The sequence below is a fragment of the Mauremys reevesii genome, linkage group 2 (genome assembly GCF_016161935.1).
Source record: "Mauremys reevesii isolate NIE-2019 linkage group 2, ASM1616193v1, whole genome shotgun sequence".
NCBI classification, from domain to species: Eukaryota; Metazoa; Chordata; order Testudines; family Geoemydidae; genus Mauremys; species Mauremys reevesii.
In genome coordinates this window covers 32,998,560-33,142,738 of record NC_052624.1, presented here as the reverse complement: position 1 = coordinate 33,142,738, position 144,179 = coordinate 32,998,560, and the positions used below count along the sequence as shown (strand labels likewise).

The window sequence follows — 144,179 nt, the reverse complement described above, 5'->3', positions numbered from 1 at the left end:
TGTGACTGACCTCCAGAAGCTTCCCATAATCCTTTTAAGTGAAGGTTCCGCTCTTTTGTTTTGTTGTGATGCCTCTCTTTGTTTTGTTGTGAACTCTGGGCTCCCGGGCTTATCAAAAAAACAAACACAGCTACTGTTTGCTGTGAATGAGCAGAGGCAGGAGGGCTCCCTTTGGAACGCCCACAGCTAGTGTTTGCTTGAAGGGAGGGGGGGTTTGAGGAGAGAAGCAGCGTGGCGGGCGGGAGTGTGGGGGGGTCCGTTTTGGCGAGGCTGCTTATCTGGTCTGTGAGGAAAAAAAGCTGTTTCCTTTCAGTGAGTAAGAGGTTGGAACTTGCAAGGCAGGGAGCTGACACAGTGTCAGCTCCAAAAATCCACTCTCTCTCCCCTCCACACTTCCCGTCACACTCCACCCCACCCTACCCCTTTTCAAAAGCACATTGCAGCCACTTGAACGCTGGGATAGCTGCCCATAATGCACTGCTCCCAATGCCGCTGCAGATGCTGCAAATGGGGCCACGACAGTGCGCCGGTAGCTGTCAGTGTGGCCAGACTGCAGCGCTTTCCCTACACAGCTGTATGAAGACAGGTTTAACTCCCAGCACAACAGCTGCAATAGCCATACCCTAACAAATTTATTTGAGCATAAGCTTTCATGGGCTACAGCCCACTTCTTTGGATGCATAGAATGGAACACACAGAAGATATTTATACATACTGTAGTAGGTGATGTCATAAATAGATAGTTACGGGTTAATGCCTCTTTTACCTGTAAAGGGTTAAGAAGTTGACCTAGCCTAGCTGACACCAGACCAGCGAAACCAATGGGGGAACAAGATGTTTCAAAAGGAAGGAGGGAAGTTTCCTTTGTTTAGAGTCAGTTTCAGTCGGAATCAAAAAGATCAAGGAACCAGCCTCTTATTAGAGTAGTAAGTTTTAGAAAAGAATAAATAGGTTTATGTTTATTTTCTTTTGTAACTTGTCTTTGTGCAATTAGGGGAATAATTAATTTGGGTATTCTTGTGTGTACTAAGGTTTTTGCCCAGGGGAACATCCTGTATTTTAAATCTGTTGTCTGTGAGATCAGCTTGTAGTGCTATCTCCCAGAGGTTTTTTTCTTTTACCTTTCTTTTCTTTAATTAAAAGCCTTCTTTTTAAGAACCCGATTGATTTTTTTCCCCCCTGTTTTTTAGATACAAGGGGATTGGATCTGGACTCACCAGGGATTGGGGCAAGGGAAAAGGGAGGGGGAAGGAGTAATTCTTACTTGTTTTAAGATCCCAAGGGGTTTGGATCAGTGTTCACCAGGGAACTGGTGGAGGAGTCTCTCAAGGCTACCCAGGGAGGGGAAGGTTTTTGTGGGGAAGACAAAGTTTTCCAGATGACTCAAACATTTGGATGGTGGCAGCAAAATCAAATCTAAGCTGGTAATTAAGCTTAGAAGGTTCAGATGCAGGTCCTCATATCTGTACTCTAAAGTCCAGAGTGGGGGTGAAATCTATGACAGGTGACTTCTGGGTACTCTTCTGGCTCTGTCATCATCTTCCTTTCCAAATGCAAACAGATGGACATCATACCAAAAGGACTAAAGGTAAAAAATCCATTACAATCTACATATATCACAGACTATGCTGAGAGATTGTGCCACACTCTCTCAAAGAAACTGTGGAACCACCTGATTACTATCCTATATAGCAAACGGAAAGATTAAGACTGAACTCTCAAAACTGGATACTGTCATGAAACACCAACCTTCCACAAAAACTTTCTCATGGATAGACTTTACAAAAATTAGACAAGCCATTTACAACACAAACTTAGCTTCTCTACAAAAGAAAAAGGACACTAAACTGTCTACTACATGTCACAAGGAGCCACAACAGTAGCTCCCTTAACCCATCCAACAATATTGTTAATCTTTCCAGCTATTCTCCTAGCCTGGCAGAAGAATCTATCCTATCTCAGGGCCTCTCCTTTTGTCCTTCCAGACCCATGAACATGATACAGTTCTGCGGTGACCTAGAATCCTACTTCTGCCATCTCCGACTCAAAGAATACTTCCAACACACCTCTGAACAACATGTTAACCCACAGAATCCTTCCTACCAACACTACAATAAGAAGGATTCTGCATGGACTCCTCCTGAAGGTTGAAGCAACAGCCTGGACTTCTACATAGATTGCTTCCGTCGACGTGCACGGGCTGAAATTGTGGAAAAGCAGCATCACTTGCCCTATAACCTAAGCCATGCTGAACACAACACCATCAACAGCCTCAGGAACAACTCTTGACATCATAATAAAAAAGGCTGACAAAGGAGGTGCTGTCGTTATCATGAATAAGTTGGAATATGAACAAGAGGCTGCTAGTGAGCTCTCTAACTCCACATTCTACAGGCCATTATCCTCTGATCCCACTGAAGATTACCAAAAGAAACTACACCATCTGCTCAAGAAACTCCCTGAGAAAGCACAGGAACAGATCTGTACAGACGCATGCCTAGAACCCTGACCAGGTGAATTCTATTTGCTACCCAAGATCCATAAACGTGGAAATCCTGGATGCCACATCATCTCAAGCATTGGCACCCTAACAGCAGGATTGTCTGGTTATGTGGACTCTCTCCTCAGGCCCTACGCTACCAGCACTCCCAGCTATCTTCGAGACACCACTGACTTCCTGAGGAAACTACAATCCATCGGAGATCTTCCAGAAAACACCATCCTGGCCACTATGGATGTAGAAGCCCTCTACACCAGCATTCCACACAAAGATGGACTACAAGCCATCAGGAATAGTATCCCCAATAATATCACGGCAAACCTGGTGGCTGAACTTTGTGACTTTGTCCTCACCCACAACTATTTCACATTTGGGGACAATATATACCTTCAAGTCAGCGGCACTGGTATGGGTACCCACATGGCCTCACAGTATGCCAACATCTTTCTGGCTGACTTAGGGGAGGAGAGCTAAGGAAGAGTTGTTCTAACACCCCTACTCTACTTGCGCTACATTGATGACATCTTCATCATCTGGACCCATGGAAAAGAAGCCCTGAAGGAATTCCACCATGATTTTAACAATTTCCATCGCACCATCAACCTCAGCCTAGACATTACTGTGCTAATAAGCGATGGTCACATAAACACTACCCTATACCAGAAAGCTACTGACTGCTATACTTACCTACATGCCTCCAGCTTCCATCCAGGACACACCACACGGTCCATTGTCTACAGCCAAGCTCTAAGATACAACCGCATTTGCTCAAATACCTCAGACAGAGATAAACACCTGCAAGATCTCCATCAAACATTCTTAAAACTACAATACCTACCTGCTGAAGTGAAAAAACAGATTGATAGAGCAAGAAGAGTACCCAGAAGTCACCTACTACAGGACAGGCCCAACAAAGAAAATAACAGAACACCATTTGCCATCACCTTCAGCCCCCAACTAAAACCTCTCCAGCGCATCATCAAAGATCTACAACCTGTCCTGAAAGATGATCCACTCTCACAGATCTTGGGAGACAGGCCAGTCCTCGCTTACAGACAGTCTCCCAACCTGAAGCAAATACTCACCAGCAACCGCACACCATACAACAGAAACACTAACCCAGGAACCTATCCTTGCAACAAAGCCCGATGCCAACTCTGTCCACATATCTATTCAAGTGACACCATCATAGGACCTAATCACATCAGCCACGCCATCAGGAGCTCGTTCACCTGCACATCTACCAACGTGATATATGCAATCATGTGCCAACAATACCCCTCTGCCATATACATTGGCCAAACCGGACAGTCTCTATGCAAAAGAATAAATGGACACAAATCTGACATAGGAATCATAACATTCAAAAACCAGTGGGAGAACACTTCAACCTCTCTAACCACTCAGTGACAGACTTGAAGGTGGCAATTTTGCAACAAAAAAACTTGAAAAACAGATTCCAAAGCGAGACTGCTGAACTTGAATTAATATGCAAATTAGATACAATTAATTTAGGTTAAACAGAGACTGGGAATGGTTGGGTCATTACACTGATTGAATCTATTTCCCCATATTAAGTTCTCCTCACACCTTCTATGGGTCATCTCAATTATCACTTCAAAGGTTTTTTTTTTCTCCTGCTGATGATAGCTCATCTCAGTTGATTGGCCTCTTACAGTTGGCATGGCTACTTCCACCTTTTCATGTTCTCTATATGTATAAATATCTTCTTTCTGTGTGTTCCATTCTATGCATCCGAAGAAGTGGGCTGTAGCCCACAAAAGCTTATGCTCAAATAAATTTTTTAGTCTTCAAGGTGCCACAAGTACTCCTGTTCTTTTTGCGGATACAGACTAACACGTCTGCTACTCTGAAAAGTATCACAATATTTCCCTTTTTATGTTGTTGTATTTCCTTTTTTTGAAGTTGTATGTTCCAATTGCTGTTCCAGTGCCTGTTTTGCCCTTGCACCATCTTGGATGAAAAGAGTAGATGAGGCTAAAGTAGGTCAGTCCTGTAACTAGTGTTCTCAAGTTAAGTTTCAATGATGTACTATGCAAGTTACTATGGGCACTGACTTTGCATCAAGGAGCAGATTTTAAAATTCTGCAACTTACTTTCAAAGCCCATCTTGGGGCTGTATTATTCCATGGGTTGTGTCTCACTTAATGAACAAGCTGTGTCATGGCAGCTGCATTCTTCAGGAGCAAGTGAGCCATCAGCTACAGGGTGAGACTTGTAGGTGCAGGAGATTAAACTTTCACAGCATTCCATTGCAATGGAACTCCAAGATCCATCTTTTCACCCACTTTCTCAATAAAAATATTTTTCATGGAAAAAGGAAAAAAGAATGAGGGAGAGAACTCTATGGTTCCTGTCAGAAATATGTAATCTGCAGTGCGCAGACAGTATTTTTTATTTTTTTCTCTAAATACCTAGATAGAATAATATTCACTGGTCTGACTTCAACTCAAAAATATATATATAGGTCTGAACTGCAGTCCATAAGTGAACCTGACACACAACTGAGTCTGTTAAGAATGCTTCCTGAGCTTTGCTGCTGTGGTTTCATGGTACAGTAAAAGCTGTGTTATCTGTCCCTGTTCCAACCAGAAAGCTCTATAAACCAGCATTTCTAATTGTCATAGAAAGTCCGGTTTATTGTCTAGTTGGCAGGGGGCTGGCAGGCTCCCTACCTGGCTCCACGTGGCTCCCCAGAAGTGGCAACATGTCCCTGCTGCTCTTAGGCAGAGGAACTGCCACAAAGCGTTCGAAGTGTGACAGTGGGTGCAGGGTTGGGGTGTGGGGTTTGGGTGCGGGAGGGGGTTTGAGGCAGGGGGTTAGGAGGTGTTTCAGGGTGCCAGATCCAAGGGGTGTTCACCTCAGGTGGCTCCCTGCAAGTGGCAATCCTGAAACCGCTCCTGTGCCCCAAGCCCCTTCCCGTACCCAAACACCCTCCCAGAGCCTGCACCCCCTCCTGTGCCCCAGCCCCGCACCCCCTCCCACATCCAAACTCCCTCCCTCTTAGTTAACTGGAATTTTTCATTTACCAGCACCCCCCATTTCCCCAGTATGCCAAATAAAGAAGCTTTTACTGTGTTTTAACTTAAATTTTATGTAAGTGTGTGGATAACCCTGTGCTGTAGAAGTGAAGGTTCCTTCTCTTTCCAGTTCTTGGATCGGTGACTTTTGACTCCTGTGCCACCCGTAGCCTCAATTACGTACATACATACGTTCATTCTCTTAGAGTGCAAAGCACCCGTCACATCACAATGAATAGTAAACAACATACAGGTCATCACCCAGCAATCTTCCTCACGTTTCATGGTCTTCACACACCTTGGGAAATGCACTATACCGTATCCCATCCAGTCCCATCATTAACCTACACTTGCTGCTGATGCCCTTGGCACCAGTCCCTGCAACTCTTCCTTCAGCAACTGTCCTTTGCTTATCCAACTCACATGTCCTGCAAATTCAAGTTTTCTTTGTCTGCTCTTCTTGATAGCAGGTATCACTCTAGTTATGCTGTAACTTCAGGCAAGTACCTCCTTGTTAGTTGTGTACTAACTATAGTTAACACAGAGCAATTGCCTGTAGAATTTCTATTCAAAAGCAAAGAGTCTCTTAATGCTTTTTCTTAACTTCCATTTCTTGCATGTATATAGCAAGATGCTTAAGACACTGCAGCAATTTCAATTTGCAATTTATGATAATACCTCTGCTTCTGCAAATATGGTTGAGTGTTGCTAGAGTAGCAATCATTAGTCCAGTTCTATGTCAGATCTCTAAGTGATGTTTAGCATCCTTTGTAGTGAATGCTAACCAGGTATTTTGGAGTGCTCAACACATGCCAATGTCTCCTCAGATCTGAGTAGGAATATCTTTGCATTTTCAGCAGGCAACCTCAATTATGTTTAAAAAAATAATTTGAAATAACACACATACTGGAGCAGGTAAAATAAATTATCAACAGAAATGAAAGTCTTAAATCCCTTTTAATAGATCTTCACAGAAAGACCATGTAAGTGCTGGCCTCAGAGCAGATATGTGTATACTACTCCACTCCACTAGCCACTGGTTTAATTGATGCAAAGCGACTATAATCTGCTTAATGCTGGAAAACTGATGGGGGGGGGGGGAAGGAGTGAATTTTCTCTGTGGGCAACAGTTGTAGTCAGGTCTCTAAAACCCAAGCAGTTCTTGGCCTCTGTCTCACATCTTTCAATCAAAAACTTACTTGTGATTTTATGATGTGGAAGCTGGTCCAAAGGCCTGCCAAATTCTTCTCTTAGTGGGGGCTACCAAACATCCATTAGATGACACCAGTTTTATTTATCTTTACTAGACTGAGAAATAGCTCAATAGAGGAAAAGCTCCATAGCTCAGGATTGCCCTTGGGACGGCTTGCTCCCATTAAATGCTTGTTTAAGAGGTGGGACCATAGATTTAGGATGAGATTTTTTTTCCCCCCAAAACCAGCTTAAGTGATTTAGGTGCCCAACTTCCAGTAAAGGTCAAAAGGAATTGCTTGTATACAGTTTTGGCCACACCTTTTGTAAGTAAACAGAGCCTGTGTATATGAGACTACGCTTATTAATAACATTACTCATATGCTCAGATGTTTGCAGGATTGTAGAACTTTATTGTGTTGTGTTATAAGAAAATTAACACAGCTTTTTAAAAATACACATTTTAAATAAGCAAGTTGTCTTTAATATTTGTCAGTGGAAATTCTCCACTTGAACTTAGAGTACATCAAAAGTGAACATCTAGTTGTTACAGAACTTTTGACAAAGCATGTTTCACATGGATATAGACCAAAGAATATAAATATGCCCAGTTCATTCAAATTAAATATTTAAATTCTGTTAGTATAATTTGATTTATCAGTCTTCAAGTCTTGTGCATAGCATATTCTTTCTATAATATATTATAGATCTTAAATTTGGAAGGGGCATAGCTGGCTGAAATTTCAAATTTAGAAAAAATTGAAAAAAGAAACCAATTTTCATGAAAAATGTGAAAAAATTACCTCTTTTGACTAGCTCTAGTAATGGACCTCTAAACTAAATCCTAATTAAAAGATTGATATCTGAACTTACTTTGAATTTGTCTCAAATAACTTCCTTCCTCTCTCACTTGCAATTATCTTTTATCATTAGAAAGAAAGAAAGAGAGAGTCTCGTTCAAAAAAGTCTTTTACTTAAAGGGAGAAAATATTTCTTTGGGCTGGTCCACACTAAGAAGCGGGGTCGAACTAGGGTACGCAAATTCAGCTACGTGAATAGCGTAGCTGAATTCGAAGTACCCTAGTTCGAACTACTCACCCGTCCAGACGCCGCGGAATCGAAGTCCGCGGCTCCAAGGTCGACTCCGCCACCGCCTTTTGCAGTGGTGGAGTATCGGAGTTCGAACTATTGCTTCCGGAGTTCGAACTATCGTGTCCAGATTAGACGCGATAGTTCGAACTCCGAGAAGTCGAACTCACCGCGTCGACCCGGCTCGTAAGTGTAGACTAGCCCTTTGAAAACATGTGCTTCGCTGAAATGATTAAATCATAAATTATACATTTATTTGGTATGTTTCTTAAAGGTTTATGTTCTCATTTTTGATATGACCACTTAATTATCATTAATGTTCATGAGTTAGAGGCCCATTACAAATACTTTTCCATAGCCCATGATATACCTCAGTTTTCCTAAAAAGCTAAATACAATTTATATTGCTGATATTTACATGTAATTCCAGTACCAAATTATGTGATTGGACAGCTGTAACCAGATTTGCCCATTACTTTGGGGTATGCTCATTTATTTGGGTTACTTTTCTGGGGAAGGGGATTTTGTAATTCTATCAATGTACTGCTTGTGTCACTTGTGTGTTTATATGGAGCTCTACTTCTCCCTTCTACAAGTCCCCTCCCAATGGAGCTAACCTGCAGGACCTAGGTTCCCTAGGGCTGGGTTTCTCCAGCCCCAGAACCGGATGAGCATACCCACCCACACATACATTAACAGAGCAAGTCTGAGTGGACCAGGTCAATCAGCACTGTCAAGCTGACCCCTTATATGTCCCTGGACTCACTGGGCTGGATGAAGCAGCACTTTCAAACTGACTCTCCTTATATGCCCCTGGGCTCCATGGACTGGGTCAAGCAGCACTTTCAAGCTGTTACCCTTATGTGTCCGAGATTCGGCACGTCCCTATCCCCACCTTCACAACACAATTGCACTGGCAGTGACCTACTGATGAGCAAACCCCACAGTATTCTGAGTGCTGCAGGGATCTTTAGCTTAGGTAAAAGAAGCGTTGCTGCAGAGTAAATGGGGGAAGCTAAAAACACAAAAGAGTAAGGTTCAGCAAGAGAGAGAGAAGCAACCAGCTTAACCATAAAAGTTATTTAACGAATAACAGCGATAACTACACAAGGAGGGCTAAACCAACATAACATACATTATTAAAGGTTAATACCTAAGGTAGAAAGGAAAACAGAGAGGGGGGTGTCTCACCCACTCCATGAGGCTTGAACTGGTCGGGGTTCCCAGGAGATGCTGGTAGCTCAGGGTCCTGAGGGCTGGAGACAGGCAGAGTCCCCAGCATGATCAGCCAGGAGAAGATGGAGTCCCAGTGGAACTGATGCCTAGTTTGGATCTAAGCATCAGAACACTGACTGGAGGGTGAGTAGGGATTTTTGTAGAGAAAATACAATTGTTCAAGGGAGAACAATAGATTTTTTATAGGTAAGGCTGATAACTCAAGGGTTTTCTTTAGACTAGACAAAAGGAGCTGATCACTCTTGGCTATGGGTGGTGTTTTCTTCCAGGGAGCTCACAATGCAATTAGGCGGCTTCACTATTTGGATATCAATTAAGGATTCATTACTAGAATTGGTCTGATAATTGCTGAGCTGGGTGGGTGCAGACATAGGTTTATTAGCATCTGGAGCAGAGATTCCCATGATGCAGTGCTTCCCTGCTTTTTCTGGTCCCAGAATTCAGTGTGGTTTTCTGTTCACCATTCTGTATGTAAATTGAGATGTCTTCCCGTCCCATCACGCAGATGAGGCTAGGAGAGTTGTCTCTGCTTTCCATTCTGTATGCTAATGGAGACGTCTTAATCTTGTCACCCTTGTCAGGAGGGGTCTAGGTGTGTCTCCCAACGCCCTTCACTGCTCTCTGCAAGTTTTTTTCCTCTGATGGGTTTTGATTTAAGCAGAGGCTGGGGGGCGGGGTGTCTTTCATGAGTCAGGCTGGATACTGCACCCTGGTTCCCCAAGAACACAGAGGTGTCTGGTATCACAGCGCCTACCATAATGAGGTCCTGGTCCATGAGTAGGGCTCCTAGGCAGTGCTATACAATTATTTATTAATAGGACCAGATCATTCTCCCTGGAATTCATGCAGGGGAAGGGGTGTCCCTCAAGTGCAATTTCCCATCTCCAATCAGCTGCGTTGCCAGGGAAGGAGAGGAGCGGGGGCAGGTGCCACTGTTGTGGAAAGGAGGTTCAGTACCTCAACATGGATAGTCCTACCCTCTTGTGGGATTCCTGGGATTTTCTATTTTGGGGGGCAGCCTTTCCACAGAGGGATAGCCCCCTCTCTTTCAGTGGGCTATCGTAAGAGCATCTTGGTGAGAAAATTGTATAGAGTCCTTCACAAAATATCCCCTCCCACAGCTTTTAATATGAGAGTGGACAATCTTGGGCTCTTGATGATTTAGAAATCTTCCACACATATCCATTTTTTTCATGCTGAATTTTCAGTGGTAAATAATTAAATGGATTTATTTTAAAGGGGGCATAAGGTATTTCAGCTGAATTTCTGAAAGATATTTGTGCATTATCATAACGATTCATGCTATCCCAATTTGGCCCACTAATAGAAGTAATATCTAGATTTGTGAAGCAGTTTATATATATATATAGTATCATTGTCGGGTAGAGTATTATCCAGTTTACTGACAGCCTGTGTTTTATATTTGCTATTATCTAGGTATATTATTCACTAATGGGATTGATTTTGCCTTCTGAATTATCTGCAATTTCTGCAGTGCAGGTTGATATGTAACAAAAAAAGATTAAACACACTGGAATAAAAATGAGGCCATGAATAGCCCGAAACACAATAACCAGGAACATAATCTTAGATAACATCCTGAAGATCTAAGCTTCTGCTGCAAACAATACCCCCATAAATACTACTAGCCAGGAACCCTCCATCCAGCAACTCCACAAACACTGTGGTCCAGATATCTGAAAGGAAAGGACCATAATATTTCCTAAAGAATTTATTCATTGGATTCAGAGTGGTAGCTGTGTTAGGCTGTATCAGCAAAAACAACAAGGAGTACTTGGTGCACCTTAGAGACTAACACATTTATTTGGGCATAAGCTTTCGTGGCTAAAACCCACTTCATCAGATGCATGGAGTGAAAAATACAGTAAGCAGTATATATATGAAAAGATGGGAATTGCCTTACCAAGTAGGGGTCAGAGCTAATGAGGCCAATGCAATCAAGGTGGACATTGTTCATTTCCAACAGATGACAAGAAGGTGTGATTATCAGCAGAGGGAAAATTACTTTTTGTAGTGACCCATCCACTCCCAGTCTTTATTCAGGTCTAATTTGATGGTGTCTAGTTTGCAAATTAATTCCAGTTCTGCAGTTTCTTGTTGAAGTCTGTTTTTGAAGTTTTTTGTTGATGAATTGCCACTTTTCAGTCTGTTATTGAGTATCCAGGGAAATTGAAGTGCTCTCCTACTGGTTTTTGAATGTTACAATTCTTGATGTCTGATTTGTGTCCATTTATTCTTTTGCATAGAGACTGTGTCCCTACCAAGTTGGTTGAAAAGCGTGAGAGGAGCCAAACAGCAAAAATTAGGATGTTTGTTCACCAATGCAAGAAGCTTAGGTAACAAAATGGAGGAACTGGAGCTCCTGGTCCGAGAATTGAAACCGGATATCGTAGGAATAACCGAAACGTGGTGGAACGGTAGCCATGACTGGAGTACAGGTATGGAAGAGTATGTGCTGTTTAGGAAAGACCGAAACAAAGGTAAAGGTGGAGGAGTAGCATTGTACGTCAATAATGAGGTGAAATGTAACGAAGTAACTAGCAATGCAATGGATAATACGGAGTCTGTTTGGGCAATGGTGACATTGGGGAAGAAAACTACTAGAGCGTCCCCTGGGATAGTGATTGGGGTGTGCTATAGACTGCTGGGATCTAGCCTGGATATGGATAGAGAGCTCTTTAATGTTTTTAAGGAGGTAAATACTAATAGGAACTGTATGATCATGGGAGACTTTAACTTCCCGGATATAGATTGGGAAACAAATGCTAGTAATAATAATAGGGCTCAGCTTTTCCTAGATGTGATAGCTGATGAATTCCTTCATCAAGTAGTTGCTGAACCGACGAGGGGGGATGCCATTTTAGATCTGATTTTGGTGAGTAACGAGGACCTTGTTGAGGAAATAGTTGTAGGGGACAACCTTGGCTCGAGTGATCATGAGCTAATTCGTTTCAAAATAAATGGAAGGATAAACAAAATTGCATCTGAGACTAAGGTTTACGATTTCAAAAGGGCTAACTTTACTAAATTAAGGCGACTAGTTAGGGAAGTGGATTGGACTAACATATTTAGGGATCTAAAGGTGGAAGACACCTGGGGTTACTTCAGGTTGAAGTTGCAGGAGCTGTCAGAGGCCTGTATCCCGAGAAAGGGAAAACGGTTCGTAGGTAGCAGTTTTAGACCGAGCTGGATGAGCAAGCGTCTCAGAGGGGTGATTAAGAAAAAACAGAAAGCGTACAAGGACTGGAAAATGGGAGGGATCAGCAAAGAAACCTACCTTATTGAGGTCAGAGGGTGTAGGGAAGCAGTGAGAAAGGCAAAGAGCCGGGTGGAGATGGACCTAGCAAAGGGGATTAAAACCAATAGCAAAAGGTTTTTTAGCCATATAAATAGGAAGAAAACCAAGAAGGAAGAAGTGGGACCGCTTAAAACTTTAAACGGAGTGGAGATAGGGATAATCTTGGCATGGCACAATATCTAAATGAATATTTTGCCTCGGTCTTTAATGAGGCTAATGAAGGGCTAAGGAATAGTGGTAGAGGGACTGACGGGAATGAAGATATGGGGGTAGACATTACGGTATCTGAGGTAGAAGCCAAACTTGAACAGCTTAACGGAAGTAAATCGGGGGGCCCGGATAATCTTCATCCTAGAATATTAAGGGAATTGGCGAGTGAAATTGCAAACCCGTTAGCGATGATTTTTAATAAATCTCTAAACTCGGGGGTTGTACCGTTTGACTGGAGATTTGCTAATATAGTTCCTATATTCAAGAAGGGGAAAAAAAGTGACCCGGGTAACTACAGGCCTGTTAATTTAACATCTGTAGTATGCAAAGTCATGGAAAAATTTTTAAAGGAGAGAGTGGTTACGGACCTTGAGGCCGATGGCAACTGGGACAAATTACAGCATGGTTTTACGAAAGGTAGATCGTGCCAAACCAACCTGATCTCCTTCTTTGAGAAAGTAACAGATTTTTTAGACAAGGGAAATGCGGTGGATCTAATATATCTTGATTTCAGTAAGGCGTTTGATACGGTACCGCATGAGGAATTACTGGTTAAATTGGAAAAGATGGGGATTGAAATGAAAATCCAGAGGTGGATAAGGAGCTGGTTAAAGAGGAGACTGCAGATGGTCGTATTGAAGGGTGATCTGTCGGGTTGGAGGGGGGTTACCAGTGGAGTTCCTCAAGGTTCGGTTTTGGGTCCGATTTTATTTAATCTATTTATTGCTGACCTCGGAACCAAAAGTAGGAGTGGGCTGATAAAGTTTGCGGATGACACCAAGTTGGGAGGTATTGCCAATTCGGAAAAGGATCGGGATATCCTCCAGGGAGATTTGGATGACCTTGTAAACTGGAGTATTAGTAACAGGATGAAATTCAATAATGAGAAGTGTAAGGTTATGCATTTAGGGATGACTAACAAGAATTTTAGTTATAAGCTGGGGACGCACCAGTTGGAAGTAACGGAGGAGGAGAAGGACCTAGGAGTCCTGGTTGATCGTAGGATGACTATGAGTAGGCAATGTGATGTGGCCGTTAAAAAAGCTAATGCGGCCTTGGGATGCATTAGGCGAGGTATTTCTAGTAGAGATAAGGAGGTGCTAGTCCCGTTATATAAGGCGTTGGTGAGACCTCATTTGGAGTATTGTGTGCAGTTTTGGTCTCCCATGTTTAAGAAGGATGAATTCAAACTGGAACGGGTACAAAGAAGGGCCACTAGAATGATCCGAGGAATGGAAAGCCTGTCGTATGAAAGGGGACTTGAGGAGCTCGGTTTGTTTTCCTTAACCAAAAGAAGGATAAGAGGAGATATGATTGCACTCTTTAAATATATCAGAGGGATAAATACCAGGGAAGGAGAGGAACTATTTCAGCTCAGTGCTAATGTGGACACGAGGACAAACGGATATAAATTGTCAGTCAGGAAATTTAGGCTTGAAATTAGACGAAGGTTTCTAACCATCAGAGGAGTGCAATTCTGGAACAGCCTACCGAGGGAAACAGTGGGGGCGAAGGACTTCCATGACTTTAAGATTAAGCTGGATAAATTTATGGAGGGGATGGTATGATAGGATAAAGGGTTTAGTCAATAGGTCAATAACGTGCCACACTGGTAATTAGTACAAAGGGTCAATGTTGGGATATTGTTAGCCTTTTCCAGAGGGTCTGGCTGGAGAGTCTTGCCCACATGCTCGGGGTTCAGCTGATCGCCATATTTGGGGTCGGGAAGGAATTTTCCTCCAGGGTAGATTGGCAGTGGCCCTGGAGGTTTTTCGCCTTCCTCCGAAGCATGGGGCAGGGGTCGCTTGCTGGTGGATTATCTGCTACTTGAAGTCTTTAAATCATGATTTGGAGCATTCAACAGCAGAGTCAAGGGAGTGAATTAGTTCAGGAGTGGGTGGATCGGCTTATGTGGCCTGCATCTTGCAGGAGGTCAGACTAGATGATCATAATGGTCCCTTCTGATCTTGAATTCTATGATTCTATGATTCTATGTTCGGTTTGGCCAATGTACATTGCTCCATGGTGCTCCAGGGTTGGGAGGGCTGCAGCTGCATCACCTGCCCTCCCATCTCTCCAGGGCTGTGGCTGCTCTGTCCACTCCGGGGGTGGGGGGAGACTTGGGGCATAGCCTGGGGCAGGGGCTGGCACCTGTGGTGGGCGGGGGGTAAGGGTGGGGATCTGGGCTGGGGCAGGGGTGTGCAGAAGGGGCGGGGCTAGGGACTAGCGTCCCCCAGCTGGTGGTTCACACGCTGCCCATGCCTGACAAGTGTTTGTCCAACTTGTTTTTAAAAGCTTTCACATCACCCTTGGAAGCCTATTCCAGTGCTTAACTATGCTTATAGTTGGAAAGTTTTTTTTAGTATATAGCCTAAATCTCCATTGCTGCAGATTTTGCCCTTTACTTCTTGTTCTACCTTCTGCGTACAAGGAGAACAATTGAACATGGTCTTCTTTATAACAGCCCCTATCATATTGGAAGACTGTTATCAGGTCCCCCCTCAGGCTTCCTTTCTCAAGAGTAAACATGCCCAGTTTACTCCTCATAGGTCAGATGCTTACAAATTGTTTAATAATCTGCTCCAGTGTCTTTCCAGGTCTGACAATGATGAGATCCTAGATGAGAGTTTTAGCTGTGTGGATAGATAGGAAATGTTGTTATGCAGAAAGAATTGCAAGATTTAGACTTTATATTCTACTAACCTCTACCAGCCTCTCCACACGCTTTCAATCAAATCTCTGCCTCCAATCAATTTTCTTTTTCCTTTAGCCTCCTGAAGCAACTCTTAGTTTCCAATCCATTATTTGCTCCAGTAGGTCCATCATTGTATCCTCTGGTCACCAGTCACTCCATTCTCTAATCCCTCCAACCTCCCTACTTTGGATGGATCCTCCACAATCTGTATGGAGCAGCTGCTATTGGTATGTAAGAATGTGGGGTATGGCTGCAGAAACTAAGGGTTAACCTCCGTCTTACAAGGTGGGGTACTGCACTGAGGGAGCAACCAGCTGCAGTCAATACTATGCTCAGGCTGTTGTAATAGTGTTTTAAGAATAGTTTAATTGTTAACTGTCAATGTCTGGGAGTATGTCTACACCGCAATCATGGGGAGTGACTGCAGCTCCTATAGACATACATGAGATAGCTTTTCTCTAGCTAGCTTGGGTACTGGAGCAATTGACCTGTGACAGCACTGGCTTCAGTGCACACTGTACAAGCCTACTCAGCATCCTGGGGAATTACATGGTTGCTAGCCTGAACTGTCATATCTTCACTGCTCAAGTACCCAAGCTAGCTACAATACAGCTACCTCAGGTATGTCTACATGAGACGCAATCACATCCCACGATTTGCAGTGTAGACATAACCTGTATAAGATGAACTACATACGGTATTAGGAGCAAACAGATTTGAGAGCAACCAGAAAGAAGTTTATAGCAATTTCAGATTCCTGAACTGCATGCACACGGTCCTCAAGGAGTGGCCCAAAACCACTACCAGAGTTAATGTTTGGGGGAATAATAGGAAGTATGAGGCAACCTTAACTACAGGTGTTGCAATCTGTATCACCTGTCAACTTTAAGTTATACATGAGGAGCAGGAGTTTGTCTCTGCTCAGTATATGTACTCAGAATCTAAAGGAACAGCCTAGATTCCTGCTGTAACTTTGAGTCTGGACAGTGCATTCTTGTTAGACTAAAAAAATAAAAAATAAAAATCAAAGCAGTCTGGTGTAATGCTATATCCCAGCATTGGAGCTGTTGGATGTCAGTGGGAAAATAAGAAACTTTGACTCAGAGCATATATAGGCAAGGTACTATAAAAGATCTCCGAATTCCCCAATGGAGAAATGAATCCACTGCTTTTCTTTCTTTTTCTTTTTATAAAAGGATCTGGACAAGACGTGGTGAATCCAGGGGGTATAGGATTTCTGTTTGTATGCAGAATGTACCTTACATAATCTCAATGATATAGTAAAAATCATAGTGTTTGTACATCTATTTTCATCATATGAAGTGATGTAAAATGATATGCTCCTCCAAGATTTTACTCTAATCAGAAAGTTGATCATGAAAGTAACTAGGCAGTCAATGGAGATATAATAATGCAACATCATGGGAAGTCACGTTGTTATTTAGCATTTTGTAATTTCAAAGTGTTGAATAAACAAACAATTTATGACTTATTTTTCGGTGACAGTGTTTGAGCAAACTGAAAGGGTAAAATGAAATAAGTTAATGATAAATAATGTTATTATGTGGAAGGTCAGCCTAACAAAAAACCTTACAATCCAGCAAACTTACATGTGTATATGATTTCTGGTAAAAAGGAGAGCATGTGTAGGAAAACAAAGTGATCACGTATCTCTGAAACTGCAGAATAGATAGAGATTTTCAATTATTTCAGTTTGAAAGTAAAACCTTATGTTAATTATTATTTATTTGTATTATCATAATACCTATGAGCCCCAGCCATGTATCAGTACCCCATTATGCTAGCTGTTGCACCAGCACAGAACAAAATCAAATTCCTGCCCCCAAAGAGCTTACAATCAAATACTTCAGACTCTGGAGAATGCCAGGGATCTTAATTGGCCACTTAGCTGTAATTCATAGCCAGCTAATACCCCAAAGGCCACCCCCCCAAGCCAGAAGTATTTGAACATGTGTATGTTGCCAGTGTGAACTGAGATCACGCTGAGTAGTCCTCTCAAAACAAGACTATTTAGCATTACCTCATTTTGCACTGGCAGCGTACACAAGATCAAATACTTCAGGCTGGGGGTGGGAGGACGGACTCTGGGGTCAATGAACACCCCTGGTTTTCTTTGGAGTCCCTGTTGCTCTCAGGAGTAGAGCCACCCTGGACAGTTGGGATCTTTAGCTCTGTCCTACTCTTCCCCTCCTGTGAGAATGGCTTTGGGTTGCTGACAGGGGGGAGGAGGAGCAAAAAGTGGAAAGAAGTCTGCCTGCAGCAACTCTGATTGGTTATTCTGCCTCAGGAGGCAGGGGAGTGGAGCAGGCAGCCAATCCTAGTAGAAGGATTGCTAAACAGAGATGGGGTCCACCTATCGAGAAAGGGGAAGAGCATATTTGGCTACCAACTGGCTAACCTAGTGAGGAGGGCTTTAAACTAGGTTCAACAGAGGCAGGTGACCGAAGCCCACAGGTAAGTAAAAAAACATGGAGACCTGGAAGAAAGGTCAGAATCTAGGGGGGAGCATGGGCAGAAATAAGGAAGAGACAAGACAGAACGTTCAGGGGGAGGGAGGGGAAAAATCAAATCAGTATCTTGGATGTCTGTATACTAATGTGAGAAGTACGGGAAATAAGCAGGAAGAACTTGAAATGCTAGTAAATAAATACAGCTATGACATAGTTGGCATCATGGAGACTTGGTGGGATAATACGCATGACTGGAATATTGGTATAGAAGGGTACAGCTTGCTCAGGAAGGACAGGCAGGGAAAAAAGGAAGAGGTGTTGCCTTATGTATTAAAATGTATACACTTGGACTGAGGTCGAGATAGAAATAAGAGACAGATTTGTTGAAAGTCTCTGGGTAAGGATTAAAGGGGTAAAAAACAAGGGTGATGTCATGGTAGAGGTCTACTACAGACCACTAAACCAGGAAGAAGAGGTGGATGAGGCTTTTTTTAAACAACTAACAAAGCCACCCAAAGCACAGGACTTGGTGGTGTTGGGAGACTTCAACTACTCAGAAATTTGTTGGGAAAATAACACAGCAGGACACAGATTATCCAACAACTTCTTGGAATGTATTGGAGACAATTTTTTTATTTCAGAAGGTGGAGAAAGGTGGGAGGCTGGTCTAGATTTGATTTTGACAAATAGGGAGGAACTGGTTGAGAATTTGAAAGTGGAAGGCAACTTGGGTGAAAATGATCATGAAATGGTAGAGTTCATGATTCTAAGGAATAATAGGAGGGAGAACAGCACAATAAAGACAATGGATTTCAAGAAGGCAGACTTTAGCAAACTCAGGGAGTTGGTAGGTAAAATCCCATGGGAAGCAAGTCTAAGGGGAAAAACAATAGAAGACAGTTGGCAGTTCTTCAAAGAGACATTATTAAGGGCACAAGAGCAAACTATCCCACTGCGTAGGAAAGATAAGAAGTATGGCAAGAGACCACCCTGGCTTAACCAGGATACCGTCAATGATCTAAAACTCAAAAAAGAGTCCTACAAAAAGCGGAAATTCAAAATTACAAATTACAAAGGATGAATATGAACAAATAACACACATATGTAGGGACAAAATTAGAAAAGCCAAGGCACAAAATGAGATCAAACTAACTAGGGACATAAAAGGTAACAAGAAAACATTCTACAAATACATTAGAAGCAAGAGGAAGACCGAGGACAGAGTAGGTCCGTTACTCAATGAGGGGGGGAGACAATGACAGAAAACGTGGAAATGGCAAAGGTGCTTAATGACTTCTTTGTTTTGGTTTTCACCAGGAAGGTTGGTGGCGATTGGATGTCTAACATAGTGAATGCCAGTAAAAATGAGGTAGGATCAGAGTCTAAAATAGGAAAAGAACAAATCAAAAATTACTTAGATAAGTTAGATGTCTTTAAATCACCAGGGCTTGATGAAATGCATCCTAGAATACTCAAGGAGCTGACTGAGGAGATATCTGAGCCATTAGCAATTATCTTTGAAAAGTCATGGAAGATGGGAGACATTCCAGAAGACTGGAAAAGGGCAAATATAGTGTCCATCTATAAAAAGGGAAATAAAGACAACCCGTGGAATTACAGACCAGTCAGCTTAACTTCTGTACTCGGAAAGATAATGGAGCAAATAATTAAGCGATCAAATTGCAAACACCTAGAAGATAATAAGGTGATAAGTAAGAGTCAGCATGGATTTGTCAAGAACAAATCATGTCAAACCAACCTGATAGCTTTCTCTGACAGGGTAACAAGCCTTGTGGATAGGGGAGAAGCGGTAGATGTGGTATATCTTGACTTTTGATACTGTCTCGCATGACCTTCTCATAAACAAACTAGGGAAATACAACCTAGATGGAGCTACTATAAGGTGGGTGCAAAACCAGTTGGAAAATCGTTCCCAGAGAGTAGTTATCAGGGGTTCACAATCGTGCTGGAAGGGCATAACGAGTCAGGTCCCGCAGGGATCAGTTCTGGGTCCAGTTCTGTAATATTTTCATCAATGATTTAGATAATGTCATAGAGAGTACACTTATAAAGTTTGCGGATGATACCAAGCTGGGAGGGGGTTGCAAGTGCTTTGGAGGATAGGATTAAAATTCAAGATGATCTGGAGAAACTGGAAAAATGGTCTGAAGAAAATAGGATGAAATTCAATAAGGACAAATGCAAAGTACTCCACTTAGAAGGGAACAATCAGTTGCACACATACAAAATGGGAAATGACTGCTCATACTGTGCCCAGGCCCGTGTGTATGGTAGCAGGGAGATATTTCCATAAGTGGTTTTGCAGTTCCAGATTTATTTACTACTAAGGGAGCTGCACCCAAATGTGCCCCTTCTGGCTTCTGCAAAGAAACATATGGTGATAGAGAAATTGTGGGTCACGGTAGAACAGTAGCATCAGAGGATGCAAGAACACTCACAGATGTCAATAGGACAATGAAATGCCTGAGTACAAAGTGTAGACTTGGAAAATAAAGAGATCAACAAATGGCCCAAAGATATCCAAACAGTTTGCTGCAGCACTCCACAGCCCAGCTGGCATGCACACCTTCCTTGTAAAACCAAGACTACAAGTGATGAAAAGTTGGGGTGGTTCAGCAAAAAAGGGCTAGAGGGAAGCCTGATCCATCTTTGCTGGCATCTAGAGTGCAATGTCATGGTTCTGCATGGTTCTGTCCTACCATCTTCTACAGCCTTCTCGCCAGACCACCCTGGATCTAGGATTTCAGATCCAGACACCCAACCTGCTTACAACTCATCAGTACTGTTCTAGAAGGGACCAGGCGGTTAGTCCTTCTCCAGCGATTCCCAGAGGGATCTACTTGCCTGACTGCTCTGCCAGAAAAGAAACCTGAGTGAGTACGCTGTGTTATCGTTAGGTAGTTAGGATTTAATTTTGCACCATTAAGGCACATTGCATCTGAGACAGGACTTTGATCTACCCAGATACTCAAGACCTACACTTCCAATTCCCAGTATAATGAAGCGTGTTTCTAACAGCATCTCCTTACAGGCCGGCAGTGCATCTGCACATGCACCACCTGGATACCTGTGACGTGGGGGACAGACAGAACTGAGGAGGGAGAGGCTTTTGGTTAGGAACATTGGGAGAGTATGTGGTCATGTGACCTAGTATGTTTGCCAATATAGTCTTTAGTAATTAAAAATAAATTAAATATCTCCAATCATTTTATACTGATAGTATATTTCTCTTTAAGCAAATCCTTACATTTTTAAGTTTTTAATTTGTTTTCTGGTGTGAGCTTGAATTATTTTTGAGTTCAAGTGGTGTAGCCACTGCTGTACGGTGATTAATCCTTTGTCTCCCTGGAGGTGCCGCCCAATAGCTTTACTCTTCAGCACACCAGAAGGAGCCAGGCATCTACCAGCAGCACTGTGAAGCAATCCTAGCTGACAGAACCTTTGGAACTGCCCCAGGACTGTGAGTATTCCTTTCCTGTTTGCACTTCATACAGGTATGAAGCCAGTGCCAAAAGGGGATTGATTACACATGGCTTGGAACAAACCACCTAGCAAGTGTCCTGTGGGTGCTGTGTGCAGCTGTTTAGCTCCTTTGTATTTTGGCCGGCATTCTGTAGTTGCCTTGGGTCACTAGTACCTCTGACCCTGTCTGGAGGCCCCTTTCGAAGTTCAGTTGGCCAGTCTTGGTTCTAAGCCAGCCTGATTGGAGGATAAGCCCCAATTTTCTGAGTCAGGAAATTGCCTGTGAAGGGCAGCAAGTGGCTGCAGTAAGGGGGAGACTTGATAAACTACAGATAGTGAGAACAGCTCCTGCAGGGAAAACTTTAATACCAGAGGGTTTGGAAGCCAGAGCTGGAAAGCTGAGACTCCACCCAGGTAGGGCCCTGGGAGTGGTTGCCAAAGCAGGAAAGGCCCAGGCAAAAAGACTGGGAATAGAGTGAATTGGGGACTGCTAGAAGTGAGCAGGCTCCAGCAGAAAGAACTGGGATGTGGGATTTCCCAACAGATGCTACAGGAAGGAATCAGCCAACAAGAGGGTAAAATTGATGGGCTGTGTTTTGAGATGTTAGTTTTATTTTGGAACTTAATTTATGTGAATAAACTCAGGCCCCTGAGAAGGGGGGAGAGGGGTGGAGGGACAAGCAAAGCCCGTGTGGAGTTTGTGTAGGGAGCCCTTTGAGGGACAAAAAGAACAGGAGTACTCATGGCACAAGTTATTAACAGGGCACTGCAGAGTGACCTCTAGTCACAAGGGGGTGCTCAGGAGACAGTTGCCAGGCTACACACTGGATCTATACTGGGGGTTCTCAGACTGGAGGTCGGGACTCCTCACAGGGTCGTGAGGTTATTACATGGGGGGTTGTGTGTTGCCAGCCTCCACCCCAAACCCCACTTTGCATCCAGCATTTATAATGGTGTTAAATATATAAAAAAGTATTTTTAATTTATAAGTGACGGGGGTGGGGGGAGGGGGTGTCACACTCAGAGGCTTGCTATGTGAAAGGGGTCACCAGTACAAAAGTTTGAGAACTACTGATCTATACATACATGGTGAACTGCTATTCCTTCACATCAGGGAGTAGAGTTCTGTGACTGGCCTGTAACTGTGTATTTATTTTTCTCTGTCTTTACTCGCTGATAAATATTTTTATTTGATTCTTTATTTGCAAGTTGTATAATTCTTTTCTTGTCTCTCCCTCTCCCCAAGGAATTGCAGATGACAATCCCACACCCCAGTCACCCAGTTTATGGCTCTTTTGCATATTATTTGGTTGGGATTTTTCATATTTTTCTACTTTATTTTATCAAGATGGTGTGGTAGTGTTTCAAACGGGTACGTACTCAGGGTGGCTACCTCCTCCTGCCACTCTTGATCCTATGACTACACATTTTAGTTTTAGTGAGCTAACTTGATCAGAGCTAGCCAGGGATATATCTTCTCGAGCTGGAAGTGGAGATATACCCTAAAGGGGGAACTCTTCTTTCCTCCTATTGATGCCTGTTAGCTGTTCCATGGATAAGGCTATTGTGGCCAGAAGCTGCACCCAGATTTCTGAACAGATAGAGAGATTCTGTTCCATAGTCTTTCTGATTCGGGGACATTTGTTCTGCCTCAGCTCCTGTTTCCTGAGGTGTCTGAAAATGGAATTAGTGTGCTCACCCATACAGAGCAGCAACTACTGTATAGGTTTATTTATGCCTTTTTCTTTTGGTGCTTGTATTTGCTACAATCACACATTCTTGCATGCACAATCCCTGATTTTGAAACAATTTAACGCTTCCTATTTGTATTTGAAACATGATAGTGCATCAGTGGCCCCCTAGAGTTTGCCCGGGAAAAAATTAGTGAGCTTTCACATTTCAATTTTGGAAAATTTTGCCAGTGATCGTCGTCTTGTTTTTGTGTCTTTGGCTATTTGGTTTTCATATTTCTTTTAGCCTTTCAAATTTAATTCTTCCATTTTACCTGCTGTTGTTTTTCTTTGTATTGGCTTCACTTGCTCTGGATTTTCACTTTTTGAAGGATATCCTTTTCACTTGAATGTGAGGTACTTGCCCTTAGTCATACTACTTTTTATTCCCACTTCCTATTTTGCTAAGGGATATACATACATACCTACCTTTTGGTACTCCAGTTATGGGGTGCTTAAGTAACCTCCATACTAGACTGAACATTTTTAACATCTTAATTTTCTCTTTAGTTTCTTTCTGGATTCCATATTTTTCAAATATCTGCCTTCGTAAAGTTTAGAGTCAGTTCTATTATGGTACAATCCCTCCCCAGAGGATGTAGAACATAGTTATGTGGTGATTATTATAACTTAGTGGTTCAATTATGGTTCTTCTTAAACCACCTCCCATGTTATATTTTAATTAGGACTAAATCAAAACTTTCAACTTGCCAGAACATTTAGTTTAGAATTGACTTTCTTTTTTTAGAAATTTATATTAGAAAAGTATATTTTTAATTGTTCTGAATGTATTCAGAAGACTGGTGTGCACATACCTAATTACATGTTTGCAAAGAGTCTAGACACCAGGAAGATCTCTCAGAAATGTAAGGGTGTAGAAAGGGTTTGGATTTTGTCAATACTTTGGGGGCAAAGCAGTTTCAGGAATATGCCTTCATAGCTCACAACTCAAAAGATTATGAAGCAAGATTTATCACCAGGCAGGTGCTAGTGAAAAAGTGATACAGGATTGATAACTCAGGAAGATAAACTAATGATTGTGAAGCCAAAGGCCTTGGACATTTTGTCTTATTGATTTTTGAAACTTCCTGCCTATGAAAGATGTTGCAGACAATGGGATTTGAAGGGGCCAACAGCTAATTTCCATGTTTTAACACTTAAAAAAAACCCAAAACAATGTTGGGTCTAGACCTGGGATGGAGCACTATGAGGTTGACTATATGATACCTGAGGAGAAAGCAGAGTTTCTGGAGTGGTATCAAGCTAATCAAAATTACATTTGACCTACAAAATGAACCGGTACGTTATTACCAGTAGGATGTACAAATTATGAGACAAGTCTGAATCCTCTACAGAAAAGAAATCATGGAGATGACAGAAGCTGTGGTATTGAAGAGTAGCACAGAGGTGCTGAATTGGTAAACGTGTATAGAACCTTTATAATATATCACATTGATGCCTATCATAGGGATCCAGGTTTTATGGATCTCGCACTGGCAAAAGCAATAGGTTTTTAATAAGTTGTAGTTCATGTGTGTGTGTGTTTTTTCACACCCCTGAATGACAAAAGTTTTGCCTACGAAAGTCCAGTGTAGACAAAGCCTTACACAGAGCTTTTCATCAGGTCTGGGAAACATGCTCAGAGGGTCATAGCTAAATACAAGGCAGAACAGATTGTTCCCTTGAAATGTGTTTACTACTTATGCTAACAGGCCATTTCACCATGAATGTTTAACACCTCTCCAATCATTGGTGATATGGTGGAAGCAGCTGGAGGGTGGGGGTTGTTAGTGGATTATAGATTGTTGTAATAAACCATAAATCCCATGTCTCTATTCAGCCCATTATTTTTATTGTCTAGCAAAATTATGAATTTAAGCTTCCAAGCTTGTCTTTTGAAAGTGTTGTGCAGGTTTCCTTTGAAGGTGTGGACTAATAGGTCAGATATAGAGTGATTGCTTTGTGAACATTTTTCACCCACACTTGATATGATGGGTTTTTTTTTTGTCTTTTTATCATTTTCCTTTGTTCATTCAAGAGCGCAGTGAGTGTCTGGTTGCACTCACATAGTGCACTAAATGCCCAATAACAACTTTGGAATAGTAAAAGTTAAACTATGTCCTCCGTGACAGCTCTCTTTCTTCCAGTGATGCCACTCTGGATAGATGGCAAACTCCTGTTCCTTCTGTGCCTAGCACATGCAGAAACCAAACAGCAGCTGCCTTGCACACCTGGTGAAAGCTTGGAATTCAGATCTTTGTTCCATAAATCCAGACACTTGTGCTGGTAGGACTTAAAGCTGGGGGATATAAGAAATGTAGTAAAACTTAACTTCTATAAATATTACTGAGATTCTGATTTCAAATACTATAAAGAAAGATCATAGTAAGGACAAGAGAGGAAAGATATTGCATTGAAGTAGCATAAAAACTTTGAAACCATTTTCCTAAAAACAATGATTAGGGATATGGGATTTAAATCTGACAGAGAATAAATTCATTTGGTACCTGTTTATAACTGTCTTGCTGTGTAAGTACATGAACCTATTTTAAACCATACTTATTTGTGCTGTATCCTTGAGAGTTCAGTTGCTTACCTCTTGTTCTGTTGTCCTGCTAAAATTAAACCTTGGATTTAAGTATTACTGAGAATTTACTAGCATTATCAACTACAACTGTTTTGCCATCAGCTCTACCTAAATATCCTTCATCCCTTCCTCAGCAGCTGTGCTGCCTGCATGTGAGAGAAGGAAACTTCAGAACAGCTGCCCTGACCTCTGTGTGTGTTGTGGTGGGGGGAATACCCCATAACTCTTAACCTTGCTTCAGTTTTCACAGGAGTTTGCTACAAAATGCTGAAGTATTTTTCTATGGTGATTCTTGATTGGGTTGTTTGTATGTCCAATTACAGAAGTTATTCTGTGCGCGTGAATACCTCACACTTTCAAACATTATCCTCATTTCCATTTCTGTATGGGCAATCTAAATGTTGGTTTACTCTTGTCTATCTTAAGGTACTTCTACACTGGAGCTGTAGTTTCAAGCTTGAGGAGATATTCCTTCACGAGTTCTGATTTGAGCTAGTATGCTAAAAGTATAAAAGGGGAGCCACAGGGATGCAAGCGGCAGGACGGGTGGCTAGCCAACCAAGTACCTACCAAGGGTTTCAGATGGGATTATACTTGGAGTGACGAGTCCACCCCGTTGCTCATGCCACCATGGCTACACTACTATTTTTAGCATGGTAGCTTGATTACAGCTAGTGCCTATTTGTACCTGAGCTGGAAATTGTTGCCGGCCCAGAGGGCCTGAGGGGGCAACAGCGGGTTCGTTGCCCGGTGTGCGTCGCACTAATTAACACACCAGGGTGGAGAAGCAGACAATGTTTATTTGAGATCTCGAAGCGATGCCAGGAGACAGACACGTCTCAAATCAAGCACACTAATTACAAGCAAGTTCCCCTTTTATATTTCAAGCTGTCTGTACAAGCCTTTGTTTCTCCCTGTTTTTCCCCCTTCCTCCCTCCCCCTTGCAACAATTACACTAAACACTATATTGTAGCTTGTTAGAACTGTTCTCATTCGCATGTTTATCTATGGCCTTCACAGCACAGACACATGCAGACTTCCCTCCGCCTTCTCTCCCGTCTTACTGCCGCTTTTTGCTGTTTTGAGCTGTACTGCAGCTGCAAGCTAAGAAAGCTGACAGTTACAAATTTTGCTTGCTGTTTATTAGCATTTTAGGCTGGTTAAAGTTCACAGCATGGAAGAACTTTGGTTAACTCAGGCCTAGATCTCACAACTTTGGTTCACTTAGGCATAGGGACACCAACAATTCCCCCCCTTTGAGAATACTCAACAAACTTTTGGCTGAGTTTTCTCAAATTTGAGGTAAAAAAGCAATGAAGCTTTGCAGAAATATTTACAACTGCTCTCTTGAGCTTAGTCACCCCCAACCCAGGAATGAATGCATGGACAAAAGAGTGGAATCTTGTTCATTTAACAACTAAGGGATGGGGGCACTGACTATAAATCAGTTAGGTATACCAAGTGGTTTAATTTTCCAGATGTCTCAGTGAATAATTCAGTCCCATATGCATCCTCCCCATGGACCCGGCAGGGTTTGGTATGTGGGAGCCCACACCCACCCTAACTGGTCCATATGCTTGGAAGGAGCACTGTGAATGTCCACACTTCCACCCAGAAAGTGTCCAAGTATGTCTCCCTGACCACAGATCAGATGGTATTCCTGATGTGTCTGTAAGGGCAGTGGGCCAAGTCTGGTGCTCAAGACCATTCCGAATGGCCATCAGCTGGTCATTCAGGAAATCCTGAACTTTTAAACATACTAGATCCCACTGCAATGCCTTCCCAGCCTCAGTGATATTCAATACCATCTTTGTCAGTAACTTCTGGGTCATAGAACTAAGGGTGGAAATGACATGTAACTTACCAACTCCAGCCTGTACTTAGGATAGCTGAGCTTCAAAAATAAGGGCTAGTGGCCTTTTCTAGTTGGCCCAATTTCTTATCATATTCTTGGCTTTTAAGAATATTTCAAATGGCTGCTGCACTATTGGCCTTAGCCCACAGGGATCTGGTCAATTCCCTCTTTTTCCACAGGAAATAACCCAGGCTCTTTGTTATGCTAATCTAATGGCAGCCCCTTGTGAGCAATTCGGGTATGTAGAAGTGATCTGGAAACTGGATAAGGGCAATGTCATTTAAAATCCAATTGGGGAGGGCAATACATGCTGAAGGATTTATCCAGAACACAGGGCGCAGCCTGTAGAATAAACCCAAAAATCCAATTAATACCACATTCCCAAGCATGGGTCCCACAAATTTCTTCCTGCCAGTGTATAATTCTTTGTTTCTTCACCAGGGTCAGTTCTCAATGTCCTTTTTAGTCAGGAATTCCTGGACTTTGGCAATTTTAGTAGAGTGAGTGTTCCATCTTCTTTCCCGAAACAGTCGTGGTTCAGCATCCTGCAGGGGAGAGGTTACCAGCACATTACCCTGTAATGGTTTTTGATTCTTCTAGAAAAGTTCAAAGGCACAGTAGGTCTGTCAGTGGACAAGGGAGAGGTTAACTAGCATTTCACCTTGTCCTTTTTCCCTGCTGTCCAGAAGACACAGTGGAGCTAGAAGGAGAAATAGGCTAATTATCAGTAGGAGAATTCTCCTGATGTGGAGGGGTCTTTTTGCAGTGAGAATCATGGGTCCAGGCAGTCAGTTTGTCTTTGGCACTTCACAGCGGTATTGGTAGTCAGCAGGACTTAATAAAGGCCTTTCCAGCATGGAGCCAAAGCAGTCTTTTGTTGGTGGACCTTTACATTGATCCAGTCTCCTGGTTCCAAGAGTGGCAGGGCTGCTAGGGTCTTTGGATAGCGCTTCTTTACCTGTGAGAAAAGAAACCTAACACATTTAATTAGTGCCTGGCAGTGTTTTACAGATTTCATAGCTGCGTGGGCAAATTTAAGTCCCCCCCTTTTTCTGGTTATCAGCCAAGTCTTAACTGTGAGCAGTGTCCTTGAATGAGGCCAGCGCCTTATCCTTAGACTGAGCATGCTAACTATTCCTTTTTTTTTTCCCAGTTAATTCATTTTGTTCTTTTTTTTTCTTCCCTTCTTGGCTTTTTTAACCTACAAAGGAAACTTTCACTCTTCACTTATACACCTTTTCCCAACCATGAACACATAAACATTGCCATTATACAGTACATTAGTCTTATTATTCAATGTATGCCACATATACCCTTTCACTAAAATAACTTTATTACAGAGCTTTGGAGCAACAAGCCAGGACAAGCACACCCACTTTGAGAAGTTCACTCAATATAACCTCTAGTCCAATAGCTTTCCACCATCCCCAGCCCTCTGGCTAGAAGTCTGAGGTAGCCTGAAGGATCCCATGTACAATATGGGGAGTGGGTTAACTTTTCATGTCCTTGCTTCCAAAGACTGTTGGTATGCAAATTTTAATAACAATTTTTAATTAAAAGATTTGGCCAATGAAGTTTCTCTCTCTTACTTAAGGAAATGTATTAGACTTTAGAATATCACATTTTCCTGATTTATCCAAACACTTTGTATTCCAAGTTGAACAAAACAAGTATCTGCATTCCAATCCAGCCCTTTCGCTTGATTTCAAACCAGACCATCCCATGAAAATATTAAACACAACAATTCTGGCCACGAGACAAACACCACAAGACAGAACATAGAACACAAAACATAATTTCTACTGTGCCAGTAAATGCATGGTACGTTGAATGCTGTTCAGCTGGCATCAGTTTTCTTTGATTATCTGAAAGACAAAAACAGAGGTCTACCCCTTCTGGGCAGTCAATCATCGCTTAAAATATACAAATACCCTTGTTGATTTCAGGCAAAACGGGAATTACCCCATATTTTCTTGTATGTGTTTTATAGGCAGCCCAGGTTTCAGTGGCTTCTACCTTATCAGTTAGATAATTTGCATTAATACAGATGCTTTCTGGCTTGCTTTTTACTTTTAACTCCTGCTTTTAAACACTGAAAGAAAACATCACCACTTATAGTGCCCTTAGAGCCTAATACAATTTCAATTACATAGCACTGTATACATTCTTCAGCTAATTCAACGAAATTGTTCATAGCCAAATGATTGCAATCTAATAATTTTTTTGCCTGAATTTATTTACAAACATTTTAAAGACACCAAGAACTTTTCTCTTCAGCATTTTTACAAAGTTTAACTGCTGTTCCCTCCAGCAACTACAGAGTTAACTCTTCACTCTCCCTTAAATCACTTGCTTAAATCACTTATCAATTCAAATCACCATTCCAAATATCCTCCTGGGTATTTGAAATTCCCATGCTTATACTTACTTACTCCTTCCTTCCACTACACCCTCAAAAGTTTCCAACCTGTTTTCCAAACTCTCTGTCTGATGCCTGCCCGCCTGGGCCCGATCCTGCTTTTCTCGCTGAACCGTCCCTTCCATGGGCACCAACTTGTTCCACTACCAGTTTAGCTAGGAGGGTAGGCTTCTCAACTAGCCCCCACCCTTCTGGTCTTTTTCCTAAAACATTTTTACTCACAAGATTACCCGAGTCCTCCCTTGTGAGGCTTGCCACCTGGGCAAAAATACGTGGCCATTGGATAAAGGCCATCTGTCTGCTGACACTTAAACAGAAAAGAAAATTACACAGAGCAGAGGGAATTACAGTCTAAGCCAGTTTTTTCTACTTCTGTTACACTGTCCGTTACAGGGGACGGGACAGAAGGATCTCAATACAACCTCAGAGCTTCATCACACACAATGGCTTCCACCCTGAGGAATTACGAACGAGAAGTTCAGTTCCGCCCACACACCTAACGTCCAAATGAACAGAGCAGAAAAACAACAGTAACCAGTTAAACAGAACAGAACCAGAACCAGATAGTACACCAAAACCAGATAGTGTTTCCTTATTCTATTAGGGCTCACCTTTAATCATGCAATCCTCAACATATAACACCAACAACACAGAGCAAACATAAAATAACAAGGGTAAAATAGATAGATGGTGTAAATTTTGCAGGCACACCCCCCATTCTCAATTGCTCACCAAACTGTGACAAATTTCTGTTACCAATCTATTCCTCATGTCAGGTGATCAGGCTGACACTGCAGGACGTTGGGGGAGGATAAAGAAAACACACCATATAACCAAATTTTAAAGCTTCATTAAAAATAATAAAATAACAATGAAGAGTGTTGGGAACGCTCTCACATCACTCAGAAAAAAAACCATGAATGCCCCAAGCCCTAAGCCACTTTAATACTCACACATGTCCAGACTGGCCACATCTGTGTATAACATTCAGAGAAGGGGAATAGGTGGACGGAAGATTATCCTGTATACAGCTTGTCCAGAATTTCCAACATGCTTCCGCTCTTGGGACAGCTGTTTTTTTACACTCTGGAATCTCCTGCGGTGTCTTTTTTTTCAGAGATTTCAGTCCAGGTCAGCTGCCTGTAGCTTCTCCAGTGTCACCAAGCCACACCGGCTCTGGGGTCGCAAAGGCACACTGTTGGATCTCACCGGACAGTTAAGCTTTGCAAATGTAATCTCAGTTCTGTAACTTGTATTGCCTTTGGTTTGCCTCTGTCTATATTTTTCCACAGCCAGCTGGGGCCGAAAGCAGTTTTTCTTTGCACTTAGCATAGTCTGCGTTGATTTTTGACCTTGAACGCAGAGCAACTTTCTCTTTATCTCTGGGCCAAGCTGAATTTCAATTTCCTAGACAAATTGCTCACACTGTGTCAGAGGCTCTTCTTTGGTGATTAAAAGCTCCTCTGAGATGTATGATCTTATCTAGATTGAAGGTAACTTCTAATGGGCATTGTTTAGATGGATCTTCACGCGTGTGAAGATTCCAATTCTCTAAATACCTGCAGGTTTTAGGACCATAATGTACATACATGTAATATGCTGGGGTACCCTTAGGGGGTGAGGTGGAATGTTTAGACTGTCCCTTACCCATTTTCCATTTACACACACAGAGAGGGTGCTCTGTCCACGCTAGCGGCTCATAAACTAAGGATCTTTCCCTACAGGACACTCACACAGGAGAGACTAACGAGGATGACTGACTCTCCTACACCTCCCTTCAGCAAAGAGCGTCGGCTAGTCTCTGGGAGACGGCGCCGCTTACTCTGATTGCATCCAGTGAGATGATCAGACTGTCAGTAGCCCACACGGAAAGGAAGGGGGGGGGAGGGAAGATGGGTTCACACACTCCTAGACCCAGGTAGCTTCCTCGCCGGACGATGCCAGGCCGAGTCAGCCCACCGTGGGTCTGATCTCCTAAAGATCCACTAGTTACCAGGCTTGCGTTAGAGTAGTCCTGGTCACGAGCTTTCACTTCACAGGGTACTCTGGGCGTCTTCCGGTAACAGTCACTCACACTGGTGTACACACACACACACACACACACACACACACACACACAGGCCATTATTTCCTATTACCACGATGCATTTTATCTTGCTGCACAGTCAATAAGTTCAGATGGCACGAGCCCAACAGAGACAGACGTCCCCACGGACAGTTCTCCTCCCAGTGCAGCTCTGGGGCATATGATGGGGGATTTTACAAGAGCTCTCCATACAAACTAGAATGCATTCTAAGGGCATACACCCTGCCCTGCCTGCCCCGTACGCTAGGGATACGGAGACACTGGGCATTCCCAGGTCCTAACAGGCAAAAGTCCACACCACTGGACTGTTCCTACCTTATCCACGGGACCGGTCCTCATCGTCGGCCGCAACAGCTTCTCCACTATCTGAGTGCGTTGCACTGTTGTGTCCTCCAAGGTCGGCCTGACACGTCTCTGCCGAGGCCCCCGGTAAAGGCACCGGTGCGCGCTGGGCATCGGCTGTGACCGTCGTCCACCGGCCATCGGTGGAGTCCGGGCAAGGCACAATTTTGCCTCGAGCCCTACGTTGGGCGTCAAAATTGTTGCCGGCCCAGAGGGCCCGAGGGGGCAACAGCGGGTTCGTTGCCCGGTGTGCGTCGCACTAATTAACACACCAGGGTGGAGAAGCAGGCAAAGTTTATTTGAGATCTCCAAGCGATGCCAGGAGACAGACACGTCTCAAATCAAGCACACTAATTACAAGCAAGTTCCCCTTTTATATTTCAAGCTGTCTGTACAAGCCTTTGTTTCTCCCTGTTTTTCCCCCTTCCTCCCACCCCCTTGCAACAATTACACTAAACACTATATTGTAGCTTGTTAGAACTGTTCTCATTCGCATGTTTATCTATGGCCTTCACAGCACAGACACATGCAGACTTCCCTCTGCCTTCTCCCCCGTCTTACTGCTGCTTTTTGCTGTTTCGAGCTGTACTGCAGCTGCAAGCTAAGAAAGCTGACAGTTACAAATTTTGCTTGCTGTTTATTAGCATTTTAGGCTGGTTAAAGTTCACAGCATGGAAGAAATTTGGTTCACTCAGGCCTAGATCTCACAACTTTGGTTCACTTAGGCCTGGGGACACTAACAAAATTACACCTCTAGCTCCACTATAGACATACCATAAGATACTGAGAGCATTGTGTTTGTTTTATAGCCTAGTTTGATACTGGATTAGGCTATTACTTTTTAAGCATTATTAATATGACAAAGGTGAACTAAGGGTCTATTCTCTCTTCCTTTAGCTCTCACCTCCCTTTGATGTTGGTGGTATTGTATATCATGTGTACATAAGGTGAGGAGAATAGAAACCTACTGAAATAACAAGACATGATTAAATCAATTTATATATACTAAAAATTGTCTGTTACAGTGCTCAATGTACTTTTCAGGTTTTGTAGATAAAAGCTTTGTTTAATTCAAGCTTTGGAAATTGTACATTATGCATTATAAAATACCCTGCCTCTTGAAAATGTCAGTAGTTCACTCAACAGGGTCCCCCTTCTTCAGAACAAATTCTTTGGTTGCCAACAATCATTCCTCCATCACCACATGCTAGTTTTGTTAGCCATGTCCCTCCTGCTCACTCAGTCTGCACTTTTTCCAATTTGTCCTGGAACAGAGGGGAGGGATGGTCACCAAGTTATTGTTTGGCTATTGAGGTTTGGAAATCTCAATTTAAACCCTTCATTTCTCACTTGAAGTGAAAGTGGACTACAAAGATGGAGCAGAGCTGGGAGAGGGAATACTTGTTTCTCCCTGTTTAAGGTAATTTGAGTGGTGGCTGTGTATCTAGAGAGGTGGAATACTGGTCAGAGTATACACTCAAAAAGCCATATTGAAGAGATGTGGCATATTTCAGGATATGATCACATAAAATGAAATTCACTCTTTTTACCTTTCTAAATCTGACCCACATTTTTCCACTTACCCAGTATAAGAAATGGTGCATTTGTGATGACAAATGGCATCCCACAGAACAACAACAGTCCAAATCTTAGCACGGCTGACCCAGAAGAAATGATTCCAGTCTAACCTGAAAAACTGTTTTAGCGTATGTGGGTTAGAATTTGCAAGCTGTTGCATATTGCAACATACCATAATTATAGTGTTTTGCATAAGCATCTTTTGAATACTGCTTCCCATTAGAACATTACTAAGTTCAAATGGAATGAATTTAAAATCAGACTGTATGGACAAAATTATTCCCTCAGTTAAAACTGTGCAGCCCCCAAAACATCATTGAAAAATCTGGCCCTATAGTTTAATGAATTGCATAGAAATTATAGCACACAGTCAAATAACTGAATATTGACACAATGTACAAATGCTAGAAGTCTAAATACTAAGATGGATGAACTAGAGTGCCTTGCATTATATGAGAATATTGATATAATAGGCATTGCAGAAACTTGATGAAATGAGGCTAATCAATTGGACACCATAATGCCAGAGTACAAAATGTGTAGGAAAGACAGAATAGATCACACCAGTGGGGGGATTGGCACTATGTAAAAGAAAGCATAGAGTTGAATAAAGTAAAAATCCTAAATGAATCAAACTTTACCATAAATTATCTATGGATAGAAATTCCATGCTGAACAATAAGAGTATAGCAGTAAGAATATACTACTGACCAAGTTGATGATGGTGAAATGCTCAGAGAGATTGGAGAGGCTACAAGGCAGAAATCACAATAATAATAAACTATCGCTATATTGACTGGACTTATGTCACTTCAGGAAGCAAGGCAGAGATAAAATTTCTAGACACCATAAATGACTGTTTCTTGTAGCAGCTTATCTTAGGACCCACAAGAGGAAAGGCAATTCTTGATTTAGTCCTAAGTGGAATACAGGATCTGGTCCAAGAGGTGAATCTAGTGGAACTGCTTGGTAATAGCAACCATAATGCAATTTAAATATAACATCTTTGTAGGGGAAAAAAGCCAAAGAAACCCACCACAGTAGCATTTAACTTCAAAATGGAGAACTACACAAAAATGAGGAAGCTGTTAAATGGAAACTAAAAGGAACAGTCCCAATTGTGAAATCCCTGCAAACTACATGAAGACTATTTAAAAACATCATAATAGAGGCTCAAACTAAATGTATTCCCTAAATAGGAAGGAAAAAAAATAGCCTTCTCACTTGCCTCCCCCAAATGCCATTTATGCTTGCTGTGATCCACTTCTTGTGATTAGGCCCTGTAGCCAGGCAAAGGATAGTCCCAGCCCTTTTCAGGGTAACAATGTCCAGATTCAAGGAACAAAAATTCTTCCACCCTTCCTGGGCCCACTCATCAAAGCACAGGATAGTGTGTAATTTCCTCAATAGTTGTAGGTAGCAGAGTGTGCTTTTTGTAGTGACTGACATCTGCTATCTAGGAGCCTAGTGTCAGCGAAGAAGAGCCCAAGAAGATCCTCAGACTATTTTGACAATGTGGGAACATACATTCTCAGCTGGTGGATTTGTCATGCTAGTGGCAGACTCTTCCTATTCTGCCTACAAGTAGAACCTCCATCTTGTGTGGATGGGAACTTCAAGCAGGTCTCTCCTCCTGAAGATAGGAAGGTAATAGTGACATTAGAGTGTGTAGTGACTGATAAATAGAGGGTGCTAGTAAGAGCTGTTTGCGATTTGTGTGGCATAGACAGCTGTTCCCTGGGAATTAGAACCTTGACTAATTTCATACAGACAAAGCCACCTGTCAGTCAGTAGGGCTTTTAGTCACCATTGAGCTGGGTTAGGTCAGAACTATTGACCTGGAGAGGAATACATTCTTAAATCTTGTTAGACATAATATTTATTACCAACCCCTTCAGACACCCAGTGCCTAAGCCTACCTGATTGCTCTTTAATAGCTCCTCATGTGTAGGCAGGACTGATAATTATAATGTTTGCCAAGCTGAGTATGGAGGGGGTCTCACACACAAAACTGTCAGCTGGAACTCAGGGCTGGAAGCTCCCAACCCAGTCAGTGGGTTCTGAAGGCCAATCAGAATCCAGGACATTTGGGAGAGATTTAAAAAAAACAACAACTAAAAAAATGCTTGATGTACCTTTTAAAATATACTTATCTGCAAGTACTTTTTCAAAATAGTGGTGAGGGGGCTGTGTTTTTTTTTTTTTTTTTAAGTACCACTATTAAGTACGAATGTACTTAAATACATGGGAACTCTGTGAAAAACACCAGTCCACTAGTGGAACCAAATTCCAGGTGGTCTCCTGTCATCACAGGGAGACTTACACTTGCTCCTACATCAAACTGCCTGCAAGGTGTACACAAGACTTTGTATAATATTGAAGCATGAAAGAACAACTTTCCAGAACCCAGAGAAAATACCTTAGTTCACGAGCAAGTTAAGAGTTGGTTTAAAAACAAAAGTATGTTTTTTGCCTCTTTCAAGGTTGCACAGGGGCCTTTTCTTCTTGAGGATGGACTAGGTGAACCTTACACACCCCTACAGCAGATTTCTTAAGAACATCAAGAAATATTAGAAACAGAGAAAATGTAGTAAAACCAAGAAATGGTTTGCTTAACATACCTAGATTTACACTTTGCACAAGCCAGTCCTTGCTTACAAAAAGGAGACACATGCTTACAAATTCCAAAAAGCAAGTTGTGGCTCTAACTGCAGTAGCAGAGTTCTAGCCACCACACTGTCCCAGAAGAAAGAGACCTCTCTGCCTATAGACTCAGAGCTCTCATTTCCCACCAACTCTCACTGTGGGTCTGTTGGCCTGTCCAAACATGGCTCCCATCCAGACCTCCTTGGGAATGTTTTTGACAGTTTTTGTGGTGTTTGAAACAAAAAAATCTCCCAACTAGAAAAAAATGTTGAAAGACAAAACAACACTAAAAAGCTTTGAAACTGCTGAAATGCAACACTGACATATTTGAAATGAAAAACTGTTTTTCTGATTCAAAATGACTTTTTGGTTCTAAATTTAAGCTAATTAGACTAAACAAAGTCAAAATAAAAACAAAACTCTGAAATATTTCAATTGAGCTGAAACAATTTTTTCTACTATTTTGGGTTTGCAAATATTTTTGAGATTAAGATTTTTCCTGATAATGAAATGAGAACAAAAAAGAAAAAAAAGAAAAAAAAAAGAAAAATTCAAAAATATTCCTGGGACAGGAATACCATTTCCTGCCCAACTCTACAGCAGTCACCCATCTCCCCATTCTTTATGCCAGTTTTCCCAGGATTGTCCTAGAGTCTCCAGTAATTAAAGAAAAATCTTTAATTAAAGAAAAATCTTTAATTAAAGATAATGTCATGTGATGAAACCTCCCCAGGTGGTTGTCCGTGTCTTAGGATGTGGTCTATTGTTAGTCCCTGTTTATGTGTACATCAGCAGGACAAGCTTCTTAATTGATTTCCTCAGGGCTGCTGGCCTAGCCACTTTCCTTGGACCATTTCCTCCAACCAGAGGGGCACTTCCTGCCTAGCAGCCCCAGGGAAGTCTATCAGTCCCTTGTCCATATTTTTGTTCTAAAAGATGTATAGACAAGGACTTTCATTTCCCCAATGGCTTATGTAGCTTGTGCGGCAAACAAACTCTTCCACAGTCTTCAATATGCTGTATTTCAAGACAAACTACATCTTGTAAGGTAAGCCTGCTGGCCGTATCAGAGGTAAGTAAGAGCACCAGGTTTGTCCTCTTGGTAAACCAGAATAAGGCTGCCTCTCAGTCTCTTTGAGAGCAGCCTCACAGGATACACTCTCAGGCACATCTTTCAAAGTTAAGCTTGTCTTTCATTCAGCCCAACTTCTTGTCTGGATTCTGATTATTACCGACCACATCTTCCTCCCTGCAGTCTGCAGTGAAAGACTTATGAGATCCCATTTCTTATCCTTTAACCCTGCTACCTTGTGGGTGATGATGAGAGCCATGGCTTAAATTCTCATATAGTATTTCCCGGAATTCCCCACGTTCCCCACCGTCCCATTCAGGGCCTGTGGCTTCAGCCTCGTGGGTTTGAAAATATTTACTGGAGCTCCGCTGTGGAGAGTTCCAGCTCAGTTTAAGCCCTAGTAAAAGAAGAACTACTTTTATTCTACTGCCCTGGTGAGGTCATCTTTGCTTTTACAATGGACTGCTTTTTAGCCCAATCCCAGTTAGGGCTCTGCGCTGCTGCTTCCAGGTCACCTGCTGGAGAATACACCCTTGATTTTTTCTCATCTACCTTGGTTTTCTCCTCAATGGGTGTTTCCTTTTCACTAATCTGGGGACTTGTGCACTCTCAAATTTTTCTGTCCTTAGGTGAGACAACTCCTGCTCCTGTTTTATAGCGTTAGTCAGGACCTGAACTCTGGAGGAGCATTTTTCTTCTAGTTCCTACAAGGTCTTTGCTTTCTGGGCCTGTAGGACATTCACCTCTGTCAGGATGTCAGCTCTGGTCCTCACAGCTGCAGTAATCTCTTCTTCTGAATCTTTCCAATTTATTAGAAGAGAGGTTTGCTGAGTAGCTATAGAGTGTACCACCATCACCACAGCTTCTATTGTAGTTGCAACCTCTGTATTTATGCCTCTCAATACCCTGTCCTTTGGTGGGCTATCCCATTTCCCCCAAGTTGCTTGGGGAGGTAGTTGTTGGCATGCTGAGATTTCTCCAGCTTGTGAACACACTTGCCAGTGTTGTCCTTGGAACTCATGAGGTCCTCCATCTTGGCGAGGAATTGTTTACTGTGCTCTGCCTTTTGCTCTATTGCTTCTTCCCAGGTTAAAGAGAAGCCTTGATTTCTCTCTTGTGTGCTTCTTCCTCAGCCTCTACACTTTCCTTCCATACTTGGCAGAGATGTTCTTCTCCTCTACCAGCACCTGACTTAGGGCCTTCTGCAACTTCTTCTTGGCTTCCTCCACTGAGTTCATGCAGCTCAGGCCATCATCCAACTACATGTCTGCTAGCTATTGGTGCAGGATAGAGATCTGTTTCCCAAGGCTCCTCTTTGACTCCTCTTCCTCCTCCAGCTGCTCTTGGAAGATGTTCTTCTTATCTTCCATCTGCTTCATTTGGCTGCTGTGGCTCAGCTTCTGGCAAATCTCCTTCTGCAGCAACTCCAGTATTCTGCAGTATTCTGAAGCTGTGACTCCATTGCAGAGACATCTTTCACTAATTTAATTGACTCACCCGCTGACTAGATGAGAAGGCCAGACATAGTATAGCCTGAATTGCAGTGTGATCCTTGCAGCCTATTTTTCACAGTCAGTTCTGGTCTGCACACTCTCATACTCAATAAATTTTACCTGCAGCTCTTGGAGCTGGACTTCTACCTTCTTCTGCTGTATTCAGTCCTCTTTGCACTGCTGAAGTATCTTCACTTCAGTGGACAGTACAGCCTGCTTATTATCCAGAGACTGCTTTGTGTTTTCAAATTTTGCCGTAACTTACTTGGTTTGCTCCAGCTGTTCGATCAGATCTTTCACAACTTGTATATGCCTTCACCCCAGCTCCTGGATTTGTGCCTCATGGATCTTTGCCTCATCATCTAGGGTCTTCCTCAGAAGAGTCACTTCCTGTTCCCACTTTGCCCTGAGTTTCTGCTGTGCAGCAGTAGAGTCTAGGCCAGGGGTCGGCAACCTTTGGCATGCAGTTCATCAGGGTAATCTGCTGGCGGGCTGCGAGACATTTTGTTTGTGTTGACTGTCCGCAGGCACAGACCCCTGCAGCTCCCGATGGCTGCGGTTCGCCGTTCCCTGCCAATGGGAGGTGTGGGAAGTGGCGTGGGCTGTAGGGACGTGCTGGCCGCCACTTCTCGCAGCTCCCATTGGCTGGGAATGTCAAACTGCGGCCACTGGGAGCTGCAGGGGGCTGTGCATGCAGATGGTCAATATAAACAAAATGTCTCGTGGCCCACCAGCAGATTACTCTGATAGGCTGTGTGCTGAAGGTTGCTGACCCCTGTTCTTGGCTGTCTATAAGCTCTGTTTCCTATGCCTTCAGTTTCCTCCCTTAGATCCTGCTTCTGAGTTTCTGCTTTGTTTCTGGCTGCTTGTTCAGCCTCTAGGTCTCCCTGAAGTTCAGTGAGCTGATCTTCCAGGTCAGATTCTTGAGTCAGGTTTCTTCCTGGACCATGTTGTTCTGGGCTACCTCCTCTTCAACCTTAGTCATGACTCCTTTTAGTTCGTCCTCCGTCTGTTCCAGTTAGTTATCTTTTAAGTTCTGTGATCTGTAGCTCAGTAACCTGGTCATGCAGATTGGTGGAGTCTTCCTCAAGCTTCTTGGAAATTATCCCCAATTCTGGAGGGATTCAAAGAGGGGGTGACATAGTCAAAGCAACAAGCTAGGAAATGATCTTTGCAGTGACATCCTGAATGAGTATGAGCAGGACAAGGTTGCCTGTGTCAAAGCCAGAGAGAAGAATGTTGCAGTAGTTGAGAAATAGAATCATAGAAATGTAGGCCTGGAAGGGACCTTGAAAAGTCATCAAATCCAGCTCCCTGTGCTATGGCAGGACCAAGTGAACCATCTCTGACAGCATGAGTGGTGAGTAACATAGGTTGGGGTAGGCTGAGCCTCCCCAAACAGCCAGGTGTGGCCCAGCCCATGCTCTGCCCCAGGGCCGCTCCTCCTGCTTCTGCTAGGCATGGCAGCTCCAGTCTCCTTGTGGCATGGCCCCAGCTCAGGCCATGCCACCCGCCCACCCCACGCTCCGGGGCTGCAACGTGCTGCTTGCCCTCCCGGTGCTCCAGAGTTGGGAGGGCTGCAGCTGCGTCACCTGCCCTCCCATCTCTCAAGGGCTGTGGCTGCTCTGTCCACTCCGGGGGTGGGGGGAGGCTTGGGGCACTAGCCTGGGGCAGGGGCTGGCAGCTGTGGTGGGCGGGGGGTGAGAGTGGGGATCTGGGCTGGGGCAGGGGTGTGCAGAAAGGGCGGGGATAGGGGCTAGCTCCCCCAGCTGGTGGTTCACACGCTGCCCATGCCTGACAAGTGTTTGTCCAACTTGTTTTTAATAGCTTCCACATCACTCTTGGAAGCCTGTTCCTCATAGGTCAGATGCTTACAAATTGTTTAATAATCTGCTCCAGTGTCTTTCCAGGTCTGACAATGATGAGAGCCTAGATGAGAGTTTTAGCTGTGTGGATAGATAGGAAATGTTGTTATGCAGAAAGAATTGCGAGATTTAGACTTTATATTCTACTAACCTCCACCAGCCTCTCCACACGCTTTCAATCAAATCTCTGCCTCCAATCAATTTTCTTTTTCCTTTAGCCTCCTGAAGCAACTCTTAGTTTCCAATGCATTATTTGCTCCAGTAGGTCCATCATTGTATCCTCTGGTCACCAGTCACTCCATTCACTAATCCCTCCAACCTCCCTACTTTCAATGGATCCTCCACAATCTGTATGGAGCAGCTGCTATTGGTATGTAAGAATGTGGGGTATGGCTGCAGAAACTAAGGGTTAACCTCCGTCTTACAAGGTGGGGTACTGCACTGAGGGAGCAACCAGCTTCGGTCAATACTATGCTCAGGTTGTTGTAATAGTGTTTTAAGAATAGTTTAATTGTTAAATACAAACTGTCAATGTCTGGGAGTATGTCTACACTGCAATCATGGGGAGTGACTGCAGCTCCTATAGACATACATGAGATAGCTTTTCTCTAGCTAGCTTGGGTACTGGAGCAATTGACCTGTGACAGCACTGGCTTCAGTGCACACTGTACAAGCCTACTCAGCATCCTGGGGAATTACATGGTTGCTAGCCTGAACTGTCATATCTTCACTGCTCAAGTACCCAAGCTAGCTACAATACAGCTACCTCAGGTATGTCTACATGAGACGCAATCACATCCCACGATTTGCAGTGTAGACATAACCTGTATAAGAGGAATAACATACGGTATTAGGAGCAAACAGATTTTTAGAAGCAAACAGAAGTTTATAGCAATTTCAGATTCCTGAACTGCATGCACACGGTCCTCAAGGAGTGGCCCAAAACCACTACCAGAGTTAATGTTTGGGGGAATAATAGGAAGTGTGAGGCAACCTTAACTACAGGTGTTGCAATCTGTATCACCTGTCAACTTTAAGCTATACATGAGGAGCAGGAGTTTGTCTCTGCTCAGTATATGTACTCAGAATCTAAAGGAACAGCCTAGATTCCTGCTGTAACTTTGAGTCTGGACAGTGCATTCTTGTTAGACTAAAAAAATAAAAAATAAAAATCAAAGCAGTCTGGTGTAATGCTATATCCCAGCATTGGAGCTGTTGGGTGTCAGTGGGAAAATAAGAAACTTTGACTCAGAGCATATATAGGCAAGGTACTATAAAAGATCTCAGAATTCCCCACTGGAGAAATGAATCCACTGCTTTTCTTTCTTTTTCTTTTTATAAAAGGATCTGGACAAGACGTGGTGAATCCAGGGGGTATAGGATTTCTGTTTGTATGCAGAATGTACCTTCCATAATCTCAATGATATAGTAAAAATCATATTGTTTGTACATCTATTTTCACCATATGAAGTGATGTAAAATGATATGCTCCTCCAAGATTTTACTCTAATCAGAAAGTTGATCATGAAAGTAACTAGGCAGTAAATGGAGATATAATAATTCAACATCATGGGAAGTCACGTTGTTATTTAGCATTTTGTAATTTCAAAGTGTTGAATAAACAAACAATTTATGACTTATTTTTCGGTGACAGTGTTTGAGCAAACTGAAAGGGTAAAATGAAATAACAGTTAATGATAAATAATGTTATTATGTGGAAGGTCAGCCTAACAAAAAACCTTACAATTCAGCAAACTTACATGTGTATATGATTTCTGGTAAAAAGGAGAGCATGTGTAGGAAAACAAAGTGATCACATATCTCTGAAACTGCAGAATAGATAGAGATTTTCAATTATTTCAGTTTGAAAGTAAAACCTTATGTTAATTATTATTTATTTGTATTATCATAATACCTATGAGCCCCAGCCATGTATCAGTACCCCATTATGCTAGCTGTTGCACCAGCACAGAACAAAATCAAATTCCTGCCCCCAAAGAGCTTACAATCAAATACTTCAGACTCTGGAGAATGCCAGGGATCTTAATTGGCCACTTAACTGTAATTCATAGCCAGCTAATACCCCAAAGGCCACCCCCCCAAGCCAGAAGTATTTGAACATGTGTATGTTGCCAGTGTGAACTGAGATCACGCTAAGTAGTCCTCTCAAAACAAGACTATTTAGCATTACCTCATTTTGCACTGGCAGCGTACACAAGATCAAATACTTCAGGCTGGGGGTGGGAGGACGGACTCTGGGGTCAATGAACACCCCTGGTTTTCTTTGGAGTCCCTGTTGCTCTCAGGAGTAGAGCCACCCTGGACAGTTGGGATCTTTAGCTCTGTCCTACTCTTCCCCTCCTGTGAGAATGGCTTTGGGTTGCTGACAGGGGGGAGGAGGAGCAAAAAGTGGAAAGAAGTCTGCCTGCAGCAACTCTGATTGGTTATTCTGCCTCAGGAGGCAGGGGAGTGGAGCAGGCAGCCAATCCTAGTAGAAGGATTGCTAAACAGAGATGGGGTCCACCTATCGAGAAAGGGGAAGAGCATATTTGGCTACCAACTGGCTAACCTAGTGAGGAGGGCTTTAAACTAGGTTCAACAGAGGCAGGTGACCGAAGCCCACAGGTAAGTAAAAAAACATGGAGACCTGGGAGAAAGGTCAGAATCTAGGGGGGGAGCATGGGCAGAAATAAGGAAGAGACAAGACAGAACATTCGGGGGGCGGGAGGGGGAAAATCAAATCAGTATCTTAGATGTCTGTATACTAATGTGAGAAGTACGGGGAATAAGCAGGAAGAACTTGAAATGCTAGTAAATAAATACAGCTATGACATAGTTGGCATCATGGAGACTTGGTGGGATAATACGCATGACTGGAATATTGGTATAGAAGGGTACAGCTTGCTCAGGAAGGACAGGCAGGGAAAAAAGGAAGAGGTGTTGCCTTATGTATTAAAAATGTATACACTTGGACTGAGGTCGAGATAGAAATAAGAGACAGATTTGTTGAAAGTCTCTGGGTAAGGATTAAAGGGGTAAAAAACAAGGGTGATGTCATGGTAGGGGTCTACTACAGACCACTAAACCAGGAAGAAGAGGTGGATGAGGCTTTTTTTAAACAACTAACAAAGCCATCCAAAGCACAGGACTTGGTGGTGTTGGGAGACTTCAACTACTCAGAAATTTGTTGGGAAAATAACACAGCAGGACACAGATTATCCAACAACTTCTTGGAATGTATTGGAGACAATTTTTTATTTCAGAAGGTGGAGAAAGGTGGGAGGCTGTTCTAGATTTGATTTTGACAAATAGGGAGGAACTGGTTGAGAATTTGAAAGTGGAAGGCAACTTGGGTGAAAATGATCATGAAATGGTAGAGTTCATGATTCTAAGGAATAATAGGAGGGAGAACAGCACAATAAAGACAATGGATTTCAAGAAGTCAGACTTTAGCAAACTCAGGGAGTTGGTAGGTAAAATCCCATGGGAAGCAAGTCTAAGGGGAAAAACAATAGAAGACAGTTGGCAGTTCTTCAAAGAGACATTATTAAGGGCACAAGAGCAAACTATCCCACTGCGTAGGAAAGATAAGAAGTATGGCAAGAGACCACCTGGCTTAACCAGGATACTGTCAATGATCTAAAACTCAAAAAAGAGTCCTACAAAAAGCGGAAACTCAAAATTACAAATTACAAAGGATGAATATGAACAAATAACACACACATGTAGGGACAAAATTAGAAAAGCCAAGGCACAAAATGAGATCAAACTAACTAGGGACATAAAAGGTAACAAGAAAACATTCTACAAATACATTAGAAGCAAGAGGAAGACCGAGGACAGAGTAGGTCCGTTACTCAATGAGGGGGGGAGACAATGACAGAAAACGTGGAAATGGCAAAGGTGCTTAATGACTTCTTTGTTTTGGTTTTCACCAGGAAGGTTGGTGGCGATTGGATGTCTAACATAGTGAATGCCAGTAAAAATGAGGTAGGATCAGAGTCTAAAATAGGAAAAGAACAAATCAAAAATTACTTAGATAAGTTAGATGTCTTTAAATCACCAGGGCTTGATGAAATGCATCCTAGAATACTCAAGGAGCTGACTGAGGAGATATCTGAGCCATTAGCAATTATCTTTGAAAAGTCATGGAAGATGGGAGACATTCCAGAAGACTGGAAAAGGGCAAATATAGTGTCCATCTATAAAAAGGGAAATAAAGACAACCCATGGAATTACAGACCAGTCAGCTTAACTTCTGTACTCGGAAAGATAATGGAGCAAATAATTAAGCAATCAAATTGCAAACACCTAGAAGATAATAAGGTGATAAGTAAGAGTCAGCATGGATTTGTCAAGAACAAATCATGTCAAACCAACCTGATAGCTTTCTCTGACAGGGTAACAAGCCTTGTGGATAGGGGAGAAGCGGTAGATGTGGTATATCTTGACTTTTGATACTGTCTCGCATGACCTTCTCATAAACAAACTAGGGAAATACAACCTAGATGGAGCTACTATAAGGTGGGTGCAAAACCAGTTGGAAAATCGTTCCCAGAGAGTAGTTATCAGGGGTACACAGTCGTGCTGGAAGGGCATAACGAGTCAGGTCCCGCAGGGATCAGTTCTGGGTCCAGTTCTGTAATATTTTCATAGAGAGTACACTTATAAAGTTTGCGGATGATACCAAGCTGGGAGGGGGTTGCAAGTGCTTTGGAGGATAGTATTAAAATTCAAGATGATCTGGAGAAACTGGAAAAATGGTCTGAAGAAAATAGGATGAAATTCAATAAGGACAAATGCAAAGTACTCCACTTAGAAGGGAACAATCAGTTGCACGCATACAAAATGGGAAATGACTGCTCATACTGTGCCCAGGCCCATGTGTATGGTAGCAGGGAGATATTTCCATAAGTGGTTTTGCAGTTCCAGATTTATTCACTCCTAATGGAGCTGCACCCAAATGTGCCCCTTCTGGCTTCTGCAAAGAAACATATGGTGATAGAGAAATTGTGGATCATGGTAGAACAGTAGCATCAGAGGATGCAAGAACACTCACTGATGTCAATAGGACAATGAAATGCCTGAGTACAAAGTGTAGACTTGGAAAATAAAGAGATCAACAAATGGCCCAAAGATATCCAAACAGTTTGCTGCAGCACTCCACAGCCCAGCTGGCATGCACACCTTCCTTGTAAAACCAAGACTACAAGTGATGAAAAGTTGGGGTGGTTCAGCAAAAAAGGGCTAGAGGGAAGCCTGATCCATCTTTGCTGGCATCTAGAGTGCAATGTCATGGTTCTGCATGGTTCTGTCCTACCATCTCCTACAGCCTTCTCGCCAGACCACCCTGGATCTAGGATTTCAGATCCAGACACCCAACCTGCTTACAACCCATCAGTACTGTTCTAGAAGGGACCAGGCGGTTAGTCCTTCTCCAGCGATTCCCAGGAGGGATCTACTTGCCTGACTGCTCTGCCAGAAAAGAAACCTGAGTGAGTACGCTGTGTTATAGTTAGGTAGTTAGGATTTAATTTTGCACCATTAAAGCACATTGCATCTGAGACAGGACTTTGATCTACCCAGATACTCAAGACCTACACTTCCAATTCCCAGTATAATGAAGCGTGTTTCTAACAGCATCTCCTTACAGGCCGGCAGTGCATCTGCACATGCACCACCTGGATACCTGTGACGTGGGGGACAGACAGAACTGAGGAGGGAGAGGCTTTTGGTTAGGAACATTGGGAAGATTATGTGGTCATGTGACCTGGTATGTTTGCCAATATAGTCTTTAGTAATTAAAAATAAATTAAATATCTCCAATCATTTTATACTGATAGTATATTTCTCTTTAAGCAAATCCTTACATTTTTAAGTTTTTAATTTGTTTTCTGGTGTGAGCTTGAATTATTTTTGAGTTCAAGTGGTGTAGCCACTGCTGTAAGGTGATTAATCCTTTGTCTCCCTGGAGGTGCCGCCCAATAGCTTTACTCTTCAGCACACCAGAAGGAGCCAAGCATCTACCAGCAGCACTGTGAAGCAATCCTACACTTAGAAACTGAACTGCTGCCCCATTCCTTTCCTGTTTGCACTTCATACAGGTATGAAGCTAGTTGCAAAAGGGGATTGATTGCACATGGCTTGGAACAAACCACCTAGCAAGTGTCCTGTGGGTGCTGTGTGCAGCTGTTTATCTCCTTTGTATTTTGGCCGGCATTCTGTAGTTGCCTTGGGTCACTAGTACCTCTGAGACTGGCCTCTGACCCTGTCTGGAGGCCCCTTTCGAAGTTCAGTTGGCCAGTCTTGGTTCTAAGCCAGCCTGATTGGAGGATAAGCCCCATCTGAGTCAGGAAATTGCCTGTGAAGGGAAGCAAGTGGCTGCAGTAAGGGGGAGACTTGATAAACTACAGATAGTGAGAACAGCTCCTGCAGGGAAAACTTTAATACCAGAGGGTTTGGAAGCCAGAGCTGGAAAGCTGAGACTCCACCCAGGTAGGGCCCTGGGAGGGGTTGCCAAAGCAGGAAAGGCCCAGGCAAAAAGACTGGGAATAGAGTGAATTGGGGACTGCTAGAAGTGAGCAGGCTCCAGCAGAAAGAACTGGGATGTGGGATTTCCCAACAGATGCTACAGGAAGGAATCAGCCAACAAGAGGGTAAAATTGATGGGCTGTGTTTTGAGATGTTAGTTTTATTTTGGAACTTAATTTATGTGAATAAACTCAGGCCCCTGAGAAGGGGGGAGAGGGGTGGAGGGTCAAGCAAAGCCCGTGTGGAGTTTGTGTAGGGAGCCCTCTGAGGGACAAAAAGAACAGGAGTACTCGTGGCACAAGTTATTAACAGGGCACTGCAGAGTGACCTCTAGTCACAAGGGGGTGCTCAGGAGACAGTTGCCAGGCTACACACTGGATCTATACCGGGGGTTCTCAGACTGGAGGTCGGGACTCCTCACAGGGTCGTGAGGTTATTACATGGGGGGTTGTGTGTTGCCAGCCTCCACCCCAAACCCCACTTTGCATCCAGCATTTATAATGGTGTTAAATATATAAAAAGTATTTTTAATTTATAAGTGACGGGGGTGGGGAGAGGGGGTGTCACACTCAGAGGCTTGCTATGTGAAAGGGGTCACCAGTACAAAAGTTTGAGAACTACTGATCTATACATACATGGTGAACTGCTATTCCTTCACATCAGGGAGTAGAGTTCTGTGACTGGCCTGTAACTGTGTATTTATTTTTCTCTGTCTTTACTCGCTGATAAATATTTTTATTTGATTCTTTATTTGCAAGTTGTATAATTCTTTTCTTGTCTCTCCCTCTCCCCAAGGAATTGCAGATGACAATCCCACACCCCAGTCACCCAGTTTATGGCTCTTTTGCATATTATTTGGTTGGGATTTTTCATATTTTTCTACTTTATTTTATCAAGATGGTGTGGTGGTACATGTTATGTAGTGGCAGGTTGTTGGTTTTTTTTTGTTTGGTTTTTTTTGCTTCTCCCCCCTCCCTCCCTGTATCCTGAGTATTTGTCCAGAGTCTCCTGGCAGCATAACCACATCGGCCACTGTTCGATCTAATGAGGTGTCATAGCCTGGTGAGATACTGTCAGGGGCGGCTCTACAAATTTGGCCGCCCCAAGCAGTCATGCCGGGGCCGCCCCCGGCAGCAGCGCGCGGACCTGCGCCGGGCATGACTGGCGACGGGGGTGGTCCGGCTGCGGGCTGCGCCTCGCGGCTGCGGGGCGGCGGGCTGGGGGGGCGGCGGCTCGCTGGGAGCTGCCCCCAGCCATGCCGCCAGGTCGCGAGGCCGAGCCAGCCAGAGCGCAGCCAGCGCGCGCTGCGCGCGGGGTGTCGGTCGTCGGGGTCCGGCTCCTCCCCGCCGGCATGCAGGGCCATGACGCCAGCTGGCCCCCCCCCCCCCCCCTGCCCCCTGGGAAAGGGGCGCCTGCTTGCCGCTGGGCTGGAGCCTCCGCTCTGGATACTGTATGTGACTTCAGGGAATTATTGACTAGTTGGCCTGTCTGAAGCAATTTGACATATGTTTCTCTCAAGGGATGCTCTCTTTCAGCACCCACCAGGTTTGCCCCCTGTCACCAGCACAATGTGGATAGCTGCCGGTCCTTTTTTTTTTTTGCTTCCCAGTGTGACCCGTATATGTGACTTATGTAAGAACATGGCCATACTTCAAGCTCGAGGTGTAAATTCCAGCTTGAGGAGACATACCCATGCTAGGTCTGATTGAGCTAGCAGCTAAAAATAGAGTGTAGATGTGGAGGCATGAGCAGTGGGTGGGGCTAGCCATCCCAAGGATATATGTAGTGTTTCAAACAGGTACGTACTCAGGGTGGCTACCTTCTCCTGCCACTCTTGCTCCTATGACTACACATTTTAGTTTTAGTGAGCTAACTTGATCAGAGCTAGCCAGGGATATATCTTCTCGAGCTGGAAGTGGAGATATACCCTAAAGGGGAACTCTTCTTTCCTGCTATTGATGCCTGTTAGCTGTTCCATGGATAAGGCTATTGGGGCCAGAAGCTGCACCCAGATTTCTGAACAGATAGAGAGATTCTGTTCCATAGTCTTTCTGATTCGGGGACATTTGTTCTGCCTCAGCTCCTATTTCCTTAGGTGTCTGAAAATGGAATTAGTGTGCTCACCCATACAGAGCAGCAACTACTGTATAGGTTTATTTATGCCTTTTCTTTTGGTGCTTGTATTTGCTACAATCACACATTCTTGCATGCACAATCCCTGATTTTGAAACAATTTAACGCTTCCTATTTGTATTTGAAACATGATAGTGCATCAGTGGCCCCCTAGAGTTTGCCCGGGAAAAAATTAGTGAGCTTTCAAATTTCAATTTTGAAAATTTTGCCAGTGATCGTCGTCTTGTTTTTGTGTCTTTGGCTATTTGGTTTTCATATTTCTTCTAGCCTTTCCAATTTAATTCTTCCATTTTACCTGCTGTTGTTTTTCTTTGTATTGGCTTCACTTGCTCTGGATTATCACTTTTTGAAGGATATCCTTTTCACTTGAATGTGAGGTACTTGCCCTTAGTCATACTACTTTTTATTCCCACTTCCTATTTTGCTAAGGGATATACATACATACCTACCTTTTGGTACTCCAGTTATGGGGTGCTTAAGTAACCTCCATACTAGACTGAACATTTTTAACATCTTAACTTTTCTCTTTAGTTTCTATCTGGATTCCATATTTTTCAAATATCTGCCTTCGTAAAGTTTAGAGTCAGTTCTATTATGGTACAATCCCTCCCCAGAGGATGTAGAACATAGTTATGTGTTGATTATTATAACTTAGTGGTTCAATTATGGTTCTTCTTAAACCACCTCCCATGTTATATTTTAATTAGGACTAAATCAAAACTTTCAACTTGCCAGAACATTTAGTTTAGAATTGACTTTTTTTTTTTTAGAAATTTATATTAGAAAAGTATATTTTTAATTGTTCTGAATGTATTCAGAAGACTGGTGTGCACATACCTAATTACATGTTTGCAAAGAGTCTAGACACCAGGAAGATCTCTCAGAAATGTAAGGGTGTAGAAAGGGTTTGGATTTTGTCAATACTTTGGGGGCAAAGCAGTTTCAGGAATATGCCTTCATAGCTCACAACTCAAAAGAAAGATTTATCACCAGGCAGGTGCTAGTGAAAAAGTGATACAGGATTGATAACTCAGGAAGATAAACTAATGATTGTGAAGCCAAAGGCCTTGGACATTTTGTCTTATTGATTTTTGAAACTTCCTGCCTATGAAAGATGTTGCAGACCATGGGTTTTGAAGGGGCCAACAGCTAATTTCCATGTTTTAACACTTAAAAAAATAAAACAATGTTGGGTCTAGACCTGGGATGGAGCACTATGAGGTTGACTATATGATACCTGAGGAGAAAGCAGAGTTTCTGGAGTGGTATCAAGCTAATCAAAATTACATTTGACCTACAAAATGAACTGGTACATTATTGCCAGCAGGATGTACAAATTATGAGACAAGTCTGAATCCTCTACAGAAAAGAAATCATGGAGATGACAGAAGCTGTGGTGTTGAAGAGTAGCACAGAGGTGCTGAATTGGTAAACGTGTATAGAGCCTTTATAATATATCACATTGGCTCCAGTTTTCGGGGCGCTGCACAGGTTTACGTTTTTAAACTCCATGACCATAGGGCTTCTCACACTATCAACTAGTTTCACTAGACAACTATCACAGGCAGAAAAAGAAATATTCTACCCTGGCTATCCAGTGGCTGATACAACCCCTGAAGGAACTACAGATATTCAGCATGCTGTCGGGGTGGATGGTTTCACGTGAGTCCCTACTTACTGGATGGTTATACAGCTAGCAATGATAAACCCACAGCTTTTTGAATTTATCAGCTGTTTTTTCCATGGGTGTGCCATCTGTTACCGTGAAAAGGTATAGAACCTTCTTTTTGGGACAACATTTGGTCAACATTATTACCAGACCCAGTTTTAGGGCTGGCTTTCTCTAAAAGCCAGGGTTCGTAATCAGAACACTCTGGGAACATGAATGGCCAGTATGGTAGAATCAGACAAGAATGTGGCATATTGAGGACTGTTGGAACTGCAAGCTATCACTTAAGAGGGGAGTGGTTTCCTGGTCCGGCTTGTAGGCTAGGAGCTCTGTAAGGAAGCATGTGAATTCCAGAGTCAGTCTGAAGAGAACTGACCTAGGACAAGATTGGGTGAGTTTTGTCTCTCTACCTGAGGGAGCAGCTGACTTTGTCTTTCTCTGTTTTTTGGGTTCTTGTGTGTTCTGAATTTTAAGAAATAAAGTAGAATTATTTGTAAGTCTCTAGCCAGTGTATGTCATATTTTTAATCTAACTTCTCTATGTGTATGCCACAAAATATAACAGAGAATACAGGTGATAAGGATAGGATTTTTTTTTTAAAGTGTAAAGATAAAATGGTGGCATCTGGCAATATGGACAGTTTCTAATTTAATAAAAAAGGTTTTTTGCCACATTCTCAGACATAAGCAGTATTTTTATGAAAATGCTATAGAAGATACCAATAAACAAAAAGCTGTTTGTCTAATATTGGTGGGGTCTATTAACCCCACAAAGAAAGAAGTACTAACATTTGAAAATGAGCATGCCTGAGAAGAAGGGGATCAACAGCAGTCAGGAAGATGACACAGGTTGATGCCTATCATAGGGATCCAGGTTTTATGGAGCTCTCACTGGCAAAAGCAATAGGTTTTTAATAAGCTGTAGTTCATGTGTGTGTGTTTTTTTTCACACCCCTGAACGACAAAAGTTTTGCCTACGAAAGTCCAGTGTAGACAAAGCCTTACACAGAGCTTTTCATCAGGTCTGGGAAACATGCTCAGAGCGTCATAGCTAAATACAAGGCAGACCAGATTGTTCCCTTGAAATGTATTTACTACTTATGCTAACAGGCCATTTCACCATGAATGTTTAACACCTCTCCAATCATTGGTGATAGGGTGGAAGCAGCTGGAGGGTGGGGGTTGTTAGTGGAGTATAGGTTGTTGTAATAAACCATAAATCCCATGTCTCTATTCAGCCCATTATTTTTATTGTCTAGCAAAATTATGAATTTAAACTTCCAAGCTTGTCTTTTGAAAGTGTTGTGCAGGTTTCCTTTGAAGGTGTGGACTAATAGGTCAGATATAGAGTGATTGCTTTGTGAACATTTTTCACCCACACTTGATATGATGGGGTTTTTTTTTTGTCTTTTTATCATTTTCCTTTGTTCACTCAAGAGCGCAGTGAGTGTCTGGTTGCACTCACATAGTGCACTAAATGCCCAATAACAACTTTGGAATAGTAAAAGTTAAACTATGTCCTCCGTGACAGCTCTCTTTCTTCCAGTGATGCCACTCTGGATAGATGGCAAACTCCTGTTCCTTCTGTGCCTAGCACATGCAGAAACCAAACAGCAGCTGCCTTGCACACCTGGTGAAAGCTTGGAATTCAGATCTTTGTTCCATAAATCCAGACACTTGTGCTGGTAGGACTTAAAGCTGGGGGATATATGAAATGTAGTAAAACTTAACTTCTATAAATATTACTGAGATTCTGATTTCAAATACTATAAAGAAAGATCATAGTAAGGACAAGAGAGGAAAGATATTGCATTGAAGTAGCATAAAAACTTTGAAACCATTTTCCTAAAAACAATGATTAGGGATATGGGATTTAAATCTGACAGAGAATAAATTCATTTGGTACCTGTTTATAACTGTCTTGCTGTGTAAGTACATGAACCTATTTTAAACCGTACTTATTTGTGCTGTATCCTTGAGAGTTCAGTTGCTTACCTCTTGTTCTGTTGTCCTGCTAAAATTAAACCTTGGATTTAAGTATTACTGAGAATTTACGAGCATTATCAACTACAACTGTTTTGCCATCAGCTCTACCTAAATATCCTTCATTCCTTCTCTCACATGCAGGCAGCACAGCTGCTGAGGAAGGGAACTTCAGAACAGCTGCCCTGACCTCTGTGTGTATGTGTGTGTGTGTGTGGTGGTGGTGGGGGGAATACCCCATAACTCTTAACCTTGCTTCAGTTTTCACAGGAGTTTGCTACAAAATGCTGAAGTATTTTTCTATGGTGATTCTTGATTGGGTTGTTTGTATGTCCAATTACAGAAGTTATTCTGTGCGCGTGAATACCTCACACTTTCAAACATTATCCTCATTTCCATTTCTGTATGGGCAATCTAAATGTTGGTTTACTCTTGTCTATCTTAAGGTACTTCTACACTGGAGCTGTAGTTTCAAGCTTGAGGAGATATTCCTTCACGAGTTCTGATTTGAGCTAGTATGCTAAAAGTATAAAAGGGGAGCCACAGGGATGCAAGCGGCAGGACGGGTGGCTAGCCAACCAAGTACCTACCAAGGGTTTCAGATGGGATTATACTTGGAGTGTGAGTCCACCCGTTGCTCATGCCACCATGGCTACACTACTATTTTTAGCATGGTAGCTTGATTACAGCTAGTGCCTATTTGTACCTGAGCTGGAAATTGTTGCCAGCCCAGAGGGCCCGAGGGGGCCACAGCGGGTTCGTTGCCCAGTGTGCGTCGCACTAATTAACACACCAGGGTGGAGAAGCAGACAAAGTTTATTTGAGATCTCGAAGCGATGCCAGGAGACAGACACGTCTCAAATCAAGCACACTAATTACAAGCAAGTTCCCCTTTTATATTTCAAGCTGTCTGTACAAGCCTTTGTTTCTCCCTGTTTTTCCCCCTTCCTCCCTCCCCCTTGCAACAATTACACTAAACACTATATTGTAGCTTGTGTGATGGAACAAGGCCGGATGGCTACAGGAAAGTACTGAGGCACAGGTATGTTAGTCCCAGGCTAAGCAAATCCCTAGTACCATGGGAACCAAAATGGCAGTTGCTCTAGGGTAATCAAGGCACCTGGGGCCAATTAAGAACTTTCTAGAAGGCTACATTGATTGGAGCACCTGCAGCCAATCAGGGCAGGCTAATCAGGGCACCTGGTATAAAAAGGGGAGCTCACTCCAGTCAAGAGAGGAGGAGTCAGAAAGTGCATGTGAGGAGCTGGGAGTCAGAGACACAAGGAACTAAGAACTGAGAGGGTGTACTACTGGAGGATTGAGGAAACACCATACAATCAAGCAGTATCAGACACCAGGAGGATCCTATGGTGAGGATAAAGAAGGTGTTTGAAGGAGGCTATGGGGAAGTAGCCCAGGGAGCTGTAGCGGTCAAGCAGCGGTTACAAGTAGCACTGTAGAGACTGCTGCAATTCATAGGGCCCTGGGCTGGAACCCGGAGTAGAGGGTGGGCCCGGGTTCCCCCCAAGCCTTGCTACTCCTAATCAGACATAGGAGGAGTTGATCCAGACTGTGGGCTTCATCCAAGGGGAAGACCACTGAAGGGAGGAAATCCGCCAATAAGCGCAGGACCTCCTAGAGGAGAGGAGGAACTTTGCCACACTTGTTAGAACTGTTCTCATTCGCATGTTTATCTATGGCCTTCACAGCACAGATGCATGCAGACTTCCCTCCCTCTTCTCCCCCGTCTTACTGCCGCTTTTTGCTGTTTCGAGCTGTACTGCAGCTGCAAGCTAAGAAAGCTGACAGTTACAAATTTTGCTTGCTGTTTATTAGCATTTTAGGCTGGTTAAAATTCACAGCATGTAAGAACTTTGGTTCACTCAGGCCTAGATCTCACAACTTTGGTTCACTTAGGCCTAGGGACACCAACAAAATTACACCTCTAGCTCCACTATAGACATACCATAAGATACTGAGAGTATTGTATTTGTTTTATAGCCTAGTTTGATACTGGATTAGGCTATTACTTTTTAAGCATTATTAATATGACAAAGGTGAACTAAGGGTCTAGTCTCTCTTCCTTTAGCTCTCACCTCCCGTTGATGTTGGTATTATTGTAAATCATGTGTATATGAGCTGAGGAGAATAGAAACCTACTGAAATAACAAGACATGATTAAATCAATTTATATATACTAAAAATTGTCTGTTACAGTGCTCAATGTACTTTTCAGGTTTTGTAGATAAAAGCTTTGTTTAATTCAAGCTTTGGAAATTGTACATTATGCATTATAAAATACCCTGCCTCTTAAATGTCAGTAGTTCACTCAACAGGGTCCTCCTTCTTCAGAACAAATTCTTTGGTTGCCAGCAATCATTCCTCCATCACCACATGCTAGTTTTGTTAGCCATGTCCCTCCTGCTCACTCAGTCTGCACTTTTTCAAATTTGTCCTGGAACAGAGGGGAGGGATGGTCACCAAGTTATTGTTTGGCTATTGAGGTTTGGAAATCTCAATTTAAACCCTTCATTTCTCACTTGAAGTGAAAGTGGACTACAAAGATGGAGCAGAGCTGGGAGAGGGAATACTTGTTTCTCCCTGTTTAAGGTAATTTGAGTGGTGGCTGTGTATCTAGAGAGGTGGAATACTGGTCAGAGTATACACTCAAAAAGCCATATTGATGAGATGTGGCATATTTCAGGATATGATCACATAAAATGAAATTCACTCTTTTTACCTTTCTAAATCTGACCCACATTTTTCCACTTACCCAGTATAAGAAATGGTGCATTTGTGATGACAAATGGCATCCCACAGAACAACAACAGTCCAAATCTTAGCACGGCTGACCCAGAAGAAATGATTCCAGTCTAACCTGAAAAACTGTTTTAGCGTATGTGGGTTAGAATTTGCAAGCTGTTGCATATTGCAACATACCATAATTATAGTGTTTTGCATAAGCATCTTTTGAATACTGCTTCCCATTAGAACATTACTAAGTTCAAATGGAATGAATTTAAAATCAGACTGTATGGACAAAATTATTCCCTCAGTTAAAACTGTGCAGCCCCCAAAACATCATTGAAAAATCTGGCCCTATAGTTTAATGAATTGCATAGAAATTATAGCACACAGTCAAATAACTGAATATTGACACAATGTACAAATGCTAGAAGTCTAAATACTAAGATGGATGAACTAGAGTGCCTTGCATTATATGAGAATATTGATATAATAGGCATTGCAGAAACTTGGTGAAATGAGGCTAATCAATTGGACACCATAATGCCAGAGTACAAAATGTGTAGGAAAGACAGAATAGATCACACCAGTGGGGGGATTGGCACTATGTAAAAGAAAGCATAGAGTTGAATAAAGTAAAAATCCTAAATGAATCAAACTTTACCATAAATTATCTATGGATAGAAATTCCATGCTGAACAATAAGAGTATAGCAGTAAGAATATACTACTGACCAAGTTGATGATGGTGAAATGCTCAGAGAGATTGGAGAGGCTACAAGGCAGAAATCACAATAATAATGGGGGATTTAAACTATCGCTATATTGACTGGACTTATGTCACTTCAGGAAGCAAGGCAGAGATAAAATTTCTAGACACCATAAATGACTGTTTCTTGTAGCAGCTTATCTTAGGACCCACAAGAGGAAAGGCAATTCTTGATTTAGTCCTAAGTGGAATACAGGATCTGGTCCAAGAGGTGAATCTAGTGGAACTGCTTGGTAATAGCAACCATAATGCAATTTAAATATAACATCTTTGTAGGGGAAAAAAGCCAAAGAAACCCACCACAGTAGCATTTAACTTCAAAATGGAGAACTACACAAAAATGAGGAAGCTGTTAAATGGAAACTAAAAGGAACAGTCCCAATTGTGAAATCCCTGCAAACTACATGAAGACTATTTAAAAACATCATAATAGAGGCTCAAACTAAATGTATTCCCTAAATAGGAAGGAAAAAAAATAGCCTTCTCACTTGCCTCCCCCAAATGCCATTTATGCTTGCTGTGATCCACTTCTTGTGATTAGGCCCTGTAGCCAGGCAACGGATAGTCCCAGCCCTTTTCAGAGTAACAATGTCCAGATTCAAGGAACAAAAATTCTTCCACCCTTCCTGGGCCCACTCATCAAAGCACAGGATAGTGTGTAATTTCCTCAATAGTTGTAGGTAGCAGAGTGTGCTTTTTGTAGTGACTGACATCTGCTATCTAGGAGCCTAGTGTCAGCGAAGAAGAGCCCAAGAAGATCCTCAGACTATTTTGACAATGTGGGAACATACATTCTCAGCTGGTGGATTTGTCATGCTAGTGGCAGACGCTTCAAAGAGTTCTATTCTGCCTACAAGTAGAACCTCCATCTTGTGTGGATGGGAACTTCAAGCAGGTCTCTCCTCCTGAGGACAGGAAGGTAATAGTGACATTAGAGTGTGTAGTGACTGATAAATAGAGGGTGCTAGTAAGAGCTGTTTGCGATTTGTGTGGCATAGACAGCTGTTCCCTGGGAATTAGAACCTTGACTAATTTCATACAGACAAAGCCACCTGTCAGTCAGTAGGGCTTTTAGTCACCATTGAGCTGGGTTAGGTCAGAACTATTGACCTGGAGAGGAATACATTCTTAAATCTTGTTAGACATAATATTTATTACCAACCCCTTGAGACACCCAGTGCCTAAGCCTACCTGATTGTTCTTTAATAGCTCCTCATGTGTAGACAGGACTGATAATTGTAATGTTTGCCAAGCTGAGTATGGAGGGGGTCTCTCACACACACAAAACTGTCAGCTGGAACTCAGGGCTGGCAGCTCCCAACCCAAGTCAGTGGGTTCTGGGGGTTCTGAAGGCCAATCAGAATCCAGGACATTTGGGAGAGATTTTTAAAAAACAAACAAACAAAACCACAGCCTTCTCACCACTATTTTGAAAAAGTACTTGCAGATAAGTATATTTTAAAAGGTACATCAAGCATTTTTTTAAAGTACCAGTATTAAGTACAAATGTACTTAAATACATGGGAACTCTGTGAAAACACCACTCCACTAATGGAACCAAATTCCAGGTGATCTCCTGTCATCACAAGGGAAACTTACACTTGCTCCTACATCAAACTGCCTGCAAGGTGTACACAAGACTTTGTATAATATTGAAGCATGAAAGAACAACTTTCCAGAACCCAGAGAAAATACCTTAGTTCACGAGCAAGTTAAGAGTTGGTTTAAAAAAACAAAAGTATGTTTTTTGCCTCTTTCAAGGTTGCAGGGGCCTTTTCTTCTTGAGGATGGACTAGGTGAACCTTACACACCCCTACAGCAGATTTCTTAAGAACATCAAGAAATATTAGAAACAGAGAAAATGTAGTAAAACCAAGAAATGGTTTGCTTAACATACCTAGATTTACACTTTGCACAAGCCAGTCCTTGCTTACAAAAAGGAGACACATGCTTACAAATTCCAAAAAGCAAGTTGTGGCTCTAACTGCAGTAGCAGAGTTCTAGCCACCACACTGTCCCAGAAGAAAGAGACCTCTCTGCCTATAGACTTCAGAGCTCTCATTTCCCACCAACTCTCACTGTGGGTCTGTTGGCCTGTCCAAACATGGCTCCCATCCAGTCCTCCTTGGGAATGTTTTTGACAGTTTTTGTGGTGTTTGAAACAAAAAAATCTCCCAACTAGAAAAAAATGTTGAAAGACAAAACAACACTAAAAAGCTTTGAAACTGCTGAAATGCAACACTGACATATTTGAAATGAAAAACTGTTTTTCTGATTCAAAATGACTTTTTGGTTCTAAATTTAAGCTAATTAGACTAAACAAAGTCAAAATAAAAACAAAACTCTGAAATATTTCAATTGAGCTGAAACAATTTTTTCTTCTATTTTGGGTTTGCAAATATTTTTGAGATTAAGATTTTTCCTGATAATGAAATGAGGGAAAAAAAAAAGAAACTCAAAAATATTCCTGGGACAGGAATACCATTTCCTGCCCAACTCTACAGCAGTCACCCATCTCCCCATTCTTTATGCCAGTTTTCCCAGGATTGTCCTAGAGCCTCCAGGAATTAAAGATAAAATCTTTAATTAAAGATAATGTCATGTGATGAAACCTCCAGGAATTCATCCAACCAAAGTTGATAACCCTACCATGTAGTCTCAGAGCACTCCTTAGTGATTTGGTGTCATGTTGTAGGCATGTCCCTCCCCCCAATTAGAGTAGCTACAGTAACAACCCAGGGGGAAAAACACCACCACACAGTAACCAGATAACATGTCCTGTTTTCAGGACAGGAACTATTGCAATCAAATGCTTCATCAGTTCAGGAATCCTTACGACAAACCTGTTCATCAGGCCATGGATTCAGTACTCCCAAACTTACTCTCCACACCCAGGTCTCTGAGTCACTTTGGGCTAACTTCTGGTGCCTAAGCAGCTGCTAGCCACTACAGCCTGCCTTGTTCCTGCTCCCACACACTCTTTGCTCTGCTTCCTGTTTATATCACTCAACTCAGCCCCTAGGCAGGTCAGGGCCTTGATGATTATTGTTAGTCCCTGTTTATATGTGTACATCAGCAGGACAAGCTTCTTAATTGATTTCCCCAGGGCTGCTGGCCTAGCCACTTTCCTTGGACCATTTCCTCCAACCAGAGGGGCACTTCCTGCCTAGCAGCCCCAAGGAAGTCTATCAGTCCCTTGTCCATATTTATGTTCTAAAATATGTATAGACAAGGACTTTCATTTCCCCAATGGCTTATGTAGCTTGTGTGGCAAACAAACTCTTCCACAGTCTTCAATATGCTGTATTTCAAGACAAACTACATCTTGTAAGGTAAGCCTGCTGGCCATATCAGAGGTAAGTAAGAGCACCAGGTTTGTCCTGTTGGTAAACCAGAATAAGGCTGCCTCTCAGTCTCTTTGAGAGCAGCCTCACAGGATACACTCTCAGGCACATCTTTCAAAGTTAAGCTTGTCTTTCATTCAGCCCAACTTCTTGTCTGGGTTCTGATTATTACCGACCACATCTTCCTCCCTGCAGTCTGCAGTGAAAGACTTATGAGAGTCCATTTCTTATCCTTTAACCCTGCTACCTTGTGGGTGATGATGAGAGCCATGGCTTAAATTCTCATATAGTATTTCCCGGAATTCCCCACGTTCCCCACCCTCCCATTCAGGGCCCGTGCTTCAGCCTCGTGGGTTTGAAAATATTTGCTGGAGCTCCGCTGTGGAGAGTTCCAGCTCAGTTTAAGCCCTAGTAAAAGAAGAACTACTTTTATTCTACTGCCCTGGTGAGGTCATCTTTGCTTTTACAATGGACTGCTTTTTAGCCCAATCCCAGTTAGGGCTCTGCGCTGCTGCTTCCAGGTCACCTGCTGGAGAACACACCCTTGTTTTTTTCTCATCTACCTTGGTTTTCTCCCCAATGGGTGTGTCCTTTTCACTAATCTGGGGACTTGTGCACTCTCACATGACCCATCTTTTACTTGACCTTCACTATAGCTTAAACCTTTGTTCAGGGCTGCCTTCTCTGTCTCTAGTAGTTCCACTTCTTCATCCTGTGCCAGGATGATCTGATACTGGTGAAAGACTTCTTCACAAAGCTCTTCCAGGTCTTTCTCCAACAGCAAACACGGTTGCTCACCATTTTCTTTTTCTGTCCTTAGGTGAGACAACTCCTGCTCCTGTTTTATAGCGTTAGTCAGGACCAGAACTCTGGAGGAGCATTTTTCTTCTAGTTCCTACAAGGCCTTTGTTTTCTGGGCCTGTAGGACATTCAGGATGTCAGCTCTGGTCCTCACAGCTGCAGTGATCTCTTCTTCTGAATCTTTCCAATTTATTAGAAGAGAGGTTTGCTGAGTAGCTATAGAGTGTACCACCATCACCACAGCTTCTATTGTAGTTGCAACCTCTGTATTTATGCCTCTCAATACCCTGTCCTTTGGTGGGCTATCCCATTTCCCCCAAGTTGCTTGGGGAGGTAGTTGTTGGCTTGCTGAGATTTCTCCAGCTTGTGAACACACTTGCCAGTGTTGTCCTTGGAACTCATGAGGTCCTCCATCTTGGCGAGGAATTGTTTACTGTGCTCTGCCTTTTGCTCTATTGCTTCTTCCCAGGTTAAAGAGAAGCCTTGATTTCTCTCTTGTGTGCTTCTTCCTCAGCCTCTACACTTTCCTTCCATACTTGGCAGAGATGTTCTTCTCCTCTACCAGCACCTGACTTAGGGCCTTCTGCAACTTCTTCTTGGCTTCCTCCACTGAGTTCATGCAGCTCAGGCCATCATCCAACTACATGTCTGCTAGCTATTGGTGCAGGATAGAGATCTGTTTCCCAAGGCTCCTCTTTGACTCCTCTTCCTCCTCCAGCTGCTCTTGGAAGATGTTCTTCTTATCTTCCATCTGCTTCATTTGGCTGCTGTGGCTCAGCTTCTGGCAAATCTCCTTCTGCAGCAGCTCCAGTGTATTCTGAAGCTGTGACTCCATTGCAGAGACATCTTTCACTAATTTAATTGACTCACCCTCTGACTAGATGAGAAGGCCAGACATAGTATAGCCTGAATTGCAGTGTGATCCTTGCAGTCTGATTTTCACAGCCAGCTCTGGTCTGCACACTCTCATACTCAATAAATTTTACCTGCAGCTCTTGGAGCTGGACTTCTACCTTCTTCTGCTGTATTCAGTCCTCTTTGCATTGCTGAAGTATCTTCACTTCAGTGGACAGTACAGCCTGCTTATTATCCAGAGACTGCTTTGTGTTTTCAAATTTTGCCGTAACTTACTTGGTTTGCTCCGGCTGTTCGGTCAGATCTTTCACAACTTGTATATGCCTTCACCCCAGCTCCTGGATTTGTGCCTCATGGATCTTTGCCTCATCATCTAGGGTCTTCCTCAGAGGAGTCACTTCCTGTTCCCACTTTGCCCTGAGTTTCTGCTGTGCAGCAGTAGAGTCTAGGCCAGGGGTCGGCAACCTTTGGCACGCAGCTCATCAGGGTAATCTGCTGGCGGGCTGTGAGACATTTTGTTTGTGTTGACTGTCCGCAGGCACAGACCCCTGCAGCTCCCGATGGCTGCGGTTCGCCGTTCCCTGCCAATGGGAGGTGTGGGAAGTGGCGTGGGCTGTAGGGACGTGCTGGCCGCCACTTCTCGCAGCTCCCATTGGCTGGGAATGTCAAACTGCGGCCACTGGGAGCTGCAGGGGGCTGTGCCTGCAGATGGTCAATGTAAACAAAATGTGTCGTGGCCCACCAGCAGATTACCCTGATGGGCTGTGAGCTGAAGGTTGCTGACCCCTGTTCTTGGCTGTCTATAAGCTCTGTTTCCTATGCCTTCAGTTTCCTCCCTGAGGTCCTGCTTCTGAGTTTCTGCTTTGTTTCTGGCTGCTTGTTCAGCCTCCAGGTCTCCCTGAAGTTCAGTGAGCTGATCTTCCAGGTCAGATTCTTGAGTCAGGTTTCTTCCTGGACCATGTTGTTCTGGGCTACCTCCTCTTCAACCTTAGTCATGACTCCTTTTAGTTTGTCCTCCGTCTGTTCCAGTTAGTTATCTTTTAAGTTCTGTGATCTGTAGCTCAGTAATCTGGTCATGCAGGTTGGTGGAGTCTTCCTCAAGCTTCTTGGAAATTATCCCCAATTCTGGCTCCTGCCTAAGCAGCAAACCAGGGGCTTCTCCATTTCCTAGCCTATACTAGTGCAGTTGTTGTTTACTTCTGTCTTCTCCAGAGATGTCATCTTTAGTCCTTCCCATTGCTCCCTGAGTGTCTCCTTTTTGCTCTACTGCTGCTGTAGCTCCAGGCTAAGCACTATGTTCTAGACCCTTAGCACAGTGGTCTCCAAACTTGTTCCACCACTTTGCAGGGAAAGCCCCTGGCAGGTTGGGCTGGTTTGTTTACCTGCCGCGTCTGCAGGTTTCGCTGATCGCGCCTCCCAGTGGCCGTGGTTCGCTGCTCCAGGCCAATGGGAGCGGCTGGAAGGAGCGTGGGTCGAGGGATGTACTGGGAGCCATGATCGGCCAAACCTGAAGACGCGACAGGTAAACAAACCGGGCTTGCACAAGCGGCGGAACAAGTTTGGGAGCCACTGCCGTAGCAGATTCATATTCTGAGTGATTCACATCCGGAACTTTGTCCTGGAAAGCTTGCAGGGACATCTCATGCTCCTTCCACTAGCTCTACAGCTGCTTCTATGCCTCTGAGAGACTCAGCGCAGCTGCCTGCAGATCCTGTTGCAGCTTCTGGTTGCAGAGTTGCAATGATTTCAGCTCCTTTCCAGCTTGAGACTTCTCCTGCTCATGGAGCTCCCTCTTCAATGGCTGGGCTTCTTGGAGGCTAACCAGGAGTTTCCTCTGATGAAGGCCATGCTTGTTTTCCAATATGAGAATTTGTTCATCCACTTTAGCCACAGCCAAGAGGCTTCTCTCCTTCTCCATGATTAGTTCCTTCTTTCTGTCCTTTAAATGCTGGATTTGTTTCTGTTGTTCACCCAGACTCAATAGGAAAATCTGCATTTGGGTCTGCAAATGACTTAATTGTTTAGGATTATCAGAGCCCTTCTCACACTTGCTCCCTGGAGTCTATCAACTCCTCTCAGCCTTTGCCCTCGTTCCTTGTGTCCAGTAATTCTGCTGCCCTTTGGAGATGAGGTGGAGATTAAAGATAATCTGGGTATGGCCCAACACCTAAAGAAATACTTTGCCTCAGTTTTTAATAACGGTAATGAGGCTCTTAGGGGGTAGTGGCAGAGGGGCTAATGGAAGGAAATCAAACTCAAAACATCTTAATGGGACTAAATCGGGGCCCTTGGAAAATCTCCATCCAAGAATATTAAAGGAACTGGCACATGAAATTGCAAGACCAATAGTAAGAATTTTTAATGAATTTGTAAACTTGAGGGTCAGACCTTATAACTAGAATATTGCTAATAAAATTCCTATTTATAAGAAAGGGGGGAAAATTACTCAGGAAACTACAGGCCTGTTAATTTGACCTCAATTGTGTGCAAGGTCATGGAACAAATTTTGAAAGAGAAAATAGTTCAGGATAAAGATGTGAATGGTAACTGGGATAAAATACAACATTATTTTACAAAAGGTAGACAGATCATGCCAGACCATCCTGATCTCCTTCTTTAAGAAGATAACCGATTTTTTTTTTTTTTTTTTTTAGACAAAGGAAATGCAATAGATCTAATCTACCTGGATTTCAGTAAGACATTTGATATAGTCCACAAGGGAAATTTTTGGTTAAATTGGAGAAGATGGAGCTTAATATCAGAATTGAAAGGTAGATAAGGAACTGGTTAAAGAGGAGACTACAATGAGTTATACTGAAAGGTGAACTGTCAGGCTGGAGCGAGGAACCTATATTATTTAACATTTTTATTAGTGACCTTGACACAAAAAGTGGGAGTGGGCTAATAAAATTTGCAGATGACACAAAGTTGGGAGGTATTGCCAATATGGAGAAGGATTTGGAACATCACACAAGAAGATCTGGATGAACTTGTAAACTGGAGTTATAGAAATTGGATGAAACTTAGTGCAAAGTCATGCACTTAGCAAAAATTCTTGTTATTCCCTATAAGCTAGGGATGTATCAGTTGGAAGTGACAGAGAAGGAGAAAGCCATCCTGTGATCAACCAAGACACCAGCCTATGAGCTGCCAATGTGATCCAGCCATGAGAAAGGCTAACATGATCATAGGATGCATCAGGCAAGGTATTTTCAGCATAGATAGAGCAATGTTAGTACCATTATACAAGGCACTGATGAGACCTCACCTGGAATACTGTGAGCAATTCTGGTGTCCCATGTTTAAGAAAGATGAATTCAAATGGGAACAGGTGCAGAGAAGGACTACTAGGATCAGCCGAGGAATGGAAAACTACCTTATGAGAGGAGACTCAAAGAGCTTGACTTGTTTAGCCTAACCAAAAGAAGGTTGAGGGGAGATATGATTGCTCTTTATAAATACATCAGAGGGATAAATACAAGGGAGTGGGAGGAGTTATTTAAGTTAAATGCCAATGTGGCCACAAGAACAAATGGATATAAACTCAACATTAGGAAGTTTAGACTTGAAATTAGACAAAGGTGTCTAACCATTAAAGCAGTGAAGTTCTGGAACATCCTTTCAAGGGGAGCAGAAGCTGAGGTGGCAGAAACTTCCTAACAATAGGGGGGGCACCCATGCTTGAACCAGGGCTCCACCCCCTGCATCACCCCTTCCCCCGAGGCTCTGCCCCCCACACCATCCCTTGCCCCCAAGCCTCTGCCCAACCCCTTCTCCCTGAGCCTCTGATCCTGAACTGCCTCTTCTCTCCAAGACCCTGCTCCCACTCCTCTGTCACCCGTCACTCTCCCCTGTCACTTGTCCTTACAGCCAGTAAAAAGTGGGGGCCTCATGGGGCAGGGACATGGGCTGGGGGCTGCTCTTGGAGGGCCCCCCAACCTGGGGCAGCTGAGCATCCATAGCGCCCCACAGCTGCCTGAGATCCCAGGATCAGGGCCTTGGGGGGAAGAGGAGGGGCAGGGGAGCTGAGCCCATGGCAAAAAGTGGATGGGCTAGGCCCATCCACTTTCAAAAAGTGGGAGGGCCATGGCCCCTAGGCCACCCCTATTCTGGTGCCCCTGAGCAGAGGGGGGCAAAAAATTTAACAGGCTTGAAGATTGATACGTTTATGGAGGGGACGGTATGATGAGACTGTTATAATGGCATGTAGTCGACCTGCAACTGCTAGCAGCAAATATCTCCAATGGCTGGTGATGGGAGACTAGACGGGGAGGGCTCTGAGTTAGTACAGAGAATTCTTTCAGTGTTGTCTGGCTGATGGGTCTTGCCCACATGCTCAGGGTCTAACTGATTGCTGTATTTGGGGGTGGGAAGGAATTTTCCCCTGGGTCAGATTGGCAGAGACCCTAGGAGTTTTTTGCCTTCCTCTGCAGCATGGGTAGCTTGCAGGTTTAAACTACTGTAAATGGTGAATTCTCTGTAACTTGAAGTCTTTAAATCATGATTTGAGGGCTTCAGTAAGTCAGTCAGAGATTAAGGGTCTATTACAGGAGTGGGTGGGTGAGGTTCTGTGGCCTGCAATATGCAGGAGGTCAGACTAGATGATCATGATGGTCCCTTGCTCTGATCTTAAAATCTTTTTATCTATGACCAGTTGACTAGGTCTTTATTTGACCTCTGTATCAAATTACTCAAGCTTCCCGCTTGCTCATATCCTGAGGCTGAGGACGGAGTCAAGGCATACCCAGCAAGGACGGGGGGAGTATGAAACTCTTTGGCAGCCCTTTGCCCTTATGGCTTGCCCCCGATGTTTGCTTCTGGGGTTACCCCAGGGGTCTGCCCAGTACTACATTCTTACTTCCCCATAATAACAGCCCCTCACTCCAAAGTTCTGCAGGGCAGCATCTTCTCACATGTCTTCTTCCTTGCCCTTAACAGAATTTACTCCAGGGGTATCATTCTAACTAGCCCAAAACTGTGTGCTCTTAGTTCTTTCTTCAGCTCCTGCAGCTGTTTGGGTCTTAATAGTCCAGACCTCTTAATAGTCCTTATTAGTCCAGACCTCTCCAGGTGCCTTAGTGCCCTGTGTTGCCCAGCAGTCCAGATGGGTCTGCCCCTGGGGAACTAGAGACTAGCTTATGTGCCCCACTTGGATACAGTCTGTGCCCCTGATTAGCAAGACTGTATGTCTCCTTCCCCTTTGACAGTTGTTACAGTCTGTCCTGTGCAGTTGCTGCTGGGCCCCTGGCCACACCTGAGACCAGAACTTCTGGGCTATTGCTGTCACTCTGTCCACCAGCCTGGGCTGACCTCTCACAGCCCCAGATAGCACAGGCACTTCTCTGCATTCACATCCCGCCTTGGTACAAGGGGGTTTCAGTCCCTGTTCAGGCACCATGTGGAAAGATGCAGGCAGTCCCAGTGTGCCCCTTTGCATCTCGGTGTCGGCCTGAACCCCAATATCTGCACTGCTGTTTTTAGTATCATAGCATGAGCCCTATGAGCCTGAGTCTGTGGACCTGGGCTCTGATGCTCACTGCCATGGGTTTTGAAACTCACTGTACTCATATCCAAGTCAGTTTGGGTTTGCCTTCTGGTACCTGCCCACTGCAAGCTTCCTGGCTACTACTCCCCACTCTCCCTCCTTGTTCTGCTTTCTGTTTATATCACTCAGCCTCAAGGTGGGTCAGGGCCTTGTTGATTATCCCCAGGCAGTAGGCTGCAGCCTGTCCCTTGAAGAGATAGTATCTTTTCCTCATACACTCTTTCATACTTATGTAACCCTTCTGCTCCTCTGAGTTGGCAGTAACAAAGGCCGGGTTCAGTATCCAGGGGTTCCGTTTCAATAACACAATGCAAAACCGGCTTGAGCCCCCACCCAGTGACCTGGGACAATTACATACCACCCCCCCTGGGTGCCTCTAGGAGGCAATACTTCCCCACTCGCAAGCACAGAGTCCTAGTGTAGCAAAATCCTTTTAATAAAAGAGGGAAACAATGCGGCATCATGTTGGAGAAACACCACAAACAGAATTATAACACAAACCATAAGCAAAAAACCCACCTCCAAGTACATTTGGCAATGTCCTGTCCCCCTTAGGGTCTTAAGTCCAACAACCCAAAAGTCTCTGTTTCTGGTCAGTGCCACCCCAGAGTTCAAAAGTTTATCTGCAGAGTTTGCCTCCCCCCCAGCCTGGGTGGAAATGGGGGCCCGTACACAGGGTGTTAAGGGGCACCTTACGTAGGCCAGGGGCCAACTGCTCCGCCTCTCCGTGGAGTTCTGCTGCAGCCTTCACCACGATCAGCTCCACTCCACCAGCTGTGCCGCTCCTCCAGCCGACCCATGAGCCGCTCCTGCAAACCGCTCCACTCCGCTCACTGTTCCATGGGCTGCTCCAATGTGCTGCAAACTGCTCTACTCTGCAGCTGCTTAGTGATAGATCTTCAGGCTCCCCCACTAATTAACACAGCACTCAGTGATCTCAGCTCAGTAAGCTTAGCTCTTTTAGTGATTTCAGCTTGTAGTAGGGGAGCCCAGGTGCTGGTGCACCATTGGCCCAACATGAATTCAGCTCAGCAGCCTCTAGATGGACTCCTAATGGATTCAAAATTAGCTCTGCTCTTCAACAGTGGAGAGGGGAGGATGTGCAATTGGTGTTCCAGGCCCTCAAAAGGGGCCCATACCATCAGATACACACACCAATCCCCAACCTCTCTCAATTCACTGGGTTTTGGCACCCATGCCCCTTGTCTAGCAAGTACTACTTATTTGATGGTGAGACATCTCTGTCATAAAGCAGTCTCATAGTTCCTCATTCACATAATCAGGGTGACAACACTTTATTCCTCCTGCCCCAATAACAAAGAAATTGGAGATCCCAGAGCTGTCAAAATAACCATCCCAGGCTGCCGTGGTCATCTTAGGTGGGATGGGTGTGCCAATGCAAATACCTGAAATTCCTTTCCACACTCCCCATAATTCACCACCAGATGTCAGGGTAGAGCTTATCCTGACTCTGCTTACACTTACACACAAAATAAAGAGTTTTGGACTGGGTTGCTTTCTCTAAAGCAGGGGTCTCAAACTCCAATGACCATGAAGACCACATGAGGACTAGTACATTGGCCCGCGGGCCGCATTACTGACACCTCCCCCTGCCGCCCTTGGCCCCACCCCCCACTCCACCCCTTCCATGAGGCTCTGCCCCTGCCCTGCCTCTTCCCACCCCTTCCCTGCCCGCATTCCAACCCCTTCCCTGAAATCCCTACCCTAACTCCGCCCCCTCCCTCCCAGTGGGTGCAGGAGGGGTGTGGAGTGTGGCAAGGGCTCAGGGTAGGGAGTTGGGATGTGGGGTGCAAGAGGGGTGAGGGATGTGGCAGGGGGGTCAGGGCAGGGGGGTCAGAGTACAGGAGGGGTGCGACAGGGGGCTCAGGGCAGTGGGTTGGGATGTGGGGTGCAGGAGGGGTGAGGGCTGTGGCAGGGGGCTCAGGGCACCTCTGCCATTTCCACATTTTCTGTTATTGTCTTTCCCCCTCATTGAGTAATGGGCCTACTCTGTCCTTGGTCTTCCTCTTGCTTCTAATGTATTTGTAGAATGTTTTCTTGTTACCTTTTATGTCCCTATCTAGTTTGATCTCATTTTGTAGCTTGGCTTTTCTAATTTTGTCCATACATTCCTGTGTTATTTGTTTTTATTGATCCTTTGTCATTTGTAATTTTGAGTTTCCACTTTTTGTAGGACTCTTTTTTGAGTTTTAGATTATTGAAGATCTCCTGGTTAAGCCAGGGTGGTCTATTGCCATACTTCCTATCATTCCTATGCAGTGGGATAGTTTGCTCTTGTGCCTTTAATAATGTCTCTTTGAAAAACTTCCAATTGTCTTCTATTGTTTTTTCCCTTAGACTTGCTTTCCATGGGATTTTATCTACCAACTCCCTGAGTTTGCTAAAGTCTGTCTTCTCGAAATCCATTGTCTTTATTGTGCTGTTCTCCTTCCTACCATTCCTTAGAATCATGAATTCTACCATTTCATATCTGGGTAGTTGAAGTCCCCCATCACCACCAAGTCCTGTGGTTTGGATGATTTTGTTAGCTGTTTTAAAAAACAGACTCATCTATCTCTTCTTCCTGGTTTGGAGGTCTGTAGTAGACCCCTACCATAACATCACCCTTGTTTCTACCACTTTTATCCTTACCCAGAGACTTTCAACAAGTCAGTCTCTTGTTTCTGTCTTAGTCTCAGTCCGTGTGTGTGTGTGTGTGTGTGTGTATATAATATCAAGGGTTGTGGTTAATTCTCCATCACTGAACAATTTTAAATCAACATTGGATATTAAAGTATACGCTATAGTCCAAACAGGAATTAATTAAGGGAAGTCCTATGGCCTGTGTTAAGCAGCAGGTCAGACTAGAAGATCACAATGGTTGCTTCTAGCCTTAAAATCTATGAAACCATTACAATTTTAAATATAAATAAACATATTTTTACCCATCTTAATTTAAAACCCTTGGTCTTAACAAATATAATAGATCATTGTAACTGTATAAAACCAATAGGCCCTTTTGACATGGTCCTACATGACAGTCTCATAAGCAAACTAGGGAAATGTGGTTGAGATGAAATTACTTCAAAATTGATGCACAATTGGTTGAAAGACTGTACTCAAAGAGTTATCAATGGTTCGCTGTCAAACTGGGAGGATGTATCTAGTGGGTTCTGCAGGAGTTAGTCCCAGGTCACAGTATTAGTCAATATTTTCTGTAATGATTTAGATCATAGGACCTTGGATGAAGCTGTTCTTTAATGGTACCCGTTTGGTCCCAAGTAGTAGCGAGTGTGCCTGAGGAATCACACTTATCATCTGGGTTAAGAGATGGGAGAGCACAGGCCCTTTTATCAATATTTCTGTTTCTGTTTCCACTTCTGATGTTCTTTCATCTTCTGTATGGTTTCATTGTCATGAGGCTTCAGCAAGTTATCAGTGATTGGTAAATTAGATCTGATTCATCTTTCCAATAACAGCTTGGCTCTTCTCCAGAGGGGTACTTCAGTAAACCAGTAAAGCTTTATGCAAACTACTCCCCCTGTCAAAAATCTTTTTCATATTTTTTTTTTACCATCTATATAGACCTTTCCAAAATTCCATTCAATTGGGGGTAATTTGGACTTAATGTTTTGTGATGAAAATGCCAATCTATGGCAAATGGCCTAAAAGCTGCACTGGAAGATTGTGGCCCATTACCACAAAATACTGCATCTGGAAGTTCATGTCTGGAAAAGATTCCCTTCATGCCGGCTATCAGACTCACTATTAGTACTATGCAGTGTGCAAATTTCTGGATACAGAGAAAAATAATATGTGACTATTAAATAATCCTGTGATTGCCAGGTAAATAAATGAGTGCCTACCTTCTCATAAGGCCTTTGTGGAACTGAATGAGGTCTCAGCAACTCTGCCTGTTGGCATGGCTTGTATTTCAAGCATGAAAAGCAATTTCCTATTGCATTAGTAATGTTGTGATTGATCTGCAGGCAATACAGGACCTCTCATGTTCATTGTTTGCACTTTTCAATTCTTAAATTCATGGATCTTCTGTAGCATTTCTTTCTGGAGGCTTATTAGTATTACAACTTTGCTGCCCTTGAAAAATCACCCACCGTTAATTCATGTCTGCAATTCCAATAGTTTCTTATACTTGGACAGCAACTGCTTATTTTTCAGGCTGCCTTTTAATTATTACTTCTTTAAGGATCCCCAATAATTTGTCTTTCTCTATTTCCCCTCTTATTGGTTACAGTTTCTTGTTAGCTACGGGAATTGACTTTACAATCAGGTCTACATGGTCTTGCCTCTCCATCTCTAAGGTCTTCTCTGGTTGCATAATGGGAGTCATGGCTTTGGAAGGTGCATCTGTGATAAGTATGAATTTACTGGGCTTGTAGGTCACAACCAAATCAGACTTTTGCAGCTTTTTAATCATTCTTTGAATCCTTAAGGTACAGTAATTTAGTGGTTTGCCAAATAATGGTATCAAGGGCTTGTGGTCCAGTTCATCATCTACTACCTGGCCATACGTACATTGATTGAATCTCACAGGCAACCAATATTCCTAAAAGCTCCTTCTCAATCTGTCTGTATCCGGTTTCAGCATCAGTCAGTGATTTGGATGTGTACGCCACTAACAATTCTCATGTTTCTGTAAAATCAATGCAAATAACCCAGACTGTAAAGCATCTGCTGAAATTTTAATAGGCCAGTTTGGTGCATAGAACTTCCACACGGGTCTTGTATCAGTTGTTGTTTCAAACCTCCCCATTATTCCTCCTTTTCTGAACCGCAGCACCATTCATTTATTTTTTAAGCACTTCCTCAAAGCCATTGCTTTTGTAGATTAGGTATTAATTTTCCAAGATAATTAACCATTGGACATCTTTCTTTGGCATCGTTTCAATGGCTGAGAGCATCCTCTAATCAGGTTTCATACCTTTGTTGGAAATAATATCTCCAATAAAAGTCATTTCTGTAATCCCTAACTCACATTTCTCCCTATTTAGGTTCAAATTTTCAGATCTAGTTGCATCCAAGACTTCCCAAAGTCTACAACTGTGTTCCTCCTTAGTTGAGCTCCCAATGGGTGTCATCCATTAAGGTGTCAGCATTGTTAATATGTTCATAGATTATGTGTATGGTTTTGTGATATGCGTCTGGTGGTGAAGCTATGCCAATGGGTAAGCATAAGAATCTGTATCTTCCAACTGGGGTACTAAATATGCATAGTTTTGAGCTTTCTTCAGTTAATTTTAGCTGCCAAAATCCTAAGGATGCATCCAATTTACTGAAATATTGTGCATTTGCAAATTGAGCCACAATCTCTTCTCTGGTTCTTAATTTGAAATGTTCTCTTTTTATAGCATTATTAAGGTCTCTCAGATCTAACCATATGTGTAGTTGGCAATATTTTTCTCCACTGTGGCTAGGGAGCTAATCCATTCCATTGCCCTCTCAATTTTTTGTGTGTCTTGCATTACTTCCATCCTTGTGAGCTCAGCAGTGACTTTATCACAGAATGCAAATGGCACATTTCTACATGGATGGACAATTGGAGGGACTTGCTTGTTTATCTGGATAATGTGTGACATTTCACTCCATATTCTTTATGAAAATATACTTATGATATGAATATGACATAACTGAGATATACTTTATGCAAGATGGGTCTTGTAAGGTATCATTGGAAAGGTTATGATTTACTGAATGTGATTATCCAATTCATATGCCTGTATCATTCTGTATCTAAAGTTCGAAATATGGACTATGTAACAGTTACAACTGGGTGTGTATTGGGAAGACACCCACCAGACCAGGCCATCAGATTTGGTGAGCTATCAGGAAGGAACAACAAAACCATGAAGATACTAATCTCTCTCCCTCCATAGAGGCGTCCTGGCATGTAACTGTGACACTACTAGGTCAGATGGTCTTGTCACTTGATACTAAACATTACCTGGGTCTTCCTGTAACTTTCCAAGGGAAGAGGGGTGTGTGTGTGTGTGTGTGTGTGTGTGTGTGTGTGTGAAGTTTGGGAAACAAAGGCTTCCCACCTTATGTAAATCCTATTTAAGGGTGGGGAGGAAGGCAAAAGGGTCTCCTCCTCTCCATGGCCTGTCTGCCCATGAAGAAAGACTGCAAAAGCCACCTGAAGGAAAGGCAGGGGGAACTCCACACTGAGATGGGTCCAGTCTGAAAAGGAATATAACTGGAACGCTAAACCACAGAAACTTTGCAACCTGCCTGCAACAATATCTAGGGTGAGAAATATTATTTGTAACCAATTTCTTTAGTGAATCTAGCTTAGTTTGCGTGTTTGGTTTCATTTGCTTAGTAATCTGCTTTGTTCTGTTTATTACCCCTTTTAACACTTCAAATCTGCCTTTTATAGTTCATAAAATTTGTTTTGTTTATTATTAAACTCCAGTTTCTGTAATTTCTAACTGGGGCGGGGGCAAAAAGTGTGCACATCTCTCTCCACATTGAGTAATGGGGCAAATTTCATAAAACCTTTGGGTTAGTACCCCTTAAAAGGAGTGCTTAAAAGGAGTGAGCACCAGAGTGCTGGAGCAAGTCCCTTAAACTGAGTCTTCCCAGAGCTGATCTGCAGCTGGGTGTGACCCTGTCTGTGTGTGTGTGTTAGAGGAGGCTTCAATAGCCTGGCTCAGCAAGACAGGTTAAAGGGGGCCCATGCTGGCAGAACAGGTAAACTCAGTGGTATCTCAGCACATCAGGTGACACCCCAAAGGGTCCAAACCTGTCACAGTATGTTCACTCTGCAAGTAACTCAATCCTTGAAACAGATCATTGTATTCCTGAATGAGTGCCTCATAGCCAGGTTCAGTATGATCTTGTAATGCGAGCACCCATTTTACTAGACTGAGTTTTTCACAGACAGCCAGGCATAAAATTGGTATCACCTCCTTTGGCACTATGGGAATGGGAGCCTGTACATGGTGTTTTTAGGGTTGACACTAGCAATGCATCTCCCCTTCACTGCTCTATTTATTCCAGAATAACCAGTTCCTTTTATTTTTGTTGGTTCCAGTTTTAGTCTTATTTTCAGTCTCTCATAATCTTGATCAGACAGAATATTAACCTGAGCTCCAATGTCCAGTTTGAGTGGAATGCTTGTTTTACTCACTTTCACAGGCAGTGTCCAGTCCCTCTCATCAGGTTTGCTCAATCCCAGCATGTCTATGCAAAACTCTTCAACCAGGCTGTCTTCAGCTGAATGCACTTGACTTTTCAGCATTTAGGATCTGCAGCATTTTGCAAAATGATTAATTTTCTCAAATTTATGCCAGTTTCCTAAATGCAAAACACTTGTTTGGGCCATGCTGTGATCCACATCTTCCACATAACTGTCTGTACCCAGTCTCCCCTCTAGCAGTGGTTTTCATAGCGAGTACTCCACTTTTTGATTTGACCTTTTCTGGCTGTATTTTTTGTACTTAGTACATGGAGAACCCTTTCTGGTGAATTCAGCTCTTTGGCTTATGCTTTCACAGTTTCTGCTGCCCTGCATATCTGGAGAGCTATTTCTAAACAGAAATCTCCTTCATGGAGCAGTCTCAGGGTATATCTACACTACGGGATTATTCCGATTTTACAGAAACTGTTTTTTTAAAACAGATTGTATAAAGTCGAGTGCACGTGGCCACACTAAGCACATTAATTCGGCGGTGTGCGTCCATGTACCGAGGCTAGTGTTGATTTCTGGAGCATTGCACTACCCCATAGTTCCCGCAGTCTCCTCCGCCCATTGGAATTCTGGGTTGAGATCCCAATGCATGATGGGGCAAAAACAGTGTCGCAGGTGATTCTGGGTAAATGTCTTCACTCAATCCTTCCTCCGTGAAAGCAACAGCAGACAATCATTTAGCACCCTTTTTCCCTGGATTGCCCTGGCAGACGCCATAGCATGGCAACCATGGAGCCCGTTTAGCCTTTTTTCACTGTCACCGTATGTGTACTGGATGCTACTGACAGACGCGGTACTGCAGTGCTACACAGCAGCATTCATTTGCCTTTGCAAGGTAGCAGAGACGGTTACCAGCCCTATTGCACCGTCTCTGGCTTTGGAAATTGGCGATGACGGTTACCAGTCCTTTTGTACCGTCTGCTGCTGTCATGGGTGCTCCTGGCTGGCCTCACTGAGGTCGACCGGGGGCGCATGGACAAAAATGGGAATGACTCCCCAGGTCATTCCCTTCTTTATGTTTTGTCTAAAAATAGTCAGTCCTGCCTAGAATATGGGGCAAGTCTACTAGAGGGGGAGGGATAGCGATAGCTCAGTGGTTTGAGCATTGGCTTGCTAAACCGAGGGTTGTGAGTTCAATCCTTGAGGGGACCACTTAAGGATTTGGGGCAAAAATTGGTCCTGCTAGTGAAGGTAGGGGGCTGGACTCAATGACCTTTTGAGGTCCCTTCCAGTTCTAGGAGATTGGTATGTCTCCAATTATTACCTTTTAGAGAACCAGAGAGCACAGCCACTCTGGGTCAGAGCCCCAGATATCCCACAGAAATGATGAGCTGCAGGGGGTGCACCTGCAACAACCCCACCCATTGTTTCCCTCCTCCCACACCCCTCCTGGGCTACCATGGCAGTATCCCCCCATTTGTGTGATGAAATAATAAAGAATGCAGGAATAAGAAACACTGACTTTTTAGTGAGATAAAATGAAGGGGAGGCAGCCTCCAGCTGCTATGATAGTTCAGGCAGTACAGAATCTTCATTAGACATGAAAGTGGGGGGGGAGGAGCTCAGCCTCCAGCTGCTATGATGAGGACGGTTACCAAGCCTATTGCACCGTCTGCCTCTCCAGGAGACAAAGCTTAAAGAAGGAAATGACCGGGAGTCATTCCCATTTTTGCCCAGGAGCCCCCGGCCGACCTCACCAAAGCCAGCCAGAAGCACTCATGGGATGATGATGACGGTTTTCAAGCCTTTTGCACCATCTGCCATCAAGAAAGGAAGGGGAGGGGATGCTGCTGTTCAGCGCCGCAGCACCACGTCTACCAGCAGCATGCAGTAGACATACGGTGACACTGAAAAAAGGCGAAAAACGATTTTTTTCCCTTTTCTTTCACGGGGGGGAGAGGGGTAAATTGACGACATATACCCTGAACCACCTGGGACAATGTTTTTGACCCTTCAGGCATTGGGAGCTCAGCCAAGAATGCAAATGCTTTTCGGAGACTGCGGGGACTGTCAGATAGCTGGAGTCCTCAGTCCCCCTCTCCTTCCCTCCATGAGCGTCCATTTGATTCTTTGGCTTTCCGTTACGCTTGTCACGCAGCACTGTGTTGACTCCCTGCTGTGGCCTCTGTCTATCATAGCCTGGAGATTTTTTCAAATGCTTTGTCATTTCGTCTTCTGTAACGGAGCGCTGATAGAACAGATTTGTCTCCCCATACAGCGATCAGATCCAGTATCTCCCGTACAGTCCATGCTGATCAGCGCTCCACGCTGGGCAAACAGGAAATGAAATTCAAAAGTTCGCAGGGCTTTTCCTGTCTACCTGGCCAGTGCATCTGAGTTCAGATTGCTGTCCAGAATGGTCACAATGGTGCACTGTGGGATAGTGCCTGGAGGCCAATACCGTTGAATTGCGACCACACTAACCCTAATCCGACATGGCAATACCGATTTCAGCGCTACGCCCCTTGTCGGGGAGGAGTACAGATATCGGTATTAAGAGCCCTTTATATTGAAATAAAGGGCTTCGTTGTGTGGACGGGTGCAGGGTTAATTCGGTTTAACGCTGCTAAATTCGGTATAAACGCGTAGTGTAGACCAGGCCTCATTCTTAACATATTGTCTTTAATGCCACAAATGATTCTCTTTCTGACCAGAGACTCTGTTAACTTACCAAAATCACAGGTTTTACCGAGTCTTCTTAATTCTGTGAAATATTGCTCTGTGGTATCATCAGTTTTAAGCATGCAAAGTAAAAAAATTGTCTCTCTCAAAGATCTCATTCCTTTTTGGCATACAATATTCTTCCGATTTAGTCAGTATATTAATTAACTTCATGCTTTCACCTTCTTCAAACTTAGTTGTTATAAATATCCAATGTGTCCTCCACAACAACATGCAAAAAGATTGATGATTTCACTTTATCATTTTTCTCCTCTGCCCCTACGTCTGCTAAATACAATTCAAATCACCGTTGGAATCTTTTCCAGTTCTTTGCAACATTGCCTGATAATTGCAGACTGGGTGGGGATTGCAACACATCCATTTCTGGCTTTTGTTCCTTCTTAAGATAATCAAGTGACTATTGTGCTCATAAAATACATACAAGAGGCTTTGTTTTTCTCTGTTTGCTGCTCCACATGCTCCCCTTTGCTCTGTTATCAGTTTCAAACACAGGAGTCAATCTCAAAATTACTGCAGTCTCTTCCTCATTCAGCACTTCTGACATCACGTAATAATCTTGGGATTCATTTAACAACAAACCAGTGAATGAGAAAGGACTCAAACTTTTATTAAAAATAAGCTAAAGAGCTTCTGTGGTGGTCTGCTGTGCAAAGCTACACTGTGTTCTCCACCCCTGCTTCCAGGGTATGTCTCAAAATTCATATATTGATAGTATTGTCCTTATGAGGGAGCCCCTCCAAATTATAATCTTGCACAATTATCTCTCTACAAAAGATAGGAGAGGGAGACAGACTAAGTTAGTCTAAACAGAAAGGACTGTTAAGATCATGCCTGGTACACAAAAGAGTGTGGGGACAGAAATTATAAACCTAAATTGGTGTGTCAGAAATTAGGCCTAGTTGATGGACAAAATAAAGAGCAGAAGAGCTATTATTGAGGTTCTTATAGACTTTTGGGGCAAAACTGGCTAGCAGCTGCATGATAACAACTGCTGGCTGGGAGATGGACCAGAAGAAGCAAGCTTCACCATCATGACTGCCATTCCCGTTCTCTCCTGGGAACATGGGATCCACCATAACAGTTAGGACGTTGCTGTCCTGATAGCGAAAAAAATCCTGACCAGTCTCAGCCAGAGAGTGGGACCTAGATGATACCATCACCTCCACTGGCTCCAGCTGAATCCCTAACACCACCTGGAATGTGAAACTTTGTTGCCCTCCAATCTATGTATCCTTATCCTTCTCCCACTCATTTCCTTTCTTTTCTATCCCTCTTCTTTTGCCATCTGTTTAAAAGAGTCTGTGGCTTAGCCAGCCAAGACTGTATATTTTGCAACATTTCTGTGAGCTTGTACCCAAAGAGGCAGCTAAAAGCAATGCCCTAAATAGTCCAATGCTCGTACAGTAACACTGTGTCCCATGCCTGTGTCTTTCCAGCAGGGAGGTTGTAAGGAAAAGTCAACATCAGAGACAGAAGCTATAGTTTACTTTTCTTTTCTCTCCTGCTTGTGTGTGTTTGCCTTCTAGGGCCTGGTCTACACTGTGGGGGTGGGGGGTGTCTAAGTTACGCAACTTCAGCTACGTGAATAACATAGCTGAAGTCAACATACTTAGACCTACTCACTGCAGTGTCTTCACTGTGGTCAGTCGACTGCTACCACTCCTCGTTGACACTGCCTGCGCCTCATGTGGCGGTGGAGTACAGGAATTGACGGGAGAGTGCTCGGGGGTCAATTTATCACGTCTAGTCTAGACACGATAAATCGACCCCCGCTGGACCGATCACTGCTCACTGAATTTCAACAGCAGCTCCAGCCCATTCCAATGAACTGTTTCTGTGTTCCACAAAAAGGACAATTATTACCCTCTAAGAGACTCTGAAACAGGGTTTTTTCCTTCTAAAAGTCTCTCTGCAGCTAAAGGAAAAGTGAACTAGGGGTGTTGTTAAAATGAAAGTCCTACTTAATACTTTATATTTCAAAGGCTTTAGCTAATTTTCTTTTTTTCTGTAAGGTTTAATAAAATGTTAAAGATGTTTAATGGCGTGTTTGCCATGGTACTAAGCCGAGGTCTCTATACCTGGAACCCCGAAACTTATTTAATGTTGTACAGTGACAGGGTCATGTTAACACCTTTGAGTCTTTGGGCCCATTTATTCCACTAAAATTAATACAACAGAGGTGACCAACACATGTTTGAGTGCTATCAAAATACAGTTCAGACATGGGCACAATCATTGTGTGGTAGAGAAGTTAAATACAGTGCCTGAAAAATGCTATTTTTTGTTGTTGTTGCCATTTTGAATTTCCTCTCTGTGTCAAAAATTGAATGATTTAGATAAGTTGCAGAAACAATCTCTTATGGTTAAATCTTATACCACTGAAGTCCAGTGAGAGCAGGATCAGGCCCTTAGTTGTTATCACTGTAGCTCTCATCTGTCTGATTTAAATGTCCTACTACCTGGAATATTCATTAGCCATTAATCATGATCCCTTTTAGTATTTATGTGAACATAAACAGATAAGACCATGATAAACACAGTAAAAATTTAGCCCTAAACAAATATAATCATAGCACATAGATAGCACTGTAATAGATATCACCATCAGTTTATGCCTAGTTTATGTGCGCCTTTGTCCCTGGGCCGCTTCCCCTTTGGCCCCTTTGCACTGGCTAGACCCTTCTCTCAGGGCCTGCAGCCTGGCAGGTAGCGGGCTGGAGTTCCCTTCTGCTTCCCCCGAGCCTGCCCAGCACTGCACTGTCCTGTCTCAGGTGCTGGTCTCCTCACTCAGGAGACAGACCTTCCTCTCTGAAGGTCTGGGAGAGACTGCCTGCTGCTAGTCTGGGCAGCCTTTATATATGGCCCAGCTGAGCCCTGATTGGCTGTCTCCTATCACAGCCCTGATTGGCTCTCAGTAAGCCCTTCCCTGATTGGCTGCCATCTGCGCAGGTGCACTGGCCTGCTGCAGCCCACACTCTTAGCCCACATATAAAAAATTGTTTAAACTTCAGTCAGGATCAGTGACTAAGCCAGTTATTCATTTGATTTCTCTTCTTTAAAGGATGTTAACATTTCTTCACCCCACTTTATTGAAGTTAATTGAATTTCATAGAAATGTAGGGATGGAAGGCACCTTGAGAGGTCCAGTCTTCCATGCTACAGAAGTGGTGAGAATACTAAGATCATCCCTGACATGTGTTCATCTAACATAGTCTTAAAAAACCCCTTTGGTGATGGGGATTCCATAACCTTCCTTGGTAACCTATTCCAGTGGTTAACTATGCTTATAGTTAGTAAGTTTTTCCTAATACACATGCCTTCCTGCACCTTAAGCAAATTACTTCTTGTGCAACCCAGGAGGATATAAAGAACAATGGCTCACTGTCCTCTTTATAACAGGCTTTAACATAATTGAAGACTGTTATCAGGTTCCTCTCAGTCTTTTTTTTTTCTTAAGACTAAACATGCCCAATTCTTTCAACCTTTCCTCCTAAGTCATGTTTGAGGAATCTGAAACTCCTCAAAAGACTATATGATAGCTTTAAACAAAATCAGGATTTAGCACCATTCAGAAGGAATGAAACAAGGTAAGAACAACATAGCTCCTTAAAGAAAGAAATATGCCATATAGTTTGAAATATGTTATGTTTGATTGTAAGGCTGTTATTTTTCCATCACAATTGTTTATATACTACTTAGGTTTTACTTTAACAACAATAATCAGTTATAGTATCTTTTTGCTAGTGTATATGCCTGTTTATCCAGCTTTAGCTTAAAAATGATATAACTCAACTGGATCAAAAATTTGAGGCCTGATTTTTATAGAATAGTCTATAAGCCAAAACATTTATCGCTTTGTGATTGTCGAGTTTTGTGGGAGTGTATTTCCAGGCTTCATGGGGGCGAGAGGTTCAATTTTTCTAAGAATTTGAAGAAAACAATTTTTTAAAGACACAAATAAAAACAGACTTTTACTTCTAGAAGGCCAGATTCTGATAACCTTCCTCAAGTTTGGGTAGCATCTTTATACCACTGTAGTCAATGGATCTATATGTGGATTAAGATACTATTCAGCATGAGTTAATATATCAGACTATGACCCCCAAATGAGCTATAGTTTGCGAAACATCAGCTTTGAAATTTGGAGAAAATAAACACTGGAAACTAACTGTAAACCACTGAGGCGGATCTAAAACATTAAGGCCCAGAGTCTGAGCACAGTTACAAGAGTGTCAGTTTGGACTAACTCCATTGCAGTCAGTGAAGTTAATCTGGATCTGACCCCAGGAGTTTGAATGTCATCATTACTTAATATTTTTACTAAAAATCCAATTTTAACAGTTAAAACAAATTTACTTTTCTGGACAGATTTTTAAAATCTGCTCCCAGCAGCTCTCATTGAAAATATGACTACTAATACAAGCACTAAAAAGGGTAAGTTTTCTACGGAATAGGGCAAATTCAACAAAGCCATCAAAAGGCAGTGTAAAGTATTCTTATGAGCATCAGCCCAACTGATTGCATCCAAAGACAAAGTCATATCAGCAGAAAGTAGGTAATGCTTCCTCCTCTACTTTCTGGTGTGCTTACACTGAACTGGAATAAAGACAACGTCAATATTTGCCCACGCATTATGGGGCATGTACCAGTGGATGCTTCTGAAGGGAAGTGTTGAATGCTCATTCTTTCCTGTTTCCCTGGGCATGTCCACTTTTTAGCCAGCACCACCCACTTTTGCAGGAATAATTGCCCTTTATTGACTCCAGCATGAATGGAGTTACCACCTGTTATGGTGCATGCTCACCACTGAAGCACCCCTTCACATCAGTGTGTAATGTTGCTGGGAGCAATGTTACTGCACTGTTGCTGCTGTTGTACACTTGGTGAAGATGCTCTATGCTGACAGGAGAACACTTGCCCGTCAGCATAATTACTCCACCTCTGTGAGAGGTATGGCAGCTATGTTGGTGGGAGAACATGTCCTGCTGACATCGCAGTGCTGTGGACAGCACTTAGGTCGCTGTAACTTGCGTTGCTCAGGGGGGTGATTTTTTCAACCCCCTGAGTGACATAAATTAGATCAACTTAAATGATAGCATAGACCTGCCCTCAGAAGCAACTAATTAACATTGATCTCAGGCAAGATAGTAGAGTTGCTGATATGGTACTTGATCAATAAAGAATTATAGGAAGGTAATACAATTAATGCCAATCAACATGGGTTTATGGGGAAAAAATCCTGTCAGACTAACTTGATATCTTTTTTGATGAGACTACACATTTGGTTGATAAAGATAATGGTGTTGCTGTAAAATACTTAGACTTATGTAAGGTATTTGACCTGGAACCACATGACATTTTGATTAAAAAACTAGAATGATATACAATTAACACGGCACACATAAAACAGATTAAAAACTGGCTAACTGACAGGTCTCAAAATATAATTGTAAATGGGAACTCATCATTAAGCAGGTGTGTTTCTAGTGGCATCCTGCAGGGGATCAGTTTTTGGCCCTACGCAATTTAATATTTTCATCAATGACGTGGAAGAAAACATAAGATCATCACTGATAAAGTTTGCAGTGACACAAAAATTGGGGGAGTGGTAAATGATTATGTGGATAGGTCACTGATAAAAAGGATTCTGGATCACTGGCAATCTGGGCACAAGCAAATATGCATTTCGTACAGCTAAATGTATATGTATACATATAAGAACGAAGTATATATGCCATACTTACAGAATCGGGGATTCTATGCTGGGAAGCAGACTCTGAAAAATATCTGGGGGAGAGGGGAGTGGATAAACATCTGAACATGAACTCCAAGTGCCTAAACTATGGCAAAAAGGGCTAATGTGATCTGTAGATACATAAATAGGGAAATCTTGAGTAGGAGTAGAGAGTCTATTTTACCTCTGTATTTGCCATTGGTGCAACCACTGCTGGAATTCTGCATCCAGTTCTGGTGTCCACAATTCAAGAAGGTTGTGGATAAATTGGAGAATATTCAGAGAAGATCTGTGAGAATGATTAAAGAATTGGAAAACATGCCTTATAGTACTAGACCAGGGGTCGGCAACCTACGGCACGCATGCCAAACACGGCACGCGAGCTGATTTTGAGTGACACGCAGCTGCCTGCCGCGGTCCCAGCCCCACTCAGCCCCCCCACTCACCGCTCTCCCCTGCGGGGGCAGGAGGCAGCATAACTTGATCCAATGGCTGGAAGTTGAAGCTAGACAAATTCAGACTGGCAATAAGGCATACATTTTTAACAGTGAGAGTAATTAACCAGTGGAACAATTAACTAAGGGTCGTGTTGGTCATTAGTAATTTTGAAGTCAATATTGGATGTTTTTCTAAAAGATATGCTTTAGGAATTATTTTGGGGAAGTTCTGTGGCCTGTGTTACACAAGAGGTCAGAGTAGATGATCACAGTGGTCCCTTTTGGCCTCTGAATCTGTTAATTATGGCACAGATGCCATAGGTGTAACTAATTGGCTATTAACACCTTACTAGCCTGTGATAGGGTTTCACTATGTCACATGACCTCTTTGTAATTTGTCATAACATGATTGGGTTGCTAACACTTTGGAGGATGGGATTAGCATTTAAAGTCACCTTGACGGTCTGAAATCAACAAGATGAAAATTCAAAAAAGATAAGTGCAAAGTATTACACTTGGGAAGAAAAAACTCAAATGCACAACTACAAAATGGGGAATAACTGGCTAGGCAGTAGTACTGCTGAAAAGGATCTGAGGGTTATAATGGCTCACTCATTGAATATGAGTTGACAGTGTCATGAAGTTCAAAAAAGGCTAATATCAAAAAGGCTGAGATAGTAGCAATCTGGTCACTATTTAGGATAGATTTACACAGAGTTTAAATTTACATAGAGTGCTCGAGATTAATTTTATCTGGATGTGTGTGCTTGTCGAAAGTTCACCTTCTGTAAGAATTTTTTAAATTAGACATACATACTTTCATTTGAATTATGTGACATCTAAAGTGTATTTTGCAGCTCCAGAAAAAACTGAAAAAATGATGGCGACTGGGGATGAAATTGCCATAGTGGGGATAGGATGCAATTTTCCTGGAGGTAAGTTTTGGATAAATACAAATCACCATATAGACAGAGTATCAAAGAGTGCTATCATTCAATCATTTGTTTTACTATATGATAAGAGATCTATAGGAAGTTTGTGCTACTGTGCAATATGTAGTAATGTCATAGGGAAGAGACTGCATCATTAGCTCTTTCATTTATGGGTTCAAACTACAAAATAAAGATCTGGGATTAGATTTGGAACACTTCATATGTTTTAAAATTCAGAGAAGACATTTAGAAGTTAATACGCTAAGTGTCACTGCTCCAGGAAGTAGTGGGACTGATTGATTGTGTCACTGCTTATGACAAAGAAAGGGCTTGATCCAAAGCCCACTGACGTTATTAGCAATCCTCTGATTGACTATATTTGGCTTTGGTTAGGCCCAAAGCATTAACCTCTGTGACTACACATTCCTCTCTGTGCTCCTGGCTTAGCGGGACCCAATTTTTGCTAATTGCTTCTTCACATAGGACCATGTGAGGCGGTTTTTCATTGCTTGGAGATTTAGAGCAAAGCTAACCCAAAATGTTATTTAAGAACAGCTTGTAAAAATCATGAAGTATTTAACATGACTGTCACCAGTTCACATAAGAGAGCCAAGGTGGGTGGGGTAACATATTTTATTGGACCACTTTTGTTGGTGAGAGATTCAAGTTTTCAAGTTCGGAGCTCTTCTTCAGGAGTGTCACAGCTAAATACAAGGAGAAACCAATTGTTTAGCATAAGTAGTTAACACATATTTTAAGGGACCATTCAAGGTGCAGCGAGCAGTTAACACCTCTTTAGTCATAGGGCTTGTATTTAGCTATGGCACTCTGGTTATGTCTACCAGATGTAGACAATGTAATCCTAGGGTTAACATACCTGGGTTTGTTAACCTAGAGTCTGAGGCTTTACACTCATTTGTAACCCCAGGTTAGGAATTATTGAACCCTAGGTCCCAACCTGGGGCTCCAACATCTACACTGCATTATGGAGGCCTGAGTCCAACCACTCATAGCCCAGATTTCCTAGCAACCTGCCAAAATGTGTCCATTCTAGCTTTTGTTCATAGTGCAGTGTGGGAAAACTTGACTGTCCACCAAAATTGACTGTCCAGAGGACAAGACAGTCAACTTGTGGGACTGTGAAATATTTTTGGTGGACTCACAGAGCACAAGTCCAGTCGAGCTATATCTATACTGCAAAGCAATAGAGCTTGAACCTTAGGTCCCAGCTTAACTCAGGCTCAGACTGTCCACTCTCAGGGAATCCTGGGACCCCAGGTCAGCAAAATTTGCATGTAGATGGAAGGGGGAGTTAGGCTTGAGCCTAAGTTCAAACCTGGGCTTACATTACAGTGTAGACATACCTTCTGAGTTCATGTCCCAGACCTGAAGAAGTGTTCTGTGAAAGCTTGTCTCTCTTGCCAACAGAAGTTGGTCCAATAAAATACATTATCTCACCCACTTTATCTTTTAATATCCTGGGACGAACACAGCTGCAATAATACTGCATACAACAGTTCACATGGACTAATAGGTGGGTTCATTTCTAGGCTACAGGCCATATTGAGGCCTGGGGTAAGCAGGTTTTACATGTGCTAGTGATCTCTTGGCGTTCAAGGATGATTTTCTTCCAATAAAACGATAGCCAGTTATTGCTGGTGCATCTACAGGTGACTAATGAGACCTATCCAGGATCCATAGACCTTGCCACAGCTGGGGCAGACATTTCCCAATGGAAGGGGTGGATCTGGATTGTTAAATTGGGCTGCAGAACATTCCTTCCTCCTTTCCTGTTTCTCTGTTTCCAGTGGTCTCTGTTGGATCTCAAATACTGGCATCCTTGCCACAAAGTCCTTTGGCATTTTGGTCAATCAAGGGCTTGGGTTTCCCATGAGTTTATGTCTATATTGGACTTCTTCATGTTGGCTTTGAGGGTTTCTTTGAAGTGCTTTTTTTGCCTTCCCCTTGATCGTTGGCCATGGCTCAGTTGTGAGAATATAATCTGCTTCGGGAGTCGACTTTCTAGCTTTCAAAGAACATGACCGGCAATTTCAACCCCATTAAGATCCATTCTTTACCCTTGGTCTACATTTTGCCTCAAGTTGCTAAATGAAAAGAATGTGGTGGTGTCGTTCTGTTGCTTTTATAGGAACAGAAATACTCCTGAAAATCTGAGATCCGTGTGGACTACTAGACAAGGTCATGCAGCAGTAATCAAGAAGTATGTGTCAGCTTTCAGATAACGTGGCTATTTTATCACATATTATCAGGGCTTGACATTATTCTCTCTCATATACAAACTCTTCTGGTAACTTGAGATGTGGCAGAACTTTATGGACTACACCAGATTTACGTGCATGCATACATTTTAAAAACAGGATTTTCTTTTTAAAACACCAGTTATCTTTTTGGTGGTATTATTATTATTATTTATTATTACCCATAGATCCTTCCTCAAGTAGCTCTGGGTTGTATTTCCCATATGGCACATGCAAACTAATCATTCTCCCTTCAAAGGGCAAGCATTGGTGCATACCATTATGGGACCCTGAATTATAACCACAGACACAACAATTAGACACTGGATAAACAAACATACATAACCCATGCCAAAGAATCAGGCTTAAAAATCTGGTTTTGGAAAGCAAAAAGCATTGGGCCAAATTTTACAGTGATTGAGATTGCACGCTGGTGTAAATTGGGAAAAAATGTGTCCCTTTTATTATAGAGTCATGCAAATAAAAAGCATCAGATTTTTTCCAATATCTTGTCTTTCACATTCACATATCAACTGCTGCCTGATCCATCTGCTGCTGGAATCCCATTGACTTCAGTGGGAGCTGAATAGGGCCTTTGATGAGTAGGAAGCTTTCTTTCCAAGATACAATGCCAACAAATTAATGCTTTCCCCCAAAATTGAACAAACATTCTGAAAATTAATATTTATTATTTTATTATTTGTATTGTGGTAGCACCTAGAGGCCCAAGCCCTATTGGGGCCCTTTTGCGCTAGCACCATACATGCATATAGTGACTTGAGGATCCCTTCCCCAAAGAGTTTACAATCTAAGGATTGTCTACATAGCAAGTTACTGTGCAGCTGTACTCCAGAAGTTTCACTGCACTCTTGCAGTCTCTACATCAGACATTACCACGTGACAAACTGGTGTGCTGTCGATTTATATTCTACATAAGAACATAAGAACAGCCATACCGGGTCAGACCAAAGGTCCATCTAGCCCAGTATCCTGTCTACTGACATTGGCCAATGCCAGGTGCCCCAGAGAGAGTGAACCTAACAGGCAATGATCAAGTGATCTCTCTCCTGCCATCCATCTCCATCCTCTGTCATAGTGTTATAGTCCTAGCCTTCACAACCTCCTCAGGTAAGGAGTTCCACAAGTTGACTGTGTGCTGCGCGAAGAAGAACTTCCTTTTATTTGTTTTAAACCTGCTGCCTATTGGTGACCCCTAGTTCTTGTATTATGAGAATAAGTAAATAACTTTTCCTTATCCACTTTCTCCACATCACTCATGATTTTATATACCTCTATCATATCCCGCCTTAGTCTCCTCTTTTCCAAGCTGAAAAGTCCTGGCCTCTTTAATCTTTCCTCATATGGGACCCTCTCCAAACCCCTAATCATTTTAGTTGCCCTTTTCTGAACCTTTTCTAATGCCAGTATATCTTTTCTGAGATGAGGAGAACACATGGGTACGCAGTATTCGAGATGTGGGCATACCATTGATTTATATAAGGACAATAATATATTCTCAGTCTTATTCTCTATCCCCTTTTTAATGATTCCTAACATCCTGTTTGCTTTTTTGACTGCCTCTGCACACTGCGTGGACATCTTCAGAGAACTATCCACGATGACGCCAAGATCTTTTTCCTGATTAGTTGTAGCTAAATTAGCCTCCATCATATTGTATGTATAGTTGGGGTTATTTTTTCCAATGTGCATTACTTTACATTTATCCACATTAAATTTCATTTGCCATTTTGTTGCCCAATCACTTAGTTTTGTGAGATCTTTTTGAAGTTCTTCACAGTCTGCTTTGGTCTTAACTATCTTGAGCAGTTTAGTATCATCTGCAAACTTTGCCACCTCACTGTTTACCCCTTTCTCCAGATCATTTATGAATAAGTTGAATAGGATTGTTCCAAGGACTGACCCTTGGGGAACACCACTAGTTACCTCTCTCCATTCTGAGAATTTACCATTAATTCCTACCCTTTGTTCCCTGTCTTTTAACCAGTCCTCAATCCATGAAAGGACCTTCCCTTTTATCCCATGACAGCTTAATTTACATAACAGCCTTTGGTGAGGGACCTTGTCAAAGGCTTTCTGGAAATCTAAATACACTATGTCCACCGGATCCCCCTTGTCCACATGTTTGTTGACCCCTTCAAAGAACTCTAATAGATTAGTAAGACACGATTTCCCTTTACAGAAACCATGTTGACTATTGCTCAACAGTTTGTTTTTCTATGTGTCTGACAATTTTATTCTTAACTATTGTTTCGACTAATTTGCCCAGTACTGACATTAGACTTACCGGTCTGTAATTGCCGCGATCACCTCTAGAGCCCTTTTAAAATATTGGCGTTACATTAGCTAATTTCCAGTCATTGGGTACAGAAGCCAATTTAAAGGACAGGTTACAAACCTTAATTAATAGTTCCGCAATTTCATATTTGAATTCTTTCAGAACTCTTGGGTGAATGCCATCTGGTCCCGGTGACTTGTTAATGTTGAGTTTATCAATTAATTCCAAAACCTCCTCTAGTGACACTTCAGTCTGTGACAGTTCCTCAGATTTGTCACCTACAAAAGCTGGCTCAGGTTTGGGAATCTCCCTAACATCCTCAGCTGTGTAGACTGAAGCAATGACTTTATTGTCTTTAAACGCTCCTTTTGTATCTCGATCATCAAGGGGCCCCACTGGTTGTTTAGCAGGCTTCCTGCTTCTGGCTTGCATTGCAGTAACTTGCCATATAGACAAGCCCTAAGTAAATTCCTTGTATCTCTATTTCCTTTCTTGATTTTATATATATATATATTAGGGCTGTCAAGAGATTAAAAATGTCACAATTAATTGCACGATTAAATAAATTAATCATGATTAATGCACGATTAATCATGCTGTTAAACCATAATAGAATACCATTTATTTAAATTTTCTAGATGTTTTCTAAATTTTCAAATATATTGATTTCAATTGTAGCACAGAATACAAAGTGTACAGTGCTCACTTTATATTTATTTTTTATTACAAATATTTGCACTGTAAAAATCAAAAGAAATAGTATTTTTCAATTCCCCCATTACAAGTACTGTAGTGCAATCTCTTTATCATGAAAGTGCAACTTACAAATGTAGAATTATGTACAAAAATAACTGCATTCAAAAATAAAACAATGTAAAACTTTAGAGCCTACAAGTGTGCTCAATCCTACTTCTTGTTCAGCCAATTGTTCAGACAAACAAGCATATTCACATTTGCAGGAGATAATGCTGCCTGCTTCTTGTTTACAATGTCACCAAAAAGTCAGAACAGGCATTCGCATGGCACTGTTGTAGATATTTATGTGCAAGATGCACTAAAGATTCATATGTCCCTTCATGCTTCAACCACCATTCCAGAAGACGTGTACATGCTGTTGACAGGTTTTGCTTGATTACGATCCAAAGCAGTATGGACTGACACATGTTCATGTTCATCATCTGAGTCAGATGCCACCAGCAGATGGTTGATTTTCTTTTTTGGTGGTTCGGGTTCTGTAGTTTCTGCATCAGAGTGTTGGTCTTTTTAGATTTCTGAATTCATGTGCCACACCTCATCCCTCTCATATTTTGGAAGGCACTTCAGATTCTTAAACCTTGGGTCGAGTACTATATCTTTAGAAATTTAACATTGGTAACTTCTTTCTGTTTTGTCAACTCCGCAGTGAAAGTGTTCTTAAAATAAGACTGCTATAACATGAAATATATGGCAGAATTTGGGTAAAACAGAGCAGGCGACATACAATTCTCTCCGAAGGGGTTCAGTGACAAATTTAATTAATACATTTTTTTTAACGAGCATCAGCAGCATGGACGCATGTCCTCTGGAAGCATGAAGGGGTGTACAAATGTTTAGCATATCTGGCACATAAATACCTTGCGATGCTGCCTACAAAAATGCCAGGCGAACACCTGTTCTCACTTTCAGGTGACATTGTAAATAAAATGTGGGCAGCATTACCTACCGTAAATGTAAACAAACTTGTTTCTCTTAGTGACTGGCTGAACAAGAAGTAAGACTGAGTGGACTAGTAAGCTTTAAAGTTTTACATTGTTTTGTTTTTGAGTGCAGTTTTGTAACAAAAAAAATCTACATTTGTAAGTTGCACTTTCATGGTAAAGAGATTGCACTACAGTACTTGTATAAGGTGAATTGAAAAATACTATTTCTTTTATCAATTTTACAGTGCAAACATTTGTAATAAAAATAATATAAAGTGAGCATTTGTATTCTATGTTGTAATTGAAATCAATATATTTGAAAATGTAGAAAAACATCCAAAATATTTAATAAATTTCAGTTGGTATTCTATTGTTTAAGAGTGCGATTAAAGCTGCGATAAATCGTGATTTTTTTTTAGTTAATCGCATGAGTTAACTGCGATTAATCGACAGCCATCAAATATATATATAAATACACACATACACCCCCACACCAATTCCTGTTTCCTTATATTTTATATATAATTATACCCAAACAAACTATGTAAAAGACAATTAAAGTAGCAATGTCAAGCACTCAGCTGTTAGGAAATAAGGTTGCCCGTGCAGCCTTAATTTGGTTCCCTTGTGTGTATGCATTACAATATGGTCTTTAATTATATGATCACATACTATTTTCCCCAGACCACCCTGCCTCATTCAGTGCACAAGATGAACAAACTCACCGAATGGGTAGCTTTCTAATATTTTTATTGTCCTCATCATTCAGTGTATGACCTCGTGCACTACTTACTGCACATCACCCAAACCTGCCTTGAATGTAGAATTATTATTTTTGTCCTGGGCTTTTCTGTGATGCTCTCATAGTATCTTAGTTCTTTACAAACATGAATGAGTCATGGGAGGACACATTATCCCCATTATATTCATGGAGAAATGAGGCACAGAAATTAAAGCCAGAATGTCAAAAGTCTCAGTTAATATTGGGACACAAAATTACCCAATTTGAAATACACTGATTTTTCAGAGTACTTAGCATTTAATAGCACTTTCTATGTTCAGAGTACAGCTCCCATTGACTTCAGTTGCAGATGAGAATGCTCAGCACTTCTGCAAATTGGATCCTAGTTATCTCATCAGTGGGTAGGATTGAACTGGGGACCTCTGGAGCTTAGTGCAGGAGCCTCTACCGAATGAGCTAAAAGCCCACTAGTGCTTAGCTAAGGCTGTAGAGTGAACTAATTTTCAATCTCTCTCTCTACGTTGTCTTGATGCCACTAGATGGGACAGAACACCACACCTAGAAGGTGTGTGGGTTACTCTGTCACTTGGGATAGGCTGAGGAACTGGCTTTTGTGTTTTGCCTATGTTTGGAAGATAAAACTGTGCCTGGAAAGAGACTCTGCATGTGGCACAGTGTCCTTCCTGGGCTGGGGACAAGCTACACTGTTACACTGTGCACTGAATGAGGCAGAGGTACTATGGAAAAAATAGTATATGATCATGAAATTAAAGACCATATGGTAATACATACACACATCGGAGATACATTAAGGTTGCATAGGGAACCTTAATTCTGGCATTTCCTGATATTTTGAGTGCTTGCCTTTACAACCTTAATGTTCTTTTAATGAAGATAGGAATTTACATTTTAAAAAACACAAGTTTTTTAAAAAACACTTACAAAATGAAAAAAACAAAAATTTCATCAGGTGGAACAATCCTGACCCCCACATGGATTATCATCAGGGCAGGGATCTTAAGTTCCACAGCACAGTCCTCCACCAGTTGAGTTAATGAAGTACCTGAGAGAACTAATCTTCTAGGTGGACCTGCCACTGCAGGAGAATGAAACATACACACTTTGTCAGTGGGATCCACAGCTATTTGCTAGACAGTAAAGTAATGTTGAGACTCAGGAGTAATAGGTTCAAATTCAGCTTCCGTAGGGAGCATTTGCTAGTGATTATGGACCTTTCTCCCCCCACCCCCGCAGCCAGTCTCTCCCTGTCCTGTCCTAATCCTATACCCATAGTTTGTCATCTGTCTCCTACCCTTTTGTTATCTCCCTGGCTCCTGCATGTCACCCATCTGCTCACCTCCTGCTGTTTTTTCCCTCCTACTCCTATCCTTCAACACCTGGCTCTTGCACCCCCCTTTTCTTCTATTCTTCCTCATTTTCTGTCCCCCTCCACTCACAGCTCCAGCTGCTAAACCCCTGGCCTCTCTGCCCTGCATCTCCCTCTCCCCACCCACTTCTTATCCCTCTACATTAAAGTCAGGCTCTTTTTGTTTCTCTTTCTCCTTGCTGCCTGGGCACCAGAAGTGGGAGAATTGAGCACACAGTAAAGATAGTCTCTTTACAGGTCTTTAGCAGCAATTGCAGGAAAAGTCCTTGCCATCCTTGCATCTTGGGGAAGGAGCATGCTCAGTCGTCAGCTCTAACAAACCCCTACTGAGCATGTGCAAACTGAGATTTTTCAAAAGCTCATAACTTGGCCAAGTTTGGGCAGATTTTCAAGGGGATGGGAAAAAGTACATCCCTGACTCCAGAGAAACCCTGGTGCTGAGTTTCAAATCCTTTCTCCAAAGCATTGTGGTCAGGTGCAAGAGCTTCTCATGGAAATAGCTGTGTGATTTAATATTATTATTATGTATTTATTATTTGTATTACCATAGTACCTAGGAGCCCTAGTCATGGACCAAGATCCCATTGTGGTAGGTGCTACACAAACACAGCACAAAAAGGCAGTGCCCCAAGGAGGTTACAAACTAAGTATAAGACAACAGATGGATACAGACAGACTGATGGGGAATAGAAGGAAACAGACAGACAGTATTGTTCAGGATGTTTGACTGTGGTCTCAGCACACCAGTAGCCTGATGGACAAAACAACATGGTCAAAGTTATAAGTAACTGATAACAGTCTTCTAATGGGAAATATCACTCTAGGTTTCACTATCAGTGCAGCCCATCATTTTATTAACCCTCAACAGAAGAAAAGCACCATGCAGGAACTAAAAAGATAACCAAACCCTTCACTGATTATGCCTACACAACTGCATTTCCATCTCTGGGAAGATAAAACTCAAACTCTACCCCCAATAAACATCAAGAACAGGGATTTCCCTACACCCCCCCTACGGTGTGTGTGTGTGTGTGTGTACATCCCCCCTGAATTTCCCCAACCCCCCTACCCTGCCCCAGTTTTGTGAACTAGTTACATGCAATGTTGCCAGTTTAGTGATTGTTTGGACATTTGAATTGAAATTGAAACATTAATACACACTTTAAAAGCATATAAAGTGTATGATAAAATATGTATATCTGAAAAAGTATAATAGATTTTAAACGTAGGAACATAGACTAGCTTCCTTATACAGCTGTTGTTTTTATGACAATGTCAGTGCATTCATTTCGGTGATGTTGGCCAACCTAATTATTTCAAATTATGATTTGTAAGCAAAGTCTAAATGAGCTCTCCCTGACAGCTAGTGATGAGCTGGTGGCTGGGTGGGGAAAGGCAGTATTTACATTCACACCTAATCTACCTAGGTATCCAGCAAACAGAGCTGTGTTGCCCAAGTAATAGATTTTGGCTTGGGTTGGGTTACAGATCACTTGAATCCGGGGGGGGGGGGGGTAATGAAATGTTGTTGTTCTTATTGTATGGGTAAAGGGCAGTAGAACTGTACTTAGACTGTGCTGATTGAGGGCATCAAAAGAGAGGGTGGGGACAGGTGTTTTGCTTGATGGTCTGCCTGAGTCACAAGTTCTATTTGACCTGCTCCTCTCCACTGTTTAAAGACAGAGCTAATTAGGCTCCATAGATAGTCTCTTATTTTGTTAAGTGACCACTATAGCTGAAATCACTGTTAATCAGGTCTAAGTGCTTAGACCTGCTGTGGGACAGTGTTTTTGTGGAAGAGATGGCCCAGTCTGCACTAGCAGTGAGGTTCCCCAACTGAGAGCTCAGCTGAAATCACTGAGAACTGGGTGGAACCTCAATAGACCAACTCGCAGAGGTCACAATAGCAGGTGGCAGCAGAAGGTGATGGCGCAGGGCCATTGGCAACAGAATGATGGAGTGAACAGTGACACAATGAACAAAAGTGGCCAAAGTGAACAGTGAGTAGAATCATAGAATCATAGAATCATAGAATTCAAGATCAGAAGGGACCATTATGATCATCTAGTCTGACCTCCTGCAAGATGCAGGCCACATAAGCCAATCCACCCACTCCTTTAGCTAGCGACCCCTGCCCCATGCTTCGGAGGAAGGCGAAAAACCTCCAGGGCCACTGCCAATCTTCCCTGGAGGAAAATTCCTTCCCGACCCCAAATATGGCGGTCAGCTGAACCCCGAGCATGTGGGCAAGACTCTCCAGCCATACCCTCTGGAAAAAGGTTATATCATGTCATTGACCCATTGTACAATTTACCAGTGTGGCACTTAATTGACCTATTGACTAAGCCCGTTATCCTATCATACCATCTCCTCCATAAACTTATCTAGCTTAATCTTAAAGTCATGGAGGTCCTTCGCCCCCACTGTTTCCCTCGGTAGGCTGTTCCAGTATTGCACTCCCCTGATGGTTAGAAACCTTCGTCTAATTTCAAGCCTGAATTTCCTGACTGACAACTTGTATCCGTTTGTCCTCGTGTCCACATTAGCACTGAGCTGAAATAATTCCTCTCCTTCCCTGGTATTTATCCCTCTGATATATTTAAGGAGTGCAATCATATCTCCTCTTATCCTTCTTTTGGTTAAGGAAAACAAACCGAGCTCCTCAAGTCTCCTTTCATACGACAGACCTTCCATTCCTCGGATCATTCTAGTGGCCCTTCTTTGTACCCGTTCCAGTTTGAATTCATCCTTCTTAAACAGTAGCTGAAGGAATGAACAAGGTGCCTTCTTGCCCCCCACCTGGGAGGTGAACTCGTGAAAGCACCTCTGAACTCCGAGTCTCCACTGACCAAGGACAACACCGGTGAGTGTTAATGAGGCTGTTAAGAATGCTGGAGACACAATATATTTCATGTGAAGAAACATGCCTGTGGCATCATACTTTCTATTTAAGTAAGAGATACCACACACTACAAACTGGAGGCCAATGTTAAGTGCATTGTCACTTGTTCATCCTGAAGTTGAACACTGGTTCTGAACAAGACCAGCAAATGCTCACTATCTTTCTGCAAGAAACTCAACTGACTGGATAGAAGCATGTGGTGCAACAGTGAAAGAGTCAACAGTTAAAAAAGTGAAGAACTCTCTCACCACATTCAAAAAATTTGCATACATGGCTGATGAATGCACCGATGCAAATGGGTATCAAGTATTAAGTCACTGTGTACGTTATCCTGATGTCAATGGTAGGCCAGTAGATACATTTCTAGATGTTCAAGTTATAGAAGACACATTGGCTGCATCTGTGATAACCCATATCTTAGAAGCAGGGGCGGCTCTAGGAATTCCGCCGCCCCAAGCCGGGCGGCGCGCTGCGGGGCACGCTCTGGCAGTCGCCGGTCCCGCGGCTCCAGGGGACTTCTTGCAGACGTGCCTGCGGAGGGTCCGCTGGTCCCGCGGCTCTGGTGGACCTCCCGCAGGCATGCCTGCGGATGCTCCACCGGAGCCGCGGGACCAGCAGACCCTCCGCAGGCATTTCTGCGGGAGGTCCACCGGAGCTGTGGGACCAGTGGACCCTCCGCAGTCATGCCTGTGGGAGGTCCGCCGGAGCCGCCTGCCTCCCTCCTGGCAAAATGCCGCCCCAAGCGCGCGCTTGGCGCGCTGGGGTCTGGAGCCGGCCCTGCTTAGAAGAGTGAAATGCTTGTCAATTGGACCCCAAACAGATGGCTGCTTGTGCATTTGATGGAGCTGCAAACTTCTCTGGAAGACATGGTGAAGTACAAGCTTTGCTCAGAGAAAAGTGTAACCCTAATCTCTCCTCAACAGACTGCAGAGGCCATCTATTCCAATTAGCACTAGTATGAGCTGCAGACTCTTCAAAAGACATTAAAAAAGCTATAAAAGTAATGTCTTCATTATGATCTTTTTTCAGCAAGAGTCCAAAAAGACTGACTATCTTGGAAAATATAGATGATACACTGGGACTGAAGTTCAAATTAGTCCAACCTGGGAAAACCCTCTGGCTTTCTCATGAGTGATCCTTGGCTGTTGTCTTAAAATTACTCCAGCCGTTATTACTGGCTTTGGAAAGTATCTACCAAGATGGAATGGATCTAAGTAGTGAGACTGGTGGATTACTTTTGCTACTACGTTCAGAGAAGACTATTGCCATTCTCTCTCTTGTAAGTCTATGGTAGAAACCACTTGGGTAATTAAACCATGCCATCCAGGCATCTGCTACAACAGTAGTAGATCTTTGTCCAGCAATAGAAGCTACATTTGGATCAATCAGAGTCCTATCCATTGAAAAAGTACTGGAAGAAACAAAGACTTCAGTTCAGAAGTTGTCTAATGAAGGCATTTATATTGAATCCTTAAGAGAAGAGGACAAGAAGTGTTTGTTAAGACAACTGAAAAAGTACACAGACTTGATTCCTAAAAATCTACAACAGCGACTTCTAGATTCTACTCAATCTCTACGTAGCTTTTACAGATCCCCGTCGTATAAAACACTGACAGTTGAGTGGAGTGAGGTACTGCCAGCAATGGGGCTGCCAAGTGCTCAGGACAGAATGGAGAATTTGTAGACAGAGTGGAATATCATACGACGAATGAAGATTTGACTTCAACTTCTTTTTTATCATCACTAGTGGCTCAACCCGATCTTTATGCTAAATTTCCTGGGATTGAAAGAAGTAGGAATTCATCTCTTACTACTCCCAGTCACAACAGCTACAGTTGAGCATTCTTTTTCATCATTGAATAGAATTTTGTGTTCTGAAAGAAGTCGCCTTCTGCCTGATCACGTGAATGAACTAATGAGCATATCAACTAAAGGAATGGAAGTTCTGGACACACGAGAAGCGAGCAAAGATATACACATTGCATTCAAGAAGTTAATTAACAGAGTTGTGCAAAATTATAACAAGAAACCAAGAAGGATGTAGATGTAGTGCTTCATAGAAGTCTTGAGTACCCAACTTTAATTTGTGTGATGATTTTAAAACATCAGTTATATCTAATAAAATGGTCATGAAACATTTTTCAGTTTTTACTATGGTGCCGTACAGCTCACCTTCACCCTCACAGTCTCACCCCTCATTGGCCCTCACCCCCTCGCCCGTAAATTTTAACAGCCCCCCCTAATTTCAATTCCTGGGGAAAACACTGACAAGCACTTGTTTTCATAGAAACATACAAAGCAGGGTAACCTAGAATATGACATGTGAAACCGACCTCTGAAAAGGACAAACTCTACATTACAATGAAAGATGACAGGCCAACTTGCAACAATTTTACATGTGTGTAAACTCCACTGACTTTAAGGAAGTTACAGTTAAGTTAACACAATAGTGGCCGGGATTACATAAACTATTATGCCAGAAGCCTATTAGTTTGTGCACACTGATAAATATTGAATTGTGACCAGTTTATATCTTGTATGCATCATGGCAGACATGACTATCCCTGATGCCCTTAATGGTTTGGAAAAAAACATCCCAATGTATCTCAAAATGGAGAAAATATTAGGATTTTGTGCGAGTTGTTTTGTTTTTTTGTAAAGCATGCAGAATTTGAGGAGATACAGAAGCACCATTCATCTGCAAATCTTTAATTTCCTTATAACTTGGGAATTTTCATTTGCTTATTGTTAGTAACTTTATTTTTAAAGACAATGTAACATTTTACTTTTATAAGGTAGATCTATGAGAGTTTCAATTTCAGTATGTGCTGTTAAAAACATTTAATCTGCTTTTAAAAAAATCTTCATGCAACAGGTGAAGGAATCGACAATTTCTGGCAAGTACTGGTGGAAGGCAGAAACTGTACTGTAGAAATAACTCCAGAAAGATTCAATACCAGAGAATGGTATGATCCAGATGATAACAAACCAGGAAAAATATGCACGATGCGAGCTGCACTTATTGATGGGTAAGCCTGTTTTTGTGATCCAAAATCATTAGCCAAATTTTCCATTCCATGGGAAATTTCAACATTTCAAAATAGCTGAAATTTCAAATGTTTTTGTTTTGGAAAAATCAGTCTGTTTTCATTTGCTTTTTTCTAAACAAAACAAGGCAGTTGGCTTCCCCTGATTCTGTGGGGCACACTGGGAATACTCTGCCTGGGTTCCATCAGAACTTTATCGATATCAAACTGTGAAACATTTTTGATTTTGACAAATCAGCAAATTCCGATGAGAAAAGTATCATTGACATTTTTCTAACCAGCGCTACTGTAAAACCTAAGAATGATACATATATATATGTAATCTTATTTGTCTGGGTTAGTGGTACAGTATAACTTTAAAAAATACTTTTAATATCTTTTTTTCTTCCATTCTTTATTTCACTTCTTTATATAGTTGTGTTTTAAGAACTCCTTTCGCTATTTGGTAGCTATACTCTTGTGAAGATAAAATATTTTTGGAGGTGGTGCTTAGCATAGGGAGAAGAACAAAATTTGTACTTTTACCAGCATGATGCTTTTTAATTGAGATTTTTTTGGGGAAATATACAGACGTTTGGCTTATCATGTAATAATAACTAAATATACAAAAAATCTCTAGTAGTGTATGTTGTGTATATATATCATATCATTACTGGTTAATATTTCTTAGATTTAACACATTTGACAACAAGCTGTTTGGAATTAATGATGTGGAAGCTGAGCGCATGGATCCTCAACAGAAATTACTCCTGGAATGCACGTACAGAGCACTGGAGGATGCAGGAGTCACGATGGAAAATATCAGTGGCACCAAAACAGGGGTTTTTGTTGGTAAGCTTGCAGCCTAATGATGAACTATTTAATAAATTTAGCATCTTGGAAAACGGTACACATTTCCATATACTATAGAAAGTTATCTAACTTTATCTAATGATAGAAAATCTAAAGCTACCATACTATGAACAATGCTGCATACTTATGTTATAAACAGCTCATGTTATCTAACTAGTTTAGGGTATTATTCATTGCTACATAAATGATACTCTAAGGCAGTGGTTTTCAAACTGCGGGTCATGACCCAGTACTGGATCATGGAATGTAAGGCACTGGGTCACGGTGGCTCTGGTCAGCACTGCCGACCGGGCCATTAAAAGTCCCATTGACTGTGCTGCCCAGCTAAGGCAGGCTAGTCCCTACCTGTTCTGACACTGTCCTGTGCCCTGGAAGCGGCCAGCAGCAGGTCTGGCTCCTAGGCAGGGGTGGGCCACAGGGCTTCGCATGCTGCCCCCGCCCCGAGCACTGGCTCTCCACTCCGCTGGGAGAATAGAGCCTGCAAGTGAGAGCCACGTGGAGCTGCTTGCGCGCCTCTGCTTAGGAGCTGGACCTGCTGCTGTCTTCTTCCGGGGAGCAGCGCAGTCCATGGTGCCAGGACAGGCAGGAAGCCTGCCTCTGCATCCCCACTGTGCTGCTGACTGGGAGCCGCCCGAGGTAAGCCCCTGCCCCAATCCCCTGCCACAGCTCTGAGCCCCCCCCCCCCCGGAGCCTCTTCCTGCACCCCAAACTCCTCATTCCTGGCCCCACCCTGCAGCCTTCACCCCCGCACCCTAACCTTCTGCCCCAGCTCTGAGCCCCTTCCACACTCCAAACTCCTCATCCCAGCTCCATTGGGTCACAGGCATCAACAATTTTCTTCAACTGGGTCACCAGAAAAAAAGTTTGAAAACTACTGCTCTAAGATCAAGTCTACTCTAGGGAGCTTACAGTAGCGCAGCTGTACTGATGCAGCTGCACTGCTGTAAGATCTCTAGCGTAGCCACTTTAGTCCGACAAGAAAGAGCTCTCCTGTTGACATAATTAATCCACCCCCATGAGCGGAGGTAGCGATGTTGGTGGGACAGCTTTGCGCTCACACCGGCACTTATATCGTTGTAACTTATGTTGCTCAGGGGCTGGAATAGTCACACTCCTGAGCGACATAAATTCTGCTGACATAAATAGTAGTGTAGACATAGCCTAAGTCTAAATCACAAACAGCACTGCCTGGCTAAGGAGATGGGTGGACACTGTGCTCTCCGGATGGAGGCAACAGTGTGGAAGCTTCCCTTGCACTCCCGATGACTGTGGGAGCCTTTGTACCTCCAGCTCCTGGTGCTCCAGCTGGATTGGTCCAGCTCCTCCCACTGCAGGGCTGCATGCCCACAGGATCAGTAACACTGCCCCTTTCCCCTCATCTACCTGCTCACATGGAATCATAGAATCATAGAATATTAGGGTTGGAAGAGACCTCAGGAGGTCATCTAGTCCAACCCCCTGCTCAAAGCAGGACCAACCCCAACTAAACCATCCCAGCCAGGGCTTTGTCAAGATGGGCCTTAAAAACCTCTAAGGATGGAGATTCCACCCCTCCCTAGGTAACCCATTTCAGTTCAGGAAGACTATTGGGAGTGCAGCTCCTGCTCTTGCCTCACCAAACCCAATGTCTCATAAACCAGCTAACCCTGCATAGCCACATGGGATGGTTCTTATATGGTCTCACTGCCTGGCCCAGCTGCATAGGGCTGTCAATATCGAGCACTAAGGCCGGGGCTACACAAGAAAGTTGCACTGGTTTCACTAAAGGTGTGATTTAAAAACCCAGTCAGTTAAACCAGAGCAAAAGGCTCTGTGGACTTTCTTATTTCCCTTTAAACCAGGCTCATTTTGGTTTAGTTTAAGTTAATTAGGAATCCTTTTAAGGTAAATCAAAATAGGGGTTTGTCCCAGTGTCACTGAATTAGTTTAGAATCACACCTTTAGATAGACTACTGCAACTTCCTCTTGCAGACAAGCCTTCATGTCATTTAATACCTTCAGACAGATTTCAAGTCTCAAATATATAGATGCGGAGTGAAATCCTGGCCCCACTGAAGTTAATGGGAGTTTTGCCATTGACTTCAATACTGCCAGGATTTCACATTAGGTGCTGACATAAGACAGCATTGGATAAAATTAGGAGAGCAAAGAACACCATTAGGTTTAGATCTGATCACCTGTTTTTATCTCTCTTGCTAACATGAAACATGTCTGCTGTTTTTACAGGTCTTATGAACCGAGACTATGAGATCATCACAAGCAGAGCAGTAACTGAAATAAATCATTACGATGGGATTGGGGCAGCAATGAGCATAGCTGCTAACAGGATTTCATACACTTTTAATCTGACTGGACCATCACTTTCCATTGATACTGCCTGCTCATCATTTCTTTTTGCTTTGCATTATGCCTCGCAAGCAGTTAAACAAGGTACTGGGACTAAAAGTAAATAAGCAAATAAATTAGGATTGCTACAGCAATTAAACTGCTAAGGTATATATGTGCAGTATTAGAAATTTGACTAATATCACAGCTGGTAAGGACTAAAGCATTTGCATTTTACCAAAGGGATCAACATTCAGCAATTTGCCACCTTAAATGGAGTTACCCAAACCATTCACAACACTGGATTAGTTTTGATTAAATAATAAAATAAGTATATTTAATTACAAAGAGAGAGAGTTTAAGTGAGTACAAGTTTAAGGCATTAAAGTTAGAAGTAGTTACAGAAGAAATAGAGATAAGACACTTAACAAACTAGACTTGATTCAAGGTGAAGTCCCTAACCACATAATTCCAGTAATATCGCTGACCAAATTCTCAGACCACGATCTGCCCCAAGGTCTGTTTCTTTTGTCTTCTTAGGTGAAGGAGAGAGAGAGATGGATAGAGAGGGATAACTTGGGATGTTTTTGCTTTGGGATGTTTATAGTTCAGTCACCCTTTGAAAGGCATTTTCCTGAGGTTTTCCCTTCTAGACAAAGTTCATTCTTGATGTGAGGAAGGAAACAAGGAGTCTCATCATGAAAGACATTTCATGCTATTGTTTGATAAAATGCAGATTTCCTTCTCTGCCTCTTTCTGTCTCAAGGATCCAGTTTACTACTTATCTGTAAAGTGAGGTAAACACACATTCCTGTGTTTAAGATAGACCTACTTGACCAGTTCTGCCTAATTGGGGCTATGTGGGCTTGAACATGTGCCACAACCAATATTCTTGGGGCATTCATAACTTTACATATAATGTTGCTACCTAAATTTCACCATGATATTATTGACTCATGAATTATTAGTTTTCAAATGATACCTCACAAGGCATATTTTGCACAAAGATTATTACAATAGTGTGTAAGGTGTGAACATAGGGGCACATTTGGTCAAAACGAGCTTTCCATTTTTAGGAACTTGTGAAATTGTTAGTATCTGCCATTCTGCCCTATCACACTATCATGAGTCATGGAGCGTTGGGTGGTTTTTTACTTTTATTTTTTTAGATGAAGAACATTTACTACCTCACTGACTTCTATTAATATGCTGCTGTCTGCTCAGGCCAATTCCAAACACTGAGAATTTTACCATATGTTGGGTTTCAGGATCTGAAAGTTTGAATATGTCTAAGAACTTTCAGTGGATCAATTCTGTTTTTATAATCTCTCCATAAATTCTTTCATTTTATCAGCAATGGGTAATGCTGTCAATTCAATATATTACTACAGCGTATTAATGTAAATCTGTAGAGATGTACAGAAGATAGAAAACAGTCACACATTTATTTTACTACAGGAGATTGTGAAGTGGCTCTGTGTGGAGGAGTGAACTGCATCATAGATCCCCGCACCTTCGTATCTCTGAGTAAAGCAAAAATGATCTCTCCCGAGGGGATGAGTATGCCCTTTACTAAAAAGGCAAATGGTTATGGAAGGGGAGAAGGCTGTGGCGTTCTTTTACTGAAGCCACTAAAAAAGGTAGGTTCATTTTCATAGAGCTTGCAAAAATAAGATTTCCAGATAACCAGGAGTATGCAATTCCCATTCTAATATGTCCTCTTATGGGAGGACAGATTCACAGCTCTAGATGCGACTCTTCTACTGGGAGGTTAATATCCAGGGCTAAAAAATTTAGGCACTTGTCTTTGTGTAAGAAAAAAGAGTACATTGAACAGTTAAACAAGTGTTCTATCTGCTCTTGCTTTTGTGGTATTCCTTATATTGTAAAAATCCCAAATGATACCGTACATTAATTCCTTCTTCTGAAACAGGCACTAGAAGACCACAACAGAATATGGGGAGTTATAAACATCAGTGCAGTCAATCAGAATGGCAGATCCGTGACTCCAATCACAAGACCATCTCAGACAGCACAGGAAAAATTACTACGTGGCATTTATCTGACTCATGTTGACCCATCAGTTGTGCAGTATGTTGAAGCACATGGCACAGGAACTCCTGCTGGAGATCCTACAGAAGCAGAGAGCCTAGGTAGCATCATTGGTAATAACAGATCTCCTAAAATGCCTGTTCTAAAGATCGGTTCTGTTAAAGGGAATGTTGGCCATGCTGAATCAGCTGCTGGGGCAGCTGGGTTAATTAAAGTTCTTTTAATGATGCACCATGAAATGATTGTTCCATCTTTGCATTACAGAGAGGATATTAGTAGCATAAATACAGAGAAATTAAATCTATCAATTCCAACGACTGTAGAAAAATGGGAAGAGTCGAGAGAATTTGGAAGAGTAGCTGGTGTCAACTGTTTTGGATTTGGGGGAACCAATGCCCATGTTGTTGTCAGACAGTTCAAGCAAACACAGGTTCTTCCCTCTTTTAAACGACCGATTGAATTATTTGTACTCTCTGCGGCTTCAGGCAAATCCCTCAAATTGACAATGGAAGACACAGCTGAGCAGTTAAACATAAGCAACTCAGTAACTCTCCCAAATCTGGCCTATACATCTGCCTGTAGAAGAAGCCATGTTAATTACAAGTACAGAAAAACATTTGTTACAAACTCTCTTGGACATTTACAGCAACAAGTTGCATTAGCAGCTAAAACAGAAATAACTCCGTCAAAGATGACTCCACAACTAGTTTTTGTGTTCTGTGCTAATGGAGTAAATTTCAAAGGGATCTGTAAGACATTATTGAGTTCAGAGCCAGTATTCAGAGATAAATGTAAAGAAATAGAAATGTTATTTCAGCAATATGTACCCATCAGCCTCCTGGGATTAACAGAAAGTGAATGTGAGGATTTCTCGAGGCCAGAAATTGCCCAGCCGTTGCTTTTTACTCTCCAGGTTGCCTTAACTTCTCTTCTTAAACACTGGGGAATTAAGCCCGTGGCTGCTGTTGGCCATTCAGTTGGAGAAGTTGCTGCCGCCCATTGTGGAGGGTTTCTTTCCCTTGAAGATGCTGTCAAAGTAATTTATCACAGGAGTAGGTTACAGGCGAAGGTTACCGGAGGCAGAATGTTGGTAGTTGGTAACATCCCTGTTCAAGAAGTATCAGAGGCCCTTGGCCCGTATTCTGGGAAGGTGTGCATTGCAGCTTTTAACAGCCCTTCTTCCTGTACCTTGTCTGGAGATGCAGACTCTGTGAGTGCCCTTCAGAAAGAACTAGCGCAAGTGTTCAGCAAGAGAGACATATTTCTTCGTGTTTTACATGTCCCAGCTGCATACCACAGCCACATGATGGATCCAATAATAAAGGAGATGGTGGAGCATTTACAGTATTTGGAAAAACAGAAGCCGGACAGTGAAGTGATTTCAACACTGACTGGGAAGGCTGCTTCTGCAAATGATTTCACTACGGGCAAGTTTTGGGCCCGACATGCTCGAGATCCTGTTGCTTTCACACAGGCCATAGTGACTTCAGCTAAAGAAAAGGACAATGTTGTGTTTGTTGAAATAGGCCCAGAAAGAGCATTACAGAGGTATATAATAGAAACGCTAGGCAAAGAAACTAGAGTTTTGTCCTCCTTGCAAACTGATAAAGAATATCAGACTCTTCTTAGCCTTGCAGGGAATCTGTTTGAACTGGGATATAATCCTGACTGGCATCACTTTTATGAAGGGTATCAAAGTATTCCAGCAGCATTTCCCAGGTACCAGTTTGATCATAAGAAGCTAATGACCTATTTGGACATCCATCAACAAGCAAATCGAAGAGCTGTAAATTCAAATCATCCTTTGATTTACAGTTTGAACAATGACAACACCGAATTCAACTGCCCAGTTTCCCAGGCATCAGCACCCTATTTGTATGAGCACAAGAACAATGGTGTTGCTTTAGTTCCAGGTGCATTTTTTGCAGAGCTCGGTTTGGCATCTGTGATGAGTAGCTCGAGGCCAAAACTGCCTTTAAGTACTTGTCAGATTAGTATCTATTTTTTGGCACCATGTGTTTTAAACCAGAATTACCATGTTTTAAAGATAGAATTGGCATCACAAAAAAATGTGACAGATTTCAAAATACTGTCATCCTCAGCTGCAGTTTATGCATCAGGACAAATTACCAAAAACTCTGAAGCTGCAGTGGAAGAAAACAGCATCTGCTTTCAAGACATCTTTCAAAGGTGTAAATCAGTAGTTACCACAGATGAGGTTTATGAAACACTGTCTCAGGTTGGATTTCAATATGGTTCCATGTTCAGACAGTTAAGTGATGTATTTTATTGTGAAGAGCTAAAGGAAGCTATAACCAGCATAAAGGTGAACAAAGAGACAAGAGAAGAGATGTCTGACTATTGTATCCATCCAGTGCTGTTAGACTGTTTTCTACAGATGACTGCTGTCATGACAACAATAACTTTCCAAACCAGAGCAGGCTTTCCTTCTGGCATAGGCAGCCTTGTAGTTTTCAGACCTTTGGAGGAGGAAATGATGATATATTTGAAAACAAGCAAATCGACTGGGAACTACTTAGAGGTTTGTGGATGCTTTGCAGATAAACGTGGCTCTGTTTTGGCAGAACTGAAACGTGTTGGGATCACTTTTATGAAGCCAACATCCCCCAGAGACAATGACTTGCTCTTTGAAAATAAGTGGAAAGAAATATTTCCCGCTCAGACCATAGGAAGTTTAGGGGAAGCACCCAGAGTCATTGTGTTTGCTGACAAACTTGGAATAGCTCAGCAGCTCAAAAAATACTTACACAGTGATTCGAGATATGTTATGTATGAAGACTGGGACACATTGCTGGAAGCCAAGAGTTCAGAAATGACCGCAGAACATAAAATGAAAAAGGAGCTTGAAGACTACCAGGAAGTTTTGTTCATGTGGGGAATTCAGAAGTTAGATGACAAGTTCCCAAGCAAATTGGTGGCACATTTAGCTAAGTGTTGTGAAGCTTATCGCCAAATTATTGTGGCATTAAGAGAGAAAAAATCCAGTTGTTCAGTTAGAATAATCACCTACAGAACAACAGATAGAAATGTAGATCATCTTAACCCTGGATATGCTTTGTGTGGCATGACGAGAACCTGCATAGTTGAAGTTTCAGAAATCACATTTCAGATGATTGACATCAGCTCTTCCAGTACACTGGACATCTCAGTCTTAGCAGATGTTATTGTAAAGTATGAAGGACAGGATCATCCAGAAATTTGGATTCATCAAGGAAGAATTTACACTTCGGAAATCAGACGCACACCATTTAAAGATGTGGATTACAGTCAACCTTCAAAGTCTCTTCAGAACTCAGAGACATTCACTTTATACACTACAGATCCTTACCAAGTGAAAGATTTATCTGCTGAAATAGCCAATAATACCATTACTCAGCTTGCAAATCACAGTGTTGAAGTTCAAATGGATAAAGTATGCATCCATTCAGAAGACTATTTTCCTGTTAGCGTTTCAAGCTGTAACTTTGGGAATACATTGTATTGGAATTCATATACAATAGACAAACATAAGCTTTTAGCTCTGGACTTCAGTGGCACAGTAACTGCAGTAGGCAGTGAAGTGAAAAAAGTTAAGGTGGGAGATCATGTGGCTTCATGTTATCCAGTTGTTGCATCATCAAGAGTCAAGGTTCCAGGGACAGTTTGTTTCAACATCAAGAAGTTTCCATGCTTTAGAAATGTACCTTGTGTGTCATACTTTATGGTAGCATGGGAAATTGTAAATCAAACATTACCGAAGGTGAAACACAGCGGGACTTTAGGTATTATTTCTACTGACCCAGAGTCAGTGTTATGCAAAGTGCTCACTCTGACAGCACAGGAAATGGGCTGGAAAACAGTACTTGCAAAACCTACGTCTGATGAGTGGCAACGTGTAAATCAGTGCAATGCCCTTGTTTATCTACCTCCAGTAGATGGAATGTCTAAGGAAGTTCTAGTCCATCTTTCCCATCTCCGAGACCTTGTTTTAGTACATGATAATCAACAGTCTGAATGTTTTCGATACCTTATTGGAAGTGATCAAGAAAACATTCGTGTTCATGTACTGAAACTTTTCAGTATCTTTCAGAAAGCATCTCTGAAACAATCCCTAAGGGCTGTCCACAGATGGATCAAATCAATGCAAATGAAACAATTTAAAAACCTATCATATTCTGTTTTTCAGCAGACTGAGGACATTGAAAGTACAAACATTGCAGCGACCTCCTATTTCACCTGCAAATCTATCCCACTGGCTGTGCTGAAAGGGGATGTGGCGACCAACAGGATTTCAGACATACCAGTATATGAAGCAGAGAAGAAAATGTTTAAGCAGAATGCGGTTTACATAGTGGCAGGGGGGCTCACTGGGCTTGGATTTGAAACTGTGAAATTTATAGTCCAGAACGGAGGGGGCTGTATTGCAATACTTTCAAGGAGCAATCCAAGCAGTGAGAAGCAAGAAGAAATCAAGGCCTTGCAAAATCAGTGTGAAGGGAGCAGAATAGTCAGTTTGCAGTGCAATGTTATTTCTCACTTACAGGTTGAGAAAGCTATCAGTTCAATTGACAGAATCTTTCCAAAGAGCCCAATCAAAGGTGTATTCCATAGTGCTGTGGTTCTGCATGACGGACGTCTTGAAGCTCTGAACTTATCTCACTTTGAGAAAGTGTTAAGTCCCAAAGTTGCAGGGGTAATAAATCTCCACCGGGCTACCAGAGGGCAGGAACTTGACTACTTTGTGTGTTACTCCTCTGTGACTTCATTTCTTGGAAATTCAACACAAGCAAACTATGCTGCTGCTAATTCTTTCCTGGATGTTTTCTGTCACTACAGGAGGAATTGTGGACTTTCAGGACAATCCATTAATTGGGGTGCCTTGAATCTTGGCTTATTGCTAAATCAAAACAACATTCAAACTATTTTGGAATCCAAAGGCATAGATATTCTGCAGGTACATGAAATTTATGAATATCTTAAAAAAAGCTTAATTCTGAATAATCCTCAGCAAGCTGTAGTAAAATTAAATTTTGGAACGCTAAGCAATCATGTTCTTTCTCGAATAGCATCACTCAAAAGTCGCTTCTATACACTAATTTCAGAAGAACTGGGTAGTAAGCTTGACCTATCTGAACAAAGTACACCTCAGAATTTATGTCCAGTCAATTCTGAAGATTATATCACCTCTCTGGTGAGTTATCTCAGTAGTACAAACGTGAGTGATCTTACAATGAACACATCACTTGCATCACTGGGCATGGACTCTATGTTAGCCATGACGCTACAGAATCGTATCTTTCATGATAGAAGGGTGGAGATCCCCCTTGTGAAACTACTTGATCCTCACACAACTATGTCAAGTTTAGTACGACTTTTAGAGGAAAGTTCTAATGAAAATGGGATACTTGAGAAAACAACTCATGTAGCAGAAAATATCTATTATGGAAACTGATGATTGAAACCCATTTCATGTAGCAATTTGGTAACTTTGAAGTTACTTGGATCCTAGTGATATTTTGAAAAGAATCATCATAGATTTTGGGTAGAGTAAAGCTTTCAGTGATAATAAGTTAGCTCTTTTGGCCATTGGTACTACACTAGCTTTGTTATTCTGTGTTTTATCGGATATATCATACTTTGCGAATGTAGCACATATTTTTTGTAAATGTGTATTACTAAAAATACAAGTAAATTAATGTATATATTTATTTTGCATATTTGTATATGAGATAAAATATAAGGTAAATTGTATATTTTTTTAACCATTTTTGGTATTAAAACAATAGATTGATTTGACCATCTTAATTTATGAACACACTAAAATAAAACATAATATTTTAGCAATTATTTTGATTGGTATTTTTTATTACTTGTTTATCACATATGTTACTTATGAATAGATATGTATTTTTGTTCAAGTAAAGAAATGCTTTGCATGACTGTACCATGTACTGTAAATTAAAAAGTTTTCTCAAAGGCTACACATTTACATTTTTCCTAATGTTTTATTTAGTTTTCACATGTCCATGAAGAATGTCAAAATGAATCAGCATAAAAGCAGGCAATATAACAAGTTGATCTCATGTCTCTATATCCAAATATTATCTGTTCACTACTAAAGAGCAAACAAATAAGAACAGTAGAAAAGAAAAATCTAGTAAATGTTTCCTTTTTTCTTTACCTTATGTTAATTCTTTTCTTCTCTTCCCCTCCCCCCCCCCATTTTTTCTCCTTCAACCTTTAAAAAAAACACCTTATTTCACTCAGGTAAAAAAGGTAATACATTCTGGTCTTGTCTACACTTAAAACACTCCAGTGGCATGGCTGCACTGCTACAGCTGCGCTGCTGTAATGCTTCAGTGAAGATGCTATGTATGCTGACAGGAGTGCTTCTCCCATCAAGGTAGATAATCCACCACCTCTGGTGCTTCAGTTATTGAGAGAATTTTCCCATCCACTGAGTGCTATCTACTCCAGGGGGTTGATTGGTTTAACTTTGTCACTCAGGAGTATGGTTTTTTTCATGCTCTTGAGCTATGTAGTTATATCTGTGACGTACCAGGGTACAATCTAGACTAATGAGCAGCTTTGCCACCCCTGCACCACAACCTTGGGTGCCTTACAATGCTTTGCTAAAGTAGCTCCCAATGAGATTGCGCACAGCCTATCAGCATGCAAACCACATACTGGTTGTTTGTATGTAACTGCAGCCTGCCAACCAACTTGGGTTACTCTCTGGCTCCCAACAGCCTTGGTTATACTGCAAGGTGACCCCAACTCACCTCCCACTCGTAGATTTCCCCCCAGAAATGTATGTCCTGCATAGTCCGCTCCTGGACAATACAAGTTAAAGAAAGTCTGTTATTTCTTTAATAAAAATAATATGCACACAGCTTGCCACTCCAAATGGAGTTTCCCAGTCACTTCAATTTAAACAGACTGGATTAGATAAAACAATATAACAAGTTTATTAACTACAAAGAGGTATGTGATGCTGGTAGACCAGGTCATGTCAGAGTGTATTCAGGCCAATTCACTTGTGTATTAGTACGGATCAAAGCAATTGTTAAATGTATACATGTAGTGGGTGTTTGAGCTTCAGAAAACTGATGGGCCATTATGTACATTATTTTCTCTTATCTGTATTCTGTTATGATGCAGCAGCAAACATTTACCTTGTAAATAACTCTGTAACAAAATAACTCATCAAACATCAAAGAAGCCTTGTGGAATGCTAAAGAAGTACCCTGAAGCCATTGCCTTGTCTAACTTTGAAACTGAGACAGTGGCAACAGCTTTATTCCCCATTTTCAGCAGAGTAGGTTTTCCCAGAGAAACCTGGACAGACCGTGGTGCAAACTTCATGTCTGTAGTCTTAAAAAGCTATGGGAAATATGTGGAATGAAGAATATAAAAGCTGCTCCCTATCACCGAGAAACTAATGGGCTTGTGGAAAGATTTAATGGAACTTTAAAAGCTCTGCTAAGAATATATATCTCCAGGTTTGAAAATGACTGGAATAGGTTACTTCCTTATCTTCTGTATGCATACCGAAGTGTACCCCGAGAATTTACTGGCTTTTCCCCCTTTGATCTCCTATATGGGAGGCAGATGAGAGGACCCCTAAATTTGATTCAAGGCTCTTGGGAGGGCAGTACTGAGGAAACAGGTCAGACAGTAGTGGAGTATGCCAATTGCTTTAAGGAGAATTTACAACTTATGCTGAATTTAGTCCAACAGAACCTTAAGAAAAGTCAAGAAACTCAGCAAGTTTGGTATGATCAGCATACTGAAGAAAGATCATTTGATATTGGTGATCTGGTGTTGGTGCTGATCCCAATGAAGAAAAACAAAATGCAGCATATTGGGAAGGACCTTCTGAAGTGAGTGAAAGAGTAAATGAAGTCACATATAATGTAAGGAAGCCCAGTGGTAGAGAGCTGTGCAAAGAGTGAATATCAATATCAAGAGCTTACCATGAAAGGGAGATGGCAGTGAACATGATTTGTTGTGCTGTTGAGGAAACATTCTCCACCCCTTTAATTGATTCGGCAAAAGAAAGGAGGGAAGAAGTTCCTCTGGAAAGCGTTGAGTTTGGGGAGGGTTTTACTCCAACCCCAAAGCAGGAAATGCTGGCCCTTTTAAAGCACCACAAACAGGTATTTTCCAACTGGCCAGGTTTAACTGACAAGATTGTACACTCTGTTCAAATTACGGGGCCCTGCCCAGCTCCTAGCAAAGCATACTTGGCTAAAGGGGAAATGCAGAAGCAAATCCAGGAGGAGATAGAAAGCATGATGGAAATGGGGATAATCACTAAGTCAAAAAGACCCTGGGTCTCTTCTATTGTAATGGGACCTAAAAAGGACAAAACGATGAGATTTTGTGTGGATTACAGAAAACTAAATGCCATCATCCAGCTTGATAAGCATACTGGATTTGAGTGGGGGGTACTGGCAAATCCCCCTAAATAGTGGAATCTGGACTATATGAATTTAAGGTTATGACTTTTGGATTAGTAAATTCTGGGGCTACTTTTCTGCAGCTTGTCAATGAGGTGCTCCAGGCATTACAAACATTTGCTAGAGCCTATATAGCTGACTTGGCTATTTTCAGTAGCTCCTGGCAAGACCACTTAAACTATGTGGGAATTGTATTACAAAGGCTGAGAGAAGCCAACCTTACTGTCAAGGTCTCCAAATGCAGAGATATCCTACCTAGGACACAGGATGGGCAGTGGGTTGATTTGCCCTGACCCTTTGAAGGTAGAAGCCATTTGGAGCAGGCCTGGCCCTCGAACCAAGAAGCAGATTCAATCCTTTATTGGTCTGGCCAACTATTACAGAAGGTTTGTAAAAAGGTATTGTGGCCCTGTAGTGGGGTGGTTATCCGCTCCTGCCCTGAGGGGTTTAAAACAGCCCTGGAGGAGGGCTGTGGGATGAGCAAAGCAGTGATGCTGATTGAGGGAAACAGCCTCAACTGGAGGCCACACCCCAATCAGGGCCAAGCTGGCTCTCTAAAGGCTCCAGCCAGGAGTAAAGGCACACAGTCACCCTCTAGCTCTGAAGGGAGAGGGACATAGCTGTTGGGGAAGTTAAGGGTACTGGAGTGAAGCAGGGCTGAGGAAAGGCCAGAGGAGCTGGGGAGCTCCAGGCCAGCAACTCCCCAGGCTGCAGGGTGTTGTCCAAGGCCCACGGAGGTACTAAGTTGCAGGGAAAGGCAGCAGGTCCAAACCCCCCTTGCCAGTGATGAGTGGCATACACTGCAGTCTGCCCCAGGGAACGGGGGCTAGTTGGTGACTGGCAGTAACCTTACACTGAGGCAAGGTGGGGATAGGGTTTTGGAGTTCCCCTGGGTGGGGAGACCCTGAGACTGAGGGGCAGCACTCCAGAGAAAGGGGCACTGGGGTCCTGGGAGGGACATGGGGGCCAGTGGTAAGGTGGATCTCCGGCCTGTAGAGTGCACTCTGGAAGCTGGATGAGCTAATTCCCAACAGAGACCAGCAGGAGGCGCTGCAGGGGTGAGTCTGCACCCTTACAGGCCCCCATAACAGGCCTTACAAAAAAGGGGAAACCAGACTGGGTGGTATGGACAGAGGTATGTGAGAGAGGCTTCCAGAACATAACAGAAGCTGTGTCTAAAGAGCCAGTTTTGGTCGGCTTCGATTTCAGCAAAACATTTGTGCTGTGAACTGATGCTTCTAACATTGGGTTGGGTGCAGTACTGATGCAGGATGGCATCCTGTTACCTACTTAAGCAAAAAACGGACACCCTCCCTGTGACAGTGTACCCCATAAGGCTTTATGGGGGGTGCTTATAAATGTATGTATGATATAACTGGAATAGAGTTTTGCTACATATGCCATGTAACATATCAATGTAAAGGTTATGATCTACTGGTTATGTTCATCCTAGTTGTATGCAGGCACCATTTGTGTGTTCAAAGTTATAAACATTGGCTATATAATTGCTTGATTTCTAAGTAGCCTTAGTTAGAACATTTGGTCACTTCTTGGGAAAGGAATGTGCTCAATCAGGAAGCATTTAACAAATAAAAGAGCTTGGAAGTCCCCCATCCACATAAGAACCTGCAGACATTCAAGGTAGCATGTGGGTAATGACTGCTGCCTGCAAGTCCTGAGTCATGCATGGGCATGTGACTTGCCCCTGTGATTCCAAATCTCTATTTTGTGACTGGATTCTACACAGGGTGAGGAGGGGGGTCTCCACCCACAAGAGAGAGTCCATTTAAACCCCTGGGGGACCCCTCCATTTTGTCTTCAGCTGGCTAAAGAAGGAGCCTCTCCACCCCACCAGGATACTTAAAGGAAACTGAAACATAGGACAGTAACTACAGGGGGTGTGCGCAACTGCTGGACCCAGGCTAAAAGAAGATTAGTCTGTAAAAGGGAGCATTCTGGAACTGGTGAGGATCTTATCCGTATTTAGTTTAATTAGATATAGATTTGCACATTTTATTTTATTTGGCTTGGTGACTCACTTTGTTCTGTCTGCTACTACTTGGAACCACTTAGATCCTACTTTCTGTATTTAATAAAATCACTTTTTACTTATGGTCTGGAATCATTGCAGCACAAAGCATGGCAGTGAATGGTCCTGAGTTTTGGTCGCATTCATGAAACATTCGGTCTTTATCTTTCTGTGTCAACCTCACGAGAGTGATATCATTCATGGTCACCTGGTTGAAATAGGGGAATTTTTGTAAAGGAACAGTAATCCCCTCTGTCTGGTGATCCCTGGCACATTAGATCCTGGTCATGCTGGGCTGTTTGCGCTTTGCTAAAAGGGATCATCCCGGAGAATAGCCACGCCTGAATGTTTGGGAGAGAGGAGGGGTGTGCTGCACATCCATCCTGAAACCCTTAGCCTCTCCTTTAAAACGGCAAAACCAACTGGCATTGGTTGCTATGGGAAAGGAGAGCGCTGCAGTTTGAAACCATTCCCAGAAGGCCCCTTGATTCCCCGGGGTGGGGGTTTTGAGGGGGAAGGTGTGTAGCAGGGTGGACACCTGCTCCTGCCCTGAAGGGGTTAAAAACAGCCCTGGGAAGGGGCTGAGGCTGGAGAAAGCAGCCTTTAGGCTGGGCTGATTGGGGAAGTGGCTGCAGCTGGAGCCACGCCCCAAACTGAGCCCCAGGGCCAGGGCCGGCTCCAGACCCCAGCGCGCCAAGTGCGCACTTGGGGCGGCGTCCCGCAGGAGGGCGGCAGGCGGCTCCGGTGGACCTCTTGCAGGCATGCCTGTGGAGGGGCCGCTGGTCCCGCGGCTCCGGTGGAGCATCCGCAGGCATGCCTGTGGGAGGTCCACCGGAGCCGCAGGAGCAGCGGACCCTCTGCAGACACGTCTGCAGGAGGTCCACTGGAGCCGCGGGACCGGCGACCGGCAGAGCGCCCCCCGTGGCGTGCCACCCTGCTTGGGGTGGTGGAAATCCTAGAGCCGCCCCTGCCCAGGGCCTTATAAGAAGGCCAGGGAAGCCAGGAGCCAGGACAGTCTCTCTCTAGCTATAGAGGGAGATGGACCTGGCTGCAGAGAGCTAGAGACCAGGTACCTGAGTGGAGCAGGGCTGGGGAAAGGCAGAGGAGCTGGGGAGCTCCAGCCTGGAAAGCCCCAGGCTGCAGCCTAGCTTTAGGCCAAAAGGTACTGGGGGTTGCAGGGGGCAACCCAGGGGTAGGCAAAGGCAGCAGGTCCAAACTCCTATGCCTATGATGAGTGGCTGATACTGCAGTCTGCCCCAGGGTGTGGGGCTAGACAATGACTGGCTGTAGCCTGATACTGAGGCGAAGTGGGGATAGTGGGGTGGGGGTTCCCCTGGGAGGGGGAGACCCAGTTAAAGGGGCACCAGGGTCCTGGGAGGAACACGGGGGCCAGTAGCTGACAGGTGGATCACCGGCCTGCAGAGGCGCTCTAGATACTGGACTGAGCTAATTCCCGAGGACGACCAGTAGGAGGCGCCGCAGGGGTGAGTCCGACCTGGTTACAGGCTGGCTGGAGACAGGGGCTGGCTGTGGGCAGGGCAGGGGGTAAGGGGCTGGTGCGGGCAGGGGGTGCGGGTACAGGGAGTACAGATCACCCTGTACAGTAAGAGACCCCTCCTGCTTCCTCCCCCACTGGGGTAGCAGCAGCAGCAGCCCAGGGCTCCCCTGCTTCTACCGCCCTGGCCCTTTAAATAGCTGAGAGAGCCCTAAGGAAGCAGCGGGGCTCCCGTGGCTATTTAAAGGGCCGGGGCGGTAGAAGCAACGGGAGCCACGGACTTTTTAAATAGCCCCCAGAGCCCCACAGCCCTACCCCAGGGCTCCAGCAGTGGGGCTCTGGTGGCAATGGAAAGCCGAGCCACCCCGGTGTGGTGCATCGGCCCTTGCCGGTACGCCATATAGGGCTTGGGCCCAGGGCCCTCTTAGGCATGGGACCCGATTCAGGGGAATCGGGTGAATCGGCCTAACGCCGGCCCTGCTCCTTACTACTGTCCAGGCTGCCTGTGTATGGCTTCATGAGCCATGGGAGCAAGAGGTAGGCTGTGTTCCCAATGATAACTATTGGCATTTCAACATCCCCAATGGTAATTTTCTGGTCTGGGAAGAAAGTCCCTTCTTGCAGCTTTTTGAACAGCCTGGAGTTCCGAAAGATGCGAGCGTCATGCACCTTTCCCGACCATCCCATGTTGATGTCGGTGAAATGGCCCTTGTGATCCACCAGTGCTTGCAACACCATTGAGAAGTATCCCTTACAGTTTATGTACTGTTTGGTAAGGTGGTCCGGTGCCAAGACAGGGATATGCATTCTGTCTATTGCTCCACCACAGTTAGGGAACCCCATTGCAGCAAAGCCATCCACTATGACCTGCACATTTCCCAGAGTAACTACCCTTGTTAGCAGAAGGTGAACAACTACCCTTGTTAACAGAAGGCGGCGAACAGCGGAGGCTAACAGATGGAGTTTGCCTGGGAGTTCGCCTGGGGAGAGCCCACTGAGGCTTTCATCTTGTGGGCTTCTCTGAGTAGTTTCTGCCACAGCCAAGGAAGCTCTTAGAAGGAAGGCAATATGGATGGTGAGTGTTCAGCTGTTGTTACCTGCACAGACTGCGCCATGTTTGTCTTTCTTCCACAGGCAGAAGTGACTTTGTCTGTACAAAGTGCAAGCTGGTCTCCATATTGGAAGAGAAGGTTTGAGGTCTGGAGAAACAAGTATCAACCCTGCATTGCATAAGAGAAGATGAAGATTTCCTGGACAAACATCAGGATATGCTTCTACGGGCACAATGTTCTGAAGAATCAGAGCAGGCTGCGCAACGGGGACAGAAGGACGGTGAAAAAATCTGGCAGCATGTGACCTCCAGAAGAAGAAAGAGGGGCGTCCATGTACTAGCAATGGAGATACAGATGAGCCACTGTTTTCATGTTCTCTCCACAGGTACTAATGTGGAAAGTGGACTAGATGATACATCTGAGGGAAGGGAGCAGAAGGAGACTCCACTGATTGGAAGAAGGATAAAGGAGTTTGAGGTGCAAGTGGTGTTCTTGTCCATTCTCCCTGTGGAAGGAAAAGGCCTGGGTAGAGATCGTTGAATCGTGGAAGTCAACAAATGGCTATGCATGTGCGGTTGGAGAGAAGGCTTTGGATTCTTCGACCATGGGATGGTGTTCCAAGAAGGTGGAGTGCTAGGCAGAGACGGGCTCCACCTAGCGAAGAGAGAGAAAAGCATCTTCGCAAACAGGCTGGCTAACCTAGTGAGAAGGGCTTTAAACTAGGTTCACCAGGGCATGGAGACCAAAGCCCTGAGGAAAGTGGGGAAATGGGATACCAGGAGGAAGCACGAGAGCACAGGAGGGGAGGACTCCTGTCATACTGAGAAAGCGGGACAATCAGCGAGTTATCTTAAGTGCCTATACACAAATGCAAGAAGCCTGGGAAACAAGCAGGGAGAACTGGAAGTCCTGGCACAGTCAAGGAACTATGATGTGATTGGAATAAGAGAGACTTGGTGGGATAACTCACATGACTGGAGTACTGTCATGGATGGATATAAACTGTTTAGGAAGGACAGGCAGGGCAGCAAAGGTGGGGGAGTTGCACTGTATGTAAGAGAGCAGTATGACTGCTCAGAGCTCCGGTATAAAACTGTAGAAAAACCTGAGAGTCTCTGGATTAAGTTAAGAAGTGTGAACAACATGGGTGATGTTGTGATGGGAGTCTGCTATAGACCACCAGACCAGGGGAATGAGGTGGACGAGGCTTTCTTCCGGCAACTAGCAGAAGTTACTAGATCGCAGGCCTTGGTTCTCATGGGAGACTTCAATCACCCTGATATCTGCTGGGAGAGCAATACAGCGGTGCACAGACAATCCAGGAAGTTTTTGGAAAGAGTAGGAGACAATTTCCTGGTGCAAGTGCTGGAGGAACCAACTAGGGCCAGAGCTCTTCTTGACCTGCTGCTCACAAACTGGGAAGAATTAGTAGGGGAAGCAAAAGTGGATGGAAACCTGGGAGGCAGTGACCATGAGATGGTCGGGTTCAGGATCCTGACACAAGGAAGAAAGCAGAGCAGCAGAATATGGACCCTGGACTTCAGAAAAGCAGACTTTGACTCCCTCAGGGAACTGATGGGCGGGATCCTCTGGGAGAACAACATGAGGGGGAAAGGAGTATTTTAAAGAATCCTTATTGAGGTTGCAGGAACAAACTTTCCCGATGTGTAGAAAGAATAGTAAATATGGCAGGCGACCATAGGCAGCAGGTTATATACACCTGCGGTGCCCGGGATCCAGGAATATTCAGGGCTGGGTGCCCTGCTCCAGCAATATTTGGAGCTGGGTCTCTCCCCCGGCCCTGCCTGGATCGGGCCCCAGCCCCCGTGGGTCTCCCCTGCCCCGCCCTGCCGCGTCCCGGCCTGGCGCAGGTCCCAGCCCCCGCCTACCACCCCGCCCCTGCCATGCTGCGTCCCTGCCTGCTCTGTGCTGCCGGAGATCAGCTCCCAGCAGAATGGCTCCACTAATGGCAAGGCAGGCTGCCTTACCCTGAGCCTCTCCAATGCCCCAAACCCTCATCCCCAGCAGGAGCCCTCATCCCCCCGCACCCTACTCCTCCTCCCCTGACAGAGCCGTCATCCCCCTGCACCCTAATCCTCAGCCCCAGCCAGAGCCCTCATCCCCCCGCACCCTAATCCTCATCCCCAGCCCTGATCACCCCGCATCATGAACCCCTCATCCCCCCGCACCCTAATCCTCATCCCCAGCCCTGAGCCCCCTCGCAGTATGAACCCCTCATCCCCCTGCACCCTAATCCTCAGTCCCAGCCCTGAGCCCCCCCGCAGTATGAACCCCTCATCCTCAGCCCCAACCCTCATCCCTCTGCACCCTAATCCTCTGCCCCAGTCCTGAGCCTCACCCCGCAGCATGAACCCCTCATGCCCCGCCAGAATTCTCATCCCTCTGCACCTTAATCCTCTGCCCCAGCCCTGAGCCCCCCCACATCCTCAGCCCCACAGCCCTCACCCCACACCCCAACCCTCTGCCCTGAGCCCCCTCCTGCATCATGAACACCTTAGCACCAGCCAGATCCCTCATCCCCCCGCACCCTAATCCTCTGCCCCAGCCCTGAGCCCCCTCCTGCATCATGAATCCCTCATCCTCAGCCCCACAGCCCTTACCCCTGTACTCCCTCCTATCCCCAAACTCCCTCCCCCGAAAGTGCACCCCCTCTCTCTTCCCACACACCCCTTCCCAACCCCAAACTCCATCCCAAAGCCCGCACCCTTCGCTCCCTCCTGCACACCCACCCCCTGCCCCAGCCCATAGCCTGCACCCAGCACCCAAACTCCATCCCAAAGCCTGCACCCTGCACCTCTCCTGCACCCTAATCCCTAGCCCAGGATCTGCACCCCAGACCTCCCCCGCTGAGCCCCCTCCCAGAGCCTTAGGCAGGTGGGGGCGGAGTTTGGGGGGGCGGAGTTGGGGGCCGGGTTCTGGGCACCACCAAAATTTCTACAAACTTGCCACCCATGCAGGCGACCAGCTTGGCTTAACAGTGAAATCCTTGCTGATGTTAAACACAAAAAGAAGCTTATAAGAAATCGAAGGTTGGACAAATGATTAGGGAGGAGTATAAAAATATTGCTCAGGCATGCAGGAGTGAAATCAGGAAGGCCAAATCACATTTGGAGTTGCAGCTAGCAAGAGATGTTAAGAATAACAAGAAGGGTTTCTTCAGGTATGTTAGCAACACGAAGAAAGTCAAGGAAAGTCTGGGCCCCTTACTGAATGAGGGAGGCAACCTAGTGACAGAGGATGTGGAAAAAGCTAATGGACTCAATGGTTTTTTTGCCTCTGTCTTCACAAACAAGGTCAGCTCCCAGACTACTGCACTGGGCAGCAGAGCATGGGGAGGAGGTGACCAGCCCTCTGTTGAGAAAGAAGTGGTTCAGGACTATTTAGAAAAGCTGGACAAGCACAAGTCCATGGGGCTGGATGCGCTGCATCCGAGAGTGCTAAAGGAGTGGGCGGATGTGATTGCAGAGCCATTGGCCATTATCTTTGAAAACTCATGGCAATCAAGGAAGGTCCTGGATCACTGAAAAAAGGCTACTGTAGTGCCCATCATTAAAAAAGGGAAGAAGGAGCATCCATGGAACTACAGGCCAGTCAGCCTCACCTCAGTCCCTGGAAAAATCATGGAGCAGGTCCTCAAGGAATCAATTCTGAAGCACTTAGAGGAGAGGAAAGTGAGCAGAATCAGTCAGCATGGATTCACCAAGGGCAAGCCTTGCCTGACTAACCTAATTGCCTTCTCTGACGAGATAACTGGCTCTGTGGATGAGGGGAAAGTGGTGGATGTGGTAATCCTTGACTTTAGCAAAGCTTTTGATACCGTCTCCCACAGTAGTCTTGCCGGCAAGTTAATCAAGTATGGGTTGGATGAATGGTGGATCGAAAGATGGCTAGATTGTCGGGCTCAACGGGTAGTGATCAATGGTTCCATGTCTAGTTGGGAGCCGGTATCAAGCGGAGTGCCCCAAGGGTCGGTCCTGGGGCCGGTTTTGTTCAATATCTTCATTAATGATCTGGAGGAGAGCATGGACTGCACCCCCAGCAAGTTTTCAGATGACACTAAACTGGGAGGAGTGGTAGATATGCTGGAGTGTAGGGATAGGATACAGAGGGACCTAGGCAAATTAGAATATTGGGCCAAAAGAAACCTAATGATGTTCAACAAGGACAAGTGCAGAGTCCTGCACTTAGGACGGAAGAATTCTATGCACTGCTACAGACTAGGGTCCGAATGGCTAGGCAGCAGTTCTGCAGAAAAGGACCTCGGGGTTACAGTGGATGAGAAGCTGAATATGAGTCAACAGTGTGCCCTTGTTGCCAAGAAGGCTAACGACATTTTGGGCTGTATAAGTAGGGGCATTGCCGCAGATCAAGGGATGTGATCATTCCCCTCTATTCAACATTAATGAAGCCTCATCTGGAGTACTGTGTCCAGTTTTGGGCCCCACACTACAAGAAGGAAAAATTGGAAAGAGTCCAGCGGAGGGCAACAAAAATGATTAGGGGGCTGGAGCACATGATTTATGAGGAGAGGCTGAGGGAACTGGGATTATTTAGTCTGCAGAAGAGAAAAATGAGGGGGGATTTAATAGCTGCTTTCAACTACCTGAAAGGGATATTCAAAGAGGCTGGATCTAGACTGTTCTCAGTGGTAGCAGATGATAGAACAAGGAGTAATGGTCTCGAGTTGAAGTAGGTTGGATATTAGGAAAACTTTTTCACTAGGAGGATGGTGAAGCACTGGTATGGGTTATCTAGTGAGGTGGTGGAATCTCCTTCCTTACTGGTTTTTAAGGTCAGGCTTGACAAAGTCTTGGCTGGGATGATTTAGCTAGGGATTGGTCCTGCCATGAGCAGGGGGTTGGACTAAATGACCACCTGAGGTCCCTTCCAACCTTGATATTCTGTGATTCTAAAGTTCTTGATTGCCTTGGCTACTTGAATCACAGCAGCTCCCATGGTAGATTTGCCCACTCCAAATTGATTCCTGACTGACTAGTAGCAGCCAGGCATTGCTTCCACAGGGCTATCGCCACTTGCTTCTCAACTGTCAGAGCAGGTCTCATCTTGGTATTCCTGCATTTCAGGGCAGGGGAAAGCAACTCACACAGTTCCATGAAAGAGGCCTTATGCATGCAAAAGTTTTGCAGCCACTGGGAATCATCCCATACCTGCAAAACTATGTGGTCCCATCAATCTGTGCTTGTTTGCTGGGCCCAGAATTGGCATTCCACTGTATCAACATGCCCTAATGCTGCCATTATATCCCAATTGCCACATCCCGTGCTTTCAGAAATGTCTGTGTCTATGGGTATGTCTACACTACGGGATTATTCCAATTTTACATAAACCGGTTTTGTAAAACAGATTGTATAAAGTCAAGTGCATGCGGCCACACTAAGCACATTAATTCAGCGGTGTGCGTCCATGTACCGAGGCTAGCGTCGATTTCCAGAACGTTGCACTGTGGGTAGCTATCCCATAGTTCCCGCAGTCTCCCCTGCCCATTGGAATTCTGGGTTGAGAACCCAATGCAAAAACAGTGTTGCGGGTGATTCTGGGTAAATGTCGTCACTCAATCCTTCCTCCGGGAAAGCAACGGCAGACAATCATTTCACGCCCTTTTTCCCTGGATTGCCCTGGCAGACGCCATAGCACGGCAATCATGGAGCCCGTTTTGCCTTTTGTCACTGTCACTGTATGTGTACTGGATGCTGCTAACAGACGCGGTACTGCACAGCTACACAGCAGCATTCATTTGCCTTTGCAAAGTAGCAGAGACGGTTACCAGTCATATTGCACCGTCTGCCATGCCATTGTAAATTGGCAATGAGATGACGGTTATCAGTCATTCTGTACTGTCTGCTGCTATCATGGGTGCTCCTCGCTGGCTGGCTGGCCTCGCTGAGGTCGGCCGGGGGCACATAGGCAAAAATGGGAATGACGCCCTGGGTCATTCCTTTCCTATGTTTTGTCTAAAAATAGAGTCAGTCCTGCCTAGAATATGGGGCAAGTGTACTAGAGAACCAGAGAGCACAGCTGCTCCGTGTCAGAGCCCCAGAGATCCCGCAGAAATGATGAGCTGCATGCCATTCTAGGGGGTGCACCTGCAACAACCCCACCTGTTGCTTCCCTCCTCCCCCAACCCTCCTGGGCTACCGTGGCAGTGTCCCCCCATTTGTGTGATGAAGTAATAAAGAATGCAGGAATAAGAAACACTGACTTTTTAGTGAGATAAAATGAGGGGGAGGAAGCCTCCAGCTGCTATGATAGTCCAGGCAGGACATTAAGGGGTGGGGGGTAGAGGAGCCCAGCCCCCGCTGCTATGATAGTCCAGGCAGTACAGAATCTTTTCTTTAGACATGAAAGGGGAGGGGCTGATGGAGCTTACCCCCAGTTGCTATGATGAGGATGGTTGCCAGCCGTTCCGTACCATCTGCTGGGAATGACCAGGAGTCATCCCTATTTTTACCCAGGTGCCTCCGGCCAACCTCACCAAGGCCAGCCAGACGCACTCACAGGATGATGACAAGGACAGCTATCAGTCCTTTTGTACTGTACCGTCTGCCACTGGGAAGGGGAGGGGAGAGGATGCTGCGGTTTAGCGCTGCAGCACCCCGTCTACCAGCAGCATGCAGTAGACATAGGGTGACATTGAAAAAAGGCGAGAAACAATTTTTTTCCCCTTTCCCTTCGGGGGTGGGGGAAGGATGTAAATTGACAACATACACCCTGAAAAATGTTTTTGACCCTTCAGGCATTTGGAGCCCAGCCAAGAATGCAAATGCTTTCCGGAGACTGTGGGGACTGTGGGATAGCTGAAGTCCTCAGTACCCCCTCCCTCCCTCCATGAGCGTCCATTTGATTCTTTGGCTTTCCGTTATGCTGAGTCCCTGTTGTGGCCTCTATCATAGCCTGGAGATTTTTTCAAAAGCTTTGTCATTTCGTCTTCTGAAACGGAGCTCTGATAGAACAGATTTGTCTCCTCATACAGCGATCAGATCCAGTACCTCCCATACGGTCCATGCTGGAGCTCTTTTTGGATTTGGGACTGCATCGCCACCTGTGCTGATCAGAGCTCCACCCTGGGCAAACAGGAAATGAAATTCAAAAGTTCGCGGGGCTTTTCCTGTCTACCTGGCCAGTGCATCTGAGTTCAGATTGCTTTCCAGAGCGGTCACAGTGGTGCACTATGGAATACCACCTGGAGGCCAATACCAGCGATTTGCGGCCACACTAACCCTAATCCGACATGGCAATACTGATTTCAGTGCTACTCCTCTCGTCAGGGAGGAGTACAGAAATCGGTTTAAAGAGCCCTTTATATCGATATAAAGGGCCTCATTGTGTGGACGGGTGCAGGGTTAAATCGGTTTAACGCTGCTAAAATCGGTTTAAACGCGTAATGTAGACCAGGCCTATGTCCTCACAATCTTCCTCATGCTGCTGGCTCCTAGCTAAGCTCTGCACATACTGCAGGATAATGCATGAGGTGCTCACAAAAGCAGTGTGCAACTGAGCGGGCTCCATGCTTGCTGTGCTATGGCGTTTGCACGGATAACCCAGGAAAAAAGGTGCTAAATGATTGTTTGACATTGCTTTCAAGGAGGGAGGGAGGGCGGACTGACGACATGTAGCCAAAACTACCCGCAACAATGGTTTTGCCCCATCAGGCATTGGAATCTTAACCCAGAATTCCAATGGGCAGCGGGGACTGTGGGACAGCTACCCACAGTGCACCACTCTGTGAGTCGATGGTAGCCTTGGTATTGAGAATGCACTCTGCTGACCTACTGCACTTAGTGGGACATGCACGATCGACTGTATACAATTGGTTGCTAAAGATCAACTTCTATAAAATTGACCTAATTTCGTAGTGTAGACATGCCCTAAGTGATGGATACCTAGAATGTCTTTTTATTCTCCTTTTATTTTCCAAACTCCATGGTCTTTGTCTCAAAAGCCAGGAAGACTTCCTCAGAGTGCAGACTCTGCCCTCCATGTGGTCACTAAACTGTTTTCTCCACCGCTTGTTAGCTTGTATGCTTTGTTTACCTCATATGTTACTGTGCTTTCCTTGTCCTCTGCCTGGAATCAAGTGGGCCAGACAGGTAAATCCACATTCCTTTTGTATCAGGCAGGCTTGATTTTTGCCCTGCCTCCAAAATACATTTTAAGAACATATTTGGGGCACATTTACATAACTGTTTATAGAGAACCCACACATACATCACACAATGATATTGCTGACCTGCACATCACTAGTTTACATACAATACCTTATAAGATACCTTTTGGATTCATATTATGACAATGGTGTGTTGGGGGTAGTGAGTGTGTCTTCCCTGATATGATTTATAGTATAGTGGGCCCTCTGCCAGTGGGCATTTAGAATCACAACTTCGTACTCCAGCTGCCAGGACAGACAGCTCTCCACAATGTGGTTAGTAGTTTTTGTCTGCTCTCTAATATTAATGCACATTTAATATTTATCCATAGCTTCTCAAATATCATAGAAACAGCAAATCCTCTCTCAAGGGTCATAAGAACATAAGAACATAAGAAAGGCCGTACCGGGTCAGACCAACGGTCCATCTAGCCCAGTATCTGTCTACCGACAGTGGCCAATGCCAGGTGCCCCTGAGGGAGTGAACCTAACAGGCAATGATCAAATGATCTCTCTCCTGCCATCCATCTCCATCCTCTCAGAGGCTGAGCTAGGGAGGACATTATTCTTCATCCTGGCTAATATCCATATATGGACTTAGCCACATTGAATTATCCAGTCCCCTTTTTATTATTGTTATAGTCCTAGCCTTCACAACCCTCCTCTAGGAGTTCCACAAGTTGACTGTGCTTTTGAAGAACGAAGAAGAACTTTTTTTTTTTTTGTTTAAAACCTGTTTTTTTTTTTTTTCATTTGGTGACCCCTAGTTATGAATAAATAAAAATAAATAAATTTTCCTTTATCCACTTTTCTTTTTCACTCATGATTTTATATCCTCCTATCATGTCTTCTCTTCTTTCTCTCTCTTCCAAACTGAAGCCTCTTTAATCTTTCCTCATTTCTCCTCATCTACCTTCTCTAAACCTAATCATTTTAGTTTTTCTTTTTTCTTTTTTTAGTAGAATATCTTTTTTTGAGTTGAGAGGAGAGGAGACCACATCTGTACACACAGTATTCGAGATATGCATGGATTTTTATATAAGAATAATAATATATTCTCAGTCTTTCTCTATCCTCTTTTTTTTGATTTTGACCATCCTTTGCTTTTTTTGACCTTTTTCTCTACTGCGCACATCTTCTTGAGAACTATCACGATAACTCCAGATCTTTTTCCTGACTGGTAGCTCAAATTAGCCCCCACATGTTTGTATTATTTATAGTTTTATTTTTTTTTTGTGCTTATTTTTTATTACATTTATCTTTTTTAATTTTATTTGTTGCCATTTTCTTTTGTTTTTTGTTTTGTTTTTTCACTTAGTTTCACAATCTCTTCTTGAGTAGTTCTTAATCATCTGCTAACTTTTAGTATTATGTGCCACCTCACTCTTTTACCTCACCCTTTCTCCATTCACTTTATGAATAAATTGAATAGATTGGTCCTATACTTGACCCCTTGGGGAACACCACTAGTTACCTCCATTCATTCTTTCTACCTACCATTCCCCTCTCCTTTATTGTTTCCTGTCCTTCTACCCTTTTCTCCTTCCCATGAAAATTCTTCGCTTATCCCAAGACACTTTCCTTTGAAGGCTGACTTTAAATTTGAACCTAAGCTTCCACCGGATTGAAACTGTCTCACACTTCACTATACCCTTCAATCCACTCTAATTTTGACCCCTTCAAAGAACTCTAATAGATTAAGAAGACAACTATCTTTCAAGAGCTTATGTTTTTCTATGTTTTATACAATTTTGATTTTTTTTATATGTTTTCTTTTTTTTTTTATTCTACTCGTCTGCTCAACTAATTTGCCCACCTTAGACTTACCCGGATCCCCCTACGGCCCTTTTTAAATTATTAGCCCATTTTGGCTTACTTAAGCAATTACTTTTTAAATATTGGTCGGGCCTTTTAGTACCACCAGTTGGACTTAGTTAAGTCAGGGCCTTTCAGGAGACCTCCAGCCAAATACCCAGGTGTGCAGACTCTCAGGTATATGTGGAGGAAGTAAATACTGTCAGAATGATGGTTGTAACATCAGAGCTTCCATCCCACTTCCAGTCTCCTCCGCTTTCTTCCCCAACACTTGTGATGGCCCAAAGGGAGGGAAGTGGGCTGCCAGTCTATCACTGCCACGCAAGAACACCATCACCACAAAACTCATCTGATGGCAATCTGCCCTCACTGGAGGAACAATCTTCCTCTTTGTCCCTATCACAATTAGATGTGACTGGCCAGTCTGCCTCTGCAGAACTCGCCCCCACCCCCAGACTTCCCTTGAAGAACTGACAAGAGATGATCTCCTCTCTTGAGCTTCTATGAAGAGGATTTGTAGACCTTGAAAGGAATAAAAAAGGAATGCCTCATGGATAAATAGGCAGCTGGCACGCATCAGGAAAAATCTGCACTGGGCCCACATAGGGGCACTTGCACAGCATGGAGCAACTTGTGCCCTTCATGGAATGAGGCATACCCTGACACACATTAATTAGGGATACTTGCAGAGTCCCAGCCACCTTTTGTGGAGTTAACATCAGCTGCTTGCCCAAAATCTGGCACACACCTGATCTCAAAAAGAGCACACCCACATGGTGAGCTGATTCAAATGTCACATGGACTGGTGATAACAACATCTCCCCAGCCTCCCTCAACCTAACCCAGAACACCACTGAGCCTACAATTTCAACTCTACATGCTGCATCCACAGCCAGGATAATAGTATATAGGCCTTCAATTCACTACAACCTCTCCTGTAGGCAGGTCAAATCAGTTGGCTCCGCAGTTACAAAAGAGATCCTGCACCTTTCCCTTGAGGAAATGCTATTCCCTGGGAGGGGTTCAGCTGCCATATCGTCTTCCACGAGATGCACATCTGCAACTATCTGTTCGGTATGACATCAACAGCTCCATTCTCCTGGCCTGCCTGGCAGAATCTTTCTAAAATGTTCCACCACCAATAACTAAACAGGTCCTGCAGAAGAGTGGATCTCAAGTTTTAGCCACCACTACCAGAGATCCCAAAACCATTGCGTGCTGACCTCAACTGTGTCCCTGGAGAACACATTTCACTCTGAAACCAGCATCTGTATGTCCATCCAATCTACTGCGTTTTCTCCAGTTGGAGGTCCTGGGGTGCTTCTGCTGGGGTGCTTCTGCTGGGGTGCAACTGTTCCTGAGTTGCCAGTTGCTGTAGTACTTAAGTGCTGCTGCTGCTCCTAGGCCTGGTTTTCAATCAACCACTTTAAAAATCTGTCTGCTTCCATGGTAATATAGTGCACCCTACATTTAAATTTCATAAGAAAGAACACTATGAGAAAGCCCAAATAATGCTGGCACAACTTAACATGCCCTGGATTATATTTCTTTTGAAATATTTACTGGTCATTTAACAAAGAATATATAAACTCAACAGAATACACCCAAGAACATATAGCCTTCAGAGAATACAGCAGAGTGGAAAATTTAAGGTTGGTAACTGGATTATGTAAAGTGGGATTATAATAAGTGACAAAATATTACACAGCAGTATGGAACTAGGTGGCGCTCTTAATTAATGATCTCCAAACTTCTTAATATTTTCTGTAGCATTTTGGTAAAGGAAAGTGTCGTTTTGGAAGGGTTTTATCTGGACTCTATTGAAACACTTTTTAAACTTTAAATGTATTTTAACGAAGTGTTTTTGTTTGGTAATCTTTTAATTTTGTGATATCATTTTACCTGACCCACACATTTTCTCTAATGATCTAAGTGCTTATCTAGATGAACAGTTTGTGCATGGCAAACTGGTATAAATCTACTGCACACTTGCATGCTGTGCAGTAACTGTCCACATGGACCCCACTATGGTGCATTAAACGTTCCCTAGTGGGCTTCGAGCTACTCCCATTAAGTGTTAAACCTGAACAGTAGAAAACTGACATTTTCATACAATATAAATTTAAGTCTGGTGATTAATGTTTTGAAACCTACAACATGTACTTTTTGGCTCATATGCTGTATTTTAAATTGTAAATACATTTATGGGCAATCTGGATTTATTTTACCTTCATCATGAAGCTGTTTGATTTGTTTTTGGTAAACCCTTACTGCATTATTCTGATAGAGGAAGGAATTGCTGTCATGATTTTGTGAAACTGGAAAGAAATTGGAGTGGAGGTAGTCACTGTTTGGCTTTTCCATTCCTATATCATTTGGTTGTCTAATAATATTGTCTTCTAGAAAACTGTCTCCATTACTATCAATCTGGTTTTCATAACACCTAACATTATTCGGATTTTGTGTGTTACTAAAGGAGTTGCTGTCTTCTCCTATTGTTTTGATATTTACTCTTTTGTTTGTTGATCTGCCACAAATTCCAAAAAATGTTAAAAATACTGGAATAAAAACAAGACCATGAACAGCTCCAAATAAGATAACGAGAAACATAATCTTAAAAAATGTTCTGAAGATGTAAGCTTGTGCTGCAGACAGCACAATTACTCCTAATATAGTGGAGATAGCACCTTGTATCACTGGGTAGCCAAGAAGATACAGTGCATCAACTGCCTTCTCATTCATAGTTGACTTTTCACTTGAAACAAATGCATAAGATATATGAGCAGAAAAATCTACTGAAAATCCGATGCAAATGACAAGGTTAATCATAGATATGGAATCAAGATTAACATCCCAGTATGTCATGAAACCAGTAACGCCAACAATAACAGAAGCAATAGCAAAAGTTACCCACAAGGAGCAGAGCAGATTGGGAATAAGCAGCAAGGAAATACACAACATGACTCCAGAAGCAATTCCAACATTCTGAATGGTGTTTGGCACTATTACGATATACTGATCATAGTATATAAATGCTGGGTGATATACCATTAATGGGATCTTACAGCCCTTGGCCAGGTCTCTTAATTGGTGTAAAAGGTTTTTCTCATCAACTGCAGTAGTAACGTTCACTGTTTGAATGAAAAAACATGAAGCTGCTATTTCCTTATAGCGAATATCAATGTCCCATTCAAACTCTGGAAATAATTTATATAGTTCAGATAAATTACCCATGAAAAATGCCTTAGTATCTATATTCAGTGAACCAATTCTAGCAACATTTTCATACATTCGTAGCCATGACTCTGAGAGACTCTTGTCCACGTAGGAGTTATTTTCTAAAGACTCCATACAGTTCTCAATGTCATTACGAATGGATAGATTCCAATAAGGTACATTTTCTGTGATAGTGACCATAATCCTAGGACCGTACTCTGAGAAATATTCATCTTCCCAGTCATAGTACCGAATGACATAAGAATCATCACTAGCCAGATTTCGCAGGTCTATACCTTCCTTCATCTGAGTACACCCATAAATACTAGTAGCCAGGAACCCTCCATACAGCAACACCACAAACACTTTGGTCCAGATCTTTGTAAGGAAAGGACCATAATATTTCCTAAAGAATTTGTTCATTGGATGTTCATCTTCTCTCCCAGAAGATTTATCAGAAAAGCTTCCTACACAGCACATGTTGTACAAGCAGGAGCGATGAGGCTGAACAATGTCCTTCACTTTTGTGAAAATTAACCAGTGTCTGTTGCCTTCTTCCCTTCTACCATTTAAAGCAAGAACAGCTCCAAAGAATGTGATGTTGTATAAATAGCAGAAGATGAAAGCAGTTCCTGTGTAGAGACAAAAGGACTTCACAGACTGAAAGGAAGTCATGATCCCTATGTAGAAGGCTAAAACATCAGTGAGAGTGGTGATTGTGATAGACACTGCTGCCTCTGCATAAGTTTCAGCCATCCGCTTTTCAACTTTATTTTTAGGATTAGTCTGTTGCCAGGAGGAGATCATAATGAACATGTCGTCAACACCTACCCCTACAAAAGGGAAAAGGTTAATAGCTTATTGTACATACCATCAACATCAGTTTCTAATGGAAAATAGCAAAAATGCAAAACAAGTAGGTTAAGCCAGTAAATGTAATGAAGAAAGCTGAGCAATAAGCATTGTGTTGACACGAAGTGAAGTTATGGACCCAGAGAAAATACCCCCCCCCAACTCATATATGACCTAATGTATTACATTTCCCATTGCACCTTGCCTTTAGGTGAGATTTCTCTCTCTCATTCTCCCTCTGTCTCTCTCTCATAACATTTCTCTGAAAGAGGAGCATGGCTGGGGCGATAAGGTATATCCCTCATTCATGATATGGAAATATAGAACAGCTTTCAGGAGCATGGATCCAGCTCCAATCTCACACTGAGCTGAATGGCCCTCTGATATTGTATCCTCCTCTATGACCATAGAGACTTGAGCCCTCTCCCCTCCCCCCCCCCTTTTTTAAACATTCTGCACTGCTGAATACCAGAATGGGCAAACACCTTGAAAATGATGAATTTACTCAGTGGTCTTAACTTTTAATTGTGCTGATTCCTGATTCATGCTACGTTAAAATGGTCTCCCGCAAGGCATATTTTGCATTTCCACTTTTTCATCAAACCCATTTTTTTCACTTACCCAGTATAAGAAATGGTGCATTTGCCACAGTCACGACAAATGGTACCCCACAGAACAGCAACAGTCCAAAGCTGCTTAGCACAGCTAACCCAGAAGACAGCACTCCAAATGCTGCAACCCATACTTTATTTCGTACACAGTCAACCCTGGAAAATTGTGTAAAAAAGCATCTTGTTTAGATTTTTGCATGCTTATATATATATATATATATATGCACTAGCATGCAAAATCCTTCTAATATATCCATTATAATTTTTTAATCAAAGCAACTTTGAAAGCATGATTCTGATTAATACTTTACTGACAGCACCAGGAACAAATATGTTAAAATCAGCCCATGGGCCAAATCAGTCCTCAATTTAACCAGCATAACCACAGTGTAGTTGCATGAGTTTAACTGACTGCAGAATTGTTGTACCTCTCTCTTCCCCCATCGTATAGTCGTCCCGGTTAAAGTTGTTTCGTTGTTACGTTGCTGATCAATTAGGGAACATGCTCATTTAAAGTTGTGCAATGCTCCCTTCTAATGTTGTTTGGCAGCCGCCTGCTTTGTCCACTGCTTGCAAGAAGAGCAGCCCGTTGCAGCTAGCTGGTGGGGGCTTGGAACCAGGGTGGACTGGCAGCTCCCCATCAGCTCCCTACTCCCCTAAGTTCCCTGTGCTGCAGCTGCCAGCAGGCTAGCAATTGCAGTTGTCCCTCTCCCTATGTGATGCTCTTGCCCTCTGCCTTGGAGCTGCTCCCTGAGCCTCCTGATTGCTCTCCGGGGGGAGCGCTAATGTCAGGGTGCCCCCCTGCTCCTACACCCCGCTTACCCCTTCTTCTCCATATAGAGAAGGGTGGGGACAGGGAGGGAGAGAGACAGAGAGAGCCTGCGGCAAAAGCTGCTCTCTCAACTTCCTGATCCACTTAAAAAGACAGTGCACTTAAGAGTGGGTCAGCTTACTTAAAGGGGCAGTGTGCATCTCTCTCTCTCCCGCACACAGGGTGTGTGTCTGTCTCTGTCTGCTATGCTGTCTCCCCTGGGCCGGTGCAAGGATGGTTCGCGCCCTAGGCGAAACTTCCACCTTGTGCCCTCCCCGCTCCCCGAGCCCTGCAGCAGCTCCATGCCCCCGTCCCTCAGGCACCCCCCCCCCCGCGGCAGCTCCCCCCCCTGCCCTGAGGCGCCCCCTCTGTGCAGCTCCCCATCCCCTCACCCTGGGGAGCCGTGTGGCCGCTCCCACCCCCTCCACCCTGAGGCGCCCTCCCCGTGGCAGCTTCCCTCCCCGGCCCGAGGAGCCATGCGGCAGTTCCCCGCTCCAGCTCACCCCTGCTCCGCCTCCTCCCCGAGCACGCCGTGGCTGCTTAACTTCTCCCGCCTCCCAGGCGGAGCAAGGGTGAGCTGGGGTGGGGAGTTCCCCTGTGTGCCGCCCCCCCCTCACTTGCTGCAGGCGGCCCTCCCCATGCCCCCCTGCCCCAGCTCCCTCCGCCTAAATGCCGGCGGCGACCGGGGCGGCCGAAGATCTGGCGCCATGGTCGCCACTGAAGAAAATGCCACCCCCCAAATCCTAGTGCCCTAAGCGACCGCCTAGGTCGCCTAATAGGTTGTACCGGCCCTGTGTCTCCCCTGCCCTCCATTCCTGTTGCCTTGTAGAATGTGAGGCTACATTAACAACAATGTATTAACCCTTGAGGGCTCAGCCGAGTGCTAGTTCATCAATTAGCACAGGGGTTCTCAAACTGGGGGTTGAGACCCCTCAGGGGGTCACGAGGTTACTACATGGGGGGTTGTGAGCTGTCAGCCCCCACCCCAAACCCTGCTTTGCCTCCAGCATTTATAATGGTGTTAAATATATAAAAATAACTTTTATATGAGGGGGTTGCACTCAGAGGCTTACCATGTGAAAGGGGTCACCAGTACAAAAGTTTGAGAACCACTGATTTAGCAGCAAGGCATTCCCTGGGAAATATCCCACCCTCTTCTACCCTCTAACTTCACCACCTCAACCAAGCTTCACAATCATCATAGCTACGAACAGTATTAAATTGTTTGTTTAAAACGCATACTGTGTGTATATATATATATATATAGTTTTTGTCTGGTGAAAAACATTTCCCTGGAACCTAACCCCCCCATTTACATTAATTGTTATGGGGAAATTGGATTTGCTTAATATCGTTTCGCTTAAAGTCGCATTTTTCAGGAACATAACTACAACGTTAAGTGAGGAGTTACTGTACAAGGATGGATAAAAGTCAAAGTATTATGATGCCACCTACTGGGAAACAAAGAGTTGTGAACTCTGCCCTGCTTATGTAAACCTCAACCAGATCCTCTTCTTTCAGTTTTCTTTGCCTCCTTGCCTTGGAAGTGTGGAGTCCTTTCTCCAGTTCTCTTTCTCCTTCTCTCTCATTATCTTGCAGAGATAATAAGGGAAAAAAGAGAAGATAAGAAAAAGAAAATGGACATAGGCAAGAAACCTGAGGGCTTTGTTTTAGTCTGGAGGGAAAGAGTGAAAGGCAGAGCTCTGAGCTCTGCCACTGAGCTTCTGCCTTTTGCAGCAAGGGAAAGGCTCAACTAGGGCAGCCATTCAATTGGACATTGTCTCCCACTTCTGAGATAGTTTCCAGGATGTCTAGTCTTTGGCTCTCTTATGAGCAGCAAGTTGGCTCCCATGATGAGAGTATGTGGGCCGTAGCATGCTGCCTCTCTGCCAGACCAATATTAAGCACCCTGCTTCAGGCTGCAGTGCTGCTTCACAGCTTACACAGCTCTGTAATAGCTTCTCTATCCTTCACAGAGTCCAGGGGTCTCCCAGCTGGTCCTCGTGCTAGTGAGTCCAAATCTGATTAATATTATCAGGAGCCAATAATTTTTCTTTTGGCCCCATTGTTTAATACATTGCTTGGAAAAGTATGCAGGTTATGTTGGGAATGTATATCTTAGTTTGGTGTGAAATAAATGCTTTTAGTGCATCTTAGTCCTTCATAAATGAAAACACAAGGCTTGATCTGGCAAGATCCTGAGGACTATCAATCCCCACTGAAATTAACGTGAGTAAAGAGGACTCTGTCTCTGTCTATAGAATCCCTTTATACCATGCCTATCAAGGCAGTATCTAAGCATCTTGCAAGAGATGCTCAGTGGCTCACAGAATTAACCTCTTTAGCTATGAAAATGTCCTGCTGATCATCCACACCTGACTAGTGCATGGCTATAGGAATTGTTGCTTTAAATCTCTCGCAGAAAAGCAGACATGAAAGGGCTGGGGAAAGTTGTAGATTGAAACTTTACAGTGAAGCAGAGAGGAACCAAATTGCTTTAGTGATAATATTTTTTACTTATTCTAATAAAGCTTTTCTGCTCTTAGGATACAGTATTTCTTTCTGTGATTCTTTACATATGCCATATGCCATGGTGTCAGCAGTTGACTAATTCTGGACATAAATAAGAGGAAAAGAAAATGCCAAAGTTCCTGCTCTCCACAAGTCTTGGTAAGCACATGGAATGGCCTGAGAGGAAGAAACACATCACAAGATTCTGATCCATAATGTGTCTTACACAGGGAACAGCAATGCCCAGACAAGTTCATTAGGAGCGAAACTGAAACTGTTTATAAATGAATTAAAATTGAAATTAAATTAAAATGAATTGACAGGTTGCAAATGGGGACTCATCATCAAGCAGTTGTATGCCTAGTGAGGTCCCACTGCGAACAGCTCTTGGCTTTGGACTCTTTATCAATGGCATGGAAGGAAACATAAAATCATCAGTAAGGCTAAGATTTTGTCACGGGTATTTTTAGTAGAAGTCACAGTCAGGTCACGGACAATAAACAAAAATTCATGGAAGCCTGAGACCTGTCCCTGATTTTTACTAAAAATGACTGCGACAAAATGGGGATGGGTGGGGTGGGTGTCCAGCACCCACCGCTGCTGTTGCTCAAGGGTCTCCCACATGCCCCTGGTGGCTCAAAGATCCTGGGTCCCCCACCAACGTTCACACCACCGTGGGCCTCATCTGCTGCCCACGGTGCCTGGGAGCTGCTGGGGTCCCCCTGCTGCCCACGCTGCCTGGGAACTGCCAGGTTCCCCCTCACCCATCACATGTGGTGGTTGGGAGTTCCAGGGTCCCCCTGCTGCCCATGGAGGCTGGGAGTTACAGGGTCCCCCCCCCGCCACTGTGGTAGCTGGGAGCTGCTGGGGTCTGCCCTACCGCCTGTGGTGCCTGAGAGCTGAAAGATCCCCCTGCTGCCTGTGGTGGCTGGGAGCTGCAGGGGCCCCCTGCCGCCACTCAGAACTTCAGGGCCCATGGCTGGTAGTTCTGGTGGGTCTTTGGTGCCTGTGGCAGTAGAGAGCTCCCCCTGCTGGCTGACAGCTCTAGCCCAGCCGCCCTGGGTCTGAAGTGGAAAATGTTACAGAGGTCTCTGGAAGACATGGATTCCATCCTCTGTGACATAATCTTAGCCTTAATTATCACTTATAAAGTTCACAGATTACACAAAGATTGGGGGAATGGTAAATAATGAAGTGAACAGGTTACTGATACAGAGATCTGGATCTTTTGTTAAGCTGGGTGCAAGCTAATAATATGTATTTTAATAAGGCCAAAAGTTAAGGTTAAAGTTATAAAGTTAAAATCAAAAGTAAAGTTATAGACCTAGGAACAAAGCCCATTCTTCCAGGATGGGAGACTCTATTCTGGGAAGCAGTGACTCTGAAAAATACTTGAGGGTCATGGTGCATAATCAGCTGAACATGAGTTGCCAGTGCAATGCTTTGGCCAATAATGATAGTGCATTCCTTTGATGTATAAATGGGAATATCAAGTAGAAGTAGGGAGGTTATATTACCTCTATATTTAGCACTGGTGTGATTTCTGCCAGAATACTCTATCCAGTTCTGGTGTCCACATTTCAAGAAGGATGTTGATAAACTGGAAAGAGTTCAGAGAACATCCACAAGAATGGAAACATAACATATGTGGGCCACATACAATACTACCTGTATGGCCCTGAGGATGTCACATCGGCCTCAGCTCTGTGCGGATTGGGCACAAGCAGCTTGTGAGATGCAGGTTGAGAACCACTGGCCCACACAGTAGAAGCATATGTAGAAAAAGTAATAAGGATATTTGAACATGTCCGTGGAAGAAAAGAAGTCAAGGAAATATGCCAAGCAAGGATGAGTGCCTATTTTCTGGGATCTCTGTTCAAAGACAGCATTCATGTATAGGGTTGGATCTCAAGATTTCAATATTATAGTTAAATTTAAAATTGATTCAGGAGCAGAAACAACCTTGATTTGTAAAGAGGCTTTTAATAAGATAAGTTCTACTCTGATAATTTAAGCAAATCAACTGGAAAAACCCTCCTCAAGGCCAGAAATCTGGATGACTAGTGAAGTTGGTAACTCATCTGGATCTATAATTTCTCGTTAAATATTAATTTCTGTTAAAGAGTGTTTATACAGAAAAAGTATGTATGTGCTGATGGCTCACATGTGAGGATATGTGTGCCATTTCTTTAAATTTTAAAAGATCCTGGACAGAAGCTCTAAAGTGAAGGAAAGAGAGAGAGAGGCAGTATAAGGATAATACCGTTTTCTTTATTCTAATAAAGTTCCTTCTTCAATGTTAAGAAAATGACTGTTTCTGTGACTCTTTAACACTATCACAATACACTCAGTGAGTACATTTTATTAAATAAGAAATGGTAAAACCTCTGAAATATTAAAGATTAATACTGATAAATGAGCTGCAATGAGGAAAATAAAAAATGAGGAATATAAATATGGACATGGACTTTCTTTTGTGCTCACAGAAGAATTGATCACATGGTAGATTTCTGAAATTTGCATTTGTTCCAAAATCTTTCATAAATCAAAAAGGCCATGCTAAAAAATGAACTGTTCAGCCATTTAGATACAGGATTGAGCAAAATAGCTCTGTTGTAAAAGTTAAGTATTTAACTAATGCAAATAAACAAAATTACGGCTAACATATTAATTCCCTGATAGTTCGTAGACCACAAATGGAAGTTCTGAATTGGGGACAGAGGCCAAATTAGTCTATTTGTGTCATGTTTAATCTGACTGTTTAAGAAACTAACTTAAGAAAAGATTGCTTTGTGATTTTAAAAGTTTTAGGGATAGTTATGAAATTAAAGTTATCTTAAATTTGGTTAAGAAAAATATATATTTTCTTTATGATTTAAGGCTAGTAAGGAAAAGGTCCCAATCAACTAGTAAAAGAAGGCTCTGAGAATGATGATTTATAAGAATGTAGTGGGGGAAGGATGTATGGTTCAAAAAGTAACTATAAAATAAAGAGCGGCAATAACAAGAACAAAAAAGGTATCTTAAAAGAAACAAGCACAAATCTTCCCACTCTTCTGCTGGTAGGCAACGGGTGGTGGTGGTGAAGGAGATAAGAAAGGAAGACTAGAAGAAGGAAAGTAAGGATAAACTGCCTCAAATTTGGGATTTTTTTTTTGCTAACGCTAGTAGGTTAGCTGAAAGGGAAAGAAGAGAGCTGTGAATTTGAAGAATCTTTATCAGATCAGGGCCAATCAAGCTGGGACAGACCAGAATGAGAGGACTATTCTCTGGTCTGGTCCATCTGTAAGTATAATTGACCATATTCTTATGGATGTGTGTTACTGTGTTGGATGTAGTAAATTGTTTATTGTCTAGACTTTTTAGATGTGTTTAAAACAATTGTAGAAACAGTAGTTGGCCTTTGGATTTAATAAAGGAATTTATGGTTAAGTTAATGTTTGGTGTTGCCTTATCATAAATAATAACTTCAGCCCAGGGACAGTTAGAAGACTAAACCTTTCCTAATTTAGCTTTTATTAAAAATGGAGAACATATCTTTATATATTTGGAATAGTTCATTTTCTAGTTTTTGTTTTACATGAAATGTTAGTGTATTGAATCCCAAAACCTTCATAAAAATGTTCTAGAGTATTCACAAATGACAAACTACCATAAAGAGATGTTCCCATCCCTAAAACAATGTAAAACTGATAATTTATCAAAACATGAAACTCAGAAAAATGCACATATTCATATTACACCCTTTTACTTGAATATTTCATATGTATTTGTCTTTGTTTCAAAATGTTGTCTTCAAATTAAGGATAACATACTGAAATGTTGATCTTATATAGGCCAAAATTACAGACAGATGCATAGGTGCAGGAGGGAAAGATTTTCACGTTGGAACCTGGCAGCCTAGAAACTCATTTTGGTCACTGTGAACTGCCTCAAATCCATATTTTCAGATTGTCCTGCAACGTAGCAGGAGTAACTAGATACATAGGAAATGGTATCCGCACACCCTGACGGAGGACAGCTTCAGTTGCAAAGAAGCTTATGAATGGCACCCCACTTATTTTTCACTTTCATTCTATTTTGTTCCATTTTGTGTCAGTGTTCAAACTTAAGGTACACAGAAAACACTGCCTAGTCTACACACCTGTGATGGATATTTGAACACCTGCTGTCATGGCCAAGGACCTCTGTACCCAGTATGTGCTTCTGCAGAATTGGTCCCTCTACGTGCTAAATTACTTCAGAAAAATCTGTATAAGTATGGGGGTCAGACTAGATGAACCTTTAGAGCTGATTTTTATTGTCACTCTGCTGCCAGCTGGGGTCCCGGCCGCTGGCCCCACTCAGCCCATTGCCTGCCTGGATGGACAGAACCCTGGGCCGGCAGCGGGCTGAGCGGGGCTGGTGGCCGGGACCCCGGCTGGCAGGGGCCGGCAGATAGAACCCCAGATTGGCAGCAGGCTGAGCCGCTCAGCCCTCTGCCAATCTGGGGTTCCATCTGCCGTCCCCGCTGCCAGTCTGGGGTTCCATCTGCCGGCTCCTGCCAGCCGGGGTTCTGGACGCCACTCCCGCTCAGCCTGCTGCCAGTCTGGAGTTCCATCTGCCGGCCCCTGTAAATCTGAAATGTATTACTGGCACGCGAAACCTTAAATTACAGCAAATAAATGAAGACTTGGCACACTACTTCTCAAAGGTTGCTGACCCCTGGACCAGGGCCTCGTTGTGTTAGGCAAGAGAGTCCTTTCTGAAAGAACTAATTATGAACTCTTCTTTTTCCAGTTGGCTTGATCTAAGTTGGTATTTGTTTGAGGTTTGCAACTCTGAAATGTGGATTTAAATAGATGGAAAAAGAATGTAAATGATTTGAAAAAAACACAAAGAAATCTGTTTGGCATATTTTTAAATTTAGTATTTAGTATGGTTGCTTGGCAAATGTAATCTTTTTTCTAATGTAGATACAGGTCATCAGCAATATTTGAGTTACTAAAACATGAAAAATCTGTATAAGTGTAAGATTCCTTTCTTGTGTGGAGGTCAGACTAGATGACCCTTTCGGTCCCTTTGAACCCTATGATTCTATGTTTGTTTTGATTCATTTCAGTAAAATGAAAAATATATAAATGATATTGAAGAGTAAGTTCGAAAGATAATTAACAGAAGACAAGAGCTTACCTTAAACAAGAAGTAATGGAAAAGGTTATAGTTAGAAAGTATGTTATGGAAAACAAGGGGATCACTTCCTGATATTTCCTTCAAACTCTTCCTGTCTGGATACTGAGGTAAAGTAAGCCACCTGCCACAAAAAAATATAATGGGTTAAATAAAAATTTTCTTTACCCTTGTGTTTTATACATATAATTAAAATATTATAGGAATCGGGTTCAGATTGTTATTTTAGGCACTTTCATTTTAATATTTTAATTATGATTTTAGCTATAATTATCTACTCTGAACCCTAAGCTAAAAATCACATATTAAGAATTGAAAGAAATTAACAAACAGTTAAGTATTAATTAAAACTAATCATACAGTCGAAGAGAAGATGAATGACCCTGCGGCCCGGCCTGAGCGCCGCCGAGCCGCGTGGTGCGGCTCAGGGGCCGGCTTAAAACGGCTCGCGGGTCGGATTCAGTTCGCGGGCCGTAGTTTGCCCACCCCGGCCTGGGGTGAACATTGCAACCTAGCCCAGGGCAGGTGCAGCACAAGCGGCCCCTCCCTTCGGCATTTCAGCGCCTTTCCTCCTAGGCCGGATCCGTGCTTGGGTGCCGGGTTTGGGAACAGAGCCCGGCGCCCCCGAAGCGGGGAGGCTCCAGCCGGAGGCTCCCGTCCCGCTGCACAGCCCGGGGAGGGCTCCGTACCCAGGGGGCTGCTCGGCACCGTACCTGGACAGCGGTGAGATTTAAAGCCTCCAGCTCAGCCGGGATGCGCTTGAGGAAGTTTTCCAGCCACTGCAAACTCCTCTCTCGGTCCGCGGCGTCGTCTTCTCGCAGGTAATAAACCAGCCTCAGGGCTTTGGCTGCCTGCACCCGGGAGGCGCCCGCTCCGCGAGCCAGCTGAACGCCTCCTAAGAAGGTGCCCATGAACACGCGGCTCCCGAACACGGGGTACGTGAGCTGCCGGAGGAGGGGCTCTAGCCGGGCCGGCTCGCCCTGCACGGCCGCCAGGAGCGGGTTGGGGCTGCTGCAGGACCCGTTGCTCCGGACGCACAGGTCCGGGTAGGAGAGTTGTGTGCCTGGGTCCCCCCCGGGAACAGCGAGGCGCTGCACCGCCCCGTCCAGCCGCAGGAGCTCCCCGAAGGCTCCCGCCGTCAGGAGGTTGTTGCCGGAGGCTGAGACCGCGATGAGGGAGGCGAAGGCGCCCTCCGTGAGCAGCCTCTGGCCGGAGAAGCGCTCGGAGTCGCGGGTCGGGAAATGCTCCCGGGCAAAGCGCCGCTCGCTCTTGGCGGGCCCCCCGAGCGGCGTGAACTGCCCCTCGATGTCATTGGCGCGTCTCTGCGGCAAGAAGCGGAAGCCCGCGCCAAGCCCGCCCGAGAGCAGCAGCGAGAGCAGCAGGAAGGGCCACGGGTGGGCGCCGACCAGCCCCCCGAGCCGGGCGAAACGCCGGCTGAGAAACAGGGCAAAGGTGTCGTGCGGGTGCGGGGGGAGGGTCGGTTCGGGGCCGGGGCCTGGTTCTGGGTCCAACTCGGAGCCCATCTTCCCGCTGCCCCGCCTCTGCTGCTGGGTCCCGGCCTTCGCGCCCGGCTCCTCGGGCCCCATGGCCTGTCCGCTGCGCCCCGCTCCTGGCTTCCTGCGCCCCCCGGCTGCTCCTGGCCCCGCTCCCTGCCCCGGCGCGAGCGGGTCCCGGCAGGGGAGATGGGCAGCTCTGCATCTCGCCTGCCCTCATCTGCACTTCGCTAGCTGCCTAAAGCCGCCGCGTGGGAGAGGAAAGAATTGTCTCTAAGCCCTGTGGTTCCATGGTCCTGCTCCTCTAGACACGTAGTGCCTGGGAGGAAAGGAAAAGTGGCGGGTAAAGGCTGTGAATGCCTCTCTGGACTGTTTTAGGTAGCGCTGCTGAAGTACTTGCTCCTCCTTCCAGTGTCTCCTAGATGATTAATTGACCTGGGTAGGGCTTGGGTCATAAGGAAGTTCTCATAAATAATTATTTACCCACAATATCTGGTGACTCCTGGCAATATACTTCCCCATGATCCCCCTGCTGATGTGAGATTATATTGGATAATTCCCTTCCCACTAAACAGATAAAAAGAGAACTACTAAAAATAACCAAGGCCAGGCCCATAGCTAGCAAAGAAAAGGCTGTTAGGCTGCTCTGGGTGAGGCAGTAAAGATTTAAATGCTGCTGCAAAGATCATTTTCATGGTTCATCACTTTGGCTGTGTCACCCCTCTCTGCATCTCATTCCCTGTCTCCCCCTTCCATCACACTGAACATAAGCTACCTGTCTTCACTTTCAGGACCCTTCACAGCCTGTCTCATAGACTTTAAGGCCAGAAGGGACCATCATGATAATATAGTAGTCTGACCTTCTGCATATTGCAGGCTACAGAAGCTCGCCTGCCCACCCCTCTAATAGATCTATAAACCGCAGGCTGAGTTACGGAAGTCCTCAAATCATGATTTAAATACTTCAAGTTACAGAGAATCCACTATTTACACCACTTTAAACTGTTAGTGCCCCATGCCCCATGGTGTAGAGGAAAGCAAAAAAAAACCCTAGGGTTTCTGCCAGTCTGACCTGGGGGAAAACTCCTTCCCAACCCCAAATATGGCAGTCAGTTAGACTCTGACCATTTCAGCAAGACCAACAGGAAAGAATTTTCTGTAGTAACTCAGAGCCATCCCCATCTAGTGTCTGATCACTGGCCATTGGGGATATTTGCTACTAGCAGTCTCAGATTATATATAAGGCTGCGAGTTTGTCATGGAAGTCACAGATTCCGTGACTTTCCCTGACCTTCGTGACTTCTGCAGCGGCTGGTGCTGGCCCAGGGGCTTCCCGAGCCAGTCAGCCCATGGGCCAGCAGCAGCAGTTTGGATGTGTGGGAGGGGGCTCAAGGCTAGAAGCAGGGGTTTGGGGGGCCCCTGCAACTCCTAGGTGGCAGAGGAGCAGGGGGCGTCTCCACCCCATGCACTGCCGGTGCCCACAGGCCCCATCCCCACAGCTCCCATTCAGGGCTGCCCAGAGGATTCCGGGGGCCTGGGGTCTTCGGTGGCCGGGGGCCTTTCTGTTCTGGGACCCGCCGCCAAAGCGCCCCGAAGACCCACGGCGGGGATCCCCCCACCACCGAATTACCGCCGAAGAGGGACCCGCTGCCGAAGTTCAGCCCGGTCTTTGGTGGTAATTCGGCGGCGGGGGGCCCCCGCCACGGGTCTTCGGGGCACTTCGCCGGCGGGTCCTGGAACAGAAGGGCCCCCCACCGCTGAATTACCGCCAAAGACCGAGCTGAACATCGGCAGCGGGTCCTGCTTCGGCGGTAATTCACCAGTGGGGAGTCCTTCCACCCCGGAGCGGAAGGACCCCCCCGCCGGCGAAGACCGGGAGCGGAAGAAGCTCCTGCGCCCGGCCCCGCAAGAGTTTTCCGGGCCCCCCGGAGTGAGTGAAGGACCCCGCTCCAGGGCCCCCGAAAAACTCTCGTGGGGGCCCCTGCTGGGCCCGGGGCCTGGGGCAAATTGCCCCTCTTGCCCCCCCCCTCTGTGCAGCCCTGCTCCCATTGGCTGCGGTTCCCAGCCAATGGGAGCTGTGGCAGTTGGCACTTGTGGTGGGAGCAGTGGAGGATCCCCTGCCCTGGCCCCTGCCTCCACCACCCTAGGAGCTGCAGGGACGCAGAGCCAGATAGGGAGCCCTGCCAACCTCCCCTGCCCCAGCACCAGAGTGGGTCTCGGGTCACCTCAACCCCTGCTCCCAGCACCCACGGCATCCCCAGTCCACCCCGCCCACATTTTAGTCATGGTAGGTATTTTTAGTAAAAGGTCAGGGGCCCGTGAATTTTTGTTTATGGCCCATGACCTGTCCATAATTTTTACTAAAGATACCCATGACAAAATCGTAGTCTTAGCTATATACCATTGTAGGCAATCTCATCATACCATTCCCTCCATAAACGTATCAAGTGCAATCTTGAAGCCAGTTAGGTTTTTGCCTTCCTGCTCCCCTTTGGAAGGCTATTCCACAACTTCACTCCTCTGATGGTTAGAAACTTTCATCTAATTTCAAGCCTAAACTATTTGGTGGCCAGTTTATGCACATTTATTCTTGTGTCCATATTGGCGCTTAACTTAACTCCTCTCCCTCCCTGGTATTTATTCCTCTGATGTATTTATAGAG

At 43.6% G+C, this 144,179-nt stretch overlaps 2 protein-coding genes and 2 long non-coding RNA genes across 5 annotated transcripts; 1 reads left to right on the top strand and 3 right to left on the bottom strand.

Annotated features, from left to right (window-relative positions):
* Positions 1–33,382: 33,382 nt before the first annotated feature.
* LOC120396842 lies at positions 33,383–53,278 on the bottom strand. Its single transcript, XR_005593440.1, has 3 exons — positions 53,236–53,278; positions 33,838–33,950; positions 33,383–33,519 (listed from the first exon to the last, which is right to left on the bottom strand). It is a non-coding gene; the product is annotated as an uncharacterized LOC120396842 (long non-coding RNA).
* Positions 47,331–109,398, top strand: LOC120398179 (highly reducing polyketide synthase cm3B-like). 2 transcript variants are annotated; one of them, XM_039525316.1, is made up of 7 exons: positions 47,331–47,403; positions 84,202–84,279; positions 98,416–98,569; positions 99,258–99,418; positions 101,666–101,869; positions 103,223–103,404; positions 103,698–109,398. In XM_039525316.1, exons 2-7 carry the CDS (start codon positions 84,222–84,224, stop codon positions 109,266–109,268), a joined length of 6,330 nt encoding a protein of 2,109 aa, XP_039381250.1. In that variant the 5' UTR covers positions 47,331–47,403; positions 84,202–84,221; the 3' UTR covers positions 109,269–109,398. The 2 variants fall into 2 exon arrangements, with proteins under 2 accessions (XP_039381250.1, XP_039381251.1); XM_039525317.1 differs by lacking the exons at positions 47,331–47,403; positions 84,202–84,279 and adding an exon at positions 94,606–94,638.
* Positions 55,461–59,741, bottom strand: LOC120396843. The gene is made up of 3 exons (XR_005593441.1): positions 59,580–59,741; positions 55,997–56,109; positions 55,461–55,678 (listed from the first exon to the last, which is right to left on the bottom strand). It is a non-coding gene; the product is annotated as an uncharacterized LOC120396843 (long non-coding RNA).
* A 19,052-nt stretch (positions 109,399–128,450) lies between the features above and the next one.
* On the bottom strand, positions 128,451–141,906 carry LOC120397380 (patched domain-containing protein 3-like). Its single transcript, XM_039523121.1, is given in 5 exon segments — positions 128,451–130,903; positions 131,544–131,689; positions 140,028–140,097; positions 140,100–140,148; positions 140,738–141,906. Coding segments are annotated over 5 exon segments (2,985 nt in total). The 5' UTR covers positions 141,611–141,906; the 3' UTR covers positions 128,451–129,056.
* Positions 141,907–144,179: the final 2,273 nt, after the last annotated feature.

Coding starts and splice junctions, on each gene's coding strand:
- LOC120398179 (XM_039525316.1), top strand. CDS start 84,222: ATGATGGCGACTGGGGATGAAATTGCCATAGTGGGGATAGGATGCAAT. Junction 84,280..98,415: donor AGGATGCAATTTTCCTGGAG/GTAAGTTTTGGA, acceptor TTCATGCAACAG/GTGAAGGAATCGACAATTTC. Junction 98,570..99,257: donor CGAGCTGCACTTATTGATGG/GTAAGCCTGTTT, acceptor AATATTTCTTAG/ATTTAACACATTTGACAACA.